General features: G+C 35.1%; 7 protein-coding genes across 17 annotated transcripts; 6 read left to right on the forward strand and 1 right to left on the reverse strand.

Annotated features, from left to right (window-relative positions):
- Nucleotides 1–23,505: 23,505 nt before the first annotated feature.
- LOC119076344 (cullin-1-like) lies at nt 23,506–27,072 on the forward strand. Its single transcript, XM_037183044.1, has 8 exons — nt 23,506–24,196; nt 24,402–24,845; nt 24,919–25,071; nt 25,132–25,263; nt 25,361–25,442; nt 25,512–25,638; nt 26,336–26,555; nt 26,753–27,072. The coding sequence occupies exons 1-8, from the start codon at nt 23,582–23,584 to the stop codon at nt 26,822–26,824; spliced, it is 1,845 nt and encodes a 614-aa protein (XP_037038939.1). The 5' UTR covers nt 23,506–23,581; the 3' UTR covers nt 26,825–27,072.
- Nucleotides 27,073–31,914: 4,842 nt separating this feature from the next.
- On the forward strand, nt 31,915–33,891 carry LOC119076420 (polyubiquitin-like). The gene has a single exon (XM_037183166.1). It carries the CDS (start codon nt 32,073–32,075, stop codon nt 33,756–33,758), a length of 1,686 nt encoding a protein of 561 aa, XP_037039061.1. The 5' UTR covers nt 31,915–32,072; the 3' UTR covers nt 33,759–33,891.
- Nucleotides 33,892–39,749: 5,858 nt separating this feature from the next.
- LOC119078371 (fatty acyl-CoA reductase wat) lies at nt 39,750–50,142 on the forward strand. Its single transcript, XM_037185876.1, has 11 exons — nt 39,750–40,117; nt 45,834–45,896; nt 46,843–46,917; nt 48,082–48,194; nt 48,257–48,505; nt 48,566–48,711; nt 48,786–48,895; nt 48,960–48,983; nt 49,055–49,463; nt 49,546–49,803; nt 49,861–50,142. The coding sequence occupies exons 2-11, from the start codon at nt 45,848–45,850 to the stop codon at nt 49,964–49,966; spliced, it is 1,539 nt and encodes a 512-aa protein (XP_037041771.1). The 5' UTR covers nt 39,750–40,117; nt 45,834–45,847; the 3' UTR covers nt 49,967–50,142.
- A 9,061-nt stretch (nt 50,143–59,203) lies between these two features.
- On the reverse strand, nt 59,204–99,071 carry LOC119078382 (synaptotagmin-7). 8 transcript variants are annotated; one of them, XM_037185903.1, is made up of 11 exons: nt 99,013–99,071; nt 97,211–98,210; nt 80,127–80,291; nt 76,132–76,290; nt 69,389–69,473; nt 67,245–67,385; nt 67,008–67,184; nt 66,868–66,948; nt 63,745–63,913; nt 63,465–63,677; nt 59,204–63,005 (listed from the first exon to the last, which is right to left on the reverse strand). In XM_037185903.1, the coding sequence occupies exons 3-11, from the start codon at nt 80,285–80,287 to the stop codon at nt 62,905–62,907; spliced, it is 1,287 nt and encodes a 428-aa protein (XP_037041798.1). In that variant the 5' UTR covers nt 80,288–80,291; nt 97,211–98,210; nt 99,013–99,071; the 3' UTR covers nt 59,204–62,904. The 8 variants fall into 8 exon arrangements, with proteins under 8 accessions (XP_037041798.1, XP_037041809.1, XP_037041782.1 ...); XM_037185914.1 differs by having other exon boundaries at nt 67,245–67,370; nt 98,958–99,063; XM_037185887.1 differs by having other exon boundaries at nt 98,958–99,063.
- Nucleotides 99,072–103,209: 4,138 nt separating this feature from the next.
- On the forward strand, nt 103,210–109,075 carry LOC119078434 (serine-rich adhesin for platelets-like). Of its 3 annotated transcripts, XM_037185960.1 has the most exons (5): nt 103,210–103,346; nt 103,808–103,999; nt 104,067–106,031; nt 106,090–106,918; nt 106,995–108,896. In XM_037185960.1, exons 3-5 carry the CDS (start codon nt 104,163–104,165, stop codon nt 108,569–108,571), a joined length of 4,275 nt encoding a protein of 1,424 aa, XP_037041855.1. In that variant the 5' UTR covers nt 103,210–103,346; nt 103,808–103,999; nt 104,067–104,162; the 3' UTR covers nt 108,572–108,896. The 3 variants fall into 3 exon arrangements, with proteins under 3 accessions (XP_037041855.1, XP_037041846.1, XP_037041863.1); XM_037185951.1 differs by lacking the exon at nt 103,808–103,999 and having other exon boundaries at nt 103,211–103,346; nt 106,995–109,075; XM_037185968.1 differs by lacking the exons at nt 103,210–103,346; nt 103,808–103,999 and adding an exon at nt 103,382–103,522.
- Nucleotides 109,076–111,757: 2,682 nt separating this feature from the next.
- LOC119078448 (bifunctional peptidase and (3S)-lysyl hydroxylase Jmjd7) lies at nt 111,758–113,430 on the forward strand. 2 transcript variants are annotated; one of them, XM_037185990.1, is made up of 7 exons: nt 111,766–111,821; nt 111,874–111,963; nt 112,061–112,165; nt 112,232–112,283; nt 112,410–112,729; nt 112,792–112,956; nt 113,017–113,430. In XM_037185990.1, the coding sequence occupies exons 2-7, from the start codon at nt 111,906–111,908 to the stop codon at nt 113,277–113,279; spliced, it is 963 nt and encodes a 320-aa protein (XP_037041885.1). In that variant the 5' UTR covers nt 111,766–111,821; nt 111,874–111,905; the 3' UTR covers nt 113,280–113,430. The 2 variants fall into 2 exon arrangements, with proteins under 2 accessions (XP_037041876.1, XP_037041885.1); XM_037185981.1 differs by having other exon boundaries at nt 111,758–111,963.
- Nucleotides 113,431–114,675: 1,245 nt separating this feature from the next.
- Nucleotides 114,676–130,793, forward strand: LOC119078462 (RNA-binding protein MEX3B). The gene is made up of 2 exons (XM_037186003.1): nt 114,676–115,904; nt 128,986–130,793. Exons 1-2 carry the CDS (start codon nt 115,598–115,600, stop codon nt 129,975–129,977), a joined length of 1,299 nt encoding a protein of 432 aa, XP_037041898.1. The 5' UTR covers nt 114,676–115,597; the 3' UTR covers nt 129,978–130,793.
- The last annotated feature ends 2,248 nt before the right edge of the window (nt 130,794–133,041 follow it).

A 133,041-nucleotide genomic window follows, 5' to 3' on the forward strand; every position in this document is an offset into this window, starting at 1 on the left:
TACTCACGTCACCAACCGTCTGATCCGCTCATTTTCACCATTCATCCATCCAGCGAAAATTGCACAATCACCGGTAAAACAGCAACAACGACAACGAAACGGAAAAAACGGAAAAACAATGCGAAAATCTCGCGAAAAACTTCGATTGAAGTCAATTTGACTGAAATAATCTAACTGAAAATGTTTCTTAGCCTTCTGTGTAGCAGCAACATTTCTTAGCCTTCTGTGTAGCAACAATACTGAACAAAATCAGTGAAGAAAATCTCGTAGTGAGTGAAGTACGGCCTCAAGCTACACTAATTGGCCCAAAATTCCGGATGACGAAACTCTATTTACAGAGGATGACTCGCCAGCACTCAATCTGTAAAGATCAACCAGTCGCCTTCAAAACACAAACGTTGAAACTCAATTTGCAGGGAATGACTCGCTATAGCACTCGATCTGCAAAGATCAACTTTGGTCGGCTTTACAATGGAAACATCAGAAAGAGACTAAATCCAGTCTTTGAAGTCATAAACCGTAACTGAATCTACGAAATTACAATTGCGAGTGAAGTAACAGTATAAGCAAAACTATGATGACTGCTAAAGCGATCAACAGCGAGTGAAGCACAGCAGCAAACGACAAAATCATTGGTCGAAAATGACTCTTGCAAGAAGTGACTCACAAGCACTCGACTTGCAAAGACTGACCTCAATCCTCAACACACAAAGAAACATTTCCGTTTTCCGTTTTCGCTTTCGCTTTCCACAACCTGCTTTCCTCCCTAACTCCAATCATTCACTCTTGGTCCGTTTTTTGGCCCGACCCAAATCAAATTGCATCATTCAGGTCCGAGCAGAACGATTTTGTCCACATCGGGCTTGATGAGATTCTCGCCCACAGGTCGCGTAGGTCCGTTAAAGAAATTCCGCGTACCATCAGGCAGATCAGACATTCATCATCACGTTTGAAATCAGGATACAAACCAACCAGAGATTTCAGTAACATTGCATTCGTTTCACACGGCTATTGCATTCATTCGTTTCGTTTTCGCACATGCCAATTTTGCTTAACCTGAGACGAAAAGCTCAGGGGCGCAAATTGCAAGAACCGGACATCTGCACACAAACCAAAACAGGACTCCTTTTTCACATTCACTAAATCACAAAGAAACTATCCTTCGGAACGACAAACAGAGCTATAGCTCTTCCCTTGCCCACACATCACGTAAAGTGACAAAAAAGAAGAAAGAAAAGCTGTTTCGACCTCGAGAACTAACGGCGGTCACTGGTCAGAGTGGACTGACCATCTTCAGTTGCTTCCGCTAGCCTCTTACACAAGACAGCAGCAAAACGTTCCATGAACAAGTGTAGGATAGTTTGCATTGAGAAATTGCCATCTGCTGATGGAAAATTTGGGGAAATAGCGGAAAGCTGCTAAGAAATCACCAAAAAATGCAGCAAAGTAAACAAAAGAACTGAGCCTGAGCTTCAAAAGTAAAAAATAAAAAATAAGAATTCTCATGCACCGTACTCACGTCACCAACCGTCTGATCCGCTCATTTTCACCATTCATCCATCCAGCGAAAATTGCACAATCACCGGTAAAACAGCAACAACGACAACGAAACGGAAAAACGGAAAAACAATGCGAAAATCTCGCGAAAAACTTCGATTGAAGTCAATTTGACTGAAATAATTTAACTGAAAATGTTTCTTAGCCTTCTGTGTAGCAGCAACATTTCTTAGCCTTCTGTGTAGCAACAATACTGAACAAAATCAGTGAAGAAAATCTCGTAGTGAGTGAAGTACGGCCTCAAGCTACACTAATTGGCCCAAAATTCCGGATGACGAAACTCTATTTACAGAGGATGACTCGCCAGCACTCAATCTGTAAAGATCAACCAGTCGCCTTCAAAACACAAACGTTGAAACTCAATTTGCAGGGAATGACTCGCTATAGCACTCGATCTGCAAAGATCAACTTTGGTCGGCTTTACAATGGAAACATCAGAAAGAGACTAAATCCAGTCTTTGAAGTCATAAACCGTAACTGAATCTACGAAATTACAATTGCGAGTGAAGTAACAGTATAAGCAAAACTATGATGACTGCTAAAGCGATCAACAGCGTCGCACATGCCAATTTTGCTTAACCTGAGACGAAAAGCTCAGGGGCGCAAATTGCAAGAACCGGACACCTGCACACAAACCAAAACAGGACTCCTTTTTCACATTCACTAAATCACAAAGAAACTATCCTTCGGAACGACAAACAGAGCTATAGCTCTTCCCTTGCCCACACATCACGTAAAGTGACAAAAAAGAAGAAAGAAAAGCTGTTTCGACCTCGAGAACTAACGGCGGTCACTGGTCAGAGTGGACTGACCATCTTCAGTTGCTTCCGCTAGCCTCTTACACAAGACAGCAGCAAAACGTTCCATGAACAAGTGTAGGATAGTTTGCATTGAGAAATTGCCATCTGCTGATGGAAAATTTGGGGAAATAGCGGAAAGCTGCTAAGAAATCACCAAAAAATGCAGCAAAGTAAACAAAAGAACTGAGCCTGAGCTTCAAAAGTAAAAAATAAAAAATAAAAATTCTCATGCACCGTACTCACGTCACCAACCGTCTGATCCGCTCATTTTCACCATTCATCCATCCAGCGAAAATTGCAAAATCACCGGCAAAACAGCAACAACGACAACGAAACGGAAAAACGGAAAAACGGAAAAACAATGCGAAAATCTCGCGAAAAACTTCGATTGAAGTCAATTTGACTGAAATAATTTAACTGAAAATGTTTCTTAGCCTTCTGTGTAGCAGCAACATTTCTTAGCCTTCTGTGTAGCAACAATACTGAACAAAATCAGTGAAGAAAATCTCGTAGTGAGTGAAGTACGGCCTCAAGCTACACTAATTGGCCCAAAATTCCGGATGACGAAACTCTATTTACAGAGAATGACTCGCCAGCACTCAATCTGTAAAGATCAACCAGTCGCCTTCAAAACACAAACGTTGAAACTCAATTTGCAGGGAATGACTCGCTATAGTACTCGATCTGCAAAGATCAACTTTGGTCGGCTTTACAATGGAAACATCAGAAAGAGACTAAATCCAGTCTTTGAAGTCATAAACCGTAACTGAATCTACGAAATTACAATTGCGAGTGAAGTAACAGTATAAGCAAAACTATGATGACTGCTAAAGCGATCAACAGCGAGTGAAGCACAGCAGCAAACGACAAAATCATTGGTCGAAAATGACTCTTGCAAGAAGTGACTCACAAGCACTCGACTTGCAAAGACTGACCTCAATCCTCAACACACAAAGAAACATTTCCGTTTTCCGTTTTCGCTTTCGCTTTCCACAACCTGCTTTCCTCCCTAACTCCAATCATTCATTCTTGGTCCGTTTTTTGGCCCGACCCAAATCAAATTGCATCATCCAGGTCCGAGCAGAACGATTTTGTCCACATCGGGCTTGATGAGATTCTCGCCCACAGGTCGCGTAGGTCCGTTAAAGAAATTCCGCGTACCATCAGGCAGATCAGACATTCATCATCACGTTTGAAATCAGGATACAAACCAACCAGAGATTTCAGTAACATTGCATTCGTTTCACACGGCTATTGCATTCATTCGTTTCGTTTCACACAGCTACTTCTCGTTCCCTCTTGCAAAGTGGAACACAATGGGAGCCCCAAAAAACGCTAATACCCCAATCCATGCAATAAGCGCCGCCTAACAAGGTAAGAGTGGACAACGATAGTGCCAGGGCACATTTCATCTTACGACGACATAAACAACTTCGCACATGCCAATTTTGCTTAACCTGAGACGAAAAGCTCAGGGGCGCAAATTGCAAGAACCGGACACCTGCACACAAACCAAAACAGGACTCCTTTTTCACATTCACTAAATCACAAAGAAACTATCCTTCGGAACGACAAACAGAGCTATAGCTCTTCCCTTGCCCACACATCACGTAAAGTGACAAAAAAGAAGAAAGAAAAGCTGTTTCGACCTCGAGAACTAACGGCGGTCACTGGTCAGAGTGGACTGACCATCTTCAGTTGCTTCCGCTAGCCTCTTACACAAGACAGCAGCAAAACGTTCCATGAACAAGTGTAGGATAGTTTGCATTGAGAAATTGCCATCTGCTGATGGAAAATTTGGGGAAATAGCGGAAAGCTGCTAAGAAATCACCAAAAAATGCAGCAAAGTAAACAAAAGAACTGAGCCTGAGCTTCAAAAGTAAAAAATAAAAAATAAAAATTCTCATGCACCGTACTCACGTCACCAACCGTCTGATCCGCTCATTTTCACCATTCATCCATCCAGCGAAAATTGCAAAATCACCGGCAAAACAGCAACAACGACAACGAAACGGAAAAACGGAAAAACGGAAAAACAATGCGAAAATCTCGCGAAAAACTTCGATTGAAGTCAATTTGACTGAAATAATTTAACTGAAAATGTTTCTTAGCCTTCTGTGTAGCAGCAACATTTCTTAGCCTTCTGTGTAGCAACAATACTGAACAAAATCAGTGAAGAAAATCTCGTAGTGAGTGAAGTACGGCCTCAAGCTACACTAATTGGCCCAAAATTCCGGATGACGAAACTCTATTTACAGAGAATGACTCGCCAGCACTCAATCTGTAAAGATCAACCAGTCGCCTTCAAAACACAAACGTTGAAACTCAATTTGCAGGGAATGACTCGCTATAGTACTCGATCTGCAAAGATCAACTTTGGTCGGCTTTACAATGGAAACATCAGAAAGAGACTAAATCCAGTCTTTGAAGTCATAAACCGTAACTGAATCTACGAAATTACAATTGCGAGTGAAGTAACAGTATAAGCAAAACTATGATGACTGCTAAAGCGATCAACAGCGAGTGAAGCACAGCAGCAAACGACAAAATCATTGGTCGAAAATGACTCTTGCAAGAAGTGACTCACAAGCACTCGACTTGCAAAGACTGACCTCAATCCTCAACACACAAAGAAACATTTCCGTTTTCCGTTTTCGCTTTCGCTTTCCACAACCTGCTTTCCTCCCTAACTCCAATCATTCATTCTTGGTCCGTTTTTTGGCCCGACCCAAATCAAATTGCATCATCCAGGTCCGAGCAGAACGATTTTGTCCACATCGGGCTTGATGAGATTCTCGCCCACAGGTCGCGTAGGTCCGTTAAAGAAATTCCGCGTACCATCAGGCAGATCAGACATTCATCATCACGTTTGAAATCAGGATACAAACCAACCAGAGATTTCAGTAACATTGCATTCGTTTCACACGGCTATTGCATTCATTCGTTTCGTTTCACACAGCTACTTCTCGTTCCCTCTTGCAAAGTGGAACACAATGGGAGCCCCAAAAAACGCTAATACCCCAATCCATGCAATAAGCGCCGCCTAACAAGGTAAGAGTGGACAACGATAGTGCCAGGGCACATTTCATCTTACGACGACATAAACAACTTCGCACATGCCAATTTTGCTTAACCTGAGACGAAAAGCTCAGGGGCGCAAATTGCAAGAACCGGACACCTGCACACAAACCAAAACAGGACTCCTTTTTCACATTCACTAAATCACAAAGAAACTATCCTTCGGAACGACAAACAGAGCTATAGCTCTTCCCTTGCCCACACATCACGTAAAGTGACAAAAAAGAAGAAAGAAAAGCTGTTTCGACCTCGAGAACTAACGGCGGTCACTGGTCAGAGTGGACTGACCATCTTCAGTTGCTTCCGCTAGCCTCTTACACAAGACAGCAGCAAAACGTTCCATGAACAAGTGTAGGATAGTTTGCATTGAGAAATTGCCATCTGCTGATGGAAAATTTGGGGAAATAGCGGAAAGCTGCTAAGAAATCACCAAAAAATGCAGCAAAGTAAACAAAAGAACTGAGCCTGAGCTTCAAAAGTAAAAAATAAAAAATAAAAATTCTCATGCACCGTACTCACGTCACCAACCGTCTGATCCGCTCATTTTCACCATTCATCCATCCAGCGAAAATTGCAAAATCACCGGCAAAACAGCAACAACGACAACGAAACGGAAAAACGGAAAAACGGAAAAACAATGCGAAAATGCTTTTCGTCTCAGGTTAAGCAAAATTGGCATGTGCGAAGTTGTTTATGTCATCGTAAGATGAAAGGTGCCCTGGCACTATCGTTGTCCACTCTTACCTTGTTAGGCGGCGCTTATTGCATGGATTGGGGTATTAGCGTTTTTTGGGGCTCCCATTGTGTTCCACTTTGCAAGAGGGAACGAGAAGTAGCTGTGTGAAACGAAACGAATGAATGCAATAGCCGTGTGAAACGAATGCAATGTTACTGAAATCTCTGGTTGGTTTGTATCCTGATTTCAAACGTGATGATGAATGTCTGATCTGCCTGATGGTACGCGGAATTTCTTTAACGGACCTACGCGACCTGTGGGCGAGAATCTCATCAAGCCCGATGTGGACAAAATCGTTCTGCTCGGACCTGAATGATGCAATTTGATTTGGGTCGGGCCAAAAAACGGACCAAGAGTGAATGATTGGAGTTAGGGAGGAAAGCAGGTTGTGGAAAGCGAAAGCGAAAACGGAAAACGGAAATGTTTCTTTGTGTGTTGAGGATTGAGGTCAGTCTTTGCAAGTCGAGTGCTTGTGAGTCACTTCTTGCAAGAGTCATTTTCGACCAATGATTTTGTCGTTTGCTGCTGTGCTTCACTCGCTGTTGATCGCTTTAGCAGTCATCATAGTTTTGCTTATACTGTTACTTCACTCGCAATTGTAATTTCGTAGATTCAGTTACGGTTTATGACTTCAAAGACTGGATTTAGTCTCTTTCTGATGTTTCCATTGTAAAGCCGACCAAAGTTGATCTTTGCAGATCGAGTGCTATAGCGAGTCATTCCCTGCAAATTGAGTTTCAACGTTTGTGTTTTGAAGGCGACTGGTTGATCTTTACAGATTGAGTGCTGGCGAGTCATCCTCTGTAAATAGAGTTTCGTCATCCGGAATTTTGGGCCAATTAGTGTAGCTTGAGGCCGTACTTCACTCACTACGAGATTTTCTTCACTGATTTTGTTCAGTATTGTTGCTACACAGAAGGCTAAGAAATGTTGCTGCTACACAGAAGGCTAAGAAACATTTTCAGTTAAATTATTTCAGTCAAATTGACTTCAATCGAAGTTTTTCGCGAGATTTTCGCATTGTTTTTCCGTTTTTCCGTTTCGTTGTCGTTGTTGCTGTTTTACCGGTGATTGTGCAATTTTCGCTGGATGGATGAATGGTGAAAATGAGCGGATCAGACGGTTGGTGACGTGAGTACGGTGCATGAGAATTCTTATTTTTTACTTTTGAAGCTCAGGCTCAGTTCTTTTGTTTACTTTGCTGCATTTTTTGGTGATTTCTTAGCAGCTTTCCGCTATTTCCCCAAATTTTCCATCAGCAGATGGCAATTTCTCAATGCAAACTATCCTACACTTGTTCATGGAACGTTTTGCTGCTGTCTTGTGTAAGAGGCTAGCGGAAGCAACTGAAGATGGTCAGTCCACTCTGACCAGTGACCGCCGTTAGTTCTCGAGGTCGAAACAGCTTTTCTTTCTTCTTTTTTGTCACTTTACGTGATGTGTGGGCAAGGGAAGAGCTATAGCTCTGTTTGTCGTTCCGAAGGATAGTTTCTTTGTGATTTAGTGAATGTGAAAAAGGAGTCCTGTTTTGGTTTGTGTGCAGATGTCCGGTTCTTGCAATTTGCGCCCCTGAGCTTTTCGTCTCAGGTTAAGCAAAATTGGCATGTGCGAAGTTGTTTATGTCATCGTAAGATGAAAGGTGCCCTGGCACTATCGTTGTCCACTCTTACCTTGTTAGGCGGCGCTTATTGCATGGATTGGGGTATTAGCGTTTTTTGGGGCTCCCATTGTGTTCCACTTTGCAAGAGGGAACGAGAAGTAGCTGTGTGAAACGAAACGAATGAATGCAATAGCCGTGTGAAACGAATGCAATGTTACTGAAATCTCTGGTTGGTTTGTATCCTGATTTCAAACGTGATGATGAATGTCTGATCTGCCTGATGGTACGCGGAATTTCTTTAACGGACCTACGCGACCTGTGGGCGAGAATCTCATCAAGCCCGATGTGGACAAAATCGTTCTGCTCGGACCTGAATGATGCAATTTGATTTGGGTCGGGCCAAAAAACGGACCAAGAGTGAATGATTGGAGTTAGGGAGGAAAGCAGGTTGTGGAAAGCGAAAGCGAAAACGGAAAACGGAAATGTTTCTTTGTGTGTTGAGGATTGAGGTCAGTCTTTGCAAGTCGAGTGCTTGTGAGTCACTTCTTGCAAGAGTCATTTTCGACCAATGATTTTGTCGTTTGCTGCTGTGCTTCACTCGCTGTTGATCGCTTTAGCAGTCATCATAGTTTTGCTTATACTGTTACTTCACTCGCAATTGTAATTTCGTAGATTCAGTTACGGTTTATGACTTCAAAGACTGGATTTAGTCTCTTTCTGATGTTTCCATTGTAAAGCCGACCAAAGTTGATCTTTGCAGATCGAGTGCTATAGCGAGTCATTCCCTGCAAATTGAGTTTCAACGTTTGTGTTTTGAAGGCGACTGGTTGATCTTTACAGATTGAGTGCTGGCGAGTCATCCTCTGTAAATAGAGTTTCGTCATCCGGAATTTTGGGCCAATTAGTGTAGCTTGAGGCCGTACTTCACTCACTACGAGATTTTCTTCACTGATTTTGTTCAGTATTGTTGCTACACAGAAGGCTAAGAAATGTTGCTGCTACACAGAAGGCTAAGAAACATTTTCAGTTAAATTATTTCAGTCAAATTGACTTCAATCGAAGTTTTTCGCGAGATTTTCGCATTGTTTTTCCGTTTTTCCGTTTCGTTGTCGTTGTTGCTGTTTTACCGGTGATTGTGCAATTTTCGCTGGATGGATGAATGGTGAAAATGAGCGGATCAGACGGTTGGTGACGTGAGTACGGTGCATGAGAATTCTTATTTTTTATTTTTTACTTTTGAAGCTCAGGCTCAGTTCTTTTGTTTACTTTGCTGCATTTTTTGGTGATTTCTTAGCAGCTTTCCGCTATTTCCCCAAATTTTCCATCAGCAGATGGCAATTTCTCAATGCAAACTATCCTACACTTGTTCATGGAACGTTTTGCTGCTGTCTTGTGTAAGAGGCTAGCGGAAGCAACTGAAGATGGTCAGTCCACTCTGACCAGTGACCGCCGTTAGTTCTCGAGGTCGAAACAGCTTTTCTTTCTTCTTTTTTGTCACTTTACGTGATGTGTGGGCAAGGGAAGAGCTATAGCTCTGTTTGTCGTTCCGAAGGATAGTTTCTTTGTGATTTAGTGAATGTGAAAAAGGAGTCCTGTTTTGGTTTGTGTGCAGATGTCCGGTTCTTGCAATTTGCGCCCCTGAGCTTTTCGTCTCAGGTTAAGCAAAATTGGCATGTGCGAAGTTGTTTATGTCATCGTAAGATGAAAGGTGCCCTGGCACTATCGTTGTCCACTCTTACCTTGTTAGGCGGCGCTTATTGCATGGATTGGGGTATTAGCGTTTTTTGGGGCTCCCATTGTGTTCCACTTTGCAAGAGGGAACGAGAAGTAGCTGTGTGAAACGAAACGAATGAATGCAATAGCCGTGTGAAACGAATGCAATGTTACTGAAATCTCTGGTTGGTTTGTATCCTGATTTCAAACGTGATGATGAATGTCTGATCTGCCTGATGGTACGCGGAATTTCTTTAACGGACCTACGCGACCTGTGGGCGAGAATCTCATCAAGCCCGATGTGGACAAAATCGTTCTGCTCGGACCTGAATGATGCAATTTGATTTGGGTCGGGCCAAAAAACGGACCAAGAGTGAATGATTGGAGTTAGGGAGGAAAGCAGGTTGTGGAAAGCGAAAGCGAAAACGGAAAACGGAAATGTTTCTTTGTGTGTTGAGGATTGAGGTCAGTCTTTGCAAGTCGAGTGCTTGTGAGTCACTTCTTGCAAGAGTCATTTTCGACCAATGATTTTGTCGTTTGCTGCTGTGCTTCACTCGCTGTTGATCGCTTTAGCAGTCATCATAGTTTTGCTTATACTGTTACTTCACTCGCAATTGTAATTTCGTAGATTCAGTTACGGTTTATGACTTCAAAGACTGGATTTAGTCTCTTTCTGATGTTTCCATTGTAAAGCCGACCAAAGTTGATCTTTGCAGATCGAGTGCTATAGCGAGTCATTCCCTGCAAATTGAGTTTCAACGTTTGTGTTTTGAAGGCGACTGGTTGATCTTTACAGATTGAGTGCTGGCGAGTCATCCTCTGTAAATAGAGTTTCGTCATCCGGAATTTTGGGCCAATTAGTGTAGCTTGAGGCCGTACTTCACTCACTACGAGATTTTCTTCACTGATTTTGTTCAGTATTGTTGCTACACAGAAGGCTAAGAAATGTTGCTGCTACACAGAAGGCTAAGAAACATTTTCAGTTAAATTATTTCAGTCAAATTGACTTCAATCGAAGTTTTTCGCGAGATTTTCGCATTGTTTTTCCGTTTTTTCCGTTTCGTTGTCGTTGTTGCTGTTTTACCGGTGATTGTGCAATTTTCGCTGGATGGATGAATGGTGAAAATGAGCGGATCAGACGGTTGGTGACGTGAGTACGGTGCATGAGAATTCTTATTTTTTATTTTTTACTTTTGAAGCTCAGGCTCAGTTCTTTTGTTTACTTTGCTGCATTTTTTGGTGATTTCTTAGCAGCTTTCCGCTATTTCCCCAAATTTTCCATCAGCAGATGGCAATTTCTCAATGCAAACTATCCTACACTTGTTCATGGAACGTTTTGCTGCTGTCTTGTGTAAGAGGCTAGCGGAAGCAACTGAAGATGGTCAGTCCACTCTGACCAGTGACCGCCGTTAGTTCTCGAGGTCGAAACAGCTTTTCTTTCTTCTTTTTTGTCACTTTACGTGATGTGTGGGCAAGGGAAGAGCTATAGCTCTGTTTGTCGTTCCGAAGGATAGTTTCTTTGTGATTTAGTGAATGTGAAAAAGGAGTCCTGTTTTGGTTTGTGTGCAGATGTCCGGTTCTTGCAATTTGCGCCCCTGAGCTTTTCGTCTCAGGTTAAGCAAAATTGGCATGTGCGAAGTTGTTTATGTCATCGTAAGATGAAAGGTGCCCTGGCACTATCGTTGTCCACTCTTACCTTGTTAGGCGGCGCTTATTGCATGGATTGGGGTATTAGCGTTTTTTGGGGCTCCCATTGTGTTCCACTTTGCAAGAGGGAACGAGAAGTAGCTGTGTGAAACGAAACGAATGAATGCAATAGCCGTGTGAAACGAATGCAATGTTACTGAAATCTCTGGTTGGTTTGTATCCTGATTTCAAACGTGATGATGAATGTCTGATCTGCCTGATGGTACGCGGAATTTCTTTAACGGACCTACGCGACCTGTGGGCGAGAATCTCATCAAGCCCGATGTGGACAAAATCGTTCTGCTCGGACCTGAATGATGCAATTTGATTTGGGTCGGGCCAAAAAACGGACCAAGAGTGAATGATTGGAGTTAGGGAGGAAAGCAGGTTGTGGAAAGCGAAAGCGAAAACGGAAAACGGAAATGTTTCTTTGTGTGTTGAGGATTGAGGTCAGTCTTTGCAAGTCGAGTGCTTGTGAGTCACTTCTTGCAAGAGTCATTTTCGACCAATGATTTTGTCGTTTGCTGCTGTGCTTCACTCGCTGTTGATCGCTTTAGCAGTCATCATAGTTTTGCTTATACTGTTACTTCACTCGCAATTGTAATTTCGTAGATTCAGTTACGGTTTATGACTTCAAAGACTGGATTTAGTCTCTTTCTGATGTTTCCATTGTAAAGCCGACCAAAGTTGATCTTTGCAGATCGAGTGCTATAGCGAGTCATTCCCTGCAAATTGAGTTTCAACGTTTGTGTTTTGAAGGCGACTGGTTGATCTTTACAGATTGAGTGCTGGCGAGTCATCCTCTGTAAATAGAGTTTCGTCATCCGGAATTTTGGGCCAATTAGTGTAGCTTGAGGCCGTACTTCACTCACTACGAGATTTTCTTCACTGATTTTGTTCAGTATTGTTGCTACACAGAAGGCTAAGAAATGTTGCTGCTACACAGAAGGCTAAGAAACATTTTCAGTTAAATTATTTCAGTCAAATTGACTTCAATCGAAGTTTTTCGCGAGATTTTCGCATTGTTTTTCCGTTTTTTCCGTTTCGTTGTCGTTGTTGCTGTTTTACCGGTGATTGTGCAATTTTCGCTGGATGGATGAATGGTGAAAATGAGCGGATCAGACGGTTGGTGACGTGAGTACGGTGCATGAGAATTCTTATTTTTTATTTTTTACTTTTGAAGCTCAGGCTCAGTTCTTTTGTTTACTTTGCTGCATTTTTTGGTGATTTCTTAGCAGCTTTCCGCTATTTCCCCAAATTTTCCATCAGCAGATGGCAATTTCTCAATGCAAACTATCCTACACTTGTTCATGGAACGTTTTGCTGCTGTCTTGTGTAAGAGGCTAGCGGAAGCAACTGAAGATGGTCAGTCCACTCTGACCAGTGACCGCCGTTAGTTCTCGAGGTCGAAACAGCTTTTCTTTCTTCTTTTTTGTCACTTTACGTGATGTGTGGGCAAGGGAAGAGCTATAGCTCTGTTTGTCGTTCCGAAGGATAGTTTCTTTGTGATTTAGTGAATGTGAAAAAGGAGTCCTGTTTTGGTTTGTGTGCAGATGTCCGGTTCTTGCAATTTGCGCCCCTGAGCTTTTCGTCTCAGGTTAAGCAAAATTGGCATGTGCGAAGTTGTTTATGTCATCGTAAGATGAAAGGTGCCCTGGCACTATCGTTGTCCACTCTTACCTTGTTAGGCGGCGCTTATTGCATGGATTGGGGTATTAGCGTTTTTTGGGGCTCCCATTGTGTTCCACTTTGCAAGAGGGAACGAGAAGTAGCTGTGTGAAACGAAACGAATGAATGCAATAGCCGTGTGAAACGAATGCAATGTTACTGAAATCTCTGGTTGGTTTGTATCCTGATTTCAAACGTGATGATGAATGTCTGATCTGCCTGATGGTACGCGGAATTTCTTTAACGGACCTACGCGACCTGTGGGCGAGAATCTCATCAAGCCCGATGTGGACAAAATCGTTCTGCTCGGACCTGAATGATGCAATTTGATTTGGGTCGGGCCAAAAAACGGACCAAGAGTGAATGATTGGAGTTAGGGAGGAAAGCAGGTTGTGGAAAGCGAAAGCGAAAACGGAAAACGGAAATGTTTCTTTGTGTGTTGAGGATTGAGGTCAGTCTTTGCAAGTCGAGTGCTTGTGAGTCACTTCTTGCAAGAGTCATTTTCGACCAATGATTTTGTCGTTTGCTGCTGTGCTTCACTCGCTGTTGATCGCTTTAGCAGTCATCATAGTTTTGCTTATACTGTTACTTCACTCGCAATTGTAATTTCGTAGATTCAGTTACGGTTTATGACTTCAAAGACTGGATTTAGTCTCTTTCTGATGTTTCCATTGTAAAGCCGACCAAAGTTGATCTTTGCAGATCGAGTGCTATAGCGAGTCATTCCCTGCAAATTGAGTTTCAACGTTTGTGTTTTGAAGGCGACTGGTTGATCTTTACAGATTGAGTGCTGGCGAGTCATCCTCTGTAAATAGAGTTTCGTCATCCGGAATTTTGGGCCAATTAGTGTAGCTTGAGGCCGTACTTCACTCACTACGAGATTTTCTTCACTGATTTTGTTCAGTATTGTTGCTACACAGAAGGCTAAGAAATGTTGCTGCTACACAGAAGGCTAAGAAACATTTTCAGTTAAATTATTTCAGTCAAATTGACTTCAATCGAAGTTTTTCGCGAGATTTTCGCATTGTTTTTCCGTTTTTTCCGTTTCGTTGTCGTTGTTGCTGTTTTACCGGTGATTGTGCAATTTTCGCTGGATGGATGAATGGTGAAAATGAGCGGATCAGACGGTTGGTGACGTGAGTACGGTGCATGAGAATTCTTATTTTTTATTTTTTACTTTTGAAGCTCAGGCTCAGTTCTTTTGTTTACTTTGCTGCATTTTTTGGTGATTTCTTAGCAGCTTTCCGCTATTTCCCCAAATTTTCCATCAGCAGATGGCAATTTCTCAATGCAAACTATCCTACACTTGTTCATGGAACGTTTTGCTGCTGTCTTGTGTAAGAGGCTAGCGGAAGCAACTGAAGATGGTCAGTCCACTCTGACCAGTGACCGCCGTTAGTTCTCGAGGTCGAAACAGCTTTTCTTTCTTCTTTTTTGTCACTTTACGTGATGTGTGGGCAAGGGAAGAGCTATAGCTCTGTTTGTCGTTCCGAAGGATAGTTTCTTTGTGATTTAGTGAATGTGAAAAAGGAGTCCTGTTTTGGTTTGTGTGCAGATGTCCGGTTCTTGCAATTTGCGCCCCTGAGCTTTTCGTCTCAGGTTAAGCAAAATTGGCATGTGCGAACCTGTGGGCGAGAATCTCATCAAGCCCGATGTGGACAAAATCGTTCTGCTCGGACCTGAATGATGCAATTTGATTTGGGTCGGGCCAAAAAACGGACCAAGAGTGAATGATTGGAGTTAGGGAGGAAAGCAGGTTGTGGAAAGCGAAAGCGAAAACGGAAAACGGAAATGTTTCTTTGTGTGTTGAGGATTGAGGTCAGTCTTTGCAAGTCGAGTGCTTGTGAGTCACTTCTTGCAAGAGTCATTTTCGACCAATGATTTTGTCGTTTGCTGCTGTGCTTCACTCGCTGTTGATCGCTTTAGCAGTCATCATAGTTTTGCTTATACTGTTACTTCACTCGCAATTGTAATTTCGTAGATTCAGTTACGGTTTATGACTTCAAAGACTGGATTTAGTCTCTTTCTGATGTTTCCATTGTAAAGCCGACCAAAGTTGATCTTTGCAGATCGAGTGCTATAGCGAGTCATTCCCTGCAAATTGAGTTTCAACGTTTGTGTTTTGAAGGCGACTGGTTGATCTTTACAGATTGAGTGCTGGCGAGTCATCCTCTGTAAATAGAGTTTCGTCATCCGGAATTTTGGGCCAATTAGTGTAGCTTGAGGCCGTACTTCACTCACTACGAGATTTTCTTCACTGATTTTGTTCAGTATTGTTGCTACACAGAAGGCTAAGAAATGTTGCTGCTACACAGAAGGCTAAGAAACATTTTCAGTTAAATTATTTCAGTCAAATTGACTTCAATCGAAGTTTTTCGCGAGATTTTCGCATTGTTTTTCCGTTTTTCCGTTTCGTTGTCGTTGTTGCTGTTTTACCGGTGATTGTGCAATTTTCGCTGGATGGATGAATGGTGAAAATGAGCGGATCAGACGGTTGGTGACGTGAGTACGGTGCATGAGAATTCTTATTTTTTATTTTTTACTTTTGAAGCTCAGGCTCAGTTCTTTTGTTTACTTTGCTGCATTTTTTGGTGATTTCTTAGCAGCTTTCCGCTATTTCCCCAAATTTTCCATCAGCAGATGGCAATTTCTCAATGCAAACTATCCTACACTTGTTCATGGAACGTTTTGCTGCTGTCTTGTGTAAGAGGCTAGCGGAAGCAACTGAAGATGGTCAGTCCACTCTGACCAGTGACCGCCGTTAGTTCTCGAGGTCGAAACAGCTTTTCTTTCTTCTTTTTTGTCACTTTACGTGATGTGTGGGCAAGGGAAGAGCTATAGCTCTGTTTGTCGTTCCGAAGGATAGTTTCTTTGTGATTTAGTGAATGTGAAAAAGGAGTCCTGTTTTGGTTTGTGTGCAGATGTCCGGTTCTTGCAATTTGCGCCCCTGAGCTTTTCGTCTCAGGTTAAGCAAAATTGGCATGTGCGAATTTGTGTAAGAGGCTAGCGGAAGCAACTGAAGATGGTCAGTCCACTCTGACCAGTGACCGCCGTTAGTTCTCGAGGTCGAAACAGCTTTTCTTTCTTCTTTTTTGTCACTTTACGTGATGTGTGGGCAAGGGAAGAGCTATAGCTCTGTTTGTCGTTCCGAAGGATAGTTTCTTTGTGATTTAGTGAATGTGAAAAAGGAGTCCTGTTTTGGTTTGTGTGCAGATGTCCGGTTCTTGCAATTTGCGCCCCTGAGCTTTTCGTCTCAGGTTAAGCAAAATTGGCATGTGCGAAGTTGTTTATGTCATCGTAAGATGAAAGGTGCCCTGGCACTATCGTTGTCCACTCTTACCTTGTTAGGCGGCGCTTATTGCATGGATTGGGGTATTAGCGTTTTTTGGGGCTCCCATTGTGTTCCACTTTGCAAGAGGGAACGAGAAGTAGCTGTGTGAAACGAAACGAATGAATGCAATAGCCGTGTGAAACGAATGCAATGTTACTGAAATCTCTGGTTGGTTTGTATCCTGATTTCAAACGTGATGATGAATGTCTGATCTGCCTGATGGTACGCGGAATTTCTTTAACGGACCTACGCGACCTGTGGGCGAGAATCTCATCAAGCCCGATGTGGACAAAATCGTTCTGCTCGGACCTGAATGATGCAATTTGATTTGGGTCGGGCCAAAAAACGGACCAAGAGTGAATGATTGGAGTTAGGGAGGAAAGCAGGTTGTGGAAAGCGAAAGCGAAAACGGAAAACGGAAATGTTTCTTTGTGTGTTGAGGATTGAGGTCAGTCTTTGCAAGTCGAGTGCTTGTGAGTCACTTCTTGCAAGAGTCATTTTCGACCAATGATTTTGTCGTTTGCTGCTGTGCTTCACTCGCTGTTGATCGCTTTAGCAGTCATCATAGTTTTGCTTATACTGTTACTTCACTCGCAATTGTAATTTCGTAGATTCAGTTACGGTTTATGACTTCAAAGACTGGATTTAGTCTCTTTCTGATGTTTCCATTGTAAAGCCGACCAAAGTTGATCTTTGCAGATCGAGTGCTATAGCGAGTCATTCCCTGCAAATTGAGTTTCAACGTTTGTGTTTTGAAGGCGACTGGTTGATCTTTACAGATTGAGTGCTGGCGAGTCATCCTCTGTAAATAGAGTTTCGTCATCCGGAATTTTGGGCCAATTAGTGTAGCTTGAGGCCGTACTTCACTCACTACGAGATTTTCTTCACTGATTTTGTTCAGTATTGTTGCTACACAGAAGGCTAAGAAATGTTGCTGCTACACAGAAGGCTAAGAAACATTTTCAGTTAAATTATTTCAGTCAAATTGACTTCAATCGAAGTTTTTCGCGAGATTTTCGCATTGTTTTTCCGTTTTTCCGTTTCGTTGTCGTTGTTGCTGTTTTACCGGTGATTGTGCAATTTTCGCTGGATGGATGAATGGTGAAAATGAGCGGATCAGACGGTTGGTGACGTGAGTACGGTGCATGAGAATTCTTATTTTTTATTTTTTACTTTTGAAGCTCAGGCTCAGTTCTTTTGTTTACTTTGCTGCATTTTTTGGTGATTTCTTAGCAGCTTTCCGCTATTTCCCCAAATTTTCCATCAGCAGATGGCAATTTCTCAATGCAAACTATCCTACACTTGTTCATGGAACGTTTTGCTGCTGTCTTGTGTAAGAGGCTAGCGGAAGCAACTGAAGATGGTCAGTCCACTCTGACCAGTGACCGCCGTTAGTTCTCGAGGTCGAAACAGCTTTTCTTTCTTCTTTTTTGTCACTTTACGTGATGTGTGGGCAAGGGAAGAGCTATAGCTCTGTTTGTCGTTCCGAAGGATAGTTTCTTTGTGATTTAGTGAATGTGAAAAAGGAGTCCTGTTTTGGTTTGTGTGCAGATGTCCGGTTCTTGCAATTTGCGCCCCTGAGCTTTTCGTCTCAGGTTAAGCAAAATTGGCATGTGCGAAGTTGTTTATGTCATCGTAAGATGAAAGGTGCCCTGGCACTATCGTTGTCCACTCTTACCTTGTTAGGCGGCGCTTATTGCATGGATTGGGGTATTAGCGTTTTTTGGGGCTCCCATTGTGTTCCACTTTGCAAGAGGGAACGAGAAGTAGCTGTGTGAAACGAAACGAATGAATGCAATAGCCGTGTGAAACGAATGCAATGTTACTGAAATCTCTGGTTGGTTTGTATCCTGATTTCAAACGTGATGATGAATGTCTGATCTGCCTGATGGTACGCGGAATTTCTTTAACGGACCTACGCGACCTGTGGGCGAGAATCTCATCAAGCCCGATGTGGACAAAATCGTTCTGCTCGGACCTGAATGATGCAATTTGATTTGGGTCGGGCCAAAAAACGGACCAAGAGTGAATGATTGGAGTTAGGGAGGAAAGCAGGTTGTGGAAAGCGAAAGCGAAAACGGAAAACGGAAATGTTTCTTTGTGTGTTGAGGATTGAGGTCAGTCTTTGCAAGTCGAGTGCTTGTGAGTCACTTCTTGCAAGAGTCATTTTCGACCAATGATTTTGTCGTTTGCTGCTGTGCTTCACTCGCTGTTGATCGCTTTAGCAGTCATCATAGTTTTGCTTATACTGTTACTTCACTCGCAATTGTAATTTCGTAGATTCAGTTACGGTTTATGACTTCAAAGACTGGATTTAGTCTCTTTCTGATGTTTCCATTGTAAAGCCGACCAAAGTTGATCTTTGCAGATCGAGTGCTATAGCGAGTCATTCCCTGCAAATTGAGTTTCAACGTTTGTGTTTTGAAGGCGACTGGTTGATCTTTACAGATTGAGTGCTGGCGAGTCATCCTCTGTAAATAGAGTTTCGTCATCCGGAATTTTGGGCCAATTAGTGTAGCTTGAGGCCGTACTTCACTCACTACGAGATTTTCTTCACTGATTTTGTTCAGTATTGTTGCTACACAGAAGGCTAAGAAATGTTGCTGCTACACAGAAGGCTAAGAAACATTTTCAGTTAAATTATTTCAGTCAAATTGACTTCAATCGAAGTTTTTCGCGAGATTTTCGCATTGTTTTTCCGTTTTTCCGTTTCGTTGTCGTTGTTGCTGTTTTACCGGTGATTGTGCAATTTTCGCTGGATGGATGAATGGTGAAAATGAGCGGATCAGACGGTTGGTGACGTGAGTACGGTGCATGAGAATTCTTATTTTTTATTTTTTACTTTTGAAGCTCAGGCTCAGTTCTTTTGTTTACTTTGCTGCATTTTTTGGTGATTTCTTAGCAGCTTTCCGCTATTTCCCCAAATTTTCCATCAGCAGATGGCAATTTCTCAATGCAAACTATCCTACACTTGTTCATGGAACGTTTTGCTGCTGTCTTGTGTAAGAGGCTAGCGGAAGCAACTGAAGATGGTCAGTCCACTCTGACCAGTGACCGCCGTTAGTTCTCGAGGTCGAAACAGCTTTTCTTTCTTCTTTTTTGTCACTTTACGTGATGTGTGGGCAAGGGAAGAGCTATAGCTCTGTTTGTCGTTCCGAAGGATAGTTTCTTTGTGATTTAGTGAATGTGAAAAAGGAGTCCTGTTTTGGTTTGTGTGCAGATGTCCGGTTCTTGCAATTTGCGCCCCTGAGCTTTTCGTCTCAGGTTAAGCAAAATTGGCATGTGCGGAGCGGATCAGACGGTTGGTGACGTGAGTACGGTGCATGAGAATTCTTATTTTTTATTTTTTACTTTTGAAGCTCAGGCTCAGTTCTTTTGTTTACTTTGCTGCATTTTTTGGTGATTTCTTAGCAGCTTTCCGCTATTTCCCCAAATTTTCCATCAGCAGATGGCAATTTCTCAATGCAAACTATCCTACACTTGTTCATGGAACGTTTTGCTGCTGTCTTGTGTAAGAGGCTAGCGGAAGCAACTGAAGATGGTCAGTCCACTCTGACAAGTGACCGCCGTTAGTTCTCGAGGTCGAAACAGCTTTTCTTTCTTCTTTTTTGTCACTTTACGTGATGTGTGGGCAAGGGAAGAGCTATAGCTCTGTTTGTCGTTCCGAAGGATAGTTTCTTTGTGATTTAGTGAATGTGAAAAAGGAGTCCTGTTTTGGTTTGTGTGCAGATGTCCGGTTCTTGCAATTTGCGCCCCTGAGCTTTTCGTCTCAGGTTAAGCAAAATTGGCATGTGCGAAGCCGTCACTGTTTTTTTTTTCTTTTTAGCTTTTCACTATTTTGCTTTTTTTTTCAGGCTGCGCCACTTGTTGAGAATTCTACGTTTCACTACAATGAAATACTGAGACTTGGGGATGTTGTCCCCGGAAACACGTCTTTATTTGATCGATCGTACAATTGTAACTGACTTTTTCTTTCTTTTCTCCGTTCGTGTGTACTCTGATGTGATTCATTCTAATGGCCGTCTAGATTAGGATTTCCACGAGTGAATGTGAGATACAATTCTCAACAACTATTGTATATCATTAGTAGACCTGAAAATTGCCAATTTAGAGTTGAATTTGGAAACTACGAAACAATGCAGTCGATTGTTTTCCAATTTGCAACGATTGGTAATAGTTGAATGGGCACATTGGAACGAAGAGGCTTTCTCTGATTGCTTGCTCAAATGTGAATCATTAACACAATTGGATATGAATAGCTTGTTTCACATAGGAGGTGATAAATTGGGAGAATGTCGGATGCAATTTTTGAAATCATTTAATCTAAGTGGCAGTCACGGCTTCAGATACGAAGCGTTCAAGCGTTTTATCACCATAAATCCACAATTGACGCAACTTAAATTGGCTGACCTATTTGAAGGTTGCATGGACTCTGACAAGATCCTTGAAGACATTGCAAATACATTGCCGAAACTGGAGTATCTGAGTCTTCAATTATGGACCGTGTTCATGAGAAACGCTTCACCTATTACAAGACTGACATCGCTCAAGAAATTCGAAATTGATTTGAGGCGCATTGATGCTAGAATCGTGATCGAATTGTTAAAGTGTGTGGGACAGCTCAACACCATTGAAAATTTGCATTTGACCTCATTCAAATGCACTGACGAGTCGATTAGACTACTGTCTTCGTTGAAATCTTTGAAGATACTCAGGCTCTCCGGTACGAGTTCACTGAGTAGGGACATGTGCACAAGACTAGCAACTGGACTATGCGGCCTAACTGAGATTTATATTAGTAAATGCCGGAATTGCAACAACGCTTCATTCATTGAGATTAAGGAATTCGTTTTGCATAATCCGAATTTGAAGAGAATCGCTTTCAATATAGTTTACGATGGGCCCCTAATTTCACCGGACGTTTTTCTATCGTTAGCGGAAATCAGGAAAAGACAAGCAGCGAAGGGAGTTTTGTTGTTGTTCCTTGACGATAAGGACATAAACCACGTCCGAAATGCATATAAATCGAATGAAATGGAAAACAAATTGACTGAACATGCTAGCATTTTGAGGATGTTGCCCCTGGATTGGGATATGAAGTATATAAGGCGTATTAACATCGAATGCGAAGGCCATCATCACAGGTATGAAGCTCCGAGGAGGCGGTGTGCAACGTATCAACTTCGGTATGATATAAATATCCCCAATTAATTGGGGCTGGGGTGAAACTAGATGCGAGAAAAGAAACTGCTAACGATTGTGCAATTCAGTAAAAATAAAAAGAATGTTTCCAAAAATATTATAAACTCGATTATAAATAAATAAATAGAAATCATATTCGTACTTCATTCGATTCTTGTGTGGTAATACACATGACACACACATCTCATGAGAGATTCTTTTGAATTTCGACTGACCGAAATCGGCGCTTTTTTTTCCGGGACTTTTTTATATATGCCTATTTAGGCCTTGGTGCCTAGGCCCCAAAACCAGTCTCAGATATTTTTGATCTTCCATACTTGGCTGGTGGAAAGCGACCAAAAATCAAAAATGAGGTTTCGTAGTCCGGATTTCATTTCCGTAAGGAAATTATTTATTATGGATGTGGAGAACCTCAGGTTTGGCATATATAAAATATAAAAAAGTCCCGGAAAAATAGTGCCGAATTCGGTCAGTCTAAATCAAAACTATCCCTCCATAATAAAATTCACTTAAATGAGACCTTCCTAAAATTCACAGCCTCAACCTCTTATCTGAGATTGGACTAAGCCAACGATTGGACTAAAAGCCTACATCGTCCGTTTTACTTCTAATAACTCAGTGAAGAGTATACCTGAAGTGAATCACAGCGATTTTGATTTTCATCCCATAGCTGAAATGCCTGTCAAAATGAAACTCAAAAATTAAAGAAAACAAAAATATAAACAAACAGAGTTTAAACACTCTTCCCTTGCCCACGGCTCACGTTAAGTGACTGAATGCAGAAAAAGAAGACTGCTTCGATCTCGAGAACTATCGGCACATTATCTGAGGTTGGACTAAGCCAACGATTGGAGTAAAAGCCTATATCGCCCGTTTTACTTTTAATAACTCAGTGAAGAGTATACCTGAAGTGAATCACAGCGAACCGGCGAACCTCAACACGGCCTAATGTCTGAAGTGTTTTTTTTTTTTTATCGTAAATTGGGTAAACTGGGAATTAAGTCTGAATTCACAGTCAATCCGTTTTGTGTCCGTTTTGTGTCCGTTTTGCCTCCGTGCACATGACATTTGGCATTTCATACAATAGAGCACATTGTTTGATATGACTGCTGTCACATACACGAAGGCAAAACTGAATGAAAACGGACGACTCTGAGGCCAGCTTAACACAAATACAATTCGAAGTGACTAATCGCACGCGCGTGCGAATAGTCCTAAATAGACTCTACGTTCTTCTGTTGTTCCTTTTTATTCGAAGTTGGAAAGTTTATATATTTTTTAAGCTTCCTGCGCTTCTGTACTGCAAGTCAGATGGCAGAATTCTTTTGTGAGAGGAGAAATATTCCTCCTCTGATAAAATAATTTTGTTGTTCGATTCGTTTCATTCATTTTGACCACATAGCAATTCTAACTTGTGCAAAATTCACTTTTACAGCCTATAAAAATGAACTTCGTACTTATGCGATATTCACCCCTTGGAGGGTAATTCACAAACTTAACCGTGTGCGAGATTACCCAACACCACCAAGGCAGATGCAGACAATGTTGTAAACTTTAATGAACTGTACACCGTCACCCCCTAAAATCGATTTTTGAATAGGTTAAGACACATCACGGCAGAGTAAAATAAACCAGGCAGTACGGTTCATTTTCAAAACGTCAAATAAGTGACCTAATACACTGTATGAAAACGAACTCAAAAGAACACTGACATAAATTGCAAAATTTTATTCGCAAAAAATATATGGCTACGATTATTCAGGTCCCTAGTCAAATCAGCGCTGGTTAGTTTTACTCTGTATGAAAAATAAACTTACAAAAAAAATATTTCTGTATACCTTGGTTCTCGATGTTGTAAATAACTATTATTCATAAAATCAGCATAACTGTCAATTTGACAACGACAACGTTACAGTGCGACATCGGCTTATGTCAAATTATATTGAATTGATAATGCGATGAATATATTCAACAGTATGTGTATCTCTTCTTGGAATTTTATACTTTGACATAAGCTGATGTTGCACTAAACGCATCGATTGAATTTTTGTTTAAGTTTTCCGGTTAATTTTCTATACAAAAACTCATAAAAACATTAAATTTTAAGTTATCAAAATGTTTTAATTTTGAATTGTGCGTCAAACGAACTTATATGCGAACTACGTGTATATTTTTGGCCAGGATTTAGTGCTGTTAAAAAATTATCAACAATGGCGGCATGTGGGCTGCAGCAATGCGACTTTAGTTGCCGTGAAGTAAAGTGTTTGGAATATACGAATTTCGATATGGCTTTGCACTGCTTTCAGCTTAATGGGGAACAGTCGAGTTATCAAGTTTTCAATGTGAAATACATACAGAAAAGCAGAATGCCTACTTGCGGATGGATCGTGCAGTATATACCTCGGTTGCCCACTGTTATTATTTCAAATGCTTCCGATGCTGAACTTAAGATGGCGTTCGAAGATATCACGAATAATCGTCCACAGTACACTGAAATCGGTCAAAAATGCATAGAGAACATGTCAAATTTGTGTGTTCTGCAAGTGGAATATCTCCTGATGAATTGTAATTGCCGTCCCATAAAGTTTGACACGAAAACGTCTTTAGACTATACTGGCGCAGAAAATTATGTGGCTCCTCCATTAAAATTTGTGTCTGTTGAGGAAACGTTTCAGACGATCAATCCTATCACCATTATTGGACGAACCTACGATTTGATGTCTAATATTCCCGATGGTCTATCGGTAATGAAGAAAGCGGTTGAGGAACACATCTACAAACAGGGAATGGACGCTCTGGAGAGTTGCTGTGAAACCGCAATTAATGTATGAGCATTTAGGATCCTTACATAAATAACAACACGCTATTTTATTGAATTTTTGATCCCCCCTTACCTTGTGTCACGCAAAAAGGCTCAAACATGATTCAAACTCGTTAGAACCGTCACATTTTCCTATAACATCCCTCCCTCCTTATGGCGTGACGTCATTTGTGTACGACAAAGACTAAATTTTCCTTATACTTGCGCAGGATCCCAAGCTGTACTTCGACACGATTTTGGACGTACACAGCCAACATCACGGTTTGGTATCAAGCACATTTAAAAATGATAGAAGCTTTTTATCTGCCTTGGACAAGGCTTGTGACAGATTCATAAACACAAACGCTGTAACTATTGCCAGGAGCAATCCTCTGAAAAGTGCTGAATTGTTGGCCAGGTTCAGTGACATTCTATTGAAAAGGTCAGGCAGAAATTGGTTGGACAATGAATTGGAGGAAGTTCTCAACAATTTCTTGACTGTATTTAAGTACATTCAGGATAAGGATGTATTTCGCGCGTTGTACCGCATAATGTTGGCGGAGCGTTTGATTCAACACACGTCTGCTAGTGACGAAGCTGAGCTGTTAATGTTCTCGAAATTAGAGCAGGCCTGTAACTACGAATATACTGCAAAGTTGCGAAGAATGTTTCAGGTATAATCTAATTGATTGCACATGCGATGCTACTGGCAGTTGATTAACAAAATTTTTACCTGTACTGCACTAGGACATCGGAAAATCGAAAGCATTAAATGCTCGCTACCGAGAACACTTGAATAGTTTGAACGTAGTGGCCGACATTGACTTTAACATTAAAATACTGTCTAGCCGTACTTGGCCATTCAAACAAGACTGCAGCAGCTTTTCACTGCCATCAGAGGTTTGAATAAAATAATACCTTTGACTGTCACGCCACTGCACTGCAACAATTGCTTTTCAGCTTGAACTATCGTATCAACGATTTAACGACTACTTCACAAGCGTCCATTCGGGTCGCAAATTGAATTGGCTTTATCTAATGTGCCAAGGAGAATTGGAGACCAATTACTTCAAGAGCAGACATATCTTCCAGGTAACAGATCCTAATTTCGGCATAAATTTTATTTGTAGTCAATTCGTCACAGTTGGTTCAAAGAATATGACCGATTCAATCTTTTACTTTTACACAGGCGAATATATTTCAAATGGCTGTTCTACTGCAGTTCAATAAAAAATTAAGATTCTCAGTTCAACAAATCGAACTTAACACCGGTAAGACAGAGAGTTTTATTATTCTGTATTCGATGTGCGGTTTTTAACAACAGTATTTTGTTCTTGCAGGCATTAATCAAGTCCAACTGATTGAAATTATCAAAATTTTGCTAAAATCAAAAATTGTCGCGAGCTCCGATGACGAATCAAACATAAGTAATACGTCGGTTATTGAATTGTTTGCAGAATATAAAAAGTGAGCCAAGTGTAGCCAAGTAGGACATTCAAGATTTTATCTACCTAGGTTAAATAATAGCAGTGAAAAAGTGCTATTATTTCGACGTCGGTAGATAAAATAGCGTATTCACCTCTGTCCAAATGTTTATTTAGACACTTGGGGTTATAAAATTCGCCTTCGGCTCATGCAATAACTCTCCAAGTGTCTAAATAAACATGTGGACAGAGGTGAATAATCTACTATTATCGCATACGCGGTGTGATTCCCCGAAAAAATTATTCATTTTATTCATCTTAAAAAAGTTCTGTTTTACATGACCTGCGCAACTCTAGTTTGCACTAAACAATTCAAAAGAGCTTCTATTCACCTAGGATATATAAACAAACATTATACTTCTGTAAATTGTCAAATTGTCATTCGCATATCTTGTCTCGTTTTCGCTTATGCGACAAAAAATGAATATGCACGTATGACAAGCCGTCTCGGCAAGCCTCAACCGCTTTGTCATACGTGCATAATATTTACCATCACATACGCGCGGTGTTCGGATGTCAAAATTACTTAACTAGAAGAATAATTCAAAAATTACATTTCAGGTCTATGTTGTTGTCTCGTTTTCGCTTATGTAATAAAATAGAGTACACACTTGTCACTATCAGTCTCGGCAAGCCTCGACTTAAGTGTGTAATATATATTACTGTTCTTTGAATTACAGCGAGAAGCTACGGATTAACATCGACATACCATTGAACAATGAGCAGAAGTTTGAAGAGGAGAATGCTACCCAAGCAATTGAAGAATACAGCATAATGAAAATTCGAGCCGCTATCCTTAGAATCATGAAAACAAGAAAAATTTGTCAATGCCAGCTGTTGGTGAGCGAGGTGATAGTCACATTGGCGCCACGATTTAAGGCGAAGATCCCGTTAATCATTGTAAATAAGAAATTAGTTTGTGTAACTTGTCTCGGTATGCCATTCAGTGACGATTCTGGACTTTCCGGTTAAGTTATAATAGTCGACAGTACTTTGGTCGCTCATGCGAGTGGGAAAATTACCGATTTCACCTTACCAGACTAAAGACTTGCCTTACATTTTTGCTAGCTTTTATTTAGTTTTCTCCTTTGTTACAGAAATGCATCAATAAACTCATCCAGATGGAATACTTGCAGAGACACGGTCGTACTTACAGCTACTTAATGTGATTGATTCATTTACATCCGAAAGCGCAGCGCGTGACTGTAAATGAGTGCTTACCGGACCGGACGATAAGATATAAAATATAATGCGTAGGTACCTGCAGGAAAATTGGATTATTCACTCTGGGGATTATATCCCTCGCTAAAGCTCTGGATACAAACCTACCCCTTGTGAGTAAGCAATTTTTACCCGCAGGTACGTAACATACTATTACACTTCATCAATTATTGAAATAAATTTTGGTTTTGAAAGAAATTGCAGTTATTATCGACATTTATTTTGTTTTTTTCTTCTTCGATATACTAGGCTGTAGATGTGTAATTATATTTTATCGACCAAATGGTCTTCGGTCTGCTCGCTCCGATCATCAATGAATATCAACCATCCAGAAGGTCTAATGTCACCTCGGAGGAAATAACGATTTTAAAAACGAATTCATTTTCAATTTTCATGTTATGTTGACATTTACAAAGTTATTTATAATCAAATTTTATGTTATGTTGGTGTCGGGGAATCTCGCGCCGTGCGAAATTACTACTCTAGAGTTGTATTTTCGCGCCCATACATTTTTTTGATCTGCAGCGAACTATATAATTCGGCGCGAATTATGGAATTCGGCGCGAATTATGGAATTCGGCGCGAATTCTATTTATGATGGTTTTAGGCAAACTAAAAGTTGGAAATGGGTGCGAACTCGATTTAGAGCATTTTCAGAGGAGCTGAAAGTTGGAAATGGGTGCGAACTCGATTTAGAGCATTTTCAGAGGAGCTGATAGTTGGAAATGGGTGCGAACTCGATTTAGAGCATTTTTAGAAAAACTGAAAGTTGGACATGGGTGCAAACTCGATTTAGAGCAGTTTTGGGAAAACTGAAAATTGGAAATGGGTGCGAACTCGATTTGGAGCATTTTCAGAGGAGCTGAAAGTTGGAAATGGGTGCGAACTCGATTTAGAGACTGAGGCAATCTTCTTTTTATGAAATTTAAACAAAGACTGAGGTAATTTTCCTTTTACAAAATGTTGACAAAGATTGAGGCAATTTTCCTTTTACGAAATATTAACAAAGATTGAGGAATACCTTTTACGAAATGTTGACAAATACTGAGGGAATTTTCCCTTTACGAAATGTTAACAAAGACTGAGACAATTTTCCTTTTACGAAATGTTAACAAAGACTGAGACAATTTTCCTTTTACGAAATGTTAACAAAGGCTGAGGAAATTTTCCTTTTACGAAATGTTAACAAAGGCTGAGGAAATTTTCCTTTTACGCAATGTTGACAAAGACTGAGGCAATATTCCTTTTACGAAATGTTGACAAAGACCGAGGCAATTTTCCTTTTACGAAATGTTGACAAAGACCGAGGCAATTTTCGTTTTACGAAATTTGAACAAAAAACTAAGGTAATTTTCCTTTTATGATATTTAAACAAAGACTCAGGCAATTTTCCTTTTATGAAATTTTAACAAAAAAGTAAGACAATTTTCCTTTTACGAAATGTTGACAAATACTGAGGCAATTTTCCCTTTACGAAATGTTAACAAATGCTGAGGCAATTTTCCTTTGGAAATGCTCTAAATCGCACCCATTTCCAATTTTCAGTTTTCCCAAAATTGCTCTAAATCGAGTTCGCACCCATTTCCAACTTTTAATTTGCTTACAACCATCATAAATGGAATTCGCGCCGAATTCCATAATTCGCGCCGAATTTCGTAGTTCGCACTGACTTCCAACAACACATTTTCAAAAGTACTGCAGATCAAAAAATTGTATGGGCGCGAAATTACCACTCTAGAGTAAGAATTTCGCGCGGCGCGAGATTCCATTTTTCACTATATAAGCGTATAGTAATCTCGCGCCCATACGGCGGGAGATTCCTAGCAATTAATTAATTTATTTATTCACCGCCAAAAAATTGGCTGCATACAAGATAACATAAAAGTAAAATACATAAATCTTAAACCAACTATCAGTCACAAAATATCACATTCAGTTACGTTAATCATAAGAATCAAAATATCAAAATATCAAAACTTTCACTGATCAACAATTCTATCTTCTTTAAGTCTTTGTTTTAATTCCGCCTTAAAATCACTCCTGTCCATCCATAATATATCACTGAATTCGTTTACCGATCTGATGATTTTCGCCAAAGGTTGATTGTGTCCATAGTTGTTTCCATAAATCGCTTCAGCTAGAGGCCTTTCATTTCGCAACAAGCGATGCTGTGTCCTTCTGATTAGTCTCGCTTCAATATTCGAATCATTTATTCTTTTGTGAAACAAATCGTACGCCATCACTGCTGTTGTAATTTTCCTTCGAATTGATAACTTTTGCAACCCAAGTTTCTCGCATCGCTCTGTGTAAGGTGCCAGTCGAAAAGGTGGAATACGATTCGTGTCTCCAAGCGCATGCATAACAAACTGTTTTTGCACTGATTCGATATCATCACTGTAGTTTTGTTGATAAGGATCCCAGATCACCGATGCAAACTCTAACTTTGACCGAACGTATGATTTGTACAGAACCACCAACGCACTCGTACCAAATTGTCCTTTCGAAATTGTTTTAATGTATCCCATTGATTGTCTAGCCCTGGTTATACACCGTTCCATATGCGCAATGAGTGAAAACTGTGGGTCGACTGGAATTCCAAGATCTCGAACTTCTTGCTTTCGTTCGATGACGTGATCGCCCATGAAATACGTGACGTAGAATGGATCGTTTATTCGTGCAATGGTGATAACTTCGCATTTACCCAAATTAAATGGAAGCCTGTTCCTTTTGCTCCAGCTCAGGACATTATTGATTTCGGTTTGAAAAAGTCTTGAATCAGCCGTCGAACCTATTTCCAATGCCAATTTTATATCGTCCGCAAACAACAGCGGAAGTGAGTACTGGACACATTCCACAATGTCGTTTATGAAAATCAGAAACAACGTTGGACCGATAACACTTCCTGCTGGGACCCCGGACGTTGCTGTATATGTTCTGGAAGTGGTGTTACCAATTTTAACGAAAAACTTCCGATTGTGAACAAATTCGAATAGCCATCTCGCTGTTTTCTTTCCAATACGAAACAATTTCATCTTTCTTATCAACTTCCGATGCCAGACTTTGTCGAATGCATTTTCGAAATCACCATAATAAACGTCGAGCTGTTGTTTCTTGGAAAATGCGCCATGTGCTGCTACTGACAGGTTGAGTAAATTCGTCTCAACCGAACGTCTCGGTCTGAAGCCATGTTGAGCGTTCGTGATTTTGGGACTAATGCCTCCTAAAAGCTTTGGTTGAAGTGCTCTCTCGTAGATTTTCAATACAATCGAACTGATTGCGGTAATGCGATAGTTTTTCACGTCATTCTTCTTTCCTTTCTTCTTATACACAGGAACCACTTTTGAAATTTTCAGTTTTGATGAGATATTTCCCAGTTCCATTTGTTTTCTATGCAATATCCACAATGGCCACACTAAGCCATCCACACAGCTCTTTATGAAGATTGGCGAAATATCGTCAGGACCAGCACCACTTTTGGCATCTAATTCACGGATAGCTTTGTCAATATCGGACATCGTTAAATCAACATCCCATACGTCATCAGATTCTTCTCCATACACTTCGTCGAATACGACTGGAAGTTCGTCTTTGTCATACAGTCCTTCGAAGAAATCAGCAAACATTTCCACAATTTCTTCTGGTTGATCCGACTTTCTTGCATTAAACAACATTTCTCTTGGATACGATGAACTTTTCTTTTTAAACTTTGCATACGACCAGAATTCTGAAGGATCCTCTATGATATTTTGTTGCACCTGGTTAATGTAGTCTTTGTTCAACCTTTCATTCAATTCATTAAACTCAATCAGTGCTTCTGCATACTCGGACGTCATTGCATTCTTTGGTTTTCTCTTAAATGTTTTGTCTCTTTTGTTCTTTTTCTGCTGCCACTCTCGAGTCCACCACTTCGGTCTGTAACTGTTTCTTTTTATACGCACTTTTGGAACATTTTCGATTATCATACGATTCAGCAGCTCGAAGAAATAGTCAAAGGCTTCTTCCACGTCCATTCGATCGAAGATTGCTGCAAAATTTATTGACTCCAATTGTTGCAATATACGTTCATAGTTTGCCGATTTATATGAAAATACTTCGATGAAATCGTCTGTCGATCGAACCTCTTCTACCGTTATATATTCGAATGCCAACTCTATTGGTACATGAAAATGGTCTATTTCCGTGTTTAATGTGACTGAAACAGGAGCCTTGGACACATGCATATCACCGGTCCCGTTTACAAACACTAGATCGAGAACGTTCATTGAAATATTCTTCAGATTCGACAACTGAAACATCGGCAAGTCGTGAACTTTCTGTAGGAATTCTGATGCTGCTTGAAAATATACTGATTCGGTGTGAGATGCGATGTTTTGCGGTAGTAAAAACGTGTCGGTATCATCGAAATTCCATTCAATGGAATGACAAATACTGAGGCAATTTTCCCTTTACGAAATGTTAACAAATGCTGAGGCAATTTTCCTTTGGAAATGCTCTAAATCGCACCCATTTCCAATTTTCAGTTTTCCCAAAATTGCTCTAAATCGAGTTCGCACCCATTTCCAACTTTTAATTTGCTTACAACCATCATAAATGGAATTCGCGCCGAATTCCATAATTCGCGCCGAATTTCATAGTTCGCACTGACTTCCAACAACACATTTTCAAAAGTACTGCAGATCAAAAAATTGTATGGGCGCGAAATTACCACTCTAGAGTAAGAATTTCGCGCGGCGCGAGATTCCATTTTTCACTATATAAGCGTATAGTAATCTCGCGCCCATACGGCGGGAGATTCCTAGCAACCGTCATGTTATGTGCGTTCAAGATAAATCGACAGATTTTGAAGAATCGGCCATACCCAATGGGTATTAACCATCGAACAGACTACAAATAGTCAAAGCTAACACGAAGTTTATTAACCATAGAGTTACACTCCATGGCCATACCTGATTGTACATTCATTGCCGATCATAACACTCAGCAGCCTTGGCATTCATTGGTTAAACTTTGGGTTTAATGAACAACTTTCTGGCAATTTCGTAACACTCACCGTAATAAGATCAATTTTTTTTGGGCTTTCTGATATACTGTTTGTATTGATTAAGCAAGAAAAGGTAAATAGGAAGCTAAAATATTGAAAAAATTTGTTATTTGAAGGTCAACGACTACTTACTTTTTGTATACAGAAATCTCGGCATGATGCATCAAGTGTCTGTGAATGAAGCGGAAGGATTGCTAGAAATTCCTCTGGGATCAAAACTTTCATTTCGGTATCGCAGTAAAATAACCGGGAAAGAGACTACTGCTAGAATTATCGCTGGGCGTGAACGAAATCACTTTTTTGCTCTGTTCGACGACGATGACGTGGATTTCCGGATCGCAATGGAAAATTCATCGGAAGATCGATCAGCATCATTCGCCATGACGATATTAGACGAATCTCACGCATTTATGATTCGTCCACACCGAAACGGAGAAATAGAGACACTGACATCGAACGGAAGAAAACTGCATTTCATCAGGCAATCTGGACATGAAGGAAGAAAATTGGTATCTTCTACCGCCACCAATCACGGATTAACTCGACACGAAGCGTCGGTCATGTTAAGCGAAGTCAAATTTCGGGTTTCGTACTCCGAACGAAAGAAATACTTGATTACGGTTCGAATTGACCACGGCAAGACAATATTGATCGATGTCAATGGTTCCAGTACTCTTGCTTGTATGAAAACGGCCATTTCATCTAAACTGGAATTCTACGCATCAGAGAAAATGCAAATCGTTCATTTTAAGGGGCGTCGTCTTGACGCTAATGACAAAACAATGGAAGATTTCGGCATCACTGAACATTCGGTGGTTGACATGACTGGAAAGATGATCGTCTACAATGTTAAAGTTCTGCCGGACAAAACATTTTCAGTTCAAATTAGCTCATTTGCAACCGTCATCCAGCTTAAAACTGAAATAGCGAAACAAGAAGGAATACCAGTCGGTCAGCAGCGTTTATACTGCCCCGGAGGACGTGAAATGCACGATGGCTGTCGTCTTGCATATGAATACCTTCCCAGCAATTCCGATCTTACGATCTTTTTATTCACCAACTGGAAAAATGATTCAGCTGGCTCGATGGACGTTTCTAAATTCACGGAAACCCACGAGTGTTCTCCATCATCTGTTTTTCTCGTGAGTGTATCTCATCCAAATGGGCAAATTGTTACGGTGTCTGTGTGTGCTTTGGACACAATTCAGGGACTGATATCTAAAGTCCAGGCTGTTGCAGGCGTGACCGTAGCAGAGCTGCCAGACAACATTCAATGCTACAAGAAGAATAGACTTCTCGAGAAGTTCCTACCACTAATAGTTTACAACATTTCTGGGAAGACGGAGGAATGCAGACTTCAGCTGAGTTTCATGTGCACTGAAAAACTACATATTTGCACCGCAGAAAACTTCATTTTCATAAAGACTCTCACCGGAAAAACCATCAGCATCCCGTATTGTTGTATGCTCTCAATACATGCAGTCAAAATTAAAATTCAAGAAAAGGAAGGGATTCCTGAGGAGCAACAGCGGTTTATATTCGCTGGTATGCAGTTGGAAGAGCATCGGACGTTGCGTGACTATGGCATTCAAGTGGAGTCAACTCTGCATTTGGTTCTTCGCTTACGAGGAGGAGGATGTGAATGTCGAAATGGGCAGTTATGTGACGATCACGCTAAACAAATGGATGTCGAGCTCACGTTCAGTGAACGTGGTGCCATTACTTTTGGCGGAAAATCACAGCAACAGTTTCGCGAATCGTATTTCTATGAAGATTTTTCAATTCAAATCGAGCCGTTCGTGGTTGAACTGCGTCTAGCAGCTGTTCCTGTATTGCTTTGATTCAATGGAATGTTTTCCCTTTTGTTTTTTGTTTGTTTAAAATATATTTTACCGATTGATGCATCGGCTTACAGGTTTGTTTCATCTCGTAAATGCAACATATGAATTTAATAATAAAAATATTTAGAATTTGAACTTACTGCCCAAAGCTTTTCTTTTTCCCGAAATTAAACACTTCTTAGAAAAATATTTCCTCCGTTCTCGATAATAAAATCATGACGGAATGATAGATTTGTTATGGAAAAAAATGCACAACCAAAAGCTTAAAATTAACATCGACCAACGCACTTCAAGCAAAATTGCGCCAAGAGTACTATTTTGCATGAAAGCTTTTTACAAATTTTTTACAATGTCAAAATTTGTTTGATACACCGGCCAGTTTCACTACTCTATTTAGAGAGCAACTGAACAACTCATGCTTGAAGTAAGTTCGTTGCATCGACACAACAAAGGCAATGACACTGACACTTGTGTAAAACTATTTCAATAGAAATCTAAGGAGACACAAACTTCTCAATTCCACAGCGCAATATTAATTGGTACTCAGTTGTTAAAATTCCCTCAGCGGTTCGCGCTGATTTTTATCTTAGTGAACTATTTACTCAGTACTCAGTACTCATCTATAATGTAAAGGGAAGCTTTTTGTGGTCTCACACTTTCCATTAAATATATCACACCATAAGTCCGTTGCAAATTCAAAATAAAAAGCACAACAACCACATCAAAGGCAGCGTTGTATTTCCTTCAACTCCGTCAACTCGATTTATTATTACTCACACGTAATTTTGAAAACCGACCCATTTTCTGTTTCTGTGTTTTACTTGAGTTTCTGATTTCTCCATACAAAACCTCATGTAAAATTCACAAAAAACCAGTAAACCGAGAAACAGAAAATGTGTCGGTTTTCAAAATTCCGCGAGTTTTTAATTCATTGGCTCATCCATCTATTCATCGAAAATTCACATTCTGAAGCGCACTTATGGCGTGAATTTGATGTATCATGTTCTTTCGTGAAATCCCTGTATTCACTGTACAAATCGACACATAAGTTATGTGACATAATACTAATCAAACACATTTTGGCACTGTAAAAAAAATGGCAACATTTTTCATACAAAATAGCAAAGTCACTTGAAGCACTTTTGCTTGAAGTGCGTTAATTCACGGCAGAGTAAAAGTAACCCAGGCAGGAGCGCTTGTTTGACTAGGGACCTGAATAATCTAGTAGGCCTATGTTTTTTGCGAATTAAATTTTTCAACTTATGTCAGTGTTCATTTGAGTTCGTTTTCATACAAAGGATTAGGTCACTCATTTGACGTTTCCATAATGAACCGCTCCTGCCAGGTTTACTTTTACTCTGCCGTGGTTAATTCAATTCAAAAATTTGAAAGCAAGGTAAAACATGAAGAAAAATAAGAACAATATGCAAAAAAACTTAAAACTTACATTGTTTTCTTTTCTCAAGCATGAGTGGTACTCTAAATAGAGTACTGAAACTTGACATTGTAAAAAATACAGACACATGAAACATGCAAATAGTATTCTATTTGGCAGCTGTCACTCAAAGCACTTTTGCTTAACACTTTGCCAGTTACTGTGACTTGTCGACTTTGGGCACCCTGGAAATCAGTGAAGGAGTCAAGTCAAGTAATACCTCCAAACAAATTGAGTGATGCTATTCGACCGCGCGGGCAAATAGCCATTCCTAGCAGTGACGACTATTTGACCGCGCGGGCGAATAGCCATTCCTAGCAGTGACGACTATTTGACCGCTAGCGGGCGAATAGCCAGATCTAGCAGTGTAGACTATTCGAACGCGCGGTCAAATAGCCATTCCCATGAGTCCAGACTATTTGTCCGCGCGGGCGAATAGCCAATCCTGCCAGTGTAGACTATTTGAACGCTCAAAAAATGGTGGAATAAAATTTCGCGCAATGGTGGAATAAAATTTGTCCTAAATGTTAGCACTTAAATATTACTGTGCATGCAGTCAAACTAGTTACTTTATGTATTTTCAATATAGTGAAACATTATAGAGAATTACCGGGGATCTGACAGTCCACATCCATCATACATGCCCCTCCATGCATAGCAAAACATCGCGAAAGTAGACCTCCAGCACTAATCTACTCTAATATGTGTGAAACGTCTGAGACTCAAAAAAAGTTTCGTAAAAGGAAAATCTACTCCGATCTGCGTGAAACACCTAGTTTTAAAATTTAGTTTGTAAAGGGAAATTTTCTCTAATTTGTCCGAAACGCCTTGGTTTATGATTTAATTTATAAAATTTATAAAAATTGACAACTTAGCTATATTATAAAATTATTGTATCTGGATGTAAAACAAGCAAATACTTGTATTACACACACAACGAGCTTTAGCGACATTTTTTGCAATGTATCGCATTCATTTTTGCGAACAAAAAAGGAGAAAAACCAATTTATTCTTTTCGACAGTGGAAATTATCAATCTAGACTTACCTATGTGTTAACTATCGTGCCTGTTATTTGCATGAAAACGTTAGACGATACGGCTATAAGGTTGATATTTTACGAAATATATTTCCCAAAAATATAGCTTGAAACAAAAAAATTTCAAATGATTTCACGATAGAAGCGGTCAAATAGTCTACAAAGGAAGAACTGGCTATTCGACCGCGCGGTCAAATAGTCTACTAAGGAAGAACTGGCTATTCGACCGTGCGGTCAAATAGTCTACTAAAGAAGAACTGGCTATTCGACCGCGCGGGCGAATAGTCTACTAAAGAAGAGCTGGCTATTTGGCCGCGCGGTCGAATAGTCACTCCGAAACAAATTACTAAAAATCAAAAATTAAATTTTAGAATTTTTAAATTTTATTTGGAGGTAACCCTTTACTACTTTCCAGGGTGTCTAAAGTTCCAGCGCGCGCACTATTCTGCAATGTGTTAATTCATTTTTACCTGACGAATTCCCTGCTTCTGTTGCATTACTTTACGCAAGCGGTCCACAAATCCAACCTGATTATTCGGAACAAAGCCGAGAAAAGCTTCTTTCTTTTCCGGTGTGTATAACAGAATCAGAAAGTGCGTTGCTTATGCATAAATTTCAGAATTTGTTATGTAATTTAGGTTCTCTACATGAAAGACTGTATACATATCCTCTGTTGAACAGTAGATTTTTGAGCAATTTCCGTTAGTCAAGGCTACAACTATTGAAATTCCCCCACACCTTACAGAGGACAAAAACACCTCTTTTTTTGTCTTTTAACTAAAAATTCGGTTGCTATAGTCTAAAAAAACTGCTACATGAACTTAAATTAAAAGCTCAAGTTAAATCACGGCAGAGTACAATAAACCAGGCAGTAGTGATTCATTTTTGAAACGTCGAAAAGTTACGTAATACACTGTATGTAAATGAATTCAAATGAACACTGACATAAATTGAACAATTTTATTCGCAAAACACAAAGTAGATAATACATATCTAGTCTAAATACTAAAAAAAATCATTTTTGACATGCAAGAATCAATATTGACAATGACTTGCCACATATTGTTCACAGGATGTGGTTTTATTAATTTTTTAGCCCCGTACGAAGTACAAAGGGGCTTATAGGATTACGATGCCGTGTGTAATTGATGGAATTCGAAGCAGACGGTAAGGGCAAAGTGTTTGCCTATGTTCATAGATGACGAATCCGCAATAAAAAACAGCAAACGCTCCGACTGTTCTGATGGCTCGTTTTTACTTCTCTCTTGTCTTGTTGACTTTCTTCAAAAACGACATTCGTTAAGTCCAATAGGATCTGATTACTTTAACCTGTATTTTCAATGAAACTAATGAACTAATAGCAATTTTCTAACTGAGCAAGGAAAAAAATCATTTATTTCTTATTAATTATATTGTTTTGTTGCCTGTTAAATAAATGTTTCCAATTTAAATTCGCAGAAGCTGTGTGTAATGAACACGTAAGAAAGTTCTGTGTTTGCCATTATAAATAATATATTAAACAAATGACGTAAATTTCGATCAAAACGTTACATGAGGTGTGACTATACAGTTCTTAGTGTTGAATTTTGCATCTTAAAATGGTTTTTTATTTGTTGATTTGTTTAAAAAAAAAAAAAAGAACTCGGCAACTTAATGTTATAACGTTTACGGCTCACATTGCAAATTAGAACAAAAAAAATGGAAATTCCAGAACTGTAATGAATTCCCTTCGAAATGCACCGTGCATCACGTAATTTAAAAAAATAAATAAATAAAATTCCGATTCATATTGCTATTGCGTTCACGGGGAAGAATTGTTGAAGATGGTGATCAGAATTTCTAAATAGAAGTATGTTTATCCAGCCAAGTAAAGTTTGCTGGTAATAAATACAAATCAGTTCTGAATCAATTTATTATAAATCACATAGACAACGTATACAAGCTAACTATTATTGTCTATTATAACTTTTGGAACATAAAACTTCTATAGAGAATTTTAAAATGAATTTCTATGAATTAATTTTCAAACAGACCTGTCTAATGTGCATAAAATGTATTACATTTTAATCTGTTGATGAAATTATTAATTCGAAGGAATGACTATATGACCAGGTCACCCCAATACTCTATACTCTATACTTATTCTAGTTCTTATTCTTCGTTTGATCCTACTTAATACGTACACGGCACAGTAAAATAAACCATGCAGGAGCAAATAAGGGACCTAAGACACTGTATGAAAATGAACTCAAATAAACACTGACAAAGATTGAAAAATTTTATTCGCAAAAATAAGGTGGTTTACTTTACTTTGTCGAGAATTTAACAATCCTGAGCGGTTGCTCTTATTACTAAAGTCTCCAAATTTGACACTTGTCAATTTCATGTTCATGCTAGGAGCCGTGCTGTGATACCCAGACAAAACTCCACCTTTAACTATGCTCGATGTTGAAAAGAAAATGACAAAGCCAAACTATAAAACCAAATTTACAAATAAATTAAACATCAAAGAGTTTAAAAAGTCATCGATGTTCCCAGTCATTAAAAGCGTCCCATTGTATGATATTTTGGCGGAAAATTTGAATACGCTAAGGCGTATTCAAATTTTACCCTAAAATATCATTGACTAGAAACTGGGAACAACCATGACTTTTAAAACTCCTTAAAAACAGTTAGATGTGTTTCTTTTAGAATGAACCAACTGTATTTCATACAATAGGGTGAGTAAAGAGGAAGGAATTGTCCGTTCGTTTGCCACCGGTCAGGAAAGGTTTTTATTTTTACAAGTAGCCACACATACATTGTTATATCACACCCTATGAAAACCCTAGCTTCAAACTACATAATAAACGCATATTAAGCGAGCTAACCTTAATCTATTGTATCACCATCAGGTAATACTTTAATGGCGACATCAGCTCATTTTCATAACAAACATAAGGTTCAACATAGAACTAGTTTTCATTTTTCATGTGGCGCCATCCTTGGTTTCAGAGTTGAATACGGACTCTTTTACTATATCATATCTCATTAATGTTATCAGTCATCATATGTTAATTGAAACACTAGCGTTTTCTGCCGGAATCACAAAAAGGTAAAAACACAAGTAACGTCGGACATTCGATTAAAATGTAAACAAAAGATCCAAATACGCTATACTGTACAGTGTACACTCTATTCAAAAAGTATGGCAATGAAGATCATTTCATTCATAAAATCCTATTCAATAAACACATATAAAGCTTTTAAGAGAATCATTGCCTATCGCTTATCGTCTTACGTTCATCACTTTTTGTGGTATATAAGTATAATACATCTCGTGTAGTAGATTTATTAGTATAACTATCTATCATACATGAGAAAAAAGAATTGTACAATTAAATATTTATACATTGAATTTACTCTACAACATGAATTGACTAATTTAACGATTTTAACGTTCTCTCGCTCTCGCTCAACATATGGACGTCTCTTGTTGATTTTGTTAGCTATATCAGTTACCTGTAGTTAAGATTTCGTGTAGTATCTCCTAAATATGTGACTAAAGCACAGATTCGAATCATTGTGAAGTCGTCTTTCAAATGAATAATTACTAAACATAGTGTGTATTACTTACATGTGCCAAACACTCATATAAGCATCAGTTAGACTCACTGATTCCATATTAATGTTTAAAAGAATATTAAGTTTGAAGAAAAAAGTTTTCTTTACAAAAAAAATATAATTTTGAATTACAACGGACAATTGTTACATTTGTTCATTGATGAGAAAATACGTGAGCCTTTGATAATTTTTAAAATTTAAAGAAACATAACTAGATACTGAAATTTTCGTGAATAGTGTGTGAAAAAGATAATTTTTCATTTTTGTGACTTTTTCTGTTCAAGGTAAGTTCAAATTGTGATGGTATATTTAAGTCATCCAGAATATTATTTCTATGTTTATGAAATTATAAAATTTTAACCCGGAACTTTATATAAAATGGCACAACCTACCACACGATTTTTAATAAATCAATCATTGATGGAGTAAATATTTTAGCAGCACTACGATATCACCTTGATTGTTTAATTCATAAAACATTATATTGGTGTTGTTGACACTCATGTTGGGATTTGTTCAAGTTCAATTCGCAATTCGATTGTATCTTTGTGCAAAATTTGAATATTTTTGTCGTCGTTTGTTTTTTTTTAAATATTTAGTCTCTCTTTTACCTTTAATGTCTAGACCACTCAAATCCTTTTCGATATGTCCTCTTATATTTTCTTAATGAATAAAAAAAAGTAGACTTGTCGAGTGTCATCAATACGCTGGTGATTATTAATGAATTTTTTTACGCCACTGCGATTCTTTATAAATAAATAATGAGTGTCCGAAAAGTGCAATCATTGGTGTGGTTATAGGTTTAACGTACTGTACCACTTTCAGAATAATCGTTTTCAAGAATGTGAAGTGGTAGACGATTGGAGACAGAACAAAACAAAATCATCAATCCCATTACTTCATTCTTAAAGTACTAGTGTTTGATACAAAATCTGTTGCTAAATGACGAAACATATCAAAGAATAATCTTCCGTAATTTGCATAAAAAACTATTTCAAACAATAAAACAAAAGTATTCTTTTATTTTACAGAGGATTTTTCTTTAGTTCTTTAGTTCTTTGAACATATTTGACATTTTTTAGAGTTTTAAAAGTCATCGCTGTTCTCAGTCAATAAAGTGTTTCTAGGTTCTGAGATTTTCGCCCAAAAGTTGGAATTCCTTAGCGAATTCAAATTTTGTGCCCAAATATCATCTGGGAATCACTAAATTGACTGGGAACATCAATGACTTTCAAAACTCGGACAAATCTAAAATTGTGTTTTCTAAATGTGAAGAAACTGTATTTTTCGAAAAAGTTTTTATGCAAACTGCGGCAGATACATACAGTTGGAGAAAATAGAAAAGTCACATTTATAACGACTATATTCCAATTTTATTTATTTATTCGGATGGTAATAATCGAACGTTATTAGTTTTGGGTTGAGCGTTAAAAATAATTCCATTTACCAATATTTCCATCTAATTAAAAGATATGTAAAAGGAAAAATTCCAATGGTCGTCGATCAACAAATATTGGTCGAATATAATTTCCCTTATTTATTCCACTGGCTTGTTAGAACACAACATACAAACAAACGTGTATTATACAACAAAGTGTTGTATCGCTAATATAAAAAAAAACTCAAAATTCTCTCTCGACCAGCTAGCATGATTTCGAATGACGAAATGATAGGTTCCACTACAATCCAATTGATATTATTAATTCCACATGCGATATTCAAGTTAATATACTTCGATATACGTAAATGTATTACAATGAATGAAAGAGAATTGGATTACAACGGTGACGTCTTATTTTTCTCCGTATCCACAATATTTCTCGTAATGAGTACAGAGGAAAGTAGTATTTTTCTGGTACTAAATCGGAAAATTTGTAATAAAAGGAAGTGATACGACTTCTAATCCGTTCCCAAATGTACAAAGCAAAATAAGTACAGATGGTGAAAAACGAGAAATGCAAATAACCAGTCGACAAATTTCTTTCCAAACTTCAGTTTACAAAATGTTTGAATCAATTCATACGTCTATTTACCCATGTTGGCAATACTTACTTCAACGTCTATCTATGAATAAATTTTGAATTTAATTTGACCGTTAACGATGCATAGCCTTGAAACCTTAAGACATACACATTTCGAAATTCGATGTAATAACCAATAACTACAATATTATTTATTTGTTTGGATGGTTAATACCTACTTCTAAGGGGGATCTTTTTTTTTGTAAGAAAGATAGTCTAATAGAGAGTTTGAAAAAATCCATTATGTTGATACAAAACGTAGTTTATGCAAAAATGCATGAGAATATGTTATTATTTGTTGACGCAAATGACAAAAATACGTGTGGAACCCAAAGTATCTATTAGGCCGCACATTGTGTATAATTGATAAAATTCACTAAAATGGTTTGTACTAGTCTTACCATTGAACCCGCAACGGTTGACCTTACTGTAACGTTTTAGTTTTACAATAAAAAAACATTTTATTTGCCGTTGATATTTTCGCCTATTTGATGGCCTTTTCGTAGTTACATCGCCATCGGTTGGAAGTAAAATAGTGAAGATGTGAAATGATATGTGAAAAATTCAAATATTTCTGTGCAGTTTTTACGCGTCTAAAATTTGAACCTTTTTTTTATTGTCACAAAGTCAACAATTTTTTGTTTCTGAGTTCATTTAACACTAATCAAAACGAGAATTAAATTTACGAAGCGAAAACAAACTCTAGCATTTACGTGTTAACAAAACTCGATCTTCGATCAGAAATGAAACGCAATTTCGTCTTTTTTTTATTAAATTAGCCTGACAAATTTTTGTTCATTAAATTAAAACATTTCAATTAACTTTTTAGAAACGGCTGTATCACAATATGACCATTCAATCTGCTACTTCTTTTGTTTAAAATATTGCAAAGAATCTTTTCGAAAATCTTCATTCTTCTATATAGGAGGATATTCCGCAGATATTGTCGTCTATAACAGATGACTAGCCATTTCTGAAAAATTTTAACTTAAATAATTCGGCGAAAATTTTAATTACATTAGTCGCTTCCATGCAAACTCTCTGTTTTTGCTGATGTAATTACCGTACTTAGCTGTAAGTCTCGCTGTAAGTATTTTCCAAGTAAACAAAACAACAAGGAAGTTAAACCATTAATTCTTCGATACGTGCAATATAACCGAGGCAAAAGCGCATCACAAACAAAAATAAAATTTGATTAGCTCCCACTTGACCTTAGTGGCACCTTGGTAGATGTAATTTGCAATGCGTAATTAGATACAAATCAATTTGTTTGAGCATTCATTATTATTCACGAATCGATGTAATCGGTATTTGTTAGATTTTGTTGACACTGTTGTAAACGTTGTTTGTTAAATGTAACTTAAATTTATTCTGTAGTACCGATAAGTGCACATTACAAGGCTGAAGGACATACACTTTTTCCGAATCGACTAATTAGTGAAATGAATTCGTAAATTTATTCGTTAAATGGTTCTTAGTAAGAAAATTTATTGAAAGTTTGTGTGATAAAATCCATATTAACTATTTCCCGTATTCCACTAAATGGAAATAGCAACATTCTTACGCGCAAACAAACCTTCGATAGACAACGATTTGTAATTAACTAAATCATAGCACGGTATGACTAAATACATTGACATATGCATAAATATTGTCACAGTACTATACTCATTAGAAGATCAATACAGCATCAATAAATTAAAAATATCTCATAACAGTAGACGTAGCTAGTCATCGGGAAAAAAAATGATATTTTATTTTCACAGAATAATGACGATTAAGAAAAGTAAATAAAAAAAATCGTCACATTAAACAAAGTGTCTTTTTCTCAATGTAATCATTACGATACACTATTAAGCCATTGCTCTGTATGATCACGTATTTATGTATTTTAATAATCAATCGAATGACCTTCTCAACTGACCAACTATACCTGTCTCGAAGTAAATAATATTTTTTTTGCTAATCATTTTATGTCAAAATATGAAGCATTTTCTTTTAGTGAATTTATATGTGTTAAATCATCCAACGTAAATAAAACTTTGTAACAAAAATATATTCTCTCTGTCTCTTTGATAGAAAAAAAAAATCAATATTGCAATTAGCATTCGTTAACGAAATCTTCTTGTATGTGGGCAGGTATACATAATGTACTCATACCACTCACAGTGGCGCATTCAAAATCAATCTAATTCAATTAAACTTACCAAGAAATTAATGTTATAGCTACATAGGAAGGTAAATAATAAAAAAACAAAATTTTTAGACGTTTTCAAATACATAAGACATGATTTGATATAATGAAGGTTTTCGGATGATGTAATTAAAATTCAGATGACACCGTTGCTTCATTTCTATATATTAGAACAATTCAGATAATGTTTTGTCAAACTTGAACTTGATAATCGCTGTTGTTAACTACGGAAGAATTATGTAAAAGTAGATCATGTGGAGACGATGACTTCGGATTTTTCCATAACTGCATACAATTCCATTATGTTGCTCGCGGTGATATATACTTGTATCTTGTGTTCAGTACACTTAACATAATAAAATTCATTCAAGGTATCACATTGAAAACATTGCGTTTGAAAATGGATCAGTCGTACGCAATATATAATCGGAATTGCATTTTCAATATACACGTTTTAAGTATCAATTAGAAACTTGTTTGTCTCATCAACCAATTACCAGTGATAATATATCTAAGCTGATAGAAAGGCATTATTAATTAACACCAATGACTTAACACTTCACAAAAAAAGGAATTTGAAACAATAGCAATGACGACGTTCACTTTGCTATTTTTTTTTTTTTTTTTTAGCTGCCAATACTCACAGCATATATAAAATGTGTGACGCTAATCCATTTTATAATAGTAGGTTACATTGGATGCTGCGAAAGTAATTCATTATACGAGAAAACAATTTTGTGATAAAAGCACACTCACAAGTGTGCTTTTGAGCATCGGTAACTGTCGTTATATTTGTATATCCGAGCCAATGTATTCCGGTTTACTACCTGCCTCATGCGAGAGTTGATTTTTACATAGAAAAATGAAAAAAACCAACCTAAAGTAGTCCAGATGCAAACAATCCTTTTCACACGGGGCAAATTGCTAAGTAATGAAATACTTAAAGACTTTTCTTTCCCTCGACAGAAAAGTTACAAGAATTACAAGAAACTATTCATCTCTTCGACCATAGACTGCTGAAACTTTCGCGGTCTTTTACATATTCTATTCAGCCAAGGCCGTACATTCTTCTCTTTTGATAGTTTTGTTTAAATTCTTATTCTGCGGAGCTGTGTTAGTGTAAACAAGATGCGTCTCATCATCATAATTAAAATAATTAACATTCCTTAAATAAGACTAGTCAGTGAATTTTTTGGTCATATGACACGATTTTTTTAACATTAGCAATTTGAACTTCATTTGTCTGCATTTACACGTCCAAAATAATATTGCCGGGTGAACGAACAGGGAATTTTCTGAAAGGCATTCTTAATTAATTACCGACACTAATATTTTTCGTATTTGTTTCCATTCTCCGCTTAAAAGCTACTTAACGGAAATATACCAAATGATTAACTTAATTGTTGAAACACAACTCATCATCCAGATGAAAACAATAATACTACAGACGCGAGCCTCAAACTGATTCATAATTAACTAATTACGAGACACTGATTTACAATAAAGAAACATAAAATTTTGGAAAATTTTAGAATTCTATGTATAACACACACTACTTACATTGTCTTAATATGTTCGCTATATACCTATTTAAACGATCTGCGTTATAATACGCACGATTAATTCATTGGCATTAACGTGCAACTGCATTTATTATTGTTTCGTTAAATATTTAACAATTTCAAACCTGTACGTAATGACGTCAATTGTCAAGTCAGGAATGGTAGTTGAGTCTATGTATCAATTAAAATGTTATTTATAATTTTCCTTTTCATTTTTTTATAGGAAATTTTATTGCAATGGCACCGCTGCAGACCATCAACGACACTTTAATCGCTGAATTTGAAGGTAATTTATTGGAACCTGTTTTATAATCGATCAACAGGAAAAAGTTATAATTTCGTTATTATTGAATAACTGAATGCCCTCACTGGCTCTGAAATAATTTGCTTACATTTTGCGGTCTAGTGCAGTCTAGTGTTTATGCTATCAGTGCTTTTATCACAATGAAGTGTTGGGTCTGTCTAGGATAGATGGGATAGACGGGATAGACGTTTCATTGTAGCTTTAAATTAATTTTAATGATATTCTGTAACATTGGTAGCTAAATAACACTATACTTATATGAATATGCATGCTTATGTATTCGTCAGATTGTACGTAACTTAATCGACGATAGGATATTTTATCGTATTGACTGGATCTACAAAGACCAGAAATGCTCTTGGGCTCATCGCTCTGGATGCAGAATGCATATTAAAAAATATGAAGTAAAAGATTTTGAAACTTTAAAAAATAGTGAAATGAAGGGAAGTAACAGATTCGATAATTATGCAGGTGATAAGAGTCTCCGAGAGGCTGGAAATTTTAAAAAGAAAATGTCTAGACATTTTACGAATTGTTAAAAATCTAGACTCTGATCATATGCTTTGGAACGCCGCACACATTTGGTGAATTTTTTTTCTTAAGATTGGAAAAACAATTCTAAAATTACACCTTTATATACCAAAGTTCTGTTCTGCATTGTGCTTATTGGACTTAACGAATGTCGTTTTTGAAGAAAGTCAACAAGACAAGAGAGAAGTAAAAAAAATGAATAAAATCACATCCTGTGAACAATATGTGGCAAGTCATTGTCAATATTGATTCTTGCATGTCAAAAATGAATTTTAAGTGTTTAATCACGGCAGAGTAAAGTAAACCAGGCAGGAGCGCTTGATTTGACTAGGGACCTGTATTATCTAGGTGTTTACCGGTTATGTTATCACGAAGTTTAAATTTTAATTTTTTTTAGGTTTGACACCCATTCAACAGTTTTACAAAGACAAATCCGTATTCCTAACTGGTGCGACTGGATTTCTTGGCAAAGGTAAGTGCCGGTTATTTGTACAGATACATCAACGCAAATTTAATTAATCATCGTAAAATTGAAAGGTCATTTTATTTTCGACCTACCGAACTGCACGTTTTTTTATAATTGTCCAAACCATGGATTCGTAGAATTGTTTATTAAATACCATCCTTTTAATTGTGCAAATGAGACCTTAGTTTCGTTCTTTTATCTTAATTTATGCAAATGAATTTTGTAGAACACGATTTAAAGAACCAACACAACTTCTACATTAAAATCCGTAATGTTCTAATGACGAATATGTTTCGTCGTCTCAACATACAATTACTTTTGAAGGACTAAGATATTGTCCACGAAAAAATCTATCTAAATCTTTGTGGTTTGACCAAATTAAAAATAAACAAAAACAAAACTGAATCGTAATAAATTAATTCATCACTTCTAATGTGCACAACGGAACTGAAAGAGAATAGCGTTAACAATAATTATTAACAGCTTTCAAGCTAACCCGGTAGTTTATTGAGATTAAATAAAAACCGTAAAATTTCAAATTCGTTGCAAACCGATCATCATCTGTTTTTGATGTTAATTTGTTGGTCAAACAAGTACAAGTAATTTGAGTGTAACCTGATGCGAATTCGCAACTGATTATGGTGTATGTGTTACTATTAGACACATTATTGGATGTATGGAATATATTCAGAAGTAGTTTCATTTATGTTACCATACTAAGTGTTGGTCTGCCCGTCAATTTTTGAAGTTTATTTCTTATGTAATTTTCATGTTTCAATTCAATCGTTCTCTGAATGGAAATATCTCACCTTTGAATTCGAAATCGTGTTTCCAGGCACGTGTATACGTATACCTGTACAGTGGGCATACTGTTAGCGAAACTAATTATTATGAAATTCGATTCTTGTTCGTTATTAGTGGCATTATGATTTTTAAGCCTCTACTTTGGACTCTTATTTTTTTATTTTTAAAATCAAAAGTCCATTTCATGTGACATACTGACTGATATATATCATCGAACGATTTTAATGGTATGGATCTTTATACCAATGATATGGCTAAAAATAAAGTTGCTGAGTCTTGTGACATTACAAAGTATGACTTGTTTCTGCTCGTGTGGATCTTAAATGTATCATTACAGTTAAGTAAAATAATGATTCTATTTTGCAGTCGTCATGGAGAAATTATTGCGCTGCTGCGACATTAACACCTTGTACATACTGATCAGAAGCAAAAAGGGCAAGAACGTTGAGACTCGTTGCGATGAAATATTTGATGATGCGGTGGGTGAAATATTTCCTTTTTATTCAGCCAGAGATTTTATGATGCGAATCATTTGTGACAGGTTTTCGATCAATTAAAACAAGAGAAGCCTAAATTTCGGCACAAAATCATTGGAGTATCTGGTGATTGTGTACTACCTGGACTGGGAATCGATTCAAATACTCGACAAGTATTGAGGGAAAATGTCAATATTGTTTTTCACGTTGCCGCAACAGTAAAGTTCGATGAAAAATTGAAATTAGCTTTGGGTATAAATGTGAACGGAACTCGGGAAATGATGTTGTTGTCTCGAGAAATGCATAACTTGCAGGTAGGAAGAAGTTTAAGCAACTAAATGAGACTATTTAACTCAATTCCTCTTCATGACTAGGCTTTTGTACATGTTTCAACTGCATATTGTAACTGCAATCGTACAACCATTGATGAGAAGATTTACAGACAATCAATGACTGGTGAAAATGCAATTAAACTAATGGACTGTATGGATGAGAAAACATTGGACTCAATTACGCCACAGTAATGTTTTTGAAATGCAAACCGTGAATGAGAACAATTGAGTTAATTTTCTTTTTACTTTCCTGTTACAACAGACTTATTGCCGGATGGCCAAATACGTATACATATACAAAATGCCTTGCAGAGGACTTGGTGAAAAGTATGAGTAAGGATCTTCCAGTCACGATATTCCGTCCAGCAATAGGTAAGCACATGATAGCAATTCTATTGAAACTATTTTTAAATGTGAAAATTTTCGCTTTTGATAGTAATTCCCACCTACAAAGAACCAGGTACGTAGCGCAAATGATATTGTTGGTGTTGAATATTTTGTGTTAAATGGATGATTTTCCTCTCAATACAGTAAGTGGTTGGATTGACAATATGTATGGCCCCACTGGAATAATTGTCGGCGTCGGTTCAGGTCTACTACGAGTGTTTCGCTCGAATCCAGAAAATTTCGCTGAACTAGTTCCAGTCGACATGGTTTGCTGTGCACTATTAGCAAGTGCCTGGGACGTCGCAAAGTCCACACACAATGAGCCTCCTGTTTACAATTATGTTGCATCAGTACAAAATCCAATCACATGGAAAAGATACTGCGATTTGGGTATTGACCATGGTAAACAGATGCCGATGATGAAAACGCTGTGGTATAATCGATTCACCATGACATCTTCGGTAATAATGTTGGCGATATTATCATTTTTATATCACACGATACCAGCCTTTTTGATGGATGCAGGATTGGTGCTGACTGGAAAAAAACCGAAGTAAGTGTGGTCTTTGTACGATACGATACATTCAGTGGTGCCCGTCGACTGAGAATATATTTTTACAATTCTACACTTTTAGAATGATGCGAATATACAAGAAAATTCACAAGTTTTGTGAAGTTATTGGATACTTTACCACACAACGATGGTATTTTGCGAATACAAACGTTCAAAAGTTATGGTCCTCGTTGGATCCAGAAGACCAGAAAATGTTTTTCTTTAACATGGCTGATATAGAGTGGAGTGAAGTGATTGGTCTAAGCATATACGGCATCCGTACATATTTGCTGAAGGAAGATCCATCAACGATTCCGCTGGCATTGAAAAGAGCTGAACGGTAAATTTTCTTGGATTACTCGTCAATTTCTGTCTTTAACTAATGCCAATTTTTCAGATTAAAATGGCTACATTATGCTACAATCTATACGGTGTACACACTAGTGCTTTATGTTTTATACGTGATTCTTAAGGCATTTTCATTTTTTTCGTTATTTGATTGAAATTGAAATTTTTTTGGGGTTCATACTTTTGTGAAATATTTGAATTTTATATACGCAGGTACAAATTTAAGAACATGCAGCAACTCAGCATATCCTTCCATTGTAATTAATTGTAATTTATTATTTAAGAAAAATCACTGGAAAAACTCGAAAATAAACTTGTTCTTTGTGGCAGAGAAATGTGTGAAATTATTGAACTTATTGAGGATATTTACTGATACTCAAAATGAAAGAGTTATGTTGGCTTTGTCATTGGATTTTACGACTGCTCTGCTCCTAGCATGAACATAACACATACGGCTATTCATCTGTTATCGATAACGACGACGAAAATAATGACAAGCTCTGAGTAATATGGTCCCTTATATAATAAAATGCATGCACAGATAAAAATATGGAATTACAATTTTTAGGTCCGAGGGGATTACTTTCAAAAAGTAATTCTTTCGGGATTAGATTTTTAATCTTCGCCAGAAATTGAAAAAATGTAATTCTTTCAGGGATTAAAAGCAGGACTAAACAATAATATTGAGGATTGAACGATGATACTGCGGCTTAGAATTTTCCGTCTATAATTTAATCGTCTTGAAATCACACTTTTGTGTTTATTTAGTTCGTACACGACTTACGAACAAGATATGGAAAAATTAATTGAAACGGACATTTATTTGGTGTTAAAATGTTTCAATGGTACTACCGATGGTTTATTCTGCCTTACAATATGGATATGGTTAAAGATAGTATAGAAAAATTCTAGATTGAAAATGGCAGTAAGGCCAATTTTAGCAGCTAACTATTTCACATTACTATAAGAAAACAGACATTTTTGAATTTAAATGGTTAACTTCTTATAAAGAATGGTAAGGAAACTACAGAAGAATATAAAAATGAAAATCATGAAAAAATATCGAGGCTTAATGTGACGATCTTTCCATCTGGCAATTTGCATTTTAATCCCAATTTTAATCCCACGAGGAATTAGTTTCTTTGAAACAACAGTTCACAATAAGCCACGTTTGGATTAAGAACAAATTGCAGCAGTGGTAAGATCGTAGACTGAAGCGCAGGGGGTCTCGGGTTCAAATCTCGTCAGGTAAATAAAAAAAAAGAATTTCTGTTTAATAAAAACATTTCTCATTCCAGATTCACAAAAAAGCATCTTCTCATATCAGACGTTTAGCTAAAAACTGTAGTATCACACAATATCCGATAATTTTTTTGTAATTTTTTTTTTCTGGAGTGAAAGTAGGAAGGGTTAGAATTTTTTTTATTGCACTACAAATAACATTTTGATCAGATTAAAATGAGATTTTCGTTTCAACGCATAGTAAACAAGCGTCAAACGTTAGGGCCTCAAAGATTAAAATTTAAATCCTATAGGGATTAATTATTTGGGGATAAGTTCAAGTAATCCCTGAGTGGATTAAATTTAAATTCTAAAAAAGATTCGATCGCGTACTGTTAATCCCAAAAAGATTTAGATCTAGGTCCATATTTTTATCTATGTAATAAAAAAAATTGAAGTACAAGATTTGAAATCAACAGATTGAAAATACTTTGATCGATTGAAGTAATAGACCCGAAAATAGTAATGGTATGCTTGCCGTCTGTAAAAGGTTAAATATAAACTGTTTCATTTGTGTATTTCTTGTTAGTTTTCATTGCTACGGAGTTCTAAGATCGTGTTTTTTTTTTGTTTTTTTTTCGTGCCGATGCCGTTATAATAACAATCAAAGGTAATGAAAGTAATACATTTGTCCAGATATTGTTACAATATTTTGCGAAACTGGTCAAGGCAGGTCAGCTCTGTTCTAGCTAGGAGCTGTTCTAGGTGCTATGATTTTACCATATAAACGTTGTCGTAAACTCTACGAGTACAAGAACTTTTCATAATCGGTAAACTTTTTGGGCTTAGGAATAGGAACTCTAATAATGGACTCCCAAATTACAAAGTGCAAAATGTCAAAATATACCCTAATCCACCCTACGGAATGTTCATATATATACAACATAGGTAACGACTTGATGGTACTGAGTTACGTAATTTGCGAATCTGTTGCTTCCGTTAGTACTATATAACTAAATAACAGTTTTTAGACACCCAATGCACGCAAACATGTATGTAGCGCACGATTTTGCTTAACCGGGTACTTCTTATTCTTCTTTTGAGACGTGTGAGAAGCTGAGGGAAGTAAACACCGTAAACACGCAAGAAGCCATTTCTATCATTTATATCATTGACAGAATTTTAATCAGAAACTTGAGGTATGTGTATGCATGTTTTCTGTTTTAGTTGTGGTTTGTTAATGATTCCACACAAAATTTATTAAACAAATGACAATTTTAAGTATTTCATTCGCGTGCCTAACCAACATTCAGAAAATAAGCATCTAGATTTTCATAGATTACATCTAGATTGCATAGATTTTCATTTGTCCAATGAAATTCTTGTGGAATCAATTACAAACCACAGCAACTTCTAATTAGAAAACATGTCGAATTTCACTTTGCTCCCCTGTAAATCTTTAGTTCAGATTCTTTACCCCATGTTTTCGTGGAAACTATTTTTTATTTTTTCATCGTTAGACTTGAAGTCAAACTCCTCCTTTTCCAATATTAAGGACTGACCGGGACTAGCGGTTAATTCATAATTCTGAATTTTGTTTTAAATTTTTATATTTATTTTCTGCATACAATTTACAATTACATGATACATTTAACAACAATTAACTCTTATTTACACATTTAGTTACGGTTTTTCATTTATTTTTTTTATTAATTTATTATTTTTATTTGTCAAATGAAGTTTTTCTTCTGGATTTTCATTTGTAATTTTTTTTGTTATAATTTTTTTCAATTTTTTTTTTCTTTTGTTATAACATTGATATTTTTAGGCACTATTGTTAATAATCTAAAATATGTTTATACATATTTACAAGGAATGAAAAGAAAACGAAATTAAACGAATTAAATTGAAAATATTTTAATAAAGAATTGATTTTTTATAAATGTCCCGTTCACCTGAGCCAAAACAGAAATACTTGAGATTGAAGACTTTTTATGGTTGTTATTTTTCGTTAGAATCGATGTCAATTTATTTCAGTTGTATTCATCCAGGTGGACAAATAAAATAGTATATTGCATCAACTCACCACCAGACCAGTTGAGTATTACCTAATACCTACTATGCTGTCTTATGAGCCTTTAACACTGGTAGATATAATGAAATTTGTATATTTCGCCATAGAGTAGCTAAAATATTTCCGTTTACCAAGTAATGTTTCATAGACTTTGAAGTACTAGATTTCATTGAGAATCAATAAGAATAACACAGAAATTGAAGACGACATTCACGTAGTTCTAGTACTTCGAGGTCAATACATGTTCAGTGTTTAAAGTTTAATGGAACATAAAAAATATTCGATATAGAAAACCGTTTTGTTAGTTTGGTTGGTTGTAATAACTATTGTAGAGAAAGTTTTCGCGAATTATAAAAAAATTTTCAAGAGCAGGGAACTAAATTTGTCAAAATAGATCTGAAGTAGTAAGTTTGAATGCAACTGAAACAATTTCACATCTACTTCTATAAGTCTCCAGTTACAAATATTTCAACGTTCGAAGCTTTAGCGTCATTGACTTAATTTATCTGAAATTAACCAATTAAGAGCTATGCTATTAGAATTCATTAAACTATTTTTAAAAATGTATTATGATCTTTAAGGAAAATAATCAGAAACACAATACTAATCAAAGTCATCGTTAAATCAAATCAGTAAAGTTATCTTCATATCTGTTTGACAATTTATTTGAGATGATGCAGTATGCATATAACATACCTTTTAACAGATTTAACTTCTTGTTTAACCTTTTAGAAACGGCAACTCTATCGCTGGATAATAATGCAAACTTTTACTTCCGATGTTTAGTGATTGATGCGAAATCTTTTACTTCATTTGTTTAACCATTCATTTTAATATGAAGAGCACATTAACCATTAGTCATCGCTTCTTTTTGTCGTTGTTGGGACAACAATGTTGTCGATAACAGATGATGATTAGCCATTTCTGAAAGGTTAATTGTACGCCTTAGGAATCTTACAATAAGTAAGGATAGGAATCTACTTCTTGTTTCAGGTGTTTTTTATTTATTATATATGGAACGTTCACATGCATTCTATTTTTCATTCCACTATCCGGATTTTTTTCTCTTAGTTCCTCGTCACTTTTCTAACATTTTCTTTATTTTAAATTTGTTTCATCACTAACGTTTCTGCTACATTTTGTGTGTAATTTCTTTTAATTCAATTTATGTAAACATGTATGACCTGCATTAATATACTTTTACGTTTAAATAGTTCCTTTTGTTTGTAATTTACGTTAATATAACAAGAATATTTTCTAGATGCGATTATTGGTTGCTTGATTGGTGATTATTTTTGGTTTGTTGGAATGAATTTTACTTTTTAAATTTTTGTTTTATTACTTGAAGCTCATATTTATTTAAAGGGAACTTCCTAACATTATTTTGTAATATCATGTCACGATGGTAGAGAAAAACACCAAAAAATAGGTTAGAACTTGTTTTGGCTGTTGATTGTTATTCGAAGTTTTGTTGTTGTTGTTTTTTTCTCGAAAAATAAGAACAATATTTTGAGCAAAGTATCGCGTTTTGCAGTAACTGGAACGTGCGATCCCCCAATTGTAGTTCCTCTGATTATTCTCTGATTATTCCTCTTTTCAAGAGATTCAAGCTATCAACGAATTTTTTGACTTAAGCTTTAAATATGAGGAATAATCGATTGCTCTCTCTGAATAGTGTGTCTTACGAGATGGTGAATAATGTATTCGTATATTATAATCTGGTAGATGGAGTTGGCATTACTGACAAAATCCGTAACGGTCTTCCATTTGTTAGTGTTCCAATATCATTACCAAAAAACATAATAAGTAACTGAAACCCGCGGTAAAAAAAATGAAATTTTTAATCGATATTCTAAGATGTTTGGCTAGATGAGCTTTGAAAAAGAGAAAATTTTATTATGTTTCTACTGAAAATACTTCATTGGTTGATATTTGAGTGTATATTAAGCCAAAGACTTTGTGAGACGATGTAAATGCCTTACGTATATCTGGTGTGTTTTCTTGTTTGGTTTTATTGGCGTATTGATTAGTGTTTTTCTAATTGTTTCTAGGAAATATAGAGAAATATTTTGGAATCAGAATCGAAATATATGAAACTATGGTTATACTTAGCTATTTTTTTGACATTCTTTTTAGTAGATTTAAAGACAGAAAAATAGATTTTTGCTCCTACTAAATATTCTTTGATGTAAAATATCTTTCTGAAAATATTTCGTTTCATCGTCTGTGTGTGCATTTTTTACGTTTTTATTTTAATTTCCTTTCATTTTTAAATATATTTCCTTCTTAGTTTGATTAAGTTGTTCGTGTATTTTTCATCTGTTGCTGATATGATCGTGTGTCATTTTATTTTGTGTAGTTGCCAGTAGTAATGTTTTTATACATTTTAGTCGATATAAAAACATAATTAGAACAATTTTTCATTAAAAAATATTTTTCTGTTCTAATTCTCATCCGAAATATTCCTACAATTAGATTGGTTTCTTTAAATGTTTCTCTAAATATATTTCAAAATTGTTTTTCGAACATCTGCTTTCCTCGAACAACTTTAATCTACTAATCAAATTTTTGTAATTTATTTTTTCTCCTTTTTTATTTACTTGGCTTGGGATATATATATTCATATTTTGTTGACATTTGTTTTTACTTTAAATATTTCTTTTCGTTTAATTTCTTTTATCGTTCGTAGTTTTTGGTAGTGGATTCGGTTAAATAATTCATAAAAAATATTTTTATTTTTTGTATTTTATTTTGATATTTAAAATGATTGTTTCGAATAACATTCCATATTGTTAATCTATAACTTCTTGGAATCGTTGCTTCTAAATTAATTAAGAAATCAAATATCTGAACGAATTTAATAGTTTATTACTTATGTGTCTGTGTTGTATAATAAAACCTAATTTAATTAAAAATTTGTAATTAGAAGAATACGAAACATGTAAAAAATTATCTTACGAAAATACTGAATTTATTGAAAATTGATATGTCAATTAAGAAATTTAGTATTAATTTGTGTTTACTGTGTGTGTATCTGTGGTTTAGTTGAATATTTTTGTAAACATATGGCTGTTTAATTTTTTAGTTCAACATTAATTTGTTTAAATCAATTTAAAGTTAACCTTTTTGAAACGGAAAACGCATTTGGATATACGTTGAATCTGTTACTTCGTTTGTTTAAACTATCGCTATACAAAATCTATCTCGTCATTAGTTTCAGCTACTATAAAGATACAATAGCTCATTGCTTACTTTTGTAGTCTAGTCGTCGTTCTCTATCCGTTTCTAAAAGGCTCTTTTATAACAACAAAATCAAAATTTGGAGAACTATTATTTTGCTCTGCAAAAAAAGTCCTATTCAAAATATCACCAGTACGGTCGTTTCGTAATCTTTTTATTAGTTCATGGAACAGAATTGTTTTGTGGAGCTTTTCTTTATTTGTTTATTAGATTTTATCGCTCTTATATTGTTCGTTTTGTTGTTTATGTTTTACTTTTTTGTTTGTTTGCTTGTTTGTTTATTCATGTGGTGTTAATGAGACTAAAATTTAATACAAAGGGAATAACATGTTGGAATATAGAGTAAATCAGCTTTTGTAAATTATTCTAATTTAATCTGTTAAATGTACAGAGTGTGAATTACAAGAACGGGCCAATTCAATCCAATGTATATTATTCATTACACCACAAATGTGTTGTCCGCATTGTTATACGTACAAATTCATATTATGTATGAATAATATCGTGGAAATTGAAGTTGGAGTTGTTCACACTGTAAATGGAAATAATCTCGAAGAAGTTTGTTTGATGTAATTATAAAGTGTGCTGCTTGAAGCAGTTGTAGATATCATAAAAATAAGAATGTGTTGCTTTCAAAAATATTTTTTTAAAATTAATCTTAATGTTGAATGTTCAGTATTGTAAGTTGTTCAACATAGAAAATACTAACCAATAATTTTTTTACTCTTCAAAAGCCGGCCGAAATAGCTCAAAAATAGTTGGACTAAAATGTTTCCACAATGATTTTTGTTCAAGAAACCATAATATTCCTTAAAAAATAAAAATCATTGTGAAACATCATTTCCGAGGATGCAAAAATGCATTTGATATTCGGCGATTAATGCAAGTGATTAAGTTAAATAAACGGAAATGAAATGCAACGCAAAGTTGATTTGTAAATAAAACTCCATTATTACCGAACCTTTCTAGTTTACTAATCTTAATTAATTAGTTCGGTAATATCCTCGTTGAAATTACTACATTTCCATTTTTCTTTACATTTTTTTGTGCTTTTTTATCGACAATTTTAAATTTATAAATTTATAACCACATCGTTACTCGTTTAACATTTTAAATTTCAATTTTTCGTGAAGATTTTTGCATTAAATATGTAATAAATGTGAACTCTTATATGTTATTACTATACCATTCTACAATAATTCTTTTCTTCTTTCCTTCATTTTACGATAAAAATTTTTCTGAAATTTTAGCAAACTATAAAAAAAAAGTTTTGAATAAAGTAGAATAGCTTACTCGGCTGTCTTAGGTGTTGGTAACAAAAACACAGCCAACTTCACTATCTTTAGCTATTTTTAGCTAACATGAGTGAAGTTGTCCATTTAAAGCTTTTGTCAACACTTAGCAAGTTATCTGTACGTTTCTATTACTTCGAAAAAGGAAAATCGTGACTAATTCCATAATTCATTTTAATTTTTAAACATTTATGCCAATAAATCAGAAACGGCTGTGAAAAAAATATCGATCAGCACCTTAAGAGCAATTAACCCTCTGCAAATTTATAGCCTATATTTGATGATTTCTCTGAACCAAAATCTTTTTTTGAAAAAGTAAAACCATTAAAGCACGCAAAATGTGTTATTTTTACTTTTGTGGGTTATCCTACTTGGAGAAACCTGTGCAGACGAGAAGATTACACAAATTTACACAATCTGCAAAACGAATATTTTTCCTCCCAAATGTAGTCTACCAATTTGCGACGGGTTGATCGCTCTTAAATTGTATGAATGGAATGAAAAGTCATGCGTGAATAAACTTATTCACTTCTATGACTAAAAATATCAATAATAATACTCAAACTGAATACATTTCAATGCATAATAATTCAGAAATCGGTAAAGAATCGTTAAAAGAACGCAAACATAATGAAGCACTTCATGGTAGTACGTTCACGGTAAGTACGAAATATTTTTGTCAGTGATTACACCTACATATAAATTGGAACTTAATTGAAAAGCATCTTAAATTTTCGTTGGCTGCGATACATATTTCTGGATGTGGTGTTAGTCACATTACCGTAGAAAAAAAATAGTGTTTCTGTTGTACGGCGAACAGACATAATATATCAAATACCACGATTATATTGATAAACCACTGAAAAATCAGGAAAAAATGCTAAGCCTGTTTGCGCACACATAAATATCCTATGCTCACATAGTGTAATTATTGATAACAATTATATTAAACAATATTTTTCATCAGTAAAAAGCACCTGCGGTTATATTTATAACAGTTTTCTTTTGTCTAATAAAGTTTTTGTTTTTAAACATTTTTTTTTAACAAAATAATTTCTTTTTTGGTTTTTCATTTTGTGATCAAATATTTTTATTTACATAATTTTTGTTCTCATCTTAAATTGGGCTGTTCCATGTCAAAACTTTGTGTAATTTTTTTTCTCAAAATTTTTTTGTAACAATTAAATAATCATGTGTGTACATACGCACGGCGTATTACCCCTTAAATCGTCTCCTGCAACATGTTTTCAATTTTTAATTTTTCCCTTTTTTTCTTTTTAGTCATATAAGGTAATTTTGGTATAATTTTTTTATGGTTTTTTATGGGTTTTTTTTCTTCTTTCTTTTAAATATTCAATGTAACTTACAGTAAGGTTGTTTCCTATCGCAATATTTAACAATATAATTCTTCTTTTGATATAATATTTATTTAGTTGTTTTTTGTTGTTGTTGTATCATTAACATTAATAATTCTAAATTTTTATTTTTTCTTTTAATTTTTTTTTTACTTATTTTTTGGATTTTTAAGTTTTTTTTGCTAAAAATTGTTCGATTCTTGTTTTTTAATATTAATTAATATAAATTTCCTAATAATAATATAATTTTAATTAATAAATGGTAATGTAAAAGTATAAAAGTTTTGCACAATTTTGCGCACTTTGTATTTGTTTTTATGTTTTAGCCAAAAAATTGTTTCAAATTGTTTTTTTGTTTGTTTTTGTCTTTTTTGTTCAATAAATGTTTTCTATAAAGTTTTTAATGGTTTTCCTTTGCAGCTACTTGGATCTAATTAAAACTTATTGTGAATTCTAATTTTGTTGCATTGTCTTTATTAAATAAAAATATTTGTAAATAATTAGACTTTCGGTAAACGACAAGAAATTTTTTATTTTTTTATTTTGTTTGTGATGGAGTTTGAAACATTCTTTCGAAATTTTTTTTATTGATCAACTCAATATGAGATTACTAAATATTAAATGGTCATTATAGTATATTGGATTACACGAAATACTTTTTGTTATAGAGAATTTTGAATTATCCGCGTAGTAGACACACATATAATAATTTATGTAACGAAGAAAATATTGATTTCTTATCGTTTAGCAATCTAATGTTTCTTTTTTTTTGTTAAAGTAGAAGAATTTGTGCAAAAATTGGAAGTAAAACGAAGCAGCGTGTGCAAAAATGTGCAAAAAGCCGTAAAGAAGTTGATGAAATTTGTGCTGGTTTTGTTGTGATAGAACTAAAATATTTTTCAGTTTTTTTTTATTCAAATGTTTATCTCCAAAATTTTTAACTTAATCCATTCTAAAACTTTAGGTTTTCATTGTTCTTTGATGAATTTAAAATTTATAGACTCTCAAACGACTGAATTGTACAAGAAGTTCGACGCTAAGCCGATCAATGTAAATCTAAAGCTTTAGACTAGTCTTATTTTAAGTATTAGTAGTTTTATTCTTGATTTTACATCAAATCTTAACAGTTTTTAAGGAATCGATTCGTTTTTTTGTTATTTTTTGATATATTTGTACGGTCAAACTTAACGACTGACTTACTATCAACATGAGATCATGAATCAAAAATAACTACTGCCTGTAATTTTGTGTTTGTATCAGATGCAATTTTACAGAAAATTTTTGCATTCCAAACAGATCATTTGTGGTCTCATACATAACAGAAAAATACTTTAGGAGTGAATGCGTGCCGATTGAAACGATAAATTAAAGCAACGTTTGAAGATTAACAGTAACAAAAATAAAATAAAATTGAGCACAAGGTCGTTCATGGTCCCAACATTTGAACTAGTTGTTAATTGCCAAAAGTTCCTTGGCGCCCTGTAATCGATTGATGTAAATAAATATACTCAGGGCTACTGTCTAAATGAAAGCATGACAATCCGGCTGCTTTCTTTGCGTTCGCTAAAGGTTAATGTTAAGATACACACTTTGATGGGCCAACAATCACATTGTCTACGGAATGATTTCATTGATCAATTACATAATTGTGAGAAAAGTAGCAAGTAGCATAGGTGGGACAGAGAAGTTGATATAGTTGGTTAAATTGCATAGATTTTTTTTTTTAAATAGTTTGGCTACCCTACTACAATTGGTATGAATAATAAAAAATGAAGTACGACGGTCGCTATTATTATCTTTTATTATTGAAGATCGCTCGACGAAGAACCATTGATTTTTTAGTGTCTCGTCGAGCTAATCTCGAGTCTTCATTGAGTAAATTTTTGACCTTTTAAAAACGGCCAGTGCTAACAAAAAAATCATGAAAATCTTCTACTTCATTTGTGTAAAGTGGCAGTCTGATAGATTATCTTTAGTGTCTGGTACAAAATCATGTGATCATCACATTTGTTTCGTACATTTCGCCATAATAAGAGAATACAAACTAGAGTTCATAGTTTATTCTTGTCGTTGTCAGCACATGGCTAGCCGTTTCCATAAGGTCAAAACAAATTTTAAAAACTTCAGGGTCGTAATATCAAAAAAGACTGGAAGACTAGTAAGAAAAGTCAGAAGTACAGAAATTTTCACCTTTAACCATTACAAAAAGATGGGTTCCGTTGGTTTGTATATATTATTGTTCTTGATACTTTTCCAAGAAGAATTAACGAGGTAATTGGTCTACGAATATTTGTGTAGTAACTCGATGATATGTAGAGACTTATTTCAACGAATTCTCTGTCGGAACTGTGAACAATTGAAGAGTTTAGTTTCAATGTGCTCGACTAATTTTATAATATTGTGATCGCAATCGAAATCAATTGATTGGTGTTGCTGACCGGTAATCGATCACAAATGGGAACAGTGACATTCCCAACGAATATTTTTTTGTTGTTGTCTTTTAATTAATCGTTCTGGCGAAATATGTCGCCGTAAAATAATTTTGCTACGATGAACCATACTCATTCATGCAATATGATTTCAGTTTTGCAACTCTATAAAGTAGTGCGATCGTCTACGATCTCAACTATGATGACAATATATAATTTATGCGACTGCTGGTTTTTTAATTTTTAATTATTTATGATCAGATTATAATAATTTTTGTTTTGTCTAAATATTTTTTGTTATTGTTTTTTATGCTCTTCATGTTTTTCATTAATTAATTATTAATAATTTTTAAATTTCAACAACACATCTTACAGTCTAAATAACAATTGATATTAATGCTATTCTAAATTTTATTAATAAATATTGCATTTGAATGCCACATTCGGTTTTTCCTTTCGTTTGAATAAAATTAAATTCACATTTCGCTCGAGATTTAAAAAAAAAGAAAAGAAATTTTACTTAAAAAAATTAACCAATTACAATTAAACGGTACAAATTGTAGCACCTCATACTTTGATGCATATAATAATATTTTGGTGCATCAGCACATCTATGAATAAAATGAAAGATTTGTAACAATTTCGAATTAAACGAGATCCTTTTAGCAATACACTTAACAACACATAGAATTTGGTCAATTGCAAGATAAAGAAAATTCTCTTTGACGATTTTTTTAAAGTTAAATTGTAAAAATAATGATCCACAAGACTTAATTTATTGCATACTGTAATGCAGCCATATATATTTACTTCATACGTCCCAATACATCCATTAGTTAGTTACATATTTGTTTCGGGTGAGTGATTTTAAGCGAATATTTGCTGGTTGTACGTGCGAAAGTGCCCAAAATCGACAGTCCCAAACAGATAATGTACACAACTTGACATGCAAAGAACGAAATCACAAGAAAAATTCCAAAAATTCACTCACTTTCGTCCCCGAAGTATGTATTTACGAGCTTACCACAACAATTTTGGTATATAGCGAAATCATTGACGTCATGTCAATGTTGTGCAACATGTGTGACTCTTTCGAATTTACATGGTTCTTCGTCTTTGTTTGCATGAATGCTGCTATTTAATGCCATTCAATTGACCACATCCTCTTTATGAGCTTATTTTAACTTACAGCATGTTTCCAACGAGCTTTTTAGTATTTTTATTGTGGCAAATTGAAAAACTTAAACAAACACTAAAATGATCGTACACAGTACTAATGACATCAAAATTGTTCGTCGATTTACGTCAAATTTTTCTCTTAAAAAAAACTTTTTTCCTTTAACTTCCGCCATAAATCGAAAGGACATTTAAAAGCAACAAAAATCACGATTTTTTGTATCTCTTTATTTTTAAATCGTCACCTGATGGTCCAACTGTGGTGTTTGTATGGTTGATTTATTGAATTTTCTGTTAGTTGTTGATTTACTCTGGTTTGAGGCGATGCCATTGAATTATTGTTTGACGTGGTTTGGATATCATATCCTGCCAGTGCTTTGTTTCAGACGCACCAGATCCATTTTTTCCTGTAAAAATTAGTTGGATTTATTGCGCCGCTGTGGATCTAGGAATGTAAATACGAAAAGTCCAGTATTGTGTGAACGGACCCCTATAATCACACTAAAACGTAACTTTTCGTTTATGTCGCAAGCTAAGCACACACCAATAATCCTTAACTACAACACAAGAAATAATTTCCAACCCTAGGGCTGTATTATCCACACAAGTTGTGTAATAGTAGATTATGTACGTTAAGTAGAGAAATATGGAAAATTGATACGAAGGTGATAGTATTACCGAGCCCTTGAAAGGCGATGAACACATTCACCCGAGTAAATCCATTTTCTCACATTTCTCCCATTCGACAAATTGAAAACCAATTTCGATAGAATTAAAGAATGTCCAAGAGAATGTCCTTATCTCGCTAGTCTTCGAAATCCCCCCCTAACGTTTACAATCTCTTTCTCAAACTTCACCACACTTACCAGCTAATAAAATTCTGCCAATCAACTCATTTCTTCCAATGTTATCAAAGTCCATGACCATAATGTCAAGTGAGCATTCTCGAATTTTTTCCCATGGCACATTGAAGCTAAACGATTCGTTAAATACTGGATTTAGCGTACATTTAAATATTGGCGTTTTGCGTTTTTCTATTTTCTTTTCACCGAATTGCAACCAGACTTTTACATAGGGATCTGAAAACGAAAGCACCTAAAGTTTACGAAGAAACTCAAATCAAGTTCGTATGTAAAAGCAACTTACCAGACTTTCCATTGATGTCTTTCGCTTTTAAGTTTCTTGCTTTCAGCAAACTAAGCGTAAGTATGGAGTTGGAAGGATGATAGCACAGTGATGACAATAATTCACCACATTTGTCTTTCGCCGGTGGTTTCAGAGATTTCCAAAATGTTTGCTTGTTACTAAAATCAACCTAAAATTGAAAATTTTCAATGAAGATGGATAATTAGACGACAACACTTGGTAGTTTAGTAATTGAGCTAGCTATGTATAAATTAAATTTTCATCTATTGCTTTCACGTCCTGCTTGACCTCAGTTTAGAATAGGATAAAAATTGAAATTTATGCAACTGAGTATCATAAAGTGAGAAATCGTCGAACTTTAGATGCCTCTGTTGCATAAAACGTTGTATGAATCTCACTGCAAATTTTGTTATTGGGCTCACGACGTGTATTATGCGTCCTCATAAAGCCTAATAAAGTACTTTGCACTCGATGTCATAAATAACTATTATGTACGAACTAAATGTCGAGATTTTCAATTCAACTGAATGATTTTGAAACAGGTACTATTTTAGGGAAAACGTTTTCCCGATTTTCCTCATTTTCCCTAATTTTCCTGATTTTCCCAATTTTCCCTATTTTTTCTTATTTTCCTGAATTTTTCCGATTTTCCTTATTTTTCCCGATTTTCCCGATTTTCGTTAATTCTAAATTACACTTCAAAACTCTCTTCCAGATTTAATGGGTAAATAAAATAAATGGTTTGATAGTGGCGGACGATTTCCTGAAAGTATTTGTTGTCATCTCAAAGTGGATTGAAACCATCGAGTTCTTTTTTCTCTCCAATGAAGAAAATACCTTGTAGTGAATAGCGAAGTAGACCCGCATCTCGATATTTCACGTTATCTAAATACTAATGTAAGTCTCTTAGACTTCTTCAATCAATAATAAATAGAATTCTATCTGAAATCACATAATGAGTACTGACGAAACGATTTTGTTAGTAAAGAAAGACCAAGACCCGCGGTGCTTGATCAGCCGCAAAAATTAAATGTCTCAGACTCTGAGGTGCTCTGTCGCAAGAAGTACTGGGGCAAAGTCATTTTTTAAATGAACTTTTTGTACAGTGGTGCGATCAAAGTAGTGCGTAAATGGATGTTCATATATTACGTTTGGAAAAATGAAGATCCCACTCCTGTACATAACAGCTATTTTGCTAACATGTGCCTAAATGGAAATTTTGCGCAATAGATGTGACAATTGTCAACCCGAGGCGAAGCCGAGATTGACAATACATCGTATGCGCAAAATTCCAGTTTAGGCAAAAGTTAACAACAAGATTTTATGCACTGTAGCAATTTTACACTTCATCGAATGCATATTTACGCACGCAAAATGAACATTTGAGCACTACAGTGCATAAAATCTTGTTGCTAACTTGTGCCTAATCTGGACTCGGCTTCACCTCGGATTGACAATTTTTACATCTATTGCTATATTGCGCAAAATTTCCATTTAGGCACATGTCAGCAAAATATCGATTGTTAAAATGAAGCGGAAATATAGAACCGCCGCTTCTGGATTTTTATATTCGGCTGTCCGTTCCGTTGTTTAAACTAATTGGTTGGACTTTTTTACAGTTAAACTAATTTTCCGAAAAAAATCGTTGCATTTTTGAGGCATAAAGTAGAACAATTTTTTAGTTTAAAATAATGACCAACTAAACACAATTTCATTAAATCGCAACTTTGTCCATAATCACCGTGCAAGGTGAACTCCCTCGAAATTCATTTAACTAGATACAGAATCATAAGCTAAACTTTCCAGTCAACCGCTAACTCTACATGACAAATGATAACTAATCAAAATCTAATAACAAAAAAGTTGCAAAAGAGTTGCACACGTTAAGAAGAGTTGCAAAAGAGTTACAATTTTTAGTGATTTCCTAATCCGTCTATATTTAATGTCTACATCTTTATAGCATTAAACAAAAGAGGTCAATTTTATGTTTTTTACCATTTTATGGTCAGGAGATCTGTAGTATCTGTAATAATTGAGTTTTCAATCTGCAAACCAATCGGAAAACTGACGTATTTATTGTATATAAACTTGTTCAGATCTATGTCATTTATTCTCAAGACCCTATTAGCGACTCCCACTTCCGTTTTTATTGAAAAGGCCTTTCAGCTCTGATGTTATATCTTGAATTTACTTTTTCGAAAACGACTATATCAACTGACATGAAAGTTATTCTTAAATATTAATGATTATCTACTGCCTCAAGTCTCAGTGACAAATTAACTATGTCAAGGATGTTAATCATTTTAAAGATCACCACTACTGTCCCGTAGTAAGCCAGCTCCAAATTCCATTTCATATTCTAAATATGACGAATATTAAAAACATCAGCGCAGAATATAATTCAAATTTTTTTTTTCGCTCTAGTTAGTTGATCCGTCACAATGAGATTGTGAAATTTTGGTAAATGTTTCGAAATTGCAAACTTCTCGTTGTTCCTCAAATAAAATAATCTAGATTGACTGATGACTTTATAGAACCCCCAAACATCTACAATTAGTATAAAAGAACCCCGACAACTGTGGCGGCTGACAACTCTGAAATGTAGAACAAACGAATATTGAATTCAAAATGCCTAGGTTTACGCAATAAAAAAATTATTTTCTCTTTAGTTTTCCGTATAATTTTCCTCAATTTTCCCGATTTTCCTTCATTTTCCTTATTTTTCCTAATTTTTCCTATTTTCCTTAATTTTCCCGATTTTCTCTAAAATTTTCCCTAAAATAGTCCCTGTTTTGAAATGTATTGAACTAAAGTTCACATGTCGAGTCGAAGAGAAAACAAGAAAGAATATCTTCTAGGAACAGGTAATCTGTTATCGATACGGGCGGCAAAGTCATCGTTATGACAAGAATTAGCCATGAGCACTGGCCTGTGTTCTCTTATATAGCAATAGCAGAATATGTGGTGCAACGAGTGAAGTAAAAGATTTTGTATCAAACACTAACCTATATCAAAATAAGTAACAGATTTAGTCGTTATACGGCGTTAATGGCCTTACGGATATATTCTTACGGGTTGAAAAATTAACAAAAAAAATCCACAATTCATTTAAAGGTTCATTACCTGACACAAGGGCAAAAAGACTTCCCCAATCGAGTCATCTCTAGAAAATCTATCGTAATCAAAAACATGTAAATGCAGTACCTGAAACGGAAATTTAATGTTAAACAATTTTCGACAAAACACCGTGTCAAACGCTGTACCCTGGATTGTAGTTTTTGAATCGGGAATCCTTCGAAATAGAATGTCTCATTCCATCGCGGATTCAATGTTCGTCGTTTGATTTTGGTTTCCAATCGATGTTTTTTATCGGGCAATAATGTAACTTTAACATATGGATCAGATGTCCCGCTAAGATCTTTGGCTGGCAGCTCCTTTCCCTGAATGGACCGAAATTTTTAAACGAACAGAATAACGTTGACGAGGCAGTTTTTACTCACTTGCATTATTTTTAATATCAAATTCGTGTTTTGGAAGTCATATTCAATGGAGAAATGAATTTGTCCAACATTTTCGCTTGGTTCCGAATTATCGATATACATGTCGACCATTGATACGCTACGATTCTGTAGAAACGCCATCTTATTTTGTGATTCATTTGATATTTATGCACGCAGAAAATGGTACGAATGAAAATAAACCAAAAAAGGAAAAACGGATTTCGGCTCGTTATGAATAATTCCTTGATTTAAAATTTAATCTTTTTTGTTTGTAAAAAACTAGACATCAACACCAAAGGCTGTGTTATAGTTGGGATGGTAGAAGAATTCAACGTCTACTATCGTTCTAACAGCAAAGTGAAGCACATTGGATAGAAAACACTGAAGTTTCTGTTGAATTGTGTTGTTTTGTTCTGTTTACTGTTGTTGAAAATACGTTCCAAGGTATGCTCCCTAATTCATCGCTTACATTTATGTGGGAAAACTCCTTTTTGTGTTTACATTTTTCATTCACGACGTAGGTATAACTCTTTGTTAAATGTCACTTAATCTCTCCGTGCTTTTTATCACCATTCATCTTACTTTCTACCCTTTCTACCCTTTCACCGTTCGTTTCTATCGCAAAAGTGTGCACCCTCCTCAAACTGAATAGGATTTCCCGAACCGTAAAATTTCTTTTTGGTCTTAAATCTGATTTATCGATGGTATTGGGCAAGACGATACGAAAAAAAAAAATTGATAAACAAAATGACTGCCTAATCTAAAAGTGTTAAATAAATTATTTATTTATCTGTGGTTCTATTCAAGAAAAAGATTGAACTTCCGCTCGATTAAATAATTTTTGATTCTTTTTGTGATGGAAATGGTTTGATAAATATTGCGATCATTGAACTATCATAACACATAGATTTAGAATAAATGATATGTTTAAAGGCAGTAGTGTTATACCAAAATGTTCTATTGAGCTTTGAAGGAAGCTTGTTGTTCGAATCAAAGTTGATTGTTCTATTAGCAGAAGTTCTGGTTATAGCACGTATTTAAAGGAACGTAGACGCTCATTACAATTTAAGGCGACATATATAGTTTCTAAAAGTTGAAGAATTAATAGTAAAAAATCAATATTCTTACTGTTAAGGCCTGAATACTGACCTAAAAAAGGAGATTAAACTGTTACAGATAGCTATATCATCTGTCATCGACAAACACGACAAAAATAAATACTCAGCTTTACTTTATATCGTCTTATATAGTGTAGAGTGTATGTTTAAAAAAATGAAGTAAAAGATTTAAGTTTCTCGAAAATAGTTAGATTAATGCAAGTAGTAGATTTGAAAACTGCTTGTCGTCTGCGAAATGTCTATGCCTAAATATTGACATTTCACCGAAGAAATTCATCGATAATTTATTAGATGTAGCTGACCCTGTGTCCGTCGCTAAACTATCAATACCAAGTTTCGAACTGGAACCGTTCTTGTGACAGTAGTGTTCGTGTGATGTAACAACATCTAACAATAATACCTTCTAGTTAAGACAGTTAAGACACAAACATCAATTGAAGAGTTGAAATTATAAGAAAAATAAAATCATAAGGAAAGATGAGGTGATAGAACAATTAAAGAAATGAATACAGCCAACGCACTTCAAGCAAAAGTGATCACAGTCGACAGCTGTCAAATAGAGTACTATTTTGTATGAAATGGTTTTTAACAGTGTTTTACAGTTGTGTGACACTGTCAAGTTTCAGTACACTATTTAGAGTACCACTCATGCTTGAGGTGCGTTGATACAGCTGAAACGGTCAAGCTTCAAACATGAATTGTTTTATCGGTAATCGGTTGCGTGTATTGTTTTACCACCTGGTCTATTATTGTTTGCACAATATTTTAAGAAATCCAGACCTCATGGTAACAGTACAACAACTTTCAATTGTACCAATTTCAACAAACTGTTTTGCCTTAGAACAATTTACTCCATTAAAAGAGTTGCACGAGAAATTTGGCAAGGGTGGTCAATGATCCTAATGTTCCATTATCATAAAAATCAAGAATACGTTTATTTAGACTATGGATTATGTCTTCTTGCCATATTTTTCGAGAAACTCTCAACTCCATCGAAACTTTGAGGAAAATCCATTTACAACTTACAGTACGATCCTTCGTATTTCCACCAGTATCTCTCTCAGCACCGGTACTGGATCCTCCAGGGGATCGTGTTTGAGGGGTAGCAGATCTGTAAATGTAAATGGAAGCCAATTAAATTTTATTCGTCATTCAAAATCTCTGTTTCAATGAAAGAAAAGTCGGTTAACTGTTGAACATAAAAAGAAAAAAGTTTTGCTTTCGACACCGAAATTGTGAGCTCGACAATGCACATAAAAATTTCCGTTTTTCAGTTATCGCTTGAACCAGCTTATGCAACATTCTTTTAGCAGAACGAATAACTTTCCAAAAGAATTGTGATGAGATGCAGTTAAATATCTAAATTACTATCTTTGGGGCAAATGACGTAGTCAGAGCGATTTCTTTATTAGACTTTGGTCTGTAAATTTTTCGGAGATAACAAAACGGTTTCTTTTCTCCATATTGTAACATAGCAAAAGTTTCTCTTAACGATTTCTTCATCTGTTGAACCAATTTACATAATGTTTGAATGCCTTATATTCCTATTCAACATTTTTGCTGCTTGTGTTCGGTCATTCATTATATATGCCAGACAATTATTTTTCACAATGACTGTAAAATGATTGATGAACATTAGTGACAGCATGATTGAAATTTCAATTTATGCTTTCCCTAAATGAAAGATCGGTGATAATTAAACAAAAAGACTTCTCCCCATTGGAGAAGATGCATACCAACGTAAGATTGGATTGTCGTCCATTGGGGAAATGATAAATGGCACAATTTAAACTTATCGATTTGAACTTACCTATTGTTTGTGGTATTGTTCGTGGCGTAGTATTCGAGTAAAGCAACTATCATTTCAAATGACCGAGTCATTGCAGCCCACATATTAACTTCTATGACAAATTAGTCTTATTCACTTTTCTCTCGTTTAAAAAATTATTTCTTTGATTTTCATTGTTCATATATAATGAATATTGTCAATTCACAACCAACTCAAGTGTATAGTTTTAATTGAATCGCTTCAAGTCTGCGACTTTGAATATAATACAAATCTATACTTAAGTCTATCGTAAGACACAATTTATTCAATTGAATACCTTTACAATCAATCTCACAGAGCGATGAATAAATCTGCAATATTGGAAATTGAGAAGAAGTCAGATCGAAAAAAATAATCTTTCTCTGCTTCAGCTTCTTCAAACTTTACACACTTCATTACAGATTCCAGAGCGTACAGCATAAATTCCTTTCTGATTTGCTGTGACTGTACATCGCATAAATAATTTTTTTTTCGGATAGGGTTATAGTAGAAAAAGGAATTTGTTGCCAAGAGTCACTGTTATGAATAATAACAAAAGAGCTATGGTGGTGACCCCTCCTAATCTTTCAATTCAAATTTTTTCCAATAAAAGTAGTAGGTCATCGTTATTAAAAACAACAACTACCTATTTCGTTACATTTACCCTTACTGTATGTTCGACGGTACCAACATTAACACCGAAGGTTAATAAAAAAAAATCACAAAACCTTTGTGGTGACAAAGGTCAACAAATTTGTGTTTATGTTATGATGCCAGATGCCATAAAAATACAATAAAATTCACCAAGCACTTAACTCAATTTTTTCCCTATTTTACTTATTTACCTTTATTGACCGACAAGTGCTTTGAATAAACAATAATTACACAATTCATTACAGAGTAAAATAAATGGCGAATGAATATTATATTACTTATTACCCACTTAATATGCGAAAACGGCGTATGTAAGACAATACATTCGACATTTTTTTATAGGAGCTATTTGACTAATTATGGACATTCATTTTAAGTGTATAATTTACAGCAACAGTACACCCCGAAAGTTTATACGAGGACTTGCTTGATTTGAACGTAGCGAAATAAGATAATTTTGTGAGAATGAAAAATTCGCTTGTCTCGTTTCAAAGAAATAATAAATCTAACCGTTCGTTGGTTGAAAGTTCTATGAATACATTTAATAAAAAAAAATCCGAAGACTTTCAAAAGAACGAAAAGAAGTAAAAGAAAAATTGATAAATTGCTTGGGAAAAGTGCAAGTAATTTCGTTAGCTGAGACGAGAAATCTAACATTATAAAAAAAAAATGTAATTACTATGCAAACTCTCTCCATTTCACTATCTGCCATATATACATTATAAGGTGGTGTACCCCAGTATTACCTCACAGCATTATTAACGCTTAATTGCATATTTCACAGTCATTTGGGTTCAATTCAATGGGCTGTTCGGCACCCAGATTCAATCGATAAAGGAGATTGTTTGGAGTAGGAATTGCTGGAAGGAAATTGTTTTCGAATTGTAGTAGCAGAGCACTTGTTTCGCATTCTTCATTTCAAAGTATAAAGGATAAAACTATAAGAATATTTTAATTGAAAGGTATATACATATACCTATAAAATTGTACGGTTCAATTGCTGTACAAATAGTTAAAAGGGGCAATTTGGTAATGGGATTTAAACGAATTACTCTAATTGAAAGTTATATGATTTATGAGAGAAGGTTAAAAGCTAATAAACCGTTGCAAATTGCCATCTGTTTTTATTTATCGTCAGCTTAAATAAATTATTGCCAAATTTTGGTTATTACTAATGAAAATGTCAGGGTAAAATGGCTTGCATATACACACAAATATGTATCATGGTGTTGTTAACTATAACAATAATGGATGGACGAGACTCATTAAAATGAAACTGAAAAATTCTCTGTGAGCTTTGTATGCTTATTTATAGAAATAACATATAAAGCGATGCCGCAAACGCCCATAATTCCGTTCCGAGCCGCTCAACGATACAAAGTTTCACCCAAAAATCTCATTTTCTCATATATTTTTTTACAGTCTATAGCAAAATTGCATAAGTGTATGTTATTCATGCTCGTATCGGAAAACTCCGTACATGTACTCTGCATATATCGATTACATTTTCCAGCAATCAACAGAGTGTTTACTTAAATTTAACCACGTGGAACAAACTAAATGCCCTCAGGATATGCAACAAAGTAATTTTAAATGATGATTTTAACATTATCATCGGACGAGATGAGAGAGTTCCCCAGCATTATTAATATTTTGCTATTACGTCACTAACGATTATGGGGGTACCGTTTAATTGCTTCGATTTCGATCGACTGATAATACCGAAAATTTTTGGTTTTAATTAGAACATTTTCATCAAAATTTTATCACAATCAACTATTCACTCTTGATCAAATATATTCCAGGGTAAACGTGTCACAAAATTTTATTTTTCCACTCAATGTCGATCCATTGTTATGATGATACACTCTATCATACATCGACATTTATTCGAGACTGTTAACCCAGTCTCGGTGTGATTTCTTTTTTCTCCTTTTTTTTCCACACAAAATTGTTTCAGCACAACCACACTTCAATTAATTTTGAAAACAACACATATTTCAAATTCTTTCTGAATTTGAACTAACGAACTGAAATAGTCGAAAAAGAAAATCGTAAAAAAACCAAAAAACAATCCACAAAATTTTCTTATGTTGTGCATACAAATTTTCAACTCTGGATGATGGCTCAGGGAAAAATAAAAAATATATATTTTCTCGCCTGTACGAGTCTGGTTAACAGGTCTTTTGCTGACAAACTTACATATATATACCATGTTGTATATAGAGTGTGCTCCTACATAATACATATTGAAAGTTGAAATACAAGGAGAGCACTCGCTTTTCCCAGAATTAAATATTTGTATGTATATGCATCCCTTCAATGTATATAGGTGTGCGATACGTATTTTATTAAACGAGGAAGTTTTATGTGGCTGGGGTAGTATACACACAGCTTTCCAAAGGAAGTTCACTATATTTTCATGTTTTTATACAAAACATTGAGCGTACGTATACTTTCTTCGATGTTATCGTCTCACTCTCGCATCGGCATTTCGGTGCTGCTATCATTCACACTTGTACGTACATATATGTATTCAAATGTGTGTGACGATCGTTGAACATTTCTTCATTTTCAGGGTTAAATATTTTTAAAATGAAAACATCGAGAGAGACAGACTGTAGAAATTATATTTCGTTTATTCCAACCACTGAAGATGAGCATGACAGGGCTAAATAACTGTTCTACGATGTCCCTTGGCATATTGCTCATGGCACAGGTTACAGTTTTATCCTCTTTTTCTCATTTGTTCAAGTGCGTCTACAATTGGAACTGGAGCATGTAAATTTTCGTGATGGAGTAATATCGTACGTATAGTACGGGGACCAGATATTATTAACACTTAGAGGCTTTTTCAAGCGTCTTTTCTCTTTGCACCGAAGAAAGGGGAAAGCAATTTATATAATATTTGTGTACATCTTCTTGATGATGATACATTGCGAATGTCATTTCACATCACAATATTTGTATATAAAATTTTGATTGAGTGTGGTGGAATGGTAGACTAGGTACTTAAATATTGTTGGAGATTTTTAGTGGGGTCTTTTAGTAGTTTGGTTACATTATTTTAATAATTCTCTTGATCATGCATTTCAGAAAAGTTTTTATTTTCTTGGTAAGCTACAAGTATTTCTGCTTGGTTATTTGGCTGACTGAGCTTTAAAATAAAAATGTAAGACAACTCTGGGTCTGTAGGGTACCTTTAGTTCAGAAGTAAGTGACTGAACGTTTGCACTTTTCGTCCCTAGTTATATAAATAACAAATTACCAACTAGCTGCGTAATGGCTATTCACACATCTCTTACGATTATGTGTGAATTTTTTTGATCCGCGGCGTAGCCGAGTTTTACGCACGAAGTGAGATACACGACAAAACCAACACTAGGTCTGCCGCCAGTGAACGGTTAGCTAAACAGAAATTTGAGAACTAAGTCAAGTCTAGTTTCAATTCGAGTGGAATGAAATTATTTTCGCATTTTTATTGTGATATTCAGAATGTAATCTAATACGTACGGAACATCGGTTGATTGCTGATGAAAGGAAACTTCTGCATGATAAACTTTCTGTATGAAAACAAAAATGTATTTGTTCTACATCGTTCATTTCGAGGTTTATTTATTTTGTAAAGCTATTTTTGGAATGTGAGTAAGTATAACTGCAAGTCTGAATACCACCGCCAGAAGGAACGGAATAACACGTGAAATGGTATGTTAAAACTAACATATAACGCTCTAAATTTATTGTGATAACTTTTTTCTCTCAATGAAAACAATGAACACATAGTTGGAAAACTGTGATGAAAAATTCTATAAATTTCTATTCGAACAAACTGGATCAGTTCGAAAATATGTCAGGTGTACGGGATGCTATCTCATGAATATAAGTATGAAATTGACGTAAGCAAGACTGTGGACATAAAATAGTGTACATAACTATGTTAATTCCATGTACAAGCTTATGTACATTCGGCCGTAAACTTCATCAGTTTTGCTAGAATTTGTTTGAAAATGCAAAAGTTATTTTCAGTGAAAAACAGCTTCCGGAGATATAGTGAAATTAGTTTCCTAAGAAATTTGAATGAATAAACTAAACATGGAACTGGGACGTTATTTTACTAGACGTAGTTTCAATTTAGGATTTTAATTAAATTTGCGCTGTTTCGTGCATTCATATGTCCATCGTTAGATGTGATGTATAGTGTTGATATGTTGGGAAACATTAAGATTTATCGAGTCTGAAATATCTCATCCAAGTCTCATTCACTTCAGAATAGAATCCATTAACCGAAGTTTTTCCGATCCCATCGAATGTACCTTAATTACATTTACGGATAATATAACTTTTGATATTTTAATCGCATTAATACCTACTGATGTGGAGAAATTTTCGTCCGCCCACACAAAATATTTGTTTAATTTAATTTAATTAAACTACACCAATGTTGGTATAGGGCCAAATCTACCCCCCGTATGTAATATCAAAAGCAAAATGCAAACAATTGGGTAATGCATAGTTTCAACGTTCTGTTTACATTGGAACTTTCCGAAGAAATTCAGAGCATCAAGAATTGTTGTAACATACACCACATACCAAAAAGCGGTTGCCATGGTTGTATTGATTCACACATATTTTTGTGTTATTGTATAACTGGAAACATAAACCGATGAACTTTTCTGACCCGGATATTTCGTTCAAAAATGGTTAATATCGTCGGTTTTTAAGAAAGTTTATCTTTTACAGTGACCTCGACCCCTTTCATGTGTCATTTAGAGCGGAAAAAAATGTCTCAAACGCAACCAAATATTAGAAAGAAATAAATTTGGATAGAAGGTATAACAAACGAGAGTGTAATTGAGTTAAGTTGAGAGGTTACACCTTACACCATCTGAATAGGCTCGAGAGCTTTTTTAATTGAAATAAAGAGGTTGTTTGCTGCGACGTACATAAATGATAACTTGGTCGATGCAACACACTGTGAGGAAATACAGTACGCACGCTCGGCAATTCGCTTTACCTTCAAAAGACGAACGGAAAAGAGACGAAAAGTATTCAGAAAAATGCGCAGTGTGAAATGTTTTATGTTTGAACACGACCATCCATTGAAAAGCTTTTGTTAGGAATGCCATTCCTCTCACGTGAGTTCTCTCTGCGTACACATTTGGCGGTCTTGTATATACAGGCACTTAAAGCATATTTGAGTTCATATTACATCCGGATGTGGGCTTTAGAAAGCTGTCATCCGAGGTGAATGTTGGGAATTTGGAATTTTTGTCGAATGCGTTATTTGACTAACATGGTTCCCACTTACCCGATTAATGGAGTCTTTAAATTCAAGAAGCCATTTATTTTCCGGTTTATATTGTTTGCTGCTACTTGTGTATGACCAATGGGAGTTTGTGGCTGCTGTTGTTGAACAGGCTTTACGGGTGTTACGTCCTGCGGAGCCTCAATCGTAGGTTGTTGAAGTCTGAAATTAGAAAATGTGAATTGAATTTTTAAGACAAATTTCCGATCAGACATCATCGATTTCCGTTCGTAAATTGTATTGTGTAGAAGAGATTGATAAACTATTTAATCTGATAAGAGCATCCCTTTCATAAGTTAACTCACTAGAAAAAATTATTTATCGGCAAACATTATAAAAACTTCGTAATCCAATTTTGAAAATGAACGGTATATTGATACGTCTTTTTACAGAAAGGTCTAAATTAGATCCAGCAAAATTGTTTTTTTGCCATTCAGAAGTCGTTGACGAACTTTTAATGTTTGATTTGAAATTGATGTAAAAAAGAAGAGTTTGTCGATTTTCCAACAACTGTCGGGAGCACGAGAGCATACAAATAAATTCAACGTTTTAAAAGAGCTTTTCTTAACCTTAGAGAAATGACAAGTGTATTACAATATAATAATTAAATCTATTTCTTCGTATGTATAAGTCTGGCGTTTGATGGGTAATCTACTACTTCATTCGTTAACATGCATTACGCTATAATTATAATCTACGAGTTATGTATGTATCCTCAGCCCGTTGTCAAATTGTAACGTTAAAAAACACTCTGAATTTGTTTCCCGTTTCGCTAGGATGCTTGCATCTGAGACTTGCATCTGAGATCACAGACGCATCCTTAATGAACCAATGAACCTTAATGATTAAATTAGATTTTGTTGTTGTGGACAAATCTGATGAGTTCGAACTCACAAACTCTTCAATGCGAATTCTCGGTTAACACGCTGCGCTTTGAGGAACACTAATGAAGAAAGATTTCATTCAGCATTTTTCGTTCAGTGAATGTTCCCATCGAACTACCCTTACACAGATAAAAATATGGACCTAGATCTAAATCTTTTTGGGATTAACAGTACGCGGGCGTGGGGTAATTTGGCACACGACGTAAAAATAGGCGAAATTTTAAGTTCGTAAAAGGTAGACTCGCACACAATTTCTAGTTACCAATATTCGTAAAAGGGAAAATTAGTTCATGTGTAGGCTAACAGATTATTTGGCACATAAAATTTGCGCGTACGAGATTGTGAAAAATTGATTTCAAAAATGTAATTTTTTTGCTTCGTGTGCCAAATTATCCGAATTAGCCATTTTGAGATTTTTTCGATGTCGACATGTGTGAAATGTGAAGCGAGGCCGAGGGGTGACTCACTTCTAGATTAAATGGATTAAATGGATTTAATGGATTAAATAGGAAAAACTTCATTTTTCTGTAAAAGTCTTAAAAATTGTTGATTTTGATCGAACCACGTACTACAACTCATACTACAATGTTAAAAAGCGAAAAATCCACTTTTAGGAGTTTTTGGTGTAAAGTGGATTCAATGGATTAAATAAATTTAATACCATTTTTAACAAAAAAAAAATTCCTATACCTCACGAGTACTTAAACGAGCTGGGGATCGTGCAAATCTATTTTTCGCAATTACTTTACAAATTTTTCAGGTGGGTAGCCTAATTATTTCGGTAAAACTAAAAAAAAAATTGGATTAAATTGATTAAATAGATTAAATGGATTTAATGGATTTAATGGATTTAATGGATTAAATGGATTTAATGGATTAAATGGATTTAATGGATTAAATGGATTTAATGGATTAAATGGATTTAATGGATTAAATGGATTAAAAGGAAGTGCGTAAACCCTCGAGCGAGACACTTAATTTGCTTTATGCAATTGAAAATCTTTAAAAAAAAATTGGAAAAAAAAAATAAAAATTAAGAAACTCGACGAGACTTGAACCCGGGACCTCCTTCACAGTAGTCTCTAGTCTTAGCACTGAGCTATTTCTTTCTTATCGTATCAAGGTTTTTTCTGAAACCGCTGTCAATGATTGTCAAATCCCTTGGGTATTAAAATAACTTTTCTAATCCCGAGGTGTTCTAATCCCTTCCGGAGTAATCCCAAGAGGACCTAAAATTTTAATCCCATATTTTTATCTGCGTACTGTGGGACGCTGAACCGACACACTGGTTCTCACAAAGTAATGTTCCCTCGAACGATGTTTAACATCGTTCCTTTAATTAATTTAAGACTTTATTTACAAATTGGACCCAACGTCTTAAAGGTTAATTTTGATCTAGCAAGGACAGGGAAATGTGTAGTGTGAACAAAATTTAAATAATCCTCTTAAAATAAAACACTAGTTTTAGTGTTGTCGTCGTCGTTGCATTGAAGTTCAAGCCGTTTATGCAGAGAAAGTTCACACAAAATTAATCGCCTTTCAACTAGTTTCTCTACGAAGTTCTAACCGAGTTAAAATCAAATATTATTGTAAGGCTTTCCGATTGCTTATACACCACCGTATACTCTGTACTTTATTCGATAATTATTTTTTTCCTGAACACATCAAAATCTAATTAACAAATTTCGTAAATGAATTATATTACTAAATATCGTGCAATAACCATTGAAACAACAAAAGAAGAATCGTTCATTGGTAACGACAAATTTATGCGTATTTAAACGTTTTGTTACAATTTATTTTTTATACCCACACAAAATGTGAAATGCCGGATCGTATTCACGTTTACGAAGTGCTTATGTAACATATTTCAGAAAGGGCAAAGGCAATTTTAATCATGTTCATTCAAGAAACACTTTTGATAAAATTGAAATACACTCCTCCATATTTGATATATCAAAGAGCGTAAATTGTGCCAATTGAATTACTGTATGAATAAAAAAGCCATCTCTATATCCGCGCCGTACGCTTTTTGTGCTCTTTGTATAGCTTGCGAGTATATATAAATTGTTTGATATAAGATTACCTTTCCGGATTTTTCCTCATTTCATTTTTTCGGCATTTATTTCTTTCGGTTTTCTCATTGTTACGACGCACAAATAAACAAAATATATAGAAATCAATTACGTGCACATAATTGAGATTGATTGATTGAATTAATTAAAGTGAGGGACGGACATCCAAAATGTTTTTCGTTGAAGTATTCTAACAACTAAAGGGTTTGTTTCCCAAGCAATTTTTCTATATATTTTATCGTTATCATATCTGGTATATGTATTAGAACCAGTTGTTAATCTACCTACATTTTACGAACATGTTAATTATTGTCACAATGAGCCAAATTGCTAATACGTACATGTACGGTATAATTGTCCCTGACTCGAATATCTACTCCCCGTATCAACCACACTCTAATACAATGCAGAATAATATACATTAATTGGTACAATTAAGCTTCGGAAATTACCAATCGTTCAGTAAATAAATATGTATCGTTCAGCTAAGTGATCAGCGTAATCGAATGGGAATATTAAATTTGTATAGGGAGGTTAGTGATGACTTAGTAGTGCAAAAAAAACCGCTAGTTACAATCAACATTTCGGATGAGTATTACATTACAAACAGTCGTTCTTCAAATTAGTAAAAGGCTCGGTAAAAGGTTATGCCGTCAGCAATGTACTTACTGGGAGACATGGTAGTTTTGCTGAACATTTACGAACCATGTCATAATTACATAATTTTGATGTAGAAACAACAGTTTTTCATCTACAAACACGCACAACTTTAATTCATGTATTAACACGTAATACCTTAACCGCCATCATACACAGGCCGGGATTAGAGTTGTATTATTTAATCAGTAGTTAATGAAATGAAGGCGATGCTATCGATTGAAGTATATCTTGAAAAATGTATATGTAGGCAATTAGGGCTGATATTATAATCGAAATGTTCTAATTTTCTAATCTTAAGCGAACTACAGACAGTACGGAGTATCGTGATGGCATTGAATGCATTGAGAAAAAAAATTAGATTAAAATCTAGTTTACTTACCTCATACTTCCACTGCTAGACTCTTCTTCCTCATTCGGTTCAATAAATTGCAATTGGGATCGTTTGTGACGCCACCATAAATAACCTCCAGCTAACAATAACAGAATGGTTATGATGACACCAACTGTTGCTAGACATCCAATTAAAACAGCACTGACCATTATTCTGTAAAGAAAAGTTTAAGAAAAGCTGTTACACACAGTGTGACGTAAAGCTGATAACATTATTTTTAAATGCGGGGTGTACATTGATGAGATTGCAAAACTTAAAGGGGGATTGATTTTGTTCACAGTGTGAGCAGAGTCAGCAAAGTGTAGTTCTTTTTAACGATATTGATTTCAGTAGAAATAATCATTTCAATTTCCATGAAGTAAGTTAATTTTCCGTGAAATGGTTTAATTGAAAAGGAAAAACTGTGTTTCTATGTTAATTTTATTGATGAACGAATGAAACGAGGTAAACTGTACATTAGGTTATTCCATCTCATTTCTCTCCATAATTTGTATATCCATCAAGAACGTTGAGCAATAATATTCGAGCCGCTAGCTTAACTTGAGATCTATAGATTTGCTCAAAAATATTTCGGATGAGTCACGAATTGAAAACTAATTGAAAAATCTTCCAATTCTGTGAATTTTATCCAATTTTATACTCGATTACGTATATATATATATACGTGCTGTATATATACGTAGCAAACATAGAACTGAAGTAATTGCCCTATTACTTCTCTTAGTCTCATGACACGCTTATACAGCTACTTCTTCTACTATATCCACATCTAAAATTAGAGCAGAAATCGTTCCATGTTTTTGTTGCAACAAATTTCAAACTATTGATTTTGGTCTAAATTTTTCACAAGAACGAACCTGGCCGAGCTCAATTTCGAAAAATCATTAGCCATTCAATTTACAACAAATTACCGGAATGGAATAATAGTTCTGTTGAAGTAAATTCTACAATAAAAAAAATCATTCAATCATCGTATATTCTCGGCATATATTCCAATGCTCCAATACAATGGTGAATGCATTTTATTTTCTAGTTTACCAGCAAAATGGAAAACGAAGCTCTAGCTATTGAAAACCGTCTGTAATGCAATTCGAACACAAAAGGACCAAAACATTTGTTCTTTTCGACGTTGTTTTTGTATTTTCAATTGAGAAGAAAAGGCTGGTGCTGACGGCTAAAATGAGTTTTACATTTTATTTTACATTTCTTGCTACTTTACAGGCAAGTCAGCCACTTTTAGTTTTCGGCATTTCACTGAAGTCATGGTAAGTCAGTCTGTATTACTAAATGCCACTTTATATATAACATCATACAATGTATGGAAGAAGGGAGAACAACCAGAGCGATTATGTAATAAGATGATAGAATCATATCGTAAAACAACTTTTTTTTTACTCGGATTAATGTTCTTCATCGATTAAATATGACTTACACAGTATAGGCTCGCAGAAAATTCCGTGGGCGGAACGCAAATTCTTATAATCTCCTTTAACGTCTCTAACTCAATAAATGGTTCTTCAAATTTATCAAATTTAATTTAAACTTACATTTCAGTCAGCAGCAGCAGCAACAACAACGGAATGGATTGTGTATAAAATTTGAACTAACATGATGAAGATGAAAATCGATTAAAATTGAAATATTTTTCTCAGTCTTCTTTACTTCCTGAATGTAACATTAAATTCGTAAAGCTCTTTATATTCATTTATCATTTATTTCCAATAAAAAACGGAAATCATCGCAAAACAGTTTAACCCAAACCATAAAAATATTAAAAGGTCATTTATCAAGCTTTTTTATGCTGCTTTTTTTTGTGTTATATAGCAGTACAAAATATACCATAACGTCTGTCGATACATAAAATGACTCTTAAATGCGAGTGCTACATAATATGACTTTCTCTTTAAGATAACAGAACGAATGATGCCTCAAGGCAAATTAGAATTGCTTGAGTTAATGGACATGATCGACACAAATAGCAAAAAAACAATGTCTGGGGTGAATTGGATTCAAGTCGTTCATTAGTGGAACGCAAAAGCAAAATTGTTATTTAAAAAGCTTAACATAGATTTGTTATTTATGTGTGACCGGCATAATAGTGTTTCATCACTTAATTTACTACACAGACGATGGAATAGGTAATTATACGCATCCCTCGGTGGGGTATTATTTTATGTAAAATAGGTAAAGTTTTAGAATGTATAAACGAATTGTAATTGACAGTCGTATAGTTTATTCAGCATACATTAACATACATTACGTAGAAAAGGGATATCTAATAAATCGTAGGAAATACTTTATAAATTCCAAGATTGTTTGCGTTCGAGATTTATAAAATAGTTATTGCGATAACCGAAGCGTCAAATGAGACAAGATGGAATTTGTGTTTTTTTACCTTCCGTTTTTTAATCCCATGTCTGCCGGCAAGATGTAATTTATTCGCTGCAAACGATCTCCCTCACCGTTAATACGAAAAAGTCACTTCAAAAAAAAATTTCTGTGCAGTCAGCTTATTTACAAAAAATTTGGTTTCTTCCAACCAGAATTAATTAACAAAAAATATGAAATTTCCTTCTGGATTGCGGCTACATTTCATTTTTCCATTAAGGATCGCAAGTATATATGAGACCTAAATATTACTTAGTTCATATAGTGTGACGATGTTATCTGTGTATACCACTAATGCTGGCATCTCGAAATGAAAAACATTTCTCGAATTTTTATGAAGAGTGGTGATGGGTATACATAGGGCGTTACAACTTTATAGCATGTAAGGGAAACGATTAGCTCTTTATTATATAGAGTGTTTCCATCTATGGAAGACGTTACTCTATTAACAGCGACGGAAACAAATTAAGCATGATTTTCCTGAAAGTAATTGTTATTGAAAGAATCAAGTCTTTATATCGTCGACATGTAAGTTCAGTCACAAAGCCGACAATATTAACTGGAGACATTGATGTTGTCATAGAGAATTAATCATTGCCTTGCTAATTAATCAAAAGACTTAATTTACTATCACTTCTTAATAATTCCTGGTAAGAGACAAGCGAAACGGGTATATATTTAGAGCAAAAGTTCGACGTTGCCTTGAAACGTGTACTAATTCTATGTCCTTAATATTACATTAAACAGCATTACAAATTCATAGCAGCACCAGTCCAAATAAAAAAAAAACGAAGAATAATCGCCGAAAATAACATTCAAGACAGACTGGAATGTGATTATTGTCGTTGAGTGAAGATGTTGGTACGTTTATATTACATCATGTGACGCTGAGATAAATAAGAAATAAACGTATTATATGGACGCATTTATTTTTATGGAATTACTGAATTAAGTCAAGACAAATGGATCAAATATATTTATACGTATACCTATACATACTGTATACTCGAACTCTTTTTTCTTTCTACAAACTAAATAAAATACAAAAATCCGAAAATCTCATATTTTTGTAGAAGATAGAAAAAAACATATATAGGAAAGCGTCGAAGGAAACTGTATGGGCATGATAAATAATGAGCTGTCCTAATTGAATACGTTATCATTGATGAAGCGGAAAATAAATGAGAAAAAATTGAAAAGCATAAGAAATCGTGAATACAACAATAATGGCTATTATAGTTTCATCCATACTAATGTACGGTAATAATCTTTTTTATGCGATGGGAATTGAACAGAAAAGCATAAAGGAATGGAAAAGTCGTAAAATATTTAAATATTGTTCTGTACATTGCATACGAATTCGTCCCAAGAAAACTCCACCTCCATAAAATTACCATAAGTCGATAGAACGTTTTTCGCATGGTGTACGGGAGATGGTAGGGAGCGTCGGAAAATCTATACTGACCGAAAGTTTTGCCATTTATTGTATAACATTTGGACTGTTATCGTTCGAAGATATATTTGTTGTCGTGTTCACAGTAATATCTCTATAATGGCTTTCAAAGGAATATGTATACAAGGATTGCAACAATGCAGTGAATATTCTCGGTATAGAATGTAAAATAAATCGAATAAAGCAGTGGATAACTAAAGTATGGGATCAATTTTCAGATAAATATTTTATAGAGTCATTCCATGCCAGCTCAACTGTCCCACCCGTAGCATCCGGAATCAGATATGGATGGAAATAAAATATTTTATGATTTATGACTACAGATTCGAGTTTATTTGACTCTACAGCTACACAGTAAAAAAATCGTACAGGTCGGACATTTGCATGGAATGACATTTTATTGCTGCTTTGCAGAATGTTTATTCAAGCTTATATTGCTCTATAACATTAAAATCTGCTACTTCTTTTGTTTAAATACCTATCTTTTAGTTATGGATGCACAAATCTTGTACATCTTTAGTTTTACCGCACATTTCACACGTTAAAAGAGAAAATTAACCTCAACTCACAGTTTACATTTGTCGTCGTTTTCGATAACAGAGCATTGAGTTAATAGAACAATCATAAAAGTTTCCTTTAAACTTTAGATGAAATGAACAATCACAAGAGAAACGTTCCGACAAATGTTGCGAAAATTTCTGATACCACTGCACAGAGTGTCCATAGGTCCTACAACCTACATGTTTTCAAAGATTCAATGTCAGTGGATTTAGGGAAGATCCACAAATCAAGTCCAGTAGAGGGGAGGAGGTTTTTCTCAAAAAGAGGACAAAAGCTAACTGGGGCGAAAAATCGTGAAAAACACCTGTCGCTGGATACATGGATTTGGGATGGAATAGTGCATTAGTTTATTATGTATTTCTATATTACGGGTGTTCGAAATATATCTTAACTGGAAACTTTGAATTTTTATTTTAATTGTACAGGCATAGCACCATACTTGGAATCCCTAGGTCGAAATCGATTAAAGTATTGCCTTGTAAAATAGAACTTTGTTTTCTATGGAATTGATACAACTGCATAAGTATACACACCATTCACAGTAGAAGAATATAAATTTGAATTTCGCATTCCTCATTTGCAGTTCATCGCTATAAACTTTCTTCGTCGAGTTGAAATAGGTGTTTAAGTTAGCTGAAATTATGATAGTAATTTCATAAAAGAAATCACAGCGTTTACCTACCTCCAGAGTAAATTTTATTTCTTTTTTATACCTAGAAAGAAAGCGTTCAAACGTTGTTGAAACATGTACAGCTAATTGTTATGTACATTCTCGGTAAAATTGTTTGCTTTCTCATATTTAGAGAGGACTTTAGCAAGTAAAATAAATAAAAAATGTTATCCCTTTTTTACGTACGCTATTAAAACGGTAATTAAGCTCTTGTTTATCGTGTAAAATTAGAAAGAACTGAAAGAAGTTACAAAAAATAAAATTGGATGACAAGTTTATTGTACTATGTGAGACTATGTAGCTTTACCACATAAACTAGACGATCCATTTGTTATTATATACACTCAAAATGAAATATGTTCCAGAAGAATTCGATAAAATTTCACATGAAGTTTACAAAGATATCAAATAATAAACTTAGGATAAAGGAAATACCATTGAAGAGGTAGTGCCCTATAACCGTGTTACGAGTATTCAACCACGAAAATTGTTTGCTCACAAATGCATCGACGCTATACTATAGAGCCAGTAATTCAATTGTTGTAATGTTGCACTACTGTATTGTTCCATGATGATATAAATGCTAGCGTACTTTAAAATGCTTGTAAACCTTGAATTCATTTTGCTATTTCGTTTAGTATTAAAAAAAAAATCCCAAAATGTAACTTCATGCTATAGGTCATGCTACTACCAGTTTATATTGTTATCGTGCGATATTGTTCTACAGCAAAGAAATTAGTGTGGAATATTGCATGAAACTATGTGACTTGCTGTTAAATTTTCTCTATATACATAACAGTACCTAACACAGATGTTTTTTAAAACGTACATATAATGCTGGCTCATCAAGGCCATTTCGTTTTTTGACATGGAGAAGAAATTAATTGCTCAACAGAATGTTGAAAAACACAGAATCTGGGATCGCATGGGACCCATTCCAAAAAATATCGAAGAATTAAACAAAACATCTAAACCAAATTTCCGGCATTCGGAACAGTGCCGAAAGGCGTTTAATGTGTCCTTGGAGCGTAATATGTCATTTTCAAAGTGTAGTCGGAAGATCGAAAGTAGACACAAAGGAAAATAAATTTTTTTCCGGATTCGATCCTCAACATAACAATTGAGTGTTGGTGAAGCGGTGTATTAAAAATGATTATATGACTCTGTGTGACGTAATAGAAGTTATTATGGAACAGAAAACCGACGCAGACATAAAGTTGCCGTTTCAGTACCATAAACCTCACCTTCGGAAAAATTGTTATCCACATGGAAATAAAAAAGGACACAAAATGCTCGTTTTAATGCTCAATTTAAATGTTGTTTGTAGCTGTATCAACTATATACCTATAGATTTTGACATGGAACTGAATCTATTTCGTCCTAAATGCGGAGAATAAAATATATTTTCTTGAAATCATTGGCATCCCAGTAAAGTTCTACAATAACACCGTAAACACAGCATATATTTACGACAATTTAGTTTTTGGGAGTTGGGTGCTTCACCGAACGGGAAAGGTATACACATACTACACACACGTTGTTGTTGTTGTCAACTTCCATTGTATATGAAGTGGAAAACATTTTTCCTTTTTTTATATGAAATCCGGAAAAGCTTTTGAATTATTTATTTGTGTATTAAGTTTTGTATTTAAATTATTTATGGGATTTTCGTCGTAATTTTCGTTTCTTTTTTTTTGATATGGAAACTTTAGATAATTCGCTGAGTCATGGTCTGATTATAACTGTGTATAACGCTCAAAATACCTTTCAGATTTTATTGTCGGTTATAAAAATATAAGTACATCATTGGCACCGTACACGGCGGACGTCCAATTTCCGCAATAAAATTTTGATTGAACTTTTTTTTTTCTGACAAAATATTTAAAGCTCATAATATTTATATGTCTTGAAGAAAAGATGTCCCACAGCAATCTGGTTACAACTCCCACACACAGTACGCAACACTTAAATAAGAAACTGGAGAATGTGTAAGGTACGACGCTCTTTCATAAAGTATTGATTTTTCAATCAGAAAACGAGCAATATTTACTTTGGCATTATCCGTTAACGTTATCATTTTGGCTTTTGGTAATATTGTCCTGAAATTCTCCATTCATTTTAATGACAACGTTTACACGCATTTTTTTCGTCAAATTTATGAGACGAGATAGTGCGAAATGACTTTATTCGTTCGAACAGGTAATATCTTATTTTTTTCATCTCAAAACCAGCCCACATATAAATTTATGAGTCAATGATTCAACAGAGGAAAAAAGAAGAGAATTACAACGACTGTGCAATAAATTCATCTCAACTCTTCGGCATTAATGTTTCCTTACGCGCTTCCTACACCTGGAAGTCATAACATTTAATATTCCAAGGCCCATTTATAAATGAACGCACCCCCAAAACATACATTTGTGCGAACATTAAACATAAAACTGCTCACATTAGATCGTCACACAAAACATCTGCAAAACACAAATAAATAACTCTTCTGCAAGCTTTCACATTCACTCAAGGGCTTTGTTTTGATATGTATGTATGAAGGGGAGGGTACGCTATTAGCTAATGTGCGACTGGCTTTAGTGTGGCAGAATTCATAATAATGAGAATTAGATGAATTGTCAGGACTTAGAAGGTTGAAATATTTTTGGGTGAATGGCGGTGTAAAATGTGTGTATGAGAAAATGAGCGACAGAAGGTAGGAATGGGTAATGGTAGTTAGACATGTTGAAAATATGTTGTTTATGTAAATTTTTAGCTAGGATTCCCGTGTATTGTGGCCTTTATATGTGCATTAGAGAACAATCTCTGAAATAGTTTAGGTACAAGTCAGAGTTCCTACACATATAATCTCAGTTCCAAAGTATAGACAAGTTTTTGTTTTACTTGAAAAAGGTACGTTCGGTTTTTGCTTCTATATTATACCATTAACATCACCTTTCGTTCGTTTTTGTTGTTGCAGAACGTAGCGAAAAACATACTTAAAATCGACTCCAACATGTCTGTGTGTCGTAACTTTATTCTTTTGCTAAATTCGCAAACTTTGTGGAACAGCAATTTAAGCTTATTTTGTTACAACTCAATGATGGTTGACTGCTCAAAATGGAAATTTCCATATATTTTTAAACAAAAAGAAATCATCGTAAATGCAGCAACGGTAAATGCTATCCTATTTTCAAGAATTTCGCAAAAGTCATCCGTTTGAATAATCTTTTACCGATATATTATGCTCTTCGTCTATCCATAAATAACTTGATAAATCAACTGAAAAGTTCGGTTAATAGTGTGTTGTAGGTCAAATTGAGAAAAACAATTTAGATTGTAACACCTAAAAAGCTACTGTATGAGCTCGTTTATACAAGAGAAAGTCCAGATAACTGAGTACGCCCATTAGCCAGTAAATCGTTTATAATTTATACATTGGACTTGCTGTGTATATAGAGCCTTTGGCAAAAATGCACAACAGTTTTTTTTATCTCGATATACGAACACTAAAAAATGGAACGGGTCAAAAGTTTATGGGTTACACGACACAATTTCCGGATTATTAATTTGTTTCCAAACAGAAATGGCTACAAACACCTTTGAAAGTTTCGGCTGCCAGCCTTTTGGGATTTCAATTAAATTGTAAGCGAACAAAATTAGTATTCATGTGCTACGTACACATGTCCTCTGAATAACGAAAAAAGGTGTCGCTATCTTTCGACGATTTTTTTGCGTGTAAAGTAATTTTCTTTGTGGCATAAGAATTTCGGACGAAATAAGAGAATCTTTTCAGAAAAATCGAGTGCCTTTTAACCTTTAACCTTTCACCCAGTGTATAAATGTATGATTCTTGAATTGTATGTATAGTATGACACCATCCTTCTTTTCCGTACAGTGGGAAGTAGAAAACTTTTTTGAAATTGAACTCGTGTGTTCCATTTGAAATTTATAAATATGAATTACATTTTCTGAGTTTGAACAATACAAATAGAAATATGACATATTTATGTTCAGCTCATACTTTCCTCAGTTCCGGACTTTGTAAATCATAAATTAAATTGTTTACTTTGTCAGTTAACAGTCTGTATGCGGAGCATTATTCTCTGTGAAAAAGGTCGCAAATGATATTTAAATTGCAAATTTATTTAGTTCAGTTATATTCCAGGGAATAAATGGACAAAAATTAAAAATTCTTGAATTAAGAAAAAAATATTTAATTTCGTCGACATTTTAATAGAATGAAAATGAAGTAATTGCATTTAAGAGCGAAAAATGTTCATCTCTCCGTCGCAATCTTTTTCTTTAACTTTGAATAAAAAAAAGGTTTTTTTTACAGTTGTATGAAGCGAAACAGATTTACATAACAAGATCCTAACGAATCGAAAAAAAAGCTAATCCATTTGTAATGCCAGCTTACAAGCAAGTTCCAGGAATTTTAAATTGATTCCAAACAGAAACACCAAAGCTTTTTCTATACGAAACTCTTACAAATGCTTTCCATGCACTGATATAGTATACGAAGCCATCCATATGCAAATCATTTCACAACGTTCTCTGCAAAACGCATTTTACGAATGACTTTGTTTGTCGATGAACACTATCAGTATGCGAGAGATAAAGTTTATGTTTTCTTTAATTAGATAAATTCATAACCTAACCAAACACAACGTACACATAAAATAAATTTAGGTTTGTGGATAAATCGATATTAACTGAACTGCGCCAGTCTGTTGATAAAATTGATGTAGACCATCCATACTATATCCAGAATATGTATGTTATTGTGCTGTTCAATTTAGGTGAACAAACAATTCCTTGTTGTTTATTGCTTTTACATGGCTTTTGTGACTATTTTGTATTTTGTGTCGTTAATGTAATTAAAATAAAAACGAGTGCAAATTTACGCACATATTCAAATTGTTCGGGGGAGAAAATGTTCACAAATAACATTATCTCTATCAACCATAATTCAAGTTCATGCAAACAACTTAATTCACGCCATGCCATTTTTTGCAATTTTTTTTTTTTACTTCCCTTTTTTATCATTGTTCTTAGCTAATGATACATGTGGCGCGTCTAATAGCCTTTTGCATGATGATTTTGTATTCATGTTTGAAATTGTTTTACAACAAAAAAGAACTCGAATCCAACAATGAATGGGCACTTGACTGCCACTAGATTGAGTGTCAAAGATGTATCTTTTGACATAATACGTCTGCTTTGAAGACTGGAATACATATTTATGAGATTATGGTGGAAATGAAAGGAAATTTTTTTCCCTTTGAGAGTTTTGTTATAAAACGAATTCTAGTTAGTTGTTATGACAATAAAGGAATTTCTAAATTTATTGTATGCCGCATTTGTTGATTGTGAGTGATATATACATTCACTCTTCGCTTTGGGAAATATAGATTTTATGTTCCGTATTCCGAATGGAAATTTTATATTTCTGTTTATCTTTCATTATTTCATCCTAGATAATACTTTGTTTTCCTCAAAAAAAAAAAAAAAACGAAAGAAAAAAAGAAGAAGAATATACGACCCCAATGAAATACACGAAGTAAGTAAATAAGTTAATGTCGAATATTGTCATTGGTTCCAGTATGTACTCCCACGCGATATCATGACACACAAATATTATGGAAAATCGAAACTAATCAAAGCTATCTAATGATATCAGATTACATCATGAATTTTCTATTCGTCTTTTCACGTTACAGTGATGCATTCGTCTGTCGTTTGGGGAATATTCGGTGAGAGTTATGCCGATAGTAATCGATAAACAAAAATGGAATTATAGGTCTCTGTTATTCTGTCCTTTTATAGTTTATGCTTTCAAACAACATTAGGATTCTTAATTAGTTTTTGTTTGGTATCTAACGAATGCGACGTCCGATGGAATGTTTATTGGATTTTTTTTATTGTTTGGGGTAAAGACAAGGTCGACGACGATTTCCTTTGTATGTTTTACAAATGACAGTCTTCATTGATATTCACTAAATCTATTCCTTCTTACGTTTAAAATATCTCCAAATTTTTGCAATAAAATCTTCTACTTTATTTGTTTTGGTATATAAAAGACCAGATCATCACTATTACCACTGTCGACAAAAGATGACAATCCATTTATAAAAGGTAAGTTCTGTGTAAATAACTTTTCCCTATAAAAAGACGTTAAGTTGTTAGCAAACACTTACTGATCCAATATAATCGTTGAACAAGTGAATTAAGGTAAGAAACAACTTTATTACCTTTTAGCACTGTCGAACACAATGTTGAAGAGTTTGTTTTTGCATCCTTTATACTTAAAATATTGATTTATTTATGCAATATGCATATTGAGCTGTTGGATAAAGAGTAATTGGGTTTTGTTTTCAATTGAGATAATTCGTGTTTACATTATTAACTTACAATACGAGTTGCAGCTTAATAAACCCTCAAACTTTGTACTAAAATATTTTTCAATTTCTATTTGATAAACGATGGAAATAACTTCTTGTATGATTGTCGACCCCCCGCTTCGGCTTGGATCAACACATTTCACACTAGAAACATCATTTCAATCGTTTTTTCCACCAGCCAATGTGTACTATCTCTTGATCTGTATAAAATAACACAAGTTTTTCTACATAATTTTTACAAAGAAACTTGCAAGTTGCCCGTCTTCTCGATAACAAAAACACCATCCGCCCAGCATGTAATAATGACATGCCATTTTTTTCTGTTTAATAATGCAGGCTAATTTGCAAAGGAATAGAGGAATATTCTTGGGAATATTTTCATCGTATAATGAGGTGTAAATGAGACAGTGTTTTTTGTTGGCCAAATGAGAGAAAACTAAATAATAAATATTGATGGTGCAATTTACTTGCCGAAATAATTTACTTCAAAAATAATTCGAACAAAAAATTTCCTTCGTAACAACCGTAGGCCGAGAGTCTGTGTCCTGTGTGCAAATCAGTCACTCATAAGGCCACGGTTTGAATCCTTTGTAATATTAATTACCCTTTGGTAACGTCTTAACAATAGTATACTATTGTTTTAGGACAGACACAGACGAGTGTAACGAAATTAAGTTTTTAGTTTGAACAATAGTTAGTGCCACCGAGTGATAAATATTTCCTTAGGTACTACATTGAGTTGAAAAAGTAATGAATATACCCATCGTGTGCCCAATAGCTATTTGTGTGTCTTAAATCAACCGTCCCAAACAGGTACACATGTAAGTTTTCATGCAAAGGACCGAAAACCAGAGAAAAATTTTAAAATTGCCTTCATTTTCGGCCCGAAGCATTAAATCAATGGTTTTCTCAATGGCAACAAAAGTTGTATTTTTCGTCGCTGAATCAGAAATTACTTATTCAAAATATAATCGAAATATTAAAGACCACTGACCACGCAGAAATTTAACCTGTTACAGACGGCAAGCATATGGCCAGTATTATTATCTGGTATACTGTTATTTCCATTGATCAAAGTATTTTGTATGCTTGCTAAGAGGACCGAAAGTACTTCCGGTCCTCTTAGCAAGCATACAAAACTTAATACGTAACTCTTTCGGCCTACTCAATCGATACGTAAATAACTATTTAATCGATCTGTTGATTTCAAATGTTGTACTGTCAAGTTTCATTAAAGTACAATCATGCTTGAAGCGCGTTGGCTTCACTTTTTTAACATTTTTAACATGAATTTTACTCTATAAAGGATAATATTACCCAGAGTTTGTCATTATTTTGTTGAAAATTGTTTTTTTGCTTGCTTTGACCAATTTGCCCTGAAGATGGATGTTCATAGCATCCGAATGCAAGGCAATCAATAAAAAATAATGTTCACGCAAGGCGACTTGTTTTTTAAATTGGTCCAAGCAAGCAAAACAACAATTTTCAACAAATTTTCCGCTGACCAGCCACACAACGAACAACAGTCATTTATTTTGGTCGTTGTTATCGATGACAGATGTATAGCAGTAGACAGTTTAAGCCCAAACCTTAAACTCAGAATTTAATGTTAAATTTAATAACCTTAATATCGTGTATGTGTTTGACCACGGCAGAGTAAAAGTAAACCTGGCAGGAGCGGTTCATTATTGAAACGTCAAATGAGGGACCTAATACACTGTATGAAAATGAACTCAAATGAACACTGATATAAGTTGAAAAATTTAATTCGCAAAAAACATAGGGCTACTAGATTATTCAAGCGCTCCTGTCTGGGTTACTTTTACTCTGCTGTGGTTTGACAATCTATCTGTTCAATATTTTTAACAAACATTTTGCTATGTTGGAGAATGGTAATGAGGAATTTCGCGCCGGCGTCATTCACAATGACTCACAAAGTGACATTTTCCTTATACAAAATGTGTCATTTTCTGTATGATTGTGAATCATGCCGGCGCGAGATTCCTAGCAACCATCCTTATAAGGTTATCTTATAACTGTCATACATTAAAGAGAACCAGATGTCAAATATATTGGTTCCAAATGAGAAATGAAATTGAAAATACTAGATTTTCCGCCAACATCTCCTAACTCCTATCTACAAAGAATCCTTCTAGTTCTTCAAAATAAAAGCCGAACACTCGCAGAATTTTGAAAACCGACATATTTTCTGTTTTTTGATTTACTGGTTTTTTGGTGAATTTTGCATGTATTTTTATATGAAGAAATCAGAAACTCAAGTAAAACACAGAAACAGAAAATGTGTCACAGTCCCAAGGTTGACGTATTTGCTTCGTACGAGCTCGTGCTTCCGTCACAATAATCATTTGAAATCGATCGATGACGTTGCCGTTTGAACGATGAGAAATGGTCCAAGGTTTCAATGCCGATTCGCTTTGGAGGAGTGGGAATTAGAAAATGTGAGGACATTGCACTTCCTGCATTTTTGAGCTCAATTAATTCAGTTATTAATCTCGTCACACTCATGTTGCCAAATATATCCGATGAGACAATGATAGCCGATTATACCGACGCCCTAAATGAATGGTCGCTAGTGTCCGAATCACTTCCAGATGTAAAGATTTATCAAAATGAATGGGATGATTTACTTATGTCAGACAAAATGGAATCATTCAATTTTCAATCGAATAAAGACAAGGCAAGACACCTAGCATCTTTACACAACGAGTCAAATGCATGGCTGTCAGCTTTACCTTCCAAATTCGTTGGCACGTTTTTGGACAACAACACGTTCCGAATCTCTACAGCTCTTCGTATCGGTTCCGATATTTGTAAAACACACAAATGCATTTGTGGTAATATAGTATCAACCGATGGAACACACGGACTAAGCTGTTCAAAAAGGGCAGGCCGTCTACCTCTTCATGCAGATCTGAACACAATCATACAAAACGCTCTCCATTCGGCTATCATTCCTTCGAGAAAAGAACCATCAGGAATGTTTCGTGATGATGGGAAGAGAGTTGACGGAGTAACCCTTGTGCCATGGAGTCGTGGTCAAATGCTCGTTTGGGATGCTACATGTTCCGACACACTTGCACCATCTTATTTGAATATGTCATCTTCTAAAAGTGGGTCGGTCGCAGAATTAGCAGCAAAAAATAAACATCGAAAATACAAAGGACTACTGGAGCAAAACTTCTTGATCCTTCCATTTGCTGTGGAAACTTTGGGGGTATGGTGTTTAGAGGCGATAGATTTTATCAACAAACTAGGCAAAAAAATATCACAAGCAACGGGAGAAAGAAAATCAAAGACGTGTCTAAAACAACGGATAAGTTTAGCCATTCAAAGAAACAATGCTGCGAGTGTAATGGCTACATTCGATACGTCGGAAAATATGAACGAGATATTTTATATTTTGTAAACGCTTTATTTCTTGTAAAAAAAAAAAAACGTTTTGTAAAAAACTAAATAAAATGAAAATGTGTCGGTTTTCAAAATTCCGTGTGTGTAGAACAAATGCTGTTTCCATTTTGGGTAATGTCATGGAAGTTGCAGCGCTTGGGTTTTTAACGTTACGTTTTTGCAACGGACTAAATGCAACACTAGAACTCACCCACAGCGCGAGGCTATTAGACCAAAAAAAAATAGCAAAAGTTTATAAACGATCATAATGTAAATTGATGATGCGAATAATTTGAAAAAGGGTTTTTAGTTAAAACACAGCATATATCCGGTACATGAAGTAATTCATCTCATTTTCCATTCTCAGTTCTACTCCATACAATTCTGCATAATAAAATGGAAAAAGATATAAATTTATACAAATACGACAATTGTGGCATAACGGTGGAGTATTTTTTGTCGCCGAATGATATTTACGGTGGATCATTTTTATTCGAGTGAAATGACTAATCTGTAATCTTCTTAAAAGTATTTTGGTTGAGGTATACTTTTTAAACGGAAAATTTTATTGGAACGGCGTGGAAAAAGTAGCCGCACACAAATTAGACGAGATGATTGTGTTATTTAAATTCTCAACGAACTTAATTATACATTTTTCAAATATTAATTTTCCGAGTTTTGTACATCGCACAACATACTTTTTCATTAAATGTTTCATTACGGTAATTCTCAAAAGGAAAACCTTTTAAACTTAATGAGTTTTTATTGTTGCTCCGCAGACTTTTATTCGAAATTACAATGTAAATGAAAATTAAAAACAAAATTAAAACTTGAGAGTAGAAAAATTGGAATTTCGTTGTTTTTTTTGTGTGTGTTCAATTTTCTATTTCACTTTGTCCTATCAGAACGATGCTCAGAAACACACAAAGTTCTTCAAAGTTATCACAAAAGTTTAAATTGATAATTTGTTTATCTATAACATCGAAGAATACCCACCGATCTCAACTTCAAACATCTATAATTATCGAAATTAATTAAATCTTTTATGCATTCACAGTTCACGTATATTTTTGACTGGTGAAATATTAAACCTTTTTGGTGGAAATATCTTTTGCATATATCCAACGTATAGCAAATTTATTTATTGATAATATCTCACAAAATATAAAAACAGTCAGCAACGTATGTTCCTGTCGTCAGCAATATTGCTGAAATTCTTCGATATGCACGTTAGACACGAGTCACGAGATATTCTTTTTTTGGTATCCTATATGACTAACATTTTTGTCGATTTCTTCGACTTGCAGCAATAATAAAAACGGCTGTTTCGTATTGCCTAAGGAATTTGTCTTTTATAAAAATTCGATATATTGCTTTTTGGAATTGTGCAATGGAGAGTGCATGACAGTGTTTCTGCCTTCAGTTATTTTAATTAAAATTGATATTAGACTTGATCGTCACCATTTCAAGGTTTTTAAAATATTTTGTTTACGAACACTTATTGGTGCCAAGGATGTATACATTTTTTTGGGCAAACCTACGTATATAACGAATCCGCCTTGTGTTCCCCACTAAAAAAAAGTTATGACATACACTTAAGTACAAGAAAGACATGACATTATGATGTCTGAAATTTTAATGCTTTCATATATAAGGACGATGAATACAAATGCTTGGCAAGCCTACCTAGCTACCTGTAATATTTTATGATGGACGTACGTGTTTTACCTTATATTTTGAAGAAGAAGAGAAAAAACTTTCTGATCAAAAAAAGTGTGTATGAGATAAAGTCGAAAATTGCAGACTCTGTATTCGACACACTTTCTACTCTACAATTTCTCATAATTTTTCCCCCAGATGTGTAAATCACTTTTACGATTAAAATGAATTATTAAAAAGAAGTAAAAAAAAAGTCTTCCCGACGGCTTCTAAAAGAAAAACATTGCTGGGTGGACTGTAATCTCACAGTATCATGTTACTCATTCCTTCTGGCCGCAAGGATAATCAATTATAGTATTATTTATAGCTTGACATAATTGACTTTCAGAGCTTAAATTATGGAATAGTGAGTTAAAAATAAGTGTAGGAATTGATCGATATGATGTGCGGTTAGTATACTATAGAAAAGTGTGTAAGTCAGTCGTTTTTAATTAAAAATAGATTTATGTTATTATTTATAATGTGATGCCATGGAACTTACCAAAATTTACTGTTGGTGACCTTTCTGATTTCTTTTTTTCACTTTTATTAATTTTTCTTTACTTTATTTAAATCGTTGAATAAATTTCAAACAAACAATTTTTTCTTTTAACAAATTTTTTGATCAACAATGATAATATTGTTCGGCGGTAAGGTGGGGACTTAGCAAACTGTTAAATTTACTAATTTTTGTTTTAACTTTTAATTATTTCAAATTTAGAATTTAATTTATTATTTATCACATTGCACAATGTCACATTGCGTAGACTTTAGATATAAGGAATTGTCAATTAGAAACAAGAAAACGATGGTGTAGAATCATTGCTTTGTGAATTTGTTTTTTTTTAAATCTTTTTTTTTTCAATTTTTTAATTTTTCTTTTTTATCTATTTATAAATTACTTGGTCCTTTGTTCGTTTCTTTTTTTTCTTTTTTAACTTTAAGACATTCTAAGTAAAATTATGTTAAGTTTATGCACGATTATACATTTATGTGTGTAAATAACGAGAAGCTTTATTCTGGTATAAAGCTCGAAATGAAAAATTGTCAAAAATGTGTAACAAACAACTAACAGCAAACTGAAAAAATTGAATTACAAAAATTCCACTTCACTCTTTCCTCTTCGCTTTTTTCGTTTTCCGTCTGGATGAAAATGTTTTTAAAAACGTCGATATCAGGAAAATCACTTATAGCATTTTCATTCACTTTTTTTATATGGGTACAACACTTGACTCAAACACATATCTCTGTGTGTATTTTGGATATTATATGTACATCTATATGGTATGCACATGTGTAATTTTATATACTTTTTTTTATTTGTAAATATATTTTTCTTTTCTATTTTATAATTTTGCTGATATGTTTGGCACTATTCCTCCACTGCGATTGTATACACACGGTTTTTGTATGCTTTTAGTTATATTTCCATATTATTTTTCTACCTTTTTGGGCACACATACTGGGCCACAATCACTGCTGCGATGTGTACGTTTATTTTCCTGTAGACAATGATGAATTGGACATTTTGTTAGGTAACATGATAATATAAAAAAATGGATAATTTTTCGAATTCATCACATGAAAGAAGATAAAGAAACGAATGTGAATTGGAAGGTTTTTCTTTCATTCGCATTTTCTGATGGCCTGGCAATAAAGAATTTATACGAGCATGGAACCATTTGTGGTTGCGTTTTTTTTTTCTTCTTCTCTATTTTGCTTCGGAATAAACATTTCTTATATATGAAAAGAAAATCCCATTCTATCAGCATGTTGTATATGAGTTGTGATATGAGTTTCAGAATTTTTGAAAATTTGGTATGAGTGAATTGGTATAATGATTTTCAACGAAAACTTTTCCATGGAACCTTATGGTTCACAACTACGAATAAAGTTTGGCCTTAAAGCAATTAAAAACGATTTTCCAAATTTAACTCAATTATTCAAGTAAGCAATTCCGACTAACCTTTCCACCCCGACCCCTCTTTCAATCAATTTAATTACCCAAATTGCTTTTAAACAACAATATGGAAACCCCGACTAAGAAACACATATAGATATATTCCGAGCTGGAAATTAGAAAATAAAAACCGATTTCTAATTTTGGTACGATGAAAAGAAGAAAAAAAAATTATTGTTCTTATCAACCATTGCCATCGTCCCATGCGATACATTTTCACAAATTTTCATTTCTTATTATCGTAACTTTTTTTTCTTTTTTTTTTGGGTTTGACAAATATTAAACACACCGATTATCCAACTGTTTTGCCATATATCTACGTCGGTACAACAATTTTTTTTTACCTTTCAACGTCACTGCGTTCGTACGGTATGGTATAGTGGTGGAAACATCAAGTCAAACTAAAGTTTGCGTTTTCGTAAGATATCGAAAGCTTTGTTCGAAGCTTTCGGTGAGACTTTTGTTTTGTTAATGCGATATACGCAGATGCACTCATATTGAATGCGAGAGAAACGGAAAAACAAGGACTGTGATTAGTAGTAGAAGAACTTAACGATCAAAGAGGTTTAAAGGCATTTTGAACTTGATGCTTGAAAATCCAATTTGCTCTCTCGTTTGTAGTTTTTATGATAAGCTGCAAAATTGAAGAATAATAGAAAAAGGTCGAACAGTTCTTTGGTAAAAGGGTAAGTGACCTTCTAGTATTCACACCCCATACGTACGCACACAATTTCAACAAATTAATTTTCGAGTAAAAACATTGAGCTCTGACTGTTGTAAATCGTAATCGTTTTCATTAATTTTATCCACTTGTAAATTATTGAAGCGGCAAGCATACCCTTGTATGATGAATAAATCTCTTACTTCGTTTGTTTAGAATATCGCTAGACCAACACAAAATCTTGTACTTCATTTGTTTAACCATTAATATAGGTACATTCTTATATAAGACCACATTAGTGGAAAGTTATCGTTTATTTTGGTCGTTGCTGTCGATAACAGATGATGGGCCGTTTCTCAAAGCTTAGGCTAAATACTTTCAATTCACTCAACATTCTCATATGAAGAATGTTGAGGGTTTACCCGATTCTTCTTCTTTCTTATTTTATACCTGAAATGCCTAACAAATTTGAAATACTTTATACCTGAAATCAAACAAGGTTTGCCACAAGAAAAGCAACTTCGTCTCGAACCATTCACCATTCCTCGAACATAAAACACCCTTTACAGTTCTTGTAGTATAAATAACTATTATATGTTTGATAGAAGCTGCAGTGAACGTCAAAATAACAATCCCTATACATGTGTAGTGTATTTTATTAGAGAAGACCCATTGGAAACTGTTTTACCACTAAAAAATATACCGCTTTTGTGAAGTTGGCTGTAATTTAGCACATAAAACAGTCAAAAAGAAACAAGGTACTATCATCAGTTTCGTCAACTGAAGAGATTTATAGGTTTGTTCCAATTAACTGTAAACACGAATTTTCACTGGCCGAACGAACATGACTTCATTAATAGAAATCGGTTTTCATACATTGATGAGGTTGCGTCTCTGAGGATGAAATTTTACAATTCGTATAGGTTTGTTCCAAGTAACTGTAAACACGAACATTAACAACCCGAACAACGACAATTTCATCCACAGCAACGTCGCTTACGTGATATTTCATACAAATCGAGCAACGTCGCCTACGCGATTTACAAAGAGATATTATTGAGGTTATGATTCTATGGATGAAATTTGACAATTCATATGGCCTTGGAACAACCCTATGGCCTTGGCACCGAAGCTGACTTTGACATCACTCAATTAGAAGGCCAAACACACACCTGTTGACTATTTTCAATTTTTTTTGATAGCCATTGATATCCTCTATTTGAGTGACGTCAAAGTCAGCTTCGGTAGTGCGTTGCCTTGGAACAAACCTATTTGAATGTTAAAGCTAAGTATGTATACAACCAGCCGCAGCCGGTGAAATGAAATTTTGACACAAAATATATGGGCAGTCTGTAACATTTTTCAGCTCGTGTGGAAAAATGTATGAGAATTTTATTTCACCGTCTGGTTGTGTGGCTGAAGATGGTAAAATTTTTCTTTCGCGTTGTATTTTATAGAGAGATAATATGGCTCCGTCTCCACGTACAGTCCCGGAATTATAAGAAGTTACATTTACAATCCAATTCTCCTTATTCAATCCACATGCATTGTCAACGTTACGACATTTACGTGTGTATATGTATTATATTATGTATTATAACGTGTAAATCGCATGTGGAATGAATAACGTCGATTTAATTGTAATGGTTGAAACTGTAACTTCCTATAATTCTTCCACTGTATTTCTCTGATTTTGGGGAGCAACAAAATCCCGTGTAATTTTGGTGATGTAGTTAAAATTGGCAAACTTTATACAAATTTGATCCATATTATGCATGATGCCATTTAAATGGGAATTTTAATTCACCTGGATATAGATAATTCTGACAGTGACAGTCGCGTTTGTGTGAAAATCCCATAGTTTTTTATTGTTATGTTGGACTGTCATACAAACCTGCCTGTCAAAATTGTCAAAACAACAGATCAATCTTCTTCGGTCGAATGTCAGTTTGTTCGATTTTAAAAACGTAAAATTATAACACTGAAAACGAGTAATTTTGTTAATTTTAATCGAAGTTGAAGGACGACAAAATAAAGTCCTTATAAGGAGGTTACACCGATCACACCTTTACGGTTCGTAAAGTTCGGAAGGTTCGGAAGTATGATTAATTTCATGAACTTTTGACATTTCTTCTATTTATTTTATAAGAAAAGCCTACGAAATAGCCACACTCACGAGCTTTACGAACCATATAATGATTTACCCCCAATATGAGTGACATACAGACATTATAAACAATATATATTACACACTTGTCACGAAGAAGTCGACACTTTCCGAGACTGATAGTGACAAGTGTGTACTCTATTTTATTATATAAGCGAAAACGAGACAACAACATAGACGTGAAGTGTAATTTTTGAATTATTCTCCTAGTTAAGAGCGTTCACCCATTGGCAAAATTCTAGCCTACATTTGTGCGCAAAAATATTAGTTTTTGGATGATTTCTGTGAACCAAAATCTTTTTTTCTCCAAGTGGGTAAAGTTATGACATACAAACCAATTTTATCTTTAAAAGTAACACATTTTTGCATGTTTTAATGGTTTTACTTTTTCAAAAAAAGATTTTCGTTCAGATTATTTTTGCGCACAAATGTAGGCTAAAATTTTGCCAAGGGGTGAGCGCTCTTAAGAGCTTCCGAGCGTACGCTGAAGTTGTAGCCTACATTTCTGCGTTTCGAAATTTTTGATCGTTGATATCTTTTTACGAGAGCCCCTTTAAAAAAATGTAAGACCACATTTTCGAGTAAAAATATGTCAGCTTTGAATAAAAAATAAAATTGTCTGCGAAAGTTCCATGTGCTTTGAGAAAAGTGTACCTTTGATGCAAATTTGGGGCATCGGTACAGTTTTCTCAAAGCACATGAACCTTTCACAGACACTTTTATTTTTTATTCAAAGCTGACATATTTTTCCTCGAAAATGTGGTCGTACATTTTTCAAAAAGGGCTCTCGTAAAAAGATATCAGCGATCAAAAATTTCGGAACGCACAAATGTATGCTACAATTTCAGCGTACGCTCGGAACCTCTTAAGTAATTTTGACATCCGAACACCGCGCGTATGTCATAAAATTCTTTTACTTTACTAGTGAGGTAATATGGCTATTCCCTCACTAGTGAAAACCTTTTCCCTCGCACGTAAAGTACAATGTTATAATTTACACGTGAAATAATTTGATACTTCGTATCACGTATCACGATGAGTAAAAGTATCCGAGGGTTTCAGCGTGGATACGAGATATCAAATTACTATACTGGTATAGTAATGTACTATTAGTGGTAAGTGAGGTAGTTTCCATAGGTGCTCATATGTGGAAAATATTTCATTAAATAAGTCTTTTCTTTTGTGCGCAAATTTAAGTTAATATCAATGTATCTGAACGACAACTGTCAAACCGCCGCAGTTAATATAGGTTTCTTCCACGAATTTTGACAGGCCGAAAACAACCGACCGTCATCCACAGAAGCAAACAAAACCGCAACTTAAACAAATTTGTTTGTTAAAACTTCAAAGTGAGGTTGTGTTGGCTTCTCTGTGGATGACGATTGACACTTTGAACGGCCTTGGAAGAAACCTATAACTTTGCTCAAGTCTCACGATGAATTTTTGGTTACCCGCTTTAATTCTTGAAAACCCTTTCATCCTAATTAATTGAACCTATCTTCAAAAGTGTACGGATCTTTAGAACACACGGGTAATGCAACCTAACCAACATAGATATATGCCACACTTCTCACCACTACATACATCCACTTGCAGGATATACAGACGCGGATACCTTTCAAAGTAAACGTTCCATCTCTTTTCTTCCGTACCATATGAACAATTTGTAGCGATTTAACTGTCATCGTGATGCTTTAAACGGACAGAGTATTGGTGTTAACATATATTTCTCTGTGTAAGCTGTCATTATTTTTTTTTTCGTTTTACGTAGATTAAATTCTGAAATCAATTTTATTTGTCTGTTCATATTTGTTATTTAAAGTTCGTAGCAGTGAAAATCAACAAAAAACGTAAGAAATTTTACCGAAAGTTCCGAATCAATTGGTATCAAACAATCCAATGATGATGCAAAGATAGTTGATACCAGCGTAAAGTGTAGAAATCTAATATTTCATTGCTTGAAGTTGTTCGGTTCATTTTTTTCCGTCACTCGTTCGTACAAAGTGCATGTTGTTTTTATGTTTGTGTAAGTGATTTTTGGTCTTGCAATGTCTGGCTCAACAGACTTTCTTTTGAGTATTTCATTTATAGAACCAAATTGATTTGATGAATGATTCTATTGAATAAATGTCTCTAACTGAAGTGGATTAACAATTCTAAAATGTTACATTACCACAACAAGTAGTTCCTGTGATAGTCTTAACACAGTACACAGTACATGTACGTCAATCATTGTCTTCAGTCGCATTTTTATTGTAGTCTGGAAATATGAAATGTGCGTACTGTAATCTCGATTTTCCACTTCTATCAGGTCAATAACCAATAAATTCGCTACCAAGAAATTGTTGATTCAAATAATAAGTAATGTCCAAAAGTGATCGTCGTTACGTAGTGTATTAGTGGTCAGTGGCTAATGAATGTATTGTCTGATCGACTAATACACCTTGCGCAACTTTAACTAACATTTGAGCAATATATTAGATGAGATTAGATTCATTTCATGGTCCGCAGATACGATTCTAAGAAAGTTAATTCGTCGATAAGTAATGGATGGATTTTGTATATTTCAGATTTAATCGCTCACTGCCAAGGTTATGACATGAAAACTGTATACTAAATGGCACTGAAGAAAGTTATTCGTCCACAAAAATATCCACTGACTTAAAATGTCTTTCGCTTTATCGCCAATGGGTCATCTATTCAAAAACATGACATCAACACGAGATCAACCCATTAAGCTCTCCACTTTTAAAGGAGCTCAGTGGAAACTATTCGAAGACAGAGTCTCCAACGATTCGCTAACGATCAAAAAATCATCCAGAAACTTTGAAAGCAACGACGAAAAATGGCGAATAGAACGACTGAACACCGATGCGTCAGCAATTGTTCGCCTGGATAATAGGGATCGCGACGTCTATGGAACTTGTCCGGAACAAGATACATTTCTCGGAGTTTTATGCAACGACTGCTCGGACATTATCAAACCATCGTCTCTGCAAAAACATATTCGTAATCGACATTGTCAACACCAGTCATCGTCGACCAATCGAACAAATTTTTCGGCGTCTTCGATTAACTCATTTAATACTCATGACAGTGGAAGCGACATGAATGCTCGTTATGCATATTATCCATCAACCGGTTCGAGCGCACATTACACGTCAACAAACTCGAATAACAAATTGAAAATTATGGTGAGCTCAACAGCATCAAAAAATTTGAACCAATCGCCTCCAAAGCCAAAGAGTAAGTCGATAGTTTACACTAAACCAAAACCGAAAAATAGTGGGAAACGAGGACCGACAGGCTCGGAACAAGAGTCACCTTCAAAGTCGTTAGAAAGTTCTTTACAGAAAGTTTCCTTAGAGCAATTTAATATCAACACGCAAAAAGTGAAACCGATGATCGTTCTCAGCAAGACAGTCGTCTCCAATGAACGTAAGCCGTCTCATGTTGGCAGAAGGAAATTGTTGTCTGCATTAAAGGGAAAGGACTGGACTGCTTTCTCTAAAATGGCTGAGAGAAATACTGAAACTGGCTCTATTGACACTAAATCTGCAGATATAAGCAGCACACGGAAATTAGATATTATGCGCTTAGACTTCAGCGATAGAGGTGTGTTTGGAATGGCGCCAGAAACCGAAGAACTGTTAGCGGTCGTTTGTAAGGGATGCTCTACAGTCCTGAAACCGCAAGGCATGTTGATACATCAGCAAAACCGAGGTTGTCTTCATCATGCCACGTCACAAGCTGGGTCATCGAGTTCAACATGGTCGCTGACTAACAGCAGCTATTCCGATTCGAACCGCTATTTGTCAAAGTTCAGCTCTACACCACAAGTGAAACTACATCCGATCCCAATTACGACAAGCAGTCTAGTTTTATCTATGGCACCGCCAACGTCATGTTCTGTATCACCGCAGTCGCACCATAAATCCAAGAATCGTTCTGGCAGTCATTCCAAAAGTAAATCGAAACACAGCAAGAAGGGAAGCAATCTACCGTCACCTTCCATTAACCTTACCGATGCAATGTTTAATATTGGCACGGCGTGGTCATCGGCATCTGAAACATCATCGCAAAGATCCAATTTCTCCAACAATAATTACGACGCAACCAGTTCTAAGTCTGTGACCGACTCGTGCATTTTAACGAGTATGGACACAACATCTGTGACGATAGCATCATCAAGCTCATCGTCAAACTCGTCCAGTTCATCTTCATCCAGTTCATCTTCATCTTCATCGATGTCATCGACACATGGAAATAGAAATTCTACATCTCAACGGTGTCTGCCTATCAAAGATCGAGAGTATGATGCGGATAAACATTGCGGTGTTATATCTCCCGAAACAAATAAGCCATGTACACGGTCTCTTACCTGTCGATCACATACGATATCTTTACGGCGAGCGGTTCCCGGACGCAGCAAAAGCTTCGACAAACTATTGACCGAACACAAGAACGCCAAAGAGAATTTCCTTATGACATCGTCCCAGTCTACCGAACTAACATCGAAAGGTTTACGAGTTAAGGTAAGTATTTCGATAGGTGGCAAAATCTACAAATATTCATTGGGAACTTTAATTGCAGTCGTTTGCCGACATCGAGTCCAGCAGCAATTCATCATCCAGTTTCGATTTGGATCGTCGTGCATCGCAGACATGTACTGTTAACTCGAACAGCAACAGTTGTTCTTCGCTAAACTTGCAATCATCTGATGTTCCAACATCATTACCGGCATCGCTACTAATGTCGCCCATATTGACTAATATCATTACTTCTTCAAATACTTCCGATCGCAATTCAAATAGTCCATTCTCAACTGCACATGCAGCGAAGTCATTAGAAGCAGAATTTTCAGAAGAAAACGTTCACATGGAATACCTAGACTATGATGCAAACGAAAGTCAACGATTCCAAAAGGGTAAACGACCTCCTTCGTCCAATGAACTGGCAAACATGTCCGAGCCGGCAAAACGGATGCGAGTGGTGAATTTGGATGATATGTCTCGTGTTAGTGATAGTCATAGCGTTCGAACAGTAGATAATTCAAACAAAAACAACGCACTGGACGAAGTGGCTCCACTGATGGCCACCCAATACATTGTTGACGATGGCGATCAGGCGGTTTATGAAGGGCAAATTAATCGATCATCGGACATGTCGGGAATTGAGAATGAGACAGTAGAAGCGCTGATGCAATCGCTATCGCCGTATGAATTTAGCTTTAACGAAATGGGCCAATTGATGATAACGGAACCGATATTCGCAAATGAAGAACCAAACACTGCCGCACAAAACACGAACGTCATAGGCGATGATGCTGTTGTGGACCAACAGTTATCGGAATGTAATATCAATGCCGATGACTTGGACGACATTGATCAATTGGTTGCACCAATCTTTGAGAATTCTGAAGGTAAGACTTTCGATTGTCGACAAATTGTGTGCCTTGTGGAACGGTTGAATTTAAATGAAAATTTTTTGTTTGTCAGCTGAAGGATTCGATCTAGTTGCATACACCATGAAAAAGACATCCGACTCCATAAGTGATACATCATCACCGATCAAAGAAAGTCAGCGATCGAACTACACACTGCTGCTGAAGAATAAACCACGTACTAAACTGCACGACCAAAATTGTAACATCTCAGGTGTGAACGTTCGTCGGCTGGCTGAAATAGATCAGCTCGTATCTGGTGGCGAATCGATTGACGTTGCAAATAATTTTACTGATGAAAAAATCGGACCAGAATATCAGAATTTATATTCCGACAGCGACGGTACTGATGATGAGACTACTGACGAACAATTCGATTTGAGGAGCGACGAGCACAGCTTATTTTTCGGATCAAATAATTGCTTTACTACAGATGTGATAGATCAAAACGGTGTTGTGCCTTTGGATAGCGGTAATGGATACGGTGAAAAGGAGAACACCGACGATGTGGACGATTTTCGTGGTATACGGAACTGGTATGGCAGCATACCGAAACCATTGAATACCAATCGGTTTGGTATGGGCAAGACAAGGGGAGGCAGTGCTTTGCGTCGTAACATTTTGACGGCCAGAAAGTCAAATCCAACACATCAAGCGTATAATTACGCTATTAACAACCATTCGATCAAATTCAACAGCAGCAATCATGAAACGACGATCCGGTTAGACCAAAATGGTTCCAGCACGAATACGTTCCAATTACTTCGGACGAATGGTAGTGTCAGAGCCAATCAGATAATTGCGAGCAATTCGGCCAGTGGGAATGGTGTTGGTGTTGCTTCGGTTTTGAATCGTACAGGTGGTCGTCGTATTGGACAGATTGTTCAAACACAAAAATTGAATCGACGACTAATGACTTTAGGCACAGCATTCGATAATGTCACTGCTGCGACTCAATTCGTTCGGCCGTTGAATCCGAAAGGTAATCAAATTGATGATAAATTGAAAATTCTGAAGCGGGGACTGCACAAGCCCGCGACTGTTCCGGGGAACATACGGTTGAGCAATATTCTACCGACCGGTACGACAGTGAATGGATTTTCATTGGATGACATCATAGGTGTGTATAGACCACGAAACGAACGAAATATATCAAATCATTCGACGAGCCATTCATCTGCTCACGAGGTGAATGGAACAGCAAAGAAAATGAAAACTTCCACCCAAAGTAGTCACAACAGTACTAATGTCAAGGCCAACCACACGTCGTCTTCTTCGTCCGGCGGTCAAAGTGTTTTGAAAAGCAGCGTCTACGCATCAGCCTACAACCCAAAACACTCTTCCAACCGAGCCAATCATCGCGGTACGAGTTCTGCAACAGCGCCAAATGTAACAACCACAACTGTAACTATTGCAATGACTCCATCAACCAGCAACGGGTCAACAAATAGTTTTCCACCTGCGGTTCCATCAAATCAACAAGGCAATTTGATTATGGTAAATGGCACGTCATTGGTTAATAACGCGAATCGTGGACGTTCTCTAATAAAGCCGAGCTTATATTCGCGTAGTGTAAGCGGTGGAAGTGGCAAAGGATCAGCTAGCGGTACTGCTTCTAATCCACGGAAATGAGACGAGGACTCGTTTCTAATCATCACCTATTCGAACTCGAAGCGATGAATTTTGCTATCGATTTGTTGAATGTCCTGGATGTAAAGTCCGGACAGGTGGTCTTTTTGTACGAGGGCAAAAGGCTGATCAAATTGAAAAATGGATTGAACTGATTAAAGCGGCCAATATAAATTTTTCTTTGCTTAATTATCCTCATTGCTTTACTCGCCTATAAAATCTCAACGTTATTTGGCTATAGTCGTGTTATTATATCGAATGTTAATCGATTCCAATGGACCGAATTGATGGCATTACATTTATTAGTGGTGATAATAGTCAATAAAAAGCTAAAATTAGAATTAAATCGACATCCAGTACATACAACTGACACTATCAATTAACTGTTCTTAACAACTTAAATGTCAATACGTGTAAACATGAAGCGTTCATTATCTGTAATTTAATTTAATTTAACTTTATTGTTAATTATCAAAATAAATCAGTATTAGGGAGAGTCTATTGAACTACGCCAATTTATTTTTCTTCATTTACTTGGTCTAATGGTCTAACAAAACCATCTCTGAAATATCGATGTCACACCATCCACTGGCTGCCAAAAGGCCCATCGGGGGAAAGGTCCATGAAATCTTCGAAAAGCCAATAAATTAAAAATTTTCATATAAAAATGCAAAGGGCTCTTTGGGAAACGCGAAAATTCCTAGGCCTGTACTGACACCATCTCTTTCGATAAGAAATATAAAAGTGTCTCCCGACTTACGTTTTCAATATCAACGAACATAGCTCAATGTGATTCAGCCGGCAGAAAATCTGTGCATTTTGGAAGCATCCAGAGCTAATTTCGAACAGAATTTCGTTAGTACATATTAAGCTAAGTTCGCTGATTTCGAAAGCGAAAGTCAGCAGTTGTACATGCTCCAGAACAAATATTTTCGGATCAAATTCATCGAGTCACTACCCATACATATTTGGTGTCGTTGGAAAGCTGAAGCCAGTAGCAGTCAGGGAAAACAGTTATCCATTGTTTCTGTTGCTTTTTGGTTTCAGAACCATTACAAGCTCGGAAAATTAGCCAAATTTTCCCCATATTTTCAAGTGTTCATATCTCAGTGTAGGTAAATTTTAAATCCAATTAGACCATATCTGCCCGAAAGTACTCACAATTACCTTTCCAACTTCATCCTGATGACTACGTAGCTTTTATCTGTCAGGAAACAACTCTATAAGAAAAGTGCACGTTTTCGATTTTTTTAGCCACACTGTTAGCAGAGCAGGAATTGACTGCGACTAACGGATATCAACTGATATCCGGACTACAAATAGAATTCCGTGTTTCCCTTTCGGGTGTTTATTTGAAAGTGACTTGAGACAACTCTTTTCTTAACTAAGCTTACTAGATCTTACAATTCATTCGGCTCACTACGTTCAATCACAGAACACAGTTATTATCAAGTGAACTCCAACACTTCCCCTCAATTGATAATAACTTTGTACTATGTCTGACCAAAAATGGTCCTAGTTCGTCTTCCCCTCAATCGATTCAACCTGACCAAACCATATCATGATACGTCTTCCCCTCAAATTAGCATTCAATTTGTACCAAGGTACTGTTGCAATCGACCAACATATTGACCATCGACCGTTGTACCGCATCGACCATTGTATCGCATTGATCATTGTACCGCCATATTCGTTGAACCGCTGAGCTATGGACCATGACTTGACCGTCATGTCCGTTCTTCCACCACTGTTGCCTCGAAATGATATTTTCGTTGATTGGACCATCGACCACATTGCCAATTGACTTAACCGTCATGTCCGATTCTCCACCACATTGTATGGCTTCCCAAAGAAAATCAGCCAGTGCTCAAATATTTTGCCTATTGCCTCTAGCCTCTTGCTCAATTCTTTTGCACGATGATTTTGCACCAGTATGACATCTCGCAGAATATCCGCCATTGCTCAAATGTTTTGCCTCTCGCGAAACCTCTTGCTTTTCTCTAGCCTCTTGCCTCGCCTCTTGCTCAATTCTATTGCACAATTCTGTCCACTGGATTAATTTGTTTCCAAAAACTATTTCTACACAAAGCCAATTCTAAACTTTTCAGCTCTTCAGCAAATACCAGAACTTCGATCAATTTCCGCAAATGATATTGACTAGCCTGGGCCCATAACCTGTTAGCAGAGCAGGAATTGACTGCGACTAACGGATATCAACTGATATCCGGACTACAAATAGAATTCCGTGTACCCTTTCGGGTGTTTATTTGTAAGTGACTTGAGACAACTCTTTTCTTAACTAAGCTTACTACAATGAAAGTAAATTGATAGGTATGGCCAAACGTTCAAATTTGTTCTAGCCGGAGCACATACGGATTTGCATGGCACCACCTCAAACGAACTCATTTCTAGTGCAAATTTCCACTAGAAATTAGTTCGTTTGAGGTGGCGCCATGCAAATCCGTATGTGCTCCGACTTGTATGGACTGGCCATACCTACTTATCTACTTTCATTGGCTTACTAGATCTTACAATTCATTCGGCTCACTACGTTCAATCACAGAACACAGTTATTATCAAGTGAACTCCAACACACACAAGCATCGAGGATGGAAGTTTAATGGTAGTTTTGGCTTCTAGGAACCAATAACTTACGAGGTACATATAAAAAACTTAGCGAAAAAATACAACCGATTACGGTAGGTAGGTTTTCAAAAGAATCCCTCTGATCCAAAGATATCTAGACGTTTGTAAAAAGCATTTTTAAGTATTAAGCCTATTAAGCGCTATTCCTGCTCTTCCTGCTTTGTCTTAGTTCTTGTAGCGACATGTAGGTACCGCTAACTACGCAACAACACGAACAACACACCCGGCCAAAAACCCCAAAATGCGAGTGTATGGGTTGACATTAGATAAGACCTGTACGGTTAACACTCGTAGAGTCTAACAGCTTTAATTTTATTCGCGCAGCACTTTGAAAATAATGTAACGTTTTAGACCAAAGACTAATGCAATATTGCCGTTGGCGATTTGTTTTCCGAGTAAAATGTGGATGAACTATTTTATTGCGGCTCATAAGGTGAGATGTATTCTCTAAATAATGTTCTTCGTTCGCTATGTAGGGAAATGCGTTTCGCATGGGTCTGCACTGAAAGTCGTGCCAATTTTTATTTAGTCGATCTCGTCGCATATGATATGTTTGTCAACATATCACGTCAACAATTCCCTTGAGTAGTTCTCGTGAACCTGAACGGTATGAACTTCGCTTTTATCTGTCGAATTTTGACATGATTTAATTTACATAGAGGTAAAAAATCCATGCAACTCCTTCGTGAAGATGGACAAGAACTTGGCTCAAACGGAAGCATTTGACTTTTTATCAAATGAAGCTAAAGGTAACACACCATTTTCTGGGTGCAGTTTTTGGTTTTAGTGCTGTTATTAATAAACTTACATAATGCAAGCTGCTCACTTTATATCAATGTCCTTTAGATTTATATTTAGGTACACATGTGCCTGAACTATACGAAATTCCAACATCAATTGAATTTGTTCGGGATTATGTCGCCAAAAACTTACCTGTTGTGATACGTGAAGGTAACAAATTTACTTCCAAAAATTGTTGTCAGTGCCATAATATGAAAAACATTAATTTCGAAATAGCAACACTGGATCACTGGCCAGCAATCACAAAATGGAATTCGAAACACTTTAGGTATTTTGTTGATCAATATAATTGTAGTATGTAGCCTCCCAATGATTGGGATTAAATTTCTGCGTGCATACGACAACCATTCCCTCAACCCTCTTGTCTATAGTATTCAAATTCATAGTCCCATAGAACGTTGATGGGCCGAAAAGATGTTACAGTTGCAATCACACCGAATGGATACGCGGACGGTCTAGCTGAGAAGGATGGTGAAGAGTATTTCGTAATGCCATTGGAAAAGCAAATGACGATGAATGAGTTCTTGGACACGTTGGACAATCACCATCCGTTGGTGCATTACATTCAGAAGCAAAATTCTAACTTTACGGATGACTTCAGTGAATTGTGCAGCGATATTGACGCTCGCCTGCTAAGCTTTTCTGCTGAAGCATTTAACAAGCAGCCGGATGCTGTCAATTTTTGGATGGGAGATGAACGAGCCATAACGTCTAGTGAGTTTCCCTTTCCATCAAAGAGTAATTTAGTTGCTAATGAAACTTAATCTCCGTTTCAGTGCACAAAGATCCGTATGAGAACATTTATTGTGTTGTGTCGGGCTATAAAGATTTCATTCTTATTCCACCGGTTGATTTACAATGGGTACCCAGAGCTAAGTATCCTTCCGCTCTGTATAAACAGAATCATCTGAATGAAGTAATTGTTGATCCAATTGTAGACGGTACGACCTTAAGCTCTACCAGATGAATCATTTGACTAATTCAGATGTATTCATTTTTAGATGCTAAGGAACCAATATCTGTGGAGTGGGTTAGCATTGATCCCCTGAAACCGGATCTCGATAAGTATCCAGACTATGCCAAAGCATCAGTTTTTGAAATTCGTGTCAATGCTGGAGATATTTTGTACTTGCCGAGCTTGTGGTACCATCACGTACGGCAAAGCCACAAATGTATTGCAGTCAACTTTTGGTACGACATGGATTACGATGCTAGATATTGCTATTATAAGATGATGGAGAAATTATGTGGTTTCGGTTCTTGATTTCATGTCACTGTTAATTGTGCCAAAATGTTTACTGCCTTTACTGCCTTTCATCTTTTGTTCTTTTTATCTGAATAATTTTTTCCTGTATGACTGAACTGTATTTAACGAGGACTGTTGAGTTGAAAATTAATAAAATTGTTGTCATTCATTTGAATTTAAAAGAATTTAGTCAACTGATCAGCTTAAGTCACAGCCAATGTCTGTAGACATTGTAAGTATGCACTAGGGTAATGTGAACAGTCTACAGTCTGAACAAAACATCTACCCGCTTTATGTTACCAAAATTATTTATACAACCGAGTGATGAATGCTTTTTTAGGAACTAGATGAGAAGATTGTCACTCGATGCCAAAGGCCGAGTGTGACAATACACATCGTGTGCCTAAAAAAGCATTTATCATCGAGTTATATACAACCTTTTTCGGAATTAAGGCACCGGAAAGTCCTACTTTTCGTCACTTGTTGCGAACAACATATATATCGAATCTGTTACTTCTTTTGACCTAACTCTCAATCATAGGACAATAGTGTGTACACGTAAAGCTACAGCGATGTAGCTCAGGTTTGTGAAGGTGAGAACAAAACTTAGAGCCAACAAGAGGTAACATGTTTCTGTTGGAGAAAAAGCACGACAGAGTAAAGTTCACCATGCAGGACCGCTGATTTGACTAGGGACCTGAATAATCTAGTAGCCCTATATTTTTCGCGAATAAAATTTTTCAATTTATGTCAGTGTTCATTAGAGGTCATATTCAATGAATAATATTCATACAGTGTATTAGGTTCCTTATTTAACGTTTCGAAAATGAACCGCTCCTGTCTGGTTTATTTTACTCTGCCGTGAGAAAAAGTATTTCCTGGAAATTATTCTCCTGCCACAGGTAACATATTTTCAAATCACTCTTATCAGTCATCAAAACAATGTAGTCCAATTCGCTCTATCGAATTCAATTAATTGTGTATAATAATGCAATTTTCTGTAATTTTTATAGAGTGTTGAAGTGAGAGAGATGGCGAAATGACAACCTATTGTTCCATCTCGGGGTCTGCTGTCAGATTCTTTTGTATTATCGATGACAGCAGACCCCGAGTTGATTTTCCATCTCGCTCTACTTAAACACCGTATTATTGTACCTGATGTTGCTAATATTCTTGTACTATTTTCCTTTTTTAACAACTTCTCCCTACACACATACGTAATGCTATGTAAATTAATCTGTTGTATTAGTAGAGAGAAAAACAATTTTGGGACTCTCTTGCGCATGACAACAATGGATTTTTTTCGTAATGTATATAAGCCGTATATATACTCCGTTAGCGGGTACGGATTCTTACCGGCTTCCTCTCTCTCTCTCCACACATTAATATAACAATCCTTTTAGAAAAGCCATTTAGTCTTTAACAAACCATCGTACCGAATGCTTGAAATCATTTTAAATCACACACCACACACATTTTTTGTAATTTTCATTAAAAAGGGAAAAAGTTAAGTAAGAAAAGTCATCTTATACAACACATTAAATGTCCAAATAAATTCGTCACAAATATTGTGGATTATAAATGTTCGTCGGGTTGACTAAAAAAATTCTGTTTCGTTTTTTGAATACATTTTTATTGAGTAAAAGTTGATGGAGGTAACATTTTCACTGGACTAAAAGTCATTGTGCATAAGAATAAATATTTAAATCTTTTTATATGAATCCCGCTGTAATTGTGTTTAATAAACATTTTGCATCAGCGGCATTACACCAAAAATATTAATTTACGAACTTTTGTTTAAAAAAATCAAATAAAAATCTAAAAAGACATTCAAATAGGACTGACAAAACCGTACTATACAACACAATTGAGCGGGTGTAATAACAGTTTCCTCTTGATTCGTCTGTGTTTGATCGTAAAGTTTCAACCAACCGACAAAATCAAAAAAAAAAATTGATAAAAAAAGTAACGTTTCGATCGCTCTGTCTCTTCATGAACTATTGTTTCGTCTGAAACCTATTGTGTGTGTGATTACATGTGATTCGAAACTGAAAAGAATTTCAATAAAAAAAATCCTTTATGAATAATCGGTTTGTTAGATGTGATTGAATAACGACTTTGGTGAAACAATAAATAAATAAATAAACAACCAGAAAAACGCATATAATATTAGACAAAACAAAAGTTTATTTGCGGTTTACCGGTGTTTTGAGACACTACGTATACACACGCGTTTTTTGTATGTCGATACCAGTCGTATTATAAAGTGCAGCAAAAACAAAACAAAACAACTTAAAAAAAAAAACTGTAATTCATTTCAATCAGCATCCATAAAAATGTCGACACTATTTTCGGAATTAGATCAAAATATTTCAAATGCCGGTAATATAATGGAAGAGCAACGGACTCTGAAATTAGCATTGGAATTGTCCATGCTCTCGTTCGACTCGATAAATTCGAACGATTTCAATGTGAATATGTTAACACACCAACAACAGCATCCGTCATCGCTGGGCAGCCCGAATGGATTCAATCCGCTGCAGATGTTACCGTTGGATGATCGTTCGAAGAAATCACAGAATATGACAGAATGTGTACCGGTGCCGAGCTCTGAACATGTTGCAGAGATCGTTGGACGACAAGGTAAATATTTGCAATAATTTTTCCCATTTTATTATTTCGAGAATGTTATATTATGATTGAATAATGCCTTTAATCCATATGGAAATCCTGCTCCGATCTTATCGTGAAATTTATCTTTTTTTTTTATTTGCAAAGTAATTGTTTTTCGTTTCTTTCCGTCTGATTTTTGCATTATTTGCAAAATTTAAATATTATTGAATGTAGTCAGAGCGGTTGGTTTGATGTCGTTCATTAACACAAGTTTCAATCAAACATATAGTCGCATTCGTTATACATGACAATTTGGTATACTACTTATTGTAGACATTCTTATTGGTATATAATATGTGTTGCTTATCTAAATGTCGGTTTCGCATACACTAGACATTTATATAAATCCACAACTCCCCGACTAACTAATGCAATCGACCAAATGTAACTTTTCATTCCGACTGCAGGAATCCTCTCCATTTGATCTCATTTATATAATTACCGGCAATTTTGAAGTTCATCTGGCATAAGTTCGGTAATTGACTGCAGGTGTCTTTTTTATTATTATATTTTTCGTAGTCTGTTTTTTGATGATTCGCTGCATCTTCATATCATCATTTTTTGTATACAAGTTTTCACATTCAATATTCATTGTCTATTCACTTGCAGTCGGTTTTGCAAGCATTTTAGATCTCTGTGAATTATAATTTAAAAAAATGTTGGCAAAGTATTGGATAAATTTATGCAATGGAAAATTCTTAGACGATACATGGACAGATAAGTTGTTATTTACGTAACTGGGAAGGAATGTTTTTTATTGACGCAAAAAAAGTTTGTTCTCTTCGACTTTTCTAGATAAAAGGAGTCCTGATGCCAGGAGTCAGTTTTTTTATTATTGATTGCAGGTTTTTTCAGTTACAACTATGAATAAATGAAATTTAGAAGAACCAGATACCATAGTGTCGTGTCCTGCCTTCAAACTTATTTTCAGCTTACATAAGACCTTCCAACTAAAAGCTAATGATAATTTGGGTTTGTTGCCAAACATTACCTCGAACATTAAGACCTTCATAAAGTTGACCACCAAAACACTCGAAACACCAAACCGTATAAGACGAAAATTTGAAATTCAGCACATGAAATCGAGAGTCTTTTCACTTCATTCTAATGTGTTCATAATCTCCATAGTCGGTCTTTTACTTCACTGACAATCCGAGTATCTCCGTGGTCAACTTATAAAGCTTTTAACTCATCGTCTCGCCTTCCCTTCAATAGCTCACAATAGTCTTTTCCATATCGTAATCAACGAATCTATATATTCGTAACATCCGAAAGTATTCGTTCTGATTCTTTACACCGCACCGGAGTCCATTAATCAATATTTCACCAGTCTTATTTACATTACAAACACGAAATTATTGGATTATTTTGACATACTATTTTGACAAACGAATTTTTAACAATATTCACACGATACGCCACAGTATTTAGCTTATATGCTAATCTTATCTATATAGAGCTTCTGCAATTGTGACCAAAAATTTAACATATCCCAGTTCATAAAAAACAACATGTGCTAGCTACACACATTATATATATATATATACGACGAAGAGGAAAAAAAACGAACAGAAAAAAAAGAAACACACCAATTCAGACCATTGTCTCGAGGGTCTCAACTCAGTCGTACATAATGTATAATACACATTGATTATATACCTTTTAGTTGCTGTCTATATATATGCAGGAGCAGATGTTGGACTAATTGTAAATAAAACAGCGTTGAATGTTGTAAAAGTACTTGAGCCTTGAAATATTATAGAAGGAAATTCGACAGCATACACAAATATAAGAAACGAATCGCAAAATTGTGTGCTTCGGCGGTATATATATAATAATATTGGAAGTTCATGCTAAAAGATATGGAATTAATCGTAGACGGTTTTAGATGTGGTTCATCTCGTTTGATAAAGTTTTCTGATTGCTACATCATTCAAAGACAGACGTAGTCGGTAATATTGTAGCCTGTAGCCTAGGAGGTATATTCAAATATCAATATACAAAGTAGGGTGGGTCGATTTTACCAACTTTAAAATGCACATCCAGCGACTTGTGTAGCTTCTTCCAGCTTGTTCTGACCTGGGATACTCAAAAGTGTGCGGAAACGAAAAAGTAATGATGCCACAAGTTCAGTTTCTTCCAGTGTTACACAAGCCGTTGTATGTTTACTTCAAAGTTGGAAAAATCGACCCACCCTAACACAAAGTCTGACAGAGTATACGCAGCGAAGTGAAGCGAAAGATAATTACAATTTTCAGGAAAAGTCATTTTAAAGGAAAAGTTAGTAGCAAATTGACTTACTGTGTTTCTTTGATGTTTGTATCGATATAGCAGACTTACTAATTTTTGTTTTACAATATCAAACTTGTCAATGTAGGCACGATCTAGTCTGATTTAATAGGTAAACCGATTTTTCAGACTGTCTCTGATTTTTTTTTTTTTTTTGGCACATGGTACCTCGACAAAAAGGTTTCTTTGTTCACATTTGAAATTTTATTTCATCATTGGGTCTCAATTTTACCTGAAATTTTTTCTCAATAAAAGAAGACGAATTCGATCAAGGCTACTCCTCGTTTTATATAATGGAACACACCAATTTCGACAAATCATTTCAATATCTTTACCGAAACAGATGCAAGTCGTTTGAACGAATTTAAATTCAATCCAAGATAAATGTTCACTTTCTGTATATAAACGATAGGATATGGTTTAAGATGTTCGCAGTCATTCACTTTTATCGATTTTCGTTTTTTATAAACAGCCTGAAAAAGTAATTGTGCAATGATTAAATTTTACCGTAAAGTTGCGTCTTTCGACGAGAAAAATAAAATGCAAGAACGACCACCTGGTCCCAAATCTGTAAATAATCTCTTTTGTGCCTTTTTGAGGTTCAGCACCGTATACATACGTATATGTGTATAACAAGCAATATCCTGTGGATCAAATTACCTTCACGAATCTACCATTGCAACAAATGAACACAGAAAATGGTTTGCTTCCTCCCTTCATCGATTCTTTTTAAAAAAGAGTGTCTGTATTATTATACACAACGACACGTTAATTGAACAGAATTCACTCGATGAAAGCATAAAACTAACTATTTCTCATCATTTCTCTGAACATCACGACCGGTACTACACATCACATGTGTGTAGGATTCTCTCAAATAGAATAGAATACAATGCAATTCTCTATAAAAGAAATAATTTTGATCGATGCATGAATGCAGACGCTTTTTCCATATTGATGGTGGGGCAGAAACTCGACGAATAAAAATTTTACTTAAACAATATTCGGAGACTCTTAAAATTTGTTCAGCATTTTGCCTTATTTCTTCGAAAATATTTTTTTAAAACTTTTTTTCCTTCATTTAACACAGCAAAGAAAGGAAGGATTCGGATTACTCGTGTTTAATGTTTTATAAATATATACATCGACGGAGGTCAACTCACCGCTTCTATGTTTATGTTATACTCGGTGATTCTGATTCTTTGTGAAATATTTGTGTAATATTAAATGGGGAATCTTTAGCATTTGACTTTGTCTCACGGGTAGAAGAGCATTTTTTTAAAACCCATGTGTGTTTTTTGTGGGAACGTAAAAAATTACTATCGCTCCGAAATTGAAATTCATAAAGGGAATGTAGCTACGAAAAGGTTCTTTGAACTGTTTCACTTATACCTAGCGACCCTTCCATTTCAGACTTTCAATGATATACGATTATATCAGATTATACATTGCGGTGACAAAATTAGTTTAAAAAAAATTGAATGTGGACTTGGACGGTATGAGACTACGTTTCTTTGCTAAACGATGAATTTCAATAAATAAATTCCTTTCATAGTTTACGGTTTCCATCCACTAAACTTAGGTCAACGTCTGTGTGAATCTTTTTCGGTATATAGTTCAAAGAAGGGGGGTAAAGATATGGATCCACTTTGTAATAATTTATCTAAGAACAATCATAAAAAAGAAAATAAGCATCCAGACGTCACCAGACCATCAAATGTAAGATCTATATAGAGGCGAAATACCAGATAAAAATGAAAACGAAAACAACGAACCAAGAAAACCTTGCAATTTTTTTTTGTTCGTTTCGTATTAAAGACTCAAGAATCGAGCAACAAAAATAATGATCAAAGAGCAGCACAAAGCATAAATCCACGGCTGCACGACCACTGTATTCACATGTATATATAAAAATATTGAGAAAAAAGAATAGTTCTTTTGCGCCGGCAACGATCGCAATATTATATAAATGACCTTGGAGCGATCATTCACCATTATATTAGCGTAAAAAACGGATCGAGAATAAAACTTCGGATTTTGTTGAAAGTATTTATCAATGCTTTCAGTAACGTTCTTCCTCTTAGTATTAAAAACGTTTTACCTTAAGGTTATTATTACCACTCACTCAAAGGGAATTCAGACGGCTGAAGTTTTAAAATGAAGTTCTATTGGTCAATCTTTTCAAGTCGAAGTTTTTGCCTTATAAAGGCCTCTTCCCAATGTAGACACATCTTGAAAGTCTCTTGGAACATCTACTAAATTGAACCTTTTCAATCACAGTAAAGATTACGTGATGGCAATTAATTAATCAGAAGCAGAGGGAATGTACGCAGCCACATTATGGTAATTTTCAATTTTTCCTTATCAAAATATGTTTTTCTATTAACTCAGAAATGCCTAAGGGCAATATCAATCAAGAGGAAGAAAATTACCATAATGTCTGTGCAGTCATTCAATTTAAAGACTTTTTTTTTGTTAAACAAAGAAATGTTGATATTCTTGAACTCGACATTATGGGAACAACCTCGAGAACAACGCACTCCTAGTAATATAGTACATTTCGGAAGCTGTCAAAACGTTTGCTCGTTTGCTTATGAAATATCCAAATTTTCTTTTTTTTAAACCTAATATTCTCAGAATGATACACTGGCCGGTTTAACTCACTTTTTTTTCGTCTTTACTGCTGAGAGTGCGTTGGTAATAATAATTTTTTTCGTTCATTTTCGTAAACAATTCATATTGAAATTAGAGGTCAGGAACATCGTTACAAAAGCAGTTTCTTTATATATATACGTAGCAAATTTGATAATCGAAAATAGCTGAAATAAATCGATTAATTACAATACATTCAGGTATGATATACGCAGTTTAATCGACGGAACGCGTAATGAGCCAACCGTCTATTCATTTTACAAATTTTCCAACACTTCCATTATAATATTTGACTTAAAAACTATTTTCTAATAATTGTCAATGTAGTGTAAATAAGACCCCCAGAAGACCAACAGCGAAGGAATTCAGTTCAATATTATATGAGCATGTAACATTGGATGACTTATATTTCTTTGTAATTCAAAAAACATTTATACTGTGTTTGAGTCAGTAACCGGCGTCTAGACCTTGACTTACGCGCGGCTGCCTAGTCAACTATGTGTATGAAATTTTTAGTTTCCATTAAGAGTTCAGGGTATATTTTATATGGTTTTTGTAGTTGTTTGCTGTTTGGTATTTCTTTGCTTCTTCTACACTATAAAACCATAACAGCGGATGTGTAGAGTCAATGCCATTTCGAATATTTCTTTCTCTGTGTCTGATTATTGTTATTTTTTTTTCTTGTGTGAATATGTTTCTTGTTCTGCATACGGAACGAGTTTTTTTTTTAATAAGACCAAGTGAGAGATTTATTTCATGTTTATTTTACATGTAATGCGTTGGGAAATTTGTGTGCGAATTTCAAATTGGTTGTGTTGTGGACTATGGTATAATTATATGGGGCACCTACCGAAGCACCTACGACCAGTTAATGACTGGGTGCACACATGTATTCGGTCCTTTGATGTTTCATTGAAGATATGTAAATTTGGTTTTTGGAATTAATGAGCGTGTGTATGGCTAACAATAGTTTTTGAAACTATACGAAACGAATTTGCTTGCAAATATTCAATTTGCAAACCACCCACATCAACGGAATAACGTTCGGGACTGTAGCCTATAGCCTATATGTTGTGTAGTACCATCTCAGTTTAGCTGAAACTATTTTCAATCAAATAAATCGACTATTAGTCGTATATGTTCGACGCAATATTATTTTAGTTAATAACCGAAAGCTTCGTCGGAAAACATTGACTATAGAAGAATGATTACCTAAAAAAATAAACCCAAAACCCTCGACACACATCTAAAATGTATATATTTTTACCAGCTGCTCGAGTTTGATGGTTGATTTTATATTTTTTCGGTGTACATACATATATGCCGTTTCGGTTATTTGCCTTCGAAACGTAATAAATTATTAATAAAATGCTTTTTGGGGACTGAGTACGTTTTTTTTTTCTTGTATTAAGAACCAACTGCTACTATCGCTTCGTATTATTGAGAAATATATTACACATGCAATGTGTTGTGTGTTAATTATAATACACAAAGAGTAACAAGAACTTATGGTATGGTACCTTCAAGCTGCCTTTTTTTATAAGTATAATTATATAAAGTAAAATGGGAAAACATTTTTAAAAGGATGTAAAGGAGCATACATACACATTGAAAATGTAAAGCAGAGTAAAAAAAAAAGTTCTCGCCACGCCACGTCAAGCTGTTCTTCTCTTCGAAGAAAAAATTTAATTGATATTGACATCTGCATGATTAAGTCAATTGAAAGCATGAGCTGAGCTGATAATATATTTTCCTCGCCTGAAGGTGAACTTGTGCTTAAATCTCGAGTTTATCAATTGTTCCTGAGATGTACTTTGGGATTCAATGAATGTGTGCCGTTAGAGGTATCGGTACCATTAAGAAGAACGGTCACACGGTCCACCATAAAACACCTAAAAATTGTTGATGTGTTATTGACACTACTTCAGTGACGACAGACACATCAGTAGTACGTTACACAGTATTGTGTGTCTCAAGAATAAGATTGTCACAGTCAGTGGTATTAAGAGGTTTCAGTTTTTATTGAAAATAAAATGTTTAAAAATAGTCCAGTCCCCTCTATCAGTTAATAACGAAAACCGTTTTACCTACACTGAAATGATGTTTCCCTGTAATAAAATACAAAATTTCAATATGGAAAGGAGTCATGCTGTTTTGGATTCGCTATTTTCATAAAAATATTGAGACTGAAGAAAACGTCAATGGTTTTGTTCTTAGAAGCGAAATGTCACAATGCTAATCGACACTTCGTCGCCAATTAAACACTGTATTGCATTCTCATTTATTCTCATCATGACTAATCCTTTCAATAAATTAATGTGTGAATTTTTGGTTTAAGCTTTCGTAGATATCTGGAATGTTTTTATTAATGGGAAACGACACACTTAGGTATTTCTGATAGCAGGCTCGGACATACTTGGCTGTTGGTAGTTTATCAAAATGCTGCCATTCTCACGTCTCTAATTACAAAATGTTATTTAACATCTTTAAAATGAAACAATAATTTCAACGAACAGTTGCGAAAACAATTACTGCAAATCCTACAATATTGCCCCGCTGGCGCTAAATTGTTTTATTTGAAAAATCAATAGTCTTCAGTAATACACACATTTTGTGATTGTATGTAAAGCATAGATCATCGGGAGCGAAGTAGTGACCTGACTCGAATATTATATTACTGTTTGGCCAGCGGCAAAAGTTTATTTTTTCTATCAATTTTCTCAATAATGTAGATTCTTTTTATGCGAAAAATGTATTCCAAATATCCGAAAAACATGGCAAAGGACAAAGAGCGAAAAAAAAAATGGAAATCTCTGTGGATTTATGCATATAATATTTGTTGTGTTCGGCATCCCAAATATTGTTACGATATAATGTGTGTAAGGGATTCAAAACCTTAGCAACGAATGTGTCAGAGAGAATGAATATTTTAATCTCTTTTTTGGTTGTTAGTTTTTTTTTTCGTTGCTGTACATCCTAAGTAAATATGCTAGCTGCTTGGTGTCATTTCGTTTCGAGCAAACGTTCTTTTATCACATTTTTATGTTTGTCCAATATTTTAAAGAAAAATGTTTTTCTGATTTTGTTTTAACAGTTGAAAAAAATCAAATTAGAATCTAATCTCGACAATTTGTCGAGTTTATTTACTTAATTCAACGACATACAACTAATAACTCTTCTGCGGTAATTCATTCGTCGTACAACGACACCGACATTGACTGGTATAATGCTCGAGAATAGTTTCACAATAAACTTTTCCATTTTACGAAAAACATTCAAAACTCTAAATATTTTATTTGTAGAATTTAATTAAAAATGTCAATGGACTACAAACCCTAGGCATATTTCGAACTGGAAACAAATGATTTGTTGTCTGAAATCCGTTTTTAATAAAAAGTATATATCTCACAAGTCGATCCACTTATTGTTCGTGTATTAGTTTATAGGGGTTGAATGTTTCACAAGAGGAAGAATAAAAAAAAAAACACACACCAAAGGTATATTTGTCGCACCGGGCAATATACGCCACTTTGTGCGTGTTTTTAATACAAAATTTTCTGTTTTACGTGTGTATCTTTCACATGGGGTTGGTAGCTATGGTTACTGGGAATAACATGCCACCCAATTTCACTCGGGGTTGTTTTCCTGTATCTATCGCTTGTTTGTAAAGACATAAAGTTTTTCCCCCCAATTGGTTGCCAACTGAACGCTTATTTTATGATTACTCGAATATCACATTTTATTTTGATATGGTGAAACGAACAATCCCGGTATTTAGACTTGTACAAATTGACTTGATGATACCTCAGGTAATGAAAATGATTGGTCAATGCGTTTTGCAATCTGTACTGTAATGTATATATGACGATATGTATTACGAGACTAATTATTGAGAAGGGAAATACTGTTAATCTATTTATTAACCCCTTGGTCGTTGGTCCGTTCTACATTTATCGAAATAATAAGTTTAGATACAAGGCAGAAAATTTCATTATACCTAACTCGATATGATATGTAAAAATGTTTTTGAACCTATTTTCTTCATAAGTTCAGTCAACAATGTCTTTATGTGTATATATCATGCAGTAATATAACGAACCGACAAACTCTCAATCATTCTCTCACACAGAAAAACTAAGACGAGCTACAACTATAACGTTGGAAAAAAAGACCTGCGTTTGCATTATATATATATAAAAAATGCATTTATACATTTACATACTCTCGGTATTATTAGAACAACCAAACAGATAGATTGGTGCATCAAATGTGCTCACGAATGTTTATGAAATGTTCTTTGCATTGCAAGAAAGAAAATATTCTAAGCATGGGATTTTTGGTTTGTGATTTTCCTTTTTGCGTTCAGAAATGAACTCTCAAACTTTGGTTACTGAAATAAAACGAGTCGAGAAGTAACTGCTGAGCCGCAATATATAAATGTTGTGCAGCGCGCACATTATTGTATTCGCTAATATTCAATTTAGTGTGTGAATTCGGTTGGATTTAAATGTGAACATAATGCGATAGACGTTGTATAAGAGATACTCTTTTTGCAATGAGGAATGACTGCATATGATTATAGAGATGTACAGACTCTATATATCAGTATTAATGGAAAAGGTAAATGTTTCACAGGACGTTAAAATAGAATTATTGGAATCGATGACACTTATTTCTTTAAACAAAATGTTGTATGGAACACATCGTCCAGTCTGCATATTAAAGTAAGATTACTAAAACTTTCAAAGACACTTAAAATAGATAGTAAGAGGTTCATGAAGTGCGCACGCTAAAAACGACGAATTTTGCACGCAAAAATGTGTAGAAGCCCTTAGAAGGGTATGTTCTCTGTGAATGACCCCTAACATAAACAGTTCTTCGTAAACTTTCAAGTAACTAGAACTCTCCGTCCTACAAACATTTCTTTAAAACTTTTTCTAAGCACTTGTGACGGAAGTATTCACAAATGTTTTCCTGTAACCTTATCGTCCAACGAATCTTACTTTCATTTATTCAGCAAGCTTCTGCGGCACGTCCTAGCTTCTAAATCGATATTCTTTTTACGACATTATTTCGGAAAATTATGAAACAACTTTTTATCTTTGTCCGGAGACACTTTGCAGCTTAACATAATATCGATTTACACAGAATTGTTTTTTTTTTCATCAAAACCGTCAAACATAAATAAAACCAAAACATATATTGCGTGCCACCCAAGTGGTCATGGTTAATCAGAATATTGGTCTCGTTAGTTCAGCGTTTCGTATATTTACTACACCATAACAAAAAGTGTTAAAGTGTACTCTGGATCAACATTACTAGTTTCACTTTTCAACATGCGCTCTCGTATTGTAATTAAAATTTCGAAAGTTTTAACACGAAGCTCCTACTTTACTCTTTGCCTGCGTGTCATAACTGTCAAGAAAGTTCTATGTTCTAACGAATATACTCATGTTGTGTGTTCACATTTTTATCATGAGCAGAGTTCAATATATTTCCACAATTACGTTCTGTTGGAAATAATGATTTTTATGGCCAGATTTACAAACCATCACAACAAAGTATTTGCAATTCGAATGCACAAATTGCTGGCATTTTCATTGTCGATAAAAAACCAAGAGACCATTATTCCTGAACAACAGGGTATGTTAATGTTGAAACAGACGTTCTGGTCTGCACTTACTTCCATACGATTTGATTGAAAACATATTAAATCTCAATGTTCAATGTTCGATGCAAAATACTAAAGAAATTCAAACCATGATGGTTGCAAAAAAATATGTGGGCGAACGATTTTGCATGACTTCAAGAATTTTGTTATTCTAAATAAAAAATTGTTACACATTCGCGTTCGATAAACAGAAACGTATATTAAATAATGTTATTTACATCGTGACCCAAACAGTGATAATATTTTCGGAGCTCTTATCAACGAATATCTTAATCGCGATGGATAAATTGATAAATATTTTGGTCATTCTATGTAAGAGGTGCCAGTGTGTCAATAAGTGATGATGTCGCAAAGTTGTTTTGCAATGGTAATATTCGTGCATGTGCACAACAAGTTTAATGTACGACGTTGAGTTTGGATTTTCCTATATTATATTCTGAGTATTGTGTGTAGGTACGTAATTCACTAAAAATAAAATGTATGAGAAAATTACGTTTACGGGGCTGGACAGAAAATTCCTACTAAATTTCCACGCTATTCTTTTAACAAAGTCTCCGGTGGACACTCTTCACATTCTAAAATATAAATCCTTTCCGAACATCTACAGCTCTAACTCTTCATTTATTTGATCACTTTAAATGAGATCTGACATTTGATTTGATTGGTCTGTTCTAATCAAAAACGACAATTAAAAGCTCAATTAAATGGATCAATCCAACGAGATCAATCACAGACAAGTTCTGCAACACAATGGAAAGTATTCTTGAAAATAAAAAGTTCGGTTTTTTTTCTGTAATTTATTCATTTAAATAATTTCAAGTTGAATGGAATTCGATAAGGAGACCCATTGACACGTGCTATTTATGTAGAAAAATTATAAATACAAAGAGTAACGGTGCGTGACGTTTGCTTGAATATAAAATGCTTAATTCACAAACTTTAACTTCGAAATTGTTGGATATTCCGGAAATTTACTAAAATCTACTTAAGCAGATTGGCTACACTATTTGACTCTTCAGAAATGTGTCGCATCCTAATCAATGTCTACCTATTTTCAATAAAAATAAATTTCCGTAATACCGTTCGTACACGTATTACAGTTACAGTGAATGTGAAACACATTTTCTTATCGATCTGCTAAGCTTTCATAATCTTGGAACCGAAGGAATTAGATTATAAAGTAAATAAAACATCGAATTTATTTTAAACTTTTTACGACGGTATACATGACATAATTAGTGACTACAAAATAATATTTTCCCCGTATCAATGCCGAAATGAATCTGCATTTTTGACCCCTATTTACTCATACATCTAGATGATTCGAGAAACTCTAACGAAACTTGGAACAATTGTTTTGCTGTTTGCGACACACATAAAACAACATAACATTCGAAAATGCAAGAAGAAAATATTTTTTTCACTCTTTTTGATATAAAATATCGATTCGACGAAGGTGTGTAATCCAAAGAGGCGATACAATAACAGTAGGGTGCAATATCCACATAAAACACGCATATATATAGTCGGGGAGATTGAATAAAGGGGGTACCTTATATACATATATTTTGTACATCTAGCGCTGATGTGAGACTGCGTCTGTGAATGTGTATAATATGATGTTATATTTACAAAAAATATTCAAAGAAATGCTTTTAGGGTGATTTCTTGTATGATTTTCCATTTGTATTGGACAAAAGAGAGAAATACTTTGAATGGAATTGATGTCGTTGTGTGTGTGTATCAGACATATAACGGTTTTATAGACCATGTGCGGAAAATGTGCGCGGAATATAACCAAACAATATACGTAGTTATGCGGCTGTGAGGGAAAATTTATACAAATGGCGGGATGTTTAATAGATCTGAGTGTACATAAGTATGTTGTATGCATTAGATACACGCACGTGTATATATAGCACGAGTTATAGTTATTTACAACGGAAAATTTGTATTTCGCATTGGGTGTGGTTGAGTAATATTTTTATGTCGGTCTAAAAAAAATTGTTTGTTTTTTCATTATGAAAAAAGGACTCATGTTCCAGATTCTGCCGGAAAACACGACATCTCATCGATTATTTTCATTTTTCAGGAAATTAGAACTTTTTTCTCGAAACTTTTACACACTTTCTGTACAGCTTTTAAAAAATTACTGTCTGCCTGTACTTTTAATAGTCGTAAATGTACTTATATATCCGTACATTTTGTTCAGATATTAGTAGTTTCCACTTTGATGGTTCGATTATATGTTAACTTAATGACTTCCTCATTTATTATCTGTTAAACAACATAGTAGAACGACCGGCTAAATGAACAGTCTAAAAGGTCCATTTAATTTTCTTGTCACAGTAACAAATTAATATGCCTCATCTGTATCAATCTACGCCTTAGCTTACTTTTGTTTCTTATAAATTTAACCATTTTTCATTCCACTTCCAGGTTGCAAGATTAAAGCTCTGCGTGCCAAGACTAACACTTACATCAAGACTCCTGTTCGCGGTGAAGAGCCAGTGTTTGTGGTGACTGGTCGCAAAGAAGATGTCGCCAAAGCAAAACGTGAAATATTATCCGCTGCTGAACACTTCAGCCTAATTCGAGCATCGCGAAAGCCAACATTAGGTGGACTCTCCGGCAAAGGAACACCACCCGGTCCGCCAGCTAACATACCCGGACAAATAACCATACAGGTACTTGTACCATACCGTGTTGTCGGTCTAGTTGTCGGCCCGAAAGGCGCCACAATCAAGCACATTCAACAGCAAACCCACACGTACATTGTGACACCATCGCGTGAAAAAGAACCGGTATTTGAAGTAACGGGCATGCCTGACAATGTCCAATCGGCCCGTCGTCAAATCGAGGCTCACATTGCCTTACGCACCGGTAATTCGTCAACAATTAACGGAAACGGTTCGTTGTTGGACGATGATAACGGTCCACTATTAGCGCTGTACAAGAACGGTTTCAATTCGTTGTTCAATGGTTATTTGGACAATACCAATGATACATTCTGTAATTTGGCATCGTCTACTGGCAGCAGCACATGTGATTCCAGCTCATCGTCTACATCGTCAAAAAGTGCAATTATACCACGTCCCGAACTGATCAATATTTGGAAAAGCATAGGCGAACCGGTCGATGTCGACGAAGGTTTAGGCGATTCACCGAACATCTGGTCCATGACAACACCATCGGTAATCGGATCCCGCTCGTCCCCATCAGCATCGGCTAGCCCAACGGATTCGCTGCTGGCTGGCACAGCCTGCAAACGTGAGTGTTTAGTGTGCGGTGATAAAGAGGTTACGGCCGCATTAGTGCCGTGCGGACATTCGATCGGTTATGATTGTGCGAAACGAATTTGTTCGACTGGCGATTCAGCCTGTCCAATATGCAGTCAAACGATTGTTCAGGCTATTCGCATTTTAAATTAGTGGAGTTATTGAAGGGAACAATGATCGAAATGAGAAACTAAAAGTGAATCGGAAGGGAGATAGATATACGATACAGCCGAATGAGAAAATGTCACAAATGAAAACATAATTTTTTTTTCTATTTTTGTTTTTTCTTTTTTGAATTTTTAACTTTAAATTTAATTTTATATATTGTTTGTTTTGAGAAATATTATATGATGAAACCTCTAACTATATTTATTTAATGAATTTGATTAATTTATATATTTTTACCGAATAGTTATTTTGTTAAGAGTGTGACCTTTTGACAAATATATTTCAATTGAAAGAGGGAAGAGTAAAAAAGACGGAAGGAAAACTGAAAGGGACTAAGACGTTTACATTCAAAGTTATTCACCGATATATATATATTTATAGTAATAATAATAATTCTCTTTTTTTCAATATACATTTGACGGTGCGATTATTAGAACGAAAGAAAGTAAAATCTACGAAAATTATGAATTTGTTTTTTGTTAAACTCTTTTTTTCTATGATTTTTAAAATTTAAGTTGCTAGACCTGTGTAATTCTAAAGAAAAATGAGTTTTGTTTTTTTTATGACAACGTTTAAAAACCTAAATAAAAACTGATTATATAAATGAAATTTATTGCAAATAGTTTATAACTAATAAAATACTTTAAAATTTAATTGAGAGACAAACAATAAGACAACAACAACAATGAGTTATTTTGATGTAAAAAAAAGAAAAGAAAACTAATTGGCCCCGTTAATTAATTTGTATACCAAAATATTGAAATGAAAAATTTAATCACTTGAACAAAAACATATTGTAAATTCAATTGTTTTTTCTATTATTCTTTCTACAAAATATAATTAATAAAAAAAATAACGAACGATGATGCTCATAATATTTTTTTTTTCTATTTTTTTGTCTTTATAGAGTTAGAGAATTTTTTTTTAAAAACAAAAACCAAAATGATACTTAACACTTTGTGTGGCGAGGAGGTAAGATTTTATTTTTTTGGAAACTTACGGGGACATTTACTCGATTACTGGGTATGAAGAAATACTGTTGCATCAACATGCATCGCCAATTCACTTAGTGAAACTGGTGAGAATTAAAGTAAAAATATTATTTAAAAAAATCAAACTAATGGACATCTATCTATCCCCATGCAGTATAATGTCTACTCGTTTCAATATAATCCTTTATCATCCACAGCCACACAACATAATTAACTTTATATTTGTTTAAACTTATCATACACTGAGAGAATAAAGAGATTGAAAATATATTAAAAATGAAGAAAAAAAAAGTTAATAAATATAATCAAATTCAAGAAATATATTCTTTACGTCAAAGCTAGACAGAGAAAATATTTCCATCGTGAAGAGTAGAATTATAATGATTCCTGCATTTATGTGTTTTGATTTTTTATTTTTCTTAAATTTAAATTAAAATTTAAATGAAAAAATATGAAGAAAAACATTTAATTATACTAAGATTTATGCGCTCAAAAATGGATAAGTAATATAAAAATTTAAAAAATATTTTATTATTAAAATAAATGAAAAAAGAAGAAAAATTATATTATTAATAAAAAATAAAATGAAAACTCTAGGCAATGGTTTCACTAGAAATTATGTACAGAATTATATTTAAAAAAAAAAACTGAAAGAACGAAAGAAGTAAACTGTGTATAAGAAAGGAAAATGGAAGCATACAATTGGTTGAACGTCTACTAATATATTTTATACATTGGAGATAAACGCGAAATTAATTATAAAAAATAAAAGAAAAATATTCGGAATAAAAAATTCTTCAGAAAAGTAAAAATAAATAAATTTTATCATCCACGAACAATCGATACGTTTCGTGGATTTTTATGTGCGGAATTTTCATTTTCTTTTTCGGATAATCAAGCGGAATTTTATAAGAAAAAATAAATAAAATGAAAACGAAAATTAAATAAAAAAATAATCAAAAAACAAGCCGAAAAATTTGGTATCGGTAAAACTATAAAAAAAATTAACGAAGATAATACTATAAACAGTTAAAAACAATCTATAACAAACCAAATTTAAGTAGTTTCGTTTTTCTTATAATTTTGTTCGTTGTACAAAAAGAAAACAAAATCAACCGCCAAATTATGTGTAATTCTGATCGGACTACAGTACTGTTAATAGTACACCAAAACAAAATACGATTTTTGGAAAATATTTTCGTATAATATAAATTCTATTGCAAATTTTCCTTATAATTATTATATACAAGATTGCCACCAGATAGATGTTCGCAGTGAACCTATGATATTATAATAAAAACAAAAACCAATTCGCTGAATGAAAATGACAAATTGTTTACATTTCAATGAGGAATGGGACTAAATTTTTTATTTAACCCAAAGTTCTGCAAACGAATTTCGTCGATGACTTAAAGTATTCAATTTGTCTTTTTCGGTGTCGGCAAGGGTTAGAAAACAATGGAATATAATAAACATTTAACGTAACAAGAATTTTGAATGAATAATATTTGGAAAATTTAAAAATATTAACTGGCAACGAATTTTTATAAATAAAATAAAAAATTAAAAAGAAGAAAAAATAATCTACCGACAGGATGTCGTGCTTAAATTGAACGTACTTTCTCCGTTTAAAATAAAAATAAAAAAAAAATCGATAAATTATATCCAACAAAATCTATGGAAAGGAAATTATATTTTTTTAATAGTGTCGATAAGCAATAAAACATCATCTTTTCTGTTAATTTTTTTTTTATACTCAACTCATCAAAACCATAATTTTCCCATAATTTAGTTAGCCTTGTTTGTTCAACCGAAACCGGAAAAATGAAAAACATTTTTTTTTGTTTAATAAAATTAAAATGACAAAAAATTATAATTTAATAAATAAATCGTACGGGCGTTGTTCACCACCGCATTTCTTAGAGTTTAAATTTTTCAAAATATAATTGAAAGTTATATTGTCATCGGATGATTATACTGATTACTTACCACAATGTTTTATAGAAAAAAAAAATGAAAATTATTCAATCATCAAAGTAAACTATTGGATGTAAATA

The sequence above is a fragment of the Bradysia coprophila genome, chromosome III (genome assembly GCF_014529535.1).
Source record: "Bradysia coprophila strain Holo2 chromosome III, BU_Bcop_v1, whole genome shotgun sequence".
In the NCBI taxonomy this organism is placed as follows: Eukaryota; Metazoa; Arthropoda; class Insecta; order Diptera; family Sciaridae; genus Bradysia; species Bradysia coprophila.

Coding starts and splice junctions, on each gene's coding strand:
- LOC119076344 (XM_037183044.1), top strand. CDS start 23,582: ATGGCGGCATGTGGGCTGCAGCAATGCGACTTTAGTTGCCGTGAAGTA. Junction 24,197..24,401: donor GCTGTGAAACCGCAATTAAT/GTATGAGCATTT, acceptor ATACTTGCGCAG/GATCCCAAGCTGTACTTCGA. Junction 25,072..25,131: donor GCTTTTCACTGCCATCAGAG/GTTTGAATAAAA, acceptor ATTGCTTTTCAG/CTTGAACTATCGTATCAACG.
- LOC119076420 (XM_037183166.1), top strand. CDS start 32,073: ATGATGCATCAAGTGTCTGTGAATGAAGCGGAAGGATTGCTAGAAATT.
- LOC119078371 (XM_037185876.1), top strand. CDS start 45,848: ATGGCACCGCTGCAGACCATCAACGACACTTTAATCGCTGAATTTGAA. Junction 45,897..46,842: donor TTTAATCGCTGAATTTGAAG/GTAATTTATTGG, acceptor AATTTTTTTTAG/GTTTGACACCCATTCAACAG. Junction 48,984..49,054: donor TCCCACCTACAAAGAACCAG/GTACGTAGCGCA, acceptor CTCTCAATACAG/TAAGTGGTTGGATTGACAAT.
- LOC119078382 (XM_037185903.1), bottom strand. CDS start 80,287: ATGGTCAGTGCTGTTTTAATTGGATGTCTAGCAACAGTTGGTGTCATC. Junction 69,474..76,131: donor TTAAAGACTCCATTAATCGG/GTAAGTGGGAAC, acceptor TTACATTTACAG/ATCTGCTACCCCTCAAACAC. Junction 66,949..67,007: donor TTCAAAAACTACAATCCAGG/GTACAGCGTTTG, acceptor TTTCCGTTTCAG/GTACTGCATTTACATGTTTT.
- LOC119078434 (XM_037185960.1), top strand. CDS start 104,163: ATGTCTTTCGCTTTATCGCCAATGGGTCATCTATTCAAAAACATGACA. Junction 106,032..106,089: donor CGAAAGGTTTACGAGTTAAG/GTAAGTATTTCG, acceptor CTTTAATTGCAG/TCGTTTGCCGACATCGAGTC. Junction 106,919..106,994: donor AATCTTTGAGAATTCTGAAG/GTAAGACTTTCG, acceptor TTTGTTTGTCAG/CTGAAGGATTCGATCTAGTT.
- LOC119078448 (XM_037185981.1), top strand. CDS start 111,906: ATGGACAAGAACTTGGCTCAAACGGAAGCATTTGACTTTTTATCAAAT. Junction 111,964..112,060: donor TTTATCAAATGAAGCTAAAG/GTAACACACCAT, acceptor AATGTCCTTTAG/ATTTATATTTAGGTACACAT. Junction 112,284..112,409: donor TGGAATTCGAAACACTTTAG/GTATTTTGTTGA, acceptor ATAGTCCCATAG/AACGTTGATGGGCCGAAAAG.
- LOC119078462 (XM_037186003.1), top strand. CDS start 115,598: ATGTCGACACTATTTTCGGAATTAGATCAAAATATTTCAAATGCCGGT. Junction 115,905..128,985: donor AGAGATCGTTGGACGACAAG/GTAAATATTTGC, acceptor TTCCACTTCCAG/GTTGCAAGATTAAAGCTCTG.